This window comes from Numida meleagris, chromosome 13 (genome assembly GCF_002078875.1).
Source record: "Numida meleagris isolate 19003 breed g44 Domestic line chromosome 13, NumMel1.0, whole genome shotgun sequence".
Classification (NCBI taxonomy): Eukaryota; Metazoa; Chordata; class Aves; order Galliformes; family Numididae; genus Numida; species Numida meleagris.
The window spans coordinates 7,906,188-8,028,083 of record NC_034421.1 but is presented as its reverse complement, the minus strand read 5'-3'; the positions used below and the strand labels follow the sequence as shown (position 1 = coordinate 8,028,083).

At 41.0% G+C, this 121,896-nt stretch overlaps 5 protein-coding genes and 1 long non-coding RNA gene across 19 annotated transcripts in view; 3 read left to right on the top strand and 3 right to left on the bottom strand.

Moving 5' to 3' along the window:
* Positions 744–25,236, bottom strand: LOC110405922 (nodal modulator 1-like). The gene is made up of 30 exons (XM_021411755.1): positions 25,084–25,236; positions 24,610–24,699; positions 23,406–23,451; positions 22,876–22,976; positions 22,646–22,752; positions 22,390–22,462; positions 21,701–21,853; positions 19,582–19,671; positions 18,857–18,962; positions 18,269–18,419; positions 17,546–17,723; positions 16,706–16,847; positions 15,714–15,845; positions 14,313–14,449; positions 13,951–14,071; positions 13,100–13,163; positions 11,938–12,033; positions 9,299–9,508; positions 8,927–9,009; positions 8,044–8,203; positions 7,790–7,916; positions 7,219–7,332; positions 6,428–6,555; positions 5,717–5,858; positions 4,870–4,953; positions 3,852–3,962; positions 3,169–3,270; positions 2,828–2,947; positions 1,793–1,885; positions 744–875 (listed from the first exon to the last, which is right to left on the bottom strand). The coding sequence occupies exons 1-30, from the start codon at positions 25,234–25,236 to the stop codon at positions 744–746; spliced, it is 3,546 nt and encodes a 1,181-aa protein (XP_021267430.1).
* On the top strand, positions 25,317–50,892 carry ABCC6 (ATP binding cassette subfamily C member 6). 3 transcript variants are annotated; one of them, XM_021411997.1, is made up of 31 exons: positions 25,320–25,732; positions 26,400–26,576; positions 26,935–27,060; positions 27,703–27,840; positions 28,636–28,761; positions 29,312–29,373; positions 30,155–30,286; positions 31,049–31,261; positions 32,112–32,289; positions 32,717–32,878; positions 34,467–34,559; positions 35,115–35,318; positions 35,938–36,084; positions 36,887–36,974; positions 37,274–37,343; positions 38,043–38,169; positions 38,645–38,821; positions 39,257–39,424; positions 40,545–40,728; positions 41,184–41,244; positions 41,917–42,037; positions 43,156–43,363; positions 43,910–44,220; positions 44,951–45,150; positions 45,816–45,942; positions 46,507–46,608; positions 47,369–47,515; positions 48,044–48,202; positions 48,436–48,602; positions 49,032–49,226; positions 49,559–50,892. In XM_021411997.1, the coding sequence occupies exons 1-31, from the start codon at positions 25,682–25,684 to the stop codon at positions 49,665–49,667; spliced, it is 4,530 nt and encodes a 1,509-aa protein (XP_021267672.1). In that variant the 5' UTR covers positions 25,320–25,681; the 3' UTR covers positions 49,668–50,892. The 3 variants fall into 3 exon arrangements, with proteins under 3 accessions (XP_021267674.1, XP_021267673.1, XP_021267672.1); XM_021411999.1 differs by lacking the exons at positions 47,369–47,515; positions 48,044–48,202; positions 48,436–48,602; positions 49,032–49,226; positions 49,559–50,892 and adding an exon at positions 46,038–46,204 and having other exon boundaries at positions 25,317–25,732; positions 46,507–46,598; XM_021411998.1 differs by lacking the exons at positions 47,369–47,515; positions 48,044–48,202; positions 48,436–48,602; positions 49,032–49,226; positions 49,559–50,892 and having other exon boundaries at positions 25,317–25,732; positions 46,038–46,523.
* On the bottom strand, positions 27,709–40,538 carry LOC110406025. Its single transcript, XR_002443208.1, has 6 exons — positions 40,151–40,538; positions 37,234–38,136; positions 34,118–34,222; positions 29,182–29,369; positions 28,675–28,759; positions 27,709–27,831 (listed from the first exon to the last, which is right to left on the bottom strand). It is a non-coding gene; the product is annotated as an uncharacterized LOC110406025 (long non-coding RNA).
* Positions 54,942–104,090, bottom strand: ABCC1 (ATP binding cassette subfamily C member 1). Of its 6 annotated transcripts, XM_021412006.1 has the most exons (32): positions 102,847–102,915; positions 91,024–91,200; positions 90,342–90,467; positions 89,541–89,678; positions 88,304–88,429; positions 86,114–86,175; positions 84,294–84,425; positions 82,663–82,890; positions 81,795–81,972; positions 80,919–81,080; positions 80,610–80,702; positions 79,704–79,907; positions 77,132–77,278; positions 76,677–76,764; positions 75,014–75,083; positions 74,158–74,284; positions 72,955–73,131; positions 71,736–71,903; positions 71,194–71,371; positions 67,603–67,647; positions 65,734–65,818; positions 65,097–65,235; positions 63,991–64,198; positions 63,133–63,443; positions 62,085–62,284; positions 61,467–61,593; positions 61,227–61,328; positions 59,444–59,590; positions 58,382–58,540; positions 57,418–57,584; positions 56,452–56,646; positions 54,942–55,255 (listed from the first exon to the last, which is right to left on the bottom strand). In XM_021412006.1, exons 1-32 carry the CDS (start codon positions 102,898–102,900, stop codon positions 55,147–55,149), a joined length of 4,629 nt encoding a protein of 1,542 aa, XP_021267681.1. In that variant the 5' UTR covers positions 102,901–102,915; the 3' UTR covers positions 54,942–55,146. The 6 variants fall into 6 exon arrangements, with proteins under 6 accessions (XP_021267681.1, XP_021267677.1, XP_021267676.1 ...); XM_021412002.1 differs by lacking the exons at positions 67,603–67,647; positions 102,847–102,915 and adding an exon at positions 103,983–104,090; XM_021412001.1 differs by lacking the exons at positions 67,603–67,647; positions 102,847–102,915 and adding an exon at positions 103,594–103,753.
* On the top strand, positions 106,311–111,941 carry FOPNL (FGFR1OP N-terminal like). 3 transcript variants are annotated; one of them, XM_021412007.1, is made up of 5 exons: positions 106,311–106,787; positions 107,214–107,411; positions 108,150–108,234; positions 109,104–109,243; positions 111,557–111,941. In XM_021412007.1, exons 1-5 carry the CDS (start codon positions 106,340–106,342, stop codon positions 111,631–111,633), a joined length of 948 nt encoding a protein of 315 aa, XP_021267682.1. In that variant the 5' UTR covers positions 106,311–106,339; the 3' UTR covers positions 111,634–111,941. The 3 variants fall into 3 exon arrangements, with proteins under 3 accessions (XP_021267682.1, XP_021267683.1, XP_021267684.1); XM_021412008.1 differs by having other exon boundaries at positions 106,672–106,791; XM_021412009.1 differs by lacking the exons at positions 109,104–109,243; positions 111,557–111,941 and having other exon boundaries at positions 106,672–106,791; positions 108,150–108,238.
* Positions 117,156–121,896, top strand: part of MYH11 (myosin heavy chain 11) — a 57,418-nt gene continuing 52,677 nt past the window's right edge. For 3 of the 5 annotated variants that reach the window (XM_021412179.1, XM_021412176.1, XM_021412180.1), the window contains exons 1-2: positions 117,156–117,174; positions 117,556–117,654. The gene's annotated coding sequence lies outside the window, so the exon portion shown is untranslated. Of the gene's footprint in view, positions 117,175–117,536; positions 117,655–120,174; positions 120,318–121,896 lie in introns of those variants that run through there. The other 2 variants (XM_021412177.1, XM_021412178.1) reach the window with 2 other exon arrangements.

Here is a 121,896-nt window from a genome sequence, read left to right as displayed (position 1 = left end):
AACTAGCTGAAGCCACTTCAGGAATACTGGAGGTCTAAAGAGATCACACCATAGATGAACTTGCAATTTAAACACTGCTTTTGCACTAGGATCAGCAGAACTTATCCGACATTATCAACTAATCTTATGTGACATTAATGATTTGTGTTCATTGGGCAAATATGTTATCTTCGATTAAAATCAAGTATTTATTGGATAAGAACTGAAATCACAGCTGTGTAGATAACAGACTCTTCAATCAAGCTGCTGAATTGCAAGTGCCAAGGACATCATTCATCAGTTCATGCGTGTCCCCTAGAACTTTGTTGCTTCAAGTACCACTGATTTAGTAAAATCCCTCTGTGCTGCTTCTCTGGAGTAAAGTGGATATTTTGAAAGGTAAGGAAAAATATTCCCAAAATACAGAGACAGAGTGAAATTGGCAGTTTATTACCACTGCTTTTACAAATCATTAATGAAGACAACACAACCCATTCCACTGAATAGAAAAAGAATTCATGAACTGTCTTCAAGTATGGGAGATGTACTCACAGTAACAACAGATGCATTCATTACTTTACAGTAAGTAAACCTATAAACTCCATAAAAAATTTACAACCAAAATGGAGCTAGTGTGACCAACTGCGCTCAGGTAGCAACAACAAAAATATGAAGTTCACACATTTATCAAAAATGCATTTTAGTTTTGCTTCCCCAGGATTCAGTTTGATGGAGTTTCACTTTATGTAATCACCCCTTTCACCTCACGTCCGTCTTGTCTTCTGTTTTTTTGTTTGTCTCTTCACATCCTCTGGGCCACCTGTGTCAGAACCTGTCTGTCCAAGAGCACGCACCCCCTGCAGTCGAGTTGTCAGCTGCAGCAATAAGGGAATAAGCTGGGGCAACAAAAAGGGGAAACAGTTTGTGATTGCGATGGCTTGTAAGGTCTGCACAGTAGTGTTCTTCAGAATGATGCACTCCCACACAAATAGAATCAATTGCATAAATAGCACATCTACATCTACAAAGACGGCAGAAAATGGTAGCAATTCTTGGGAAAGGAATCAAACCAAACTTACTGGAACTTCTGATAATCAAAACCAAAGAAGATCATCCCTAACTTTTTTCTTGCAGTCACTTATCTAAGCATTTGAGTTCTGAGTCTAGACAGGCCGCTCATCTCCATGGCACTTTCAGTGCCACTGAGAAAAATCCTGGAGAAACCCACGTTCTGAGCAGTCTACTCAAGCTTGAAAAGAAATCAAATTTATGAATTTATTTTCTCTTATCATCAAAACAACAATCATCCAGCCCTATCAGAGAAAGCTTGATAGAGCACAGTTTGCTAACAAATAAGAAGGGTAACATGGTAGTTCCTTAAATTCCTCCTGAGAGTTTTACACCGAGGGTATAAAGCCAAAGAGATCAGGCTCAGTGACTTGCAAGAGTTTTTTCAGTCTGACTGTTCCTAAAGTCAATACAATATTTATTTTGTTCATATTATCACTGACTCTAGTTACATGAATTTAAAAGATGTTGTATTGGGGGTTTGTTATTTTTTTCCAAAGCCGTCAAATAAGAAATTTAGAAATAACAGAGGAGCACAATGTCCCACTATGGTTTCCCAAGGAAGGTAAGTGTCCAACACCTTAGCTACATTGTGGTTTTTTTTGAAATGTGTTGCATAAGGCAATTGCTGACTGCATCTCTATCTGGACATCCACCAGAATGCAACTTCACTTGACACAGTACAAAGTATTCATGGGTATTAATAGATAACAGTACCTGGATAGAACAAAAAACCATGTCCTACCTTGTCGTGGTTGTAGCCAGCCAACAAGAGAAGCAGCGTCAGTGGCAATGCGATGTAAGACCCTTGGGCAATATCTTGCTCAGGTAGCTTTCTCTGAAAACAGTGTGGATGACGTATTTTATTATTTTTAAACAGATATTTTGACTAGGAATTCCCTCAGCTTTAAGCAGTTTTACCAGAAGAATAATGTAGCACATCCAGCCCTTCTCACCTGACCTCCTTCCAAGCACCTAAGATTTACTCAACTTTCAATTTTCAAGCAGATCAGACCCATTCATCTGCTAATTTCTTCTTGGGATTTGTTGTTGTTTTTTTAAAGCTAATTTACTAATGGTTCGTCTCCACTTTACAGTGAATCTGATGTGCTTTTCACCTATCACAAGCTGCCCAAAACTCTCTGATCCCATTGATAACACCACAGCAGCCACAGTAGCACATCTTCCTTCAGGCACAACTGCATCCTTCATTTTTAACTGCTGTTTCATGTTTCCCTCATGTTTCACTGAACATGCAGTGATGCAGAAAAGAAATAGATCATTTAAGTATTACAGAATAAACACTTCCCTAAACTGAGTGTATAGCTCCAAAGGTGCAAAAAGACATTTCTCTCTCTTACAGGAGAAGATTTCTCGTGACATAAGTTTGAGAATCCATCTGCTTTGGGCTCCAAGAACTGAAAACTTTCCTTTGGCTCTTTCCTCTACATAGAAGTTTTTAAAGGAAATCCAGCAACAATCTTGTCTTCAGCCCCGAGTTACTACATCCTTTCAGTTAGTGTCAAGGCTACAACTCTGTTCTGAACTCCCTGTTTGCCTCCCACAATATGCCATGTCATTACATCCCTGTCTGTTGCTTTAAATGTGGCCAAAACCAAATTACCAAGTTTACTACCACATTAATGCCTTTCATAAAACTCTTTATATTCACTTTAGTAGAAAGTTAGGCCAAGATCACAAGGTATACACAGGTTACATTACCCAGACATTGCTCCCAAGCTGAGCAATCGAAATTAACGTTTCCCTATTTTGTACTTACTGTGGGACTAAAGACCAATGTAATGTGCTTATGATATCCAATGGAAGTGAACGAAACTTGAGGCAGGATGTAGTCATACTGTGATTTAGACAGTGTAGAATCCAGGAGCACCACATAATTCTGCGGGTATAAAATAAACTCAAGTCTACAACACCAGTAGCAGTCTGAGGCAAAATTAGACTCAAAGGCAAAAGTCAGTTTAATAGGCTTCACATCTTCTGAGACACTGGTTACCTCCAGCATGAATACAGTACTGCAGGCAAACCACAAGTAATACTTCAGTGTGCTTAGGGGAAAAAATAATAAAGCTAATTAAGCCAATTGTTCAGGAATATTCTTACCTCTCCATCTCGGAGCAGTGGTGGGAAATGGAAGAAAAGGGATTGGCCTAAGTTGACTGTATGAATTGGGTTGTCAAGATTTTCACTTTTGTAGAGCTTCACCTGTGAGGAAAAGAAGAAACCACAAAAGAGATATTTCTGAGTCTGCACTAGAATAGCTGTTTTAGATACCCCATGTTCCTATACAATAAAAGTACTTCAAGATCATCATGGGTTGTATAAATAGAAAGATGTCAAGTATGAACACCTGGGTTTATTCTAACACGTAGCGTGAAAAATCACAGAAGGAGACTTCTAAAACACCTTTAAGGAAGAATGATATTTTCCCATAGCTAGATATATTAGACAGTCTGTGCTTTGCAATAAGGAGAATTTAGTAATGCTTTTAAATAATCCCAGCAGTTTCATGGGAATTTGCAGCTGGAGATTGTTTCTAATTTCTCTGGTAAGCTCATTTTGTTGAGTTTCAACTTCTCTGTACTTATTTCACAAACTAGACATCTCAAGCTACAAAATGAGCCTGAAACACTGAGAAAACACATTTTGCTCAGAAATGAGCATAATTAAAAGAGGACTGCATCACACTCAGATAAGACTACTGAATGATTTCCAGTGGCCCTGCAAAAAAACACTGGGAAATCAATCACAAATACACTTGACAAAGCTCACAGGCCTGAACTTACACATAACGTGGACAGATATTCAGAAGACGTAATCACATTTCCACTTAAATCAAATTGATTAATTTGCCGAAATGCTATAATATTAACATCACCAATGTCGCTGTTCCCAACCTGCAACATACAACACAGTCATGTTTTTGCAGACAGAGAAAGAAAGAAACCTGCTTTAGTTCAAATGCTTTTCTGCCCTTAAGAAAATGGCAAGCTATAGTTAAGATACTATTAGAACAAGCTACTGCCTACAGCTCTCACTTGCTGTACATAAGCTTCATTTGATTTTCTGAAACTTGCATTGCCATTCGCTTCCCTTTCCAAGCAGCAACCACTCTCAGCCAGACAGTAAGGACTTGAAAGAATTCTGCCTGTTCTGCTGCAAAAGAAGGCATCTTGGTCAGGAGCATGCCTGAGTTTGAATAATGACCATCTCCCACCAAAAAGTTCTAGACAACTAACTAACAAAGGCTAATTAACCTCTGCTGGGTGTCAAGAGATAAGTGAGAAGCAGCTAATTTGAGTCTGTAAGGATAGAGGAGTATTTAACAAGATTCCATCAGTTCTAAACTCAAAGTTATTAGTGTATCTTGTAAGGATTTTCTAGCCTGAATGACAATTTCATCTACATCGAGACTGCAAGATTTGGACCAAAGAAGCCACAATAAGGTGTATTTATTAATCAATAACTGAACACGAAGACAGGATAATACAACAATTTATGACAATCTCAAATCACCATTCCTTTGTTCTCCATCATAAAAGAATGCTGAAAAGTATGATGCATATTTATTCTTTTACTTCTTAATGTATAGTTTTTACGCTGTAAAAGAATCCTTTTCACTTGTTTACTGGTTGGGCCTTATTCCAATTCTAAGCTATGGTGCTGACACAACAGGAGCTAACTTGCTGAAAGCCACTTGACTAAACAGAATGCATTCAAATGCACTGCTTTCAATTTAATGCCCACACAGATGTATTTTATATTTGATACCACAAAATAAAAAACAAAAACGAAAAAAATTACCTCAATTGCCCGGTGCTGTGGTAAAGCTCTTTCAATATGGTCATTGCCTTCAGCTTTGAGTTGTACATGATACACACAACCTGGCTACAAGGAACATTCAGACGATAAGTCTTAACACTGAATAAAGTTTACTTGAACTTTAGAAGACAGTAAGTGAATTTTCTAACATTCCACAAGTTTTCTTATCCTAAATAGATAATTTAACCCACTATCTCCATTATGTGTGTTCACCTCCAGCAAATACAGAAGGACTATCATAAAGCTTTCTCTAGCTTATTGCATTATTAAAAGAAGTCACTTCCTGTGAAGTGTTTTAGCTAGAAAGAAAACATATTAAGCAGGATTTAAACCAGATCAAATAGCCCTTTCTGCCTCAGACCAACTGCTTACTCCTCACACACTGGTCCCAGAAATTCAGCTGCTGTATTTCCTGCAGAACAGCTTACTTCACACATATGCTACACCGTTAACAAGATATACACACACCCAATAGACTGCTAAGATTCACTTATTGCAGTATTTTCACATGAGAATCTACAGAGATGAGATTTCCCTGCTATAGCACCTGTGCTTGAACACCGGTGAGACACATTCATGTATCACAGCATGGGAACCGTTCAGTTTGTGGGAAGGCAGTCAGAAAGTTCCACAGACTTGCACTATAAAAATGTTCCCCCTTCACCAGAATGAGTCATCACTCACAGTGTGCCCTAACAAAAAGAGACTCAAGGACCTTTGAGTTAGCAAGTGTGATGGGAAGACAGAAATCTGTAGCTAATTCATAGTACACATTGTATTGTTCTGTTAACACACTAACATAAATGAGAGAAAGCATTCTAATTCTTACCAGAAGGCCACGTAGCCTGAACTTGCCCTCTTCATCAGTTACTGTGTCTTCTCCATAGATGCTACATCTTTCCTGCCCCACAGCTTCTACTGAGACTCCTTGCTCAGGCTCTCCATTTAATGAAGAAACCGTGCCGTAACAGCTAGAGGGAGAAACAACTGCTAATGATGTGCAAATGCTGTTTGAATCTGTATTTTTAAGATGTTATTGTTGTAACTCATGAGAAAAGTACTTCATGTATCTAGCACAGCATGCAGAAGCGAATTTGTAACGTGTACACCTAAAACTGTTTTAAAGCATTTAAATTAGCTGCAGTTCAGAGGACAACTTAAAGAATCCAAGTTCCCTACCCTTCAAGAAAAGCAGCACTTACCCCGGAGGGCAGGGAAAGGGAGGATCCTTAAGTCAGATACCTGGAGTGGTAACACAGTCCCCAGAATAAATCTCTCCTCTCCCACTGAACACAGCATAAGCCACCTGCAGTGCCACTGTCATGGTACTTTCATAGCAATGTTCTTCCTTACAGTTCTGTCATGTGGGCTTAGTTAATACATCCACATGCATGAAAAAAGGCTACTGAGAGTACTCATAAGCAGCGTAATAGTTAATTGTGACTTCAAAAGTACCTCCAAGCCTCCAGAACAGGCATACGTGTATAATGCATCCTGATACAGTATGTAGCATTTTGCACAGTTTATCATCTTTACTAACCTGTAAGCTGTTCTGTAACCAGTTATCTGAATTTTAAGATTCTGTCCTTCCTGCACTTCGATCATTTGAGATGATGGTTCAAAGCGAAATTCTTTCATCATGGGTTTAAAATAATACTGCCCTGGACTCTGCAAAGATGCATAAAACAAGCTGTTTATCGACAGTGACACAACAATTCACCAGCTCCAAACAATTATTTTTCTCTTAGAGCTCCCTGAAGAGCTAACATTCTCTGTCCCAGCCACAGGTTAAACTGGTTGGAAAACATCAACAGTGAAAAACAGGGAACACATCAGACAATGAACTGGTGGAGCTGAACCAGAAAATAAAGCCTGAAAAGGGAAAGAACTTCGACTCTAATACTTCATCACAAGACTGCAAGGACAGGAAAGTGACCAGAACAGAAGGAAGTTTGGAAGGACACTATTCAGGTGTGTCTACGCACATGTACAGATCAATAATCTAACTACATTTATTTCCTCTAAAGACTAAAATGAACCAAGCCAGTTTGATGATGATCATGTTTATAGGCTGCAAGTTTGTAAATGAGATCAATCAACATCATCTATTGCATGCTGGGGACAAAACCTTCTCCAGGTTAGATTTCAGATCCTCCACTAGCAAACATTTTAAGTGCTGTCCACTCCGAAGGACCTACACCTCTCACTATGAGTTATGATTTCATGTATCTTCCTGCCACTAAAGAGCATTGATTACGTCCCTGTTTTGGAAGGCAAAGTTACACAGCACCACACATACAGCCACTTTCAGAACAATTGATTTTAGCTTACCAGATTGGAAAAAGTCAGCATGCCATTATCCTGCGTAAGGAGGTTGGACCGGAACACCCCTCCGCTGAGAGACAAGAGCACTCCAGCAAGAGCCTGGTCATCCTCGGATTTGATCTGTTTTTAAAAAAGCCATAGCTATAAGTGTAGGACAGGATTCTCTCATGAAAAGAGGCCCAATTCAGAAGCCTATGAGAGTGCACTAGCCACATCTGCAGTGTCACAGAGGCCAGAACAAAGTACTACCAGGACCAAAATCAGGTACCAGCTGGACCAGACTGTACGAGAAAAAATCCCCTTGAGATATAAGAGAAGGTTGTCAAATTCTGCAAAAACAAATAAATCCAGTCTTTTGGATTGCAAGCTCTTATTTTTACTCTATAAAATATGCAAAATATTCTCTGTACAGCAAGTCACAACTAAATCACTAAGATTTGTTTCCATTATGACAAAATCACTTGATTCCTACATCCCATACTTGTTTGGGTTTGCCTGGGACACAGGGGTTAGCATTTTTGCCTGTCTAGCTTTAACTAAACATCTTTCAGAAACTTTAGTGCTCAGATGTGCTTACCTCAAATGTCACACCAGCAAGAGCAAAAGCTTTGAAGTCACCAACCGTTCCTTCTACTGCAGTCAAAACAAATCCTTCTTTCTGAGCAGTTACTGTATATTCCAAGTCACTGTGGAGTGGCCCAACGCTTCAAAATGTAAGGAAAGACAACTTCCCTTTAGAAGAAGCATCTGGATACCACGCAGGTGTGTTGTCAAGTCACTACAGCACTTAAACTAAAGAATCCAAAACATCAAAACTAATCTGCTAATTACCTGTAAGCACCTTTGTCATCAGTGAAAACTGTGATGAGAGGGGAAGGTGCTCCCTTTTCACCAATGACGATCTCAACACCTTCCAATTCAGGATGAATCCGCCCTTCCATGAATAAGCCTGCTTTCCCATGAATCTCTATCAGCTTTCCAGGACAGCTCTCTTGGTCATTGCAAAGGGGATTCAAAACAAACAAGTCAAGAACACGCTCAATATTACACCTTACAGCAAGAGTTTACTGCAAAAGAGATCAGCCAATGCTCTTTTGCTTTGGATTAAGAGATCAATCCACACAATAGTATGGCTCCTTGTCACACCTTAAACATCCGAACATTCACCGAATTCAATAACTGAGTTCTGAAGCTATAAGCACGTGGTTAGCGTACAAAATTCGGATTTGCTAAGTGCTTTGTAGGCTCATGAAGTACTGCAGCCACATGGAAAGCATTCCAACAGCAACAAAATTTTCAGAGAGTAAATAGAGGTCAACATATGCCACATTTAGTGACATGTAAACTTAATTTTTTTTTTACATTATGTACTTAGAATACACACAACAAAGAAGCACAAAAAAAGAGGTACTTAACATTTCCTAGCCACTTCAAACAAAGGATGTACATTTAGGAATTCCAGAGCAAGATGGACACTGACACAACAGGTAGCTTAACTGATTGCTGATAGCCCTCACAATTTTAGAAGTGTGTTGTTTTTGTTTCTAACTACTTCTATTGTTGTAACTTAATAGAAAGGAAAAATTGGCACGAACTTCAACTGATTATCATACTCTAAATACACCTAGCACCTGCACAGCTTTTTTCTCAGTAAGTGTAATACAAGTAATACTGAGAATCTGCTGTAATATCCAGAAACTGTATTTATATTTACCTCCACTAACAACTGTTTCCACATAAGGCGGGTAGAAAAGAAGCTCTTTTGAAGATGGTGTCACAGTAATTTTCTCACCAGACCTACAAAAAATAAGATAGCATTAGAAGAAAATGAAATCAGTGTCTCTCACATAGGACAGAGCACTGCGTATTGACCACGGAACACTTCTAAATATCCTCAGGGGAAAATACCAGCAATAATATAAGCAAAATTCTTATGATGTGTTATTAGTTTTCATTTTGCAAACGGTCAGACAGAAAAGATACCCACAGAGCAGCTCTTTCCTATGTGGAATAGATCAGCATTTCATTTGATGGAGAACCCAAACAGTGCAAAGAAAACATCCTTCCCATCAGAGCCTGGTAGTACCTTGCCCAGTATGAAAATTCATATAAAAATGGTCCTTGAAGTTCCTCCACCATCTCTTGCACTGGTGGCTTTGTTCCCTCCTCTTCTTGGCCCTTCTTTTCTCTCTCCTGTCGGCGGGTCTCAATTTCTGCCAGCTGCTGCTCCCTGCGTAACTCCTGCACAGATTTCAATGGCCCTAAAACTAAGGCAGGTTCACTGTCAATAGATGACCTGAAAACACAGACAAGATAACAAACTAAGCTCATTTCATTCAAAAGGAAAAGATCCTGTTTTATCTGTTAATTAGAGCATTTACAACACAGCAGACCTATTCCAGGTTGGGTTTTTAAAGCCATCCATCTCAATTCTGCTGTTTATTCCAAGCATAAGTAAAACTTTCACATTCACAACAATCAATTACTACTAGAAAGGCTTGACCATGGGGGCTACTGGTAACCTACCAGGCCTCGGGGAAAAGACCTACTTGGAACACATTACATTCACATATTCTGCCACTTCATGCTGTAACCATTCAAGAAGTTACAGCCCTGCTGTCTCCTTCTCTCTGCCACATCTCAGCACCCAAATGCATAGCCAGCATAAAAAAAAAAAAAATGTGGTTATGTTTCAACCACTTTGCAGAACCCAGCACCTTAGTTTAAGCTTAACTTAGTTTTCCACATGCAGAATCTCAATTTTGCACCAAGGAACATACACCAGCTCTGTTGCAGTGGCAATGACTTCCCACTGAAGCAGTGACAAGTCAGAGTGAGTGGTGAATCTCTGGAGGCATTCAAGGCCAGGCTGGACGTGGCTCTGGGCAGCCTGGTCCAGTGGTTGGCAACCCTGCCCAAGGCAGGAGGGCTGAAACTAGATGATCATTATGGTCCTTTTCAACCCAGGGCAGTCTATGATTCTATGAATTCTTAAGCCAAAGAAACAGTTTGCGAGAGTACCTTTATCAAAGTCATCACCTATGAAAGGCTGGAATTTCAAAGCTGAGAACAAGCTTAATGCAGAAAAGGTGTTTTGCAAAATAAACACGAAGGCTGGTATCTCTATTTTTCAGTACCAGGAACCCTCCCTCAGAACATACCTCTCAGGTATAGAGTACACTACAAGAAAAAAACTTCTGTCACAAGCCAATTCTTCCAATAGCTGGCAAATCCCAGGAGAAATGCCGAATTTTGACCTGCCTGCCCTACACCTTTGAACCATCCAGCTGTCTTATCACTGCCTACTGAACAGATTGCTAGATAACCTTATCCCTGTTCTTTAAATCAACTCAGAACAACAGATATTGTTTCACCTCCCCTATCTTACATCATCTTTCCCAGCAATTTCTTCTAGTCTCCAAGTATCCTTTGCATCTCACCTCCTGTCTTGTCTACATAGACTGAAAAACTGATACAAAATATTCCAAAATTCTCTACAAGGAGTGAAATGAAATGATTACTATTATTTTTCCTACAACCACTTTAGATTATCAGGATAGCTCTGTCTCCCGCTTCAGTACTAACCCATATTCTAGTCTATATTTTTTGAGATAAACATATCCAACTGCTCTAACACATCGAGTCTCATTAAGACTTTAAACCCTTTCTATGCAGTTTCTGGTTAACTGAAATTAAAGACATCACTGTTCTAAATCTGGTATAAATCTGGTACACAAGCACACACTTTTAAAAACAAGCACCTTGCTTTTAAATCCAGAACTGTTCCCTTTACATTGACAGCATTTCACAAAATGGACTTCAGCTGATAAGGCTCGTGCAGGCTTGAACAGAGAGTCAGGGGCAACTGAGCTGCCTCTACAATTCCCAATAGCCTCAAAAAAAACCCACCAGCCTGGAATATTGGTTAATATTCATCTCCTTGATAAATTAATTTGAAAGTTCTAATGGCTCCCTGTTGTCTCAGTGTTTCTTTTCTGGCTGCTGTAGCTGCCCAGCAGTTGCAGTTGTAGGCTCATTAAACTCAGGGACTCAAGGAAGGGCTTTGCAAGAAATTTGTTTCTCCACAAAGATGTTTTCTACACTCTGAGAACCTCTAGTCTAGAGCAAGTGGACATCAGGAAAGCATTAAAACACTCATCATTATCACCCAGTTTCAGGCAGATCCGGCACCTCACACAATTAAAGCTGTTAAAGCACAAATCAGTGCTCCATAGTGAGCTGTCTGTTCAGCTAAACATAAACTGGCACATTAGTGTGTAATCACTCTGCATAGTTTTCCTCTTATAGCTCTCTTCGCATCAATAACAATGCTCTAAAGCAGCAGATTCTTATTCTGAGGTAATAAGAAAAAAATAGTCCTAGTGCTAAACAGCTCAGAGCAAGCTAAAATAACACCCTCTGAATTGAGAAATTTCAGTTCATTAAAATGTACAATCACTCAGAAAATCAATTCTTTTTACTTTGACATACAAGTAGGAAGGAGCTATACTGAAATCAAGTGACAATGCTCAAAACAAGGGCTGAGAATTATTTATCTGTCCACAAAGAACTCAAAGAACAGCTTAGCATAAAAACCTCCTGCAGTCTAGTGCAGGGTGCCATTCCCCTAGAGAGTAGCCACAGAGGTATTAAAACCAGAATAAAAGTTTATGAGAGGGATGTCTTTCTTCCTCTTTTACAGCCACATTATTTCTTTGTTCTTACTTAATGGTAATAGTCACATCCATCAGTTTATCTGTCACAATCGTGCCAAGGACATGGTGTCGAACAGCAGTGAGCGTCAGTATACTAGGAGAGGACCTGTAAATCAAAGCAACAAAGAGATGAACTTAAGGCTCTCTCCTAAAGAAAATAATCTGATGTTATTTAGCTGATTTTGTGCTCCCACCCATAAGCTGAGAGGTCTTCATAAAACACAATATATAAATTACACAACAAAGCTGTAGTGCCAACAAGATGGCATGTTGGAAAGGTGGCATTTTGCAGATGTGAAACCCCAACTGCTGCACGGCATTGGCCAAATACCCTCCTTCCTTTGTGCCTCCTGCCTCCTCTCAAGCTGATGTTGATTTGATTGAATTCACATGTACAACCTCTCTATACACAACAGAAGAGCACTCACAGGTTAGTGGGAACGGTTCACGAAGATGCCCCAAGCCTAACGATACTTTGCTGCGGAAAAGGGTTCTTGTTTCAATTCACATATTCAGTTTGTGCTTACATTTAGCACATCTCTCTTTGAAGTACTTTTAATTCAGTAATACAGCAGAAAAGAATCACTTTTTAATACTGCATTTGTTTTCTGTTGTGTTAAGGAATTAGAAGTAGTCAGGGAGCAGAAAGCCTCTTTATAGGAGCAGAGCCATGGAGCAGATTGCCAAATCACAGCCTAGATATAACTGATAAAACACAGCTGACTTGGGAAGATCCGCACTGCCCACTGGTAATTAGGGTGGGTATGTATTCAGCCAGCACACTCGAGGTGAGCAGAGTCACACAGACAGTCACTGGCACCAGGGATGTACAAGTGGTACGTGCTTTCCAGTAAACCTAGTATACCACCTTTTGCATTTCAACCCTTACAAGCCATCAACAGTTTTCACAAATGCAAAAAGCATTAAACGCAGGCAAACTGAAGCATCTGAAGCAGCAAAAGCATCTTTTTTAAAGCCTATCTTTAGCCACATTTTTCTTTTTTAAAGGGCAAGAAGACACATCTGATACATTTTGCTAAAGCTTCCCTCTATTGGTTAGAGCCAGTCATAGCAACCCACCCTGAATTATTGAAAGAAAGTATCTGCAGCAGGAGAAAGCTTTATGAAAGTGTACTGAGAGGCGCAGGATTGAAAACAGATTTTGCTCTTACGTGTCATAAGTGTAATACTCGTGTTCAAACTGGTGGCAGGAACGCGGGGTCACTTCGTACACACCTGTAAACATTAAGTCAAAGAATAATCCACTGATACATAAATAAAGAAATAAAGCTTATTCAGCTGCCTGAATTCTGAAGACTACATACGACCTGAGATACAGAAACAACTGCAAAGTCTGACTACAGTAAATTAATTCATCTCTTCAGTCACAGATCTCTACTGGAAGCTGTGCTGACTTTCTAATGTACACTGATACAAAACACGGCACCACAGCAAAGAAGCACATAAAAACAGTCACAAATGTAACAAACCAAAGTCAGAAGTAATCTATTATAATTCCACAGCTAACGGTCTTGGATTCAAGAGCCACCACTGAAACTCTATTACTGTATTGTGAATGAAACCAGGGACTCTAAGGATGAACTACGCAAAGCTAAAACTTGAATCAAAACCAAATGCACTTGTTAACTGTTCTGTTAATGGGCAATAACAAGGAATTAGCTCTAAAATATTGAAAGTGAAAAAAATAAGAAACGTTAAAACATTACTTTCTCTTGTTATAAATAACCCTGTGGTACCATCAGTAGCTATCCTTCTGGAATCCTGTACTGAAATGAGACTGCTGTTTCTTAGTTACGTTCCAATTACAGAATCCAAGTGAACAAGATTATTTTAACATGCTCTCAGTTGGTCTAAGACCAATGCCCTTCGTCTACTAAAGAACAAAAAATAAGAGAATTTATATGCAGAAACCTCAGAAGCCACAAGAGATTGCCTGAATTACCAGTAGCACTGATTGAATGGTTCTTTTTTCTATTTTCAGCTAATATTTTAGAGCTGTTACCTGGCTTTGAAAGACAGAATCTATTAACTCCTTTAGACAAGTTATAAACACCAACATTCTCTGGTCCATTTCCATCCTGGTAAAATTCCTGTGAAGCCACAACACAGTTCACTATTAGCAACTACCAAAAAACAAAATGGAAATAGTTTTTGCCTAGTGGTCCATTAACGCTTCTCTCTTATAGCAACCAACAACAGAAGACCATTTCACCATATCTAAGAGACAAATCTCAAGGCATTAAGCATTAGAGTTCCTGTGCTACAGGACCACCTACAGACAGGAGAAAGCTTTGATTCCAAGTGTAATCCAACCTACCTACACGTGTTAATGAAAAAACAGGAGGATGTTTGTTATATACATACCAGTGTAATCGCATGAGAAAGGGAACACCTCAGCATATATCCAGTCTGCCTGAATTCTATTCCTGAAACATCTTCCTCCATGATTTCCACCTCCAGAGATTTATTCTTCCAGCACCAGTCTTCATGTACAATGCTTACTAGAATACACATCACATAAAGCTTTTAGTAACATAGAACTGTTTGAATAAAAACTGGTTTGTGGTGTAAAAAGCCCGTATCACACTGACTTCCCAGGCAATAATCTTCAAAGCCAGATAAACAATAAATATCAGCACAGAAAACGGCTGTAGCAACAGACCTGGTTTACAGCAGTGCAGCAGCATCAGGAACCCAGCAAATCTCACTAACACAAAAGCTTTTATAAAAACAAATAATGAAGTCTGGTAACGTTAGAAAATTCTGCTGTGTGCATTGTGGTAGTCAAAGATGCCTAGAGGACATCAGAACCTAACACAGAAAAAGAGCAGTATGTATATATAGCCCTACACATTTCCATGGAAAACAAAACTCTTTTCACAGTAGGGCACAGCAGGCTGGTAAAAACAATATACTGCTCTTAGGAGAGGCCAGTTACTGCGGAAACAGAAGACCTGTGGTGTGCTCCTGCTCTCAGGTTTTGGACAAGTCGGCTCATGACAAAGGCCCTTTACTTGACACCAGGCACAAAGATCCTAAAACTTCCATAAGTTTTTACATGTAAATTGAAATAATGGCTGTCACGGTTTGATGATTTTCGGTTATTGGTATTGCACATCATAACATCATGTAGTGTATGTACCTGGTTCTCAGAAGAGAAGGACAACAACATTCCCCAGGGGACTTTGCTGCCCCGTTACCGTTTCCGGTCAGAGGGAAAGATAAAAACTCGCCCATCACGAGACCTTGCTCTCTTTCCGCTCATCTCTCGTCCTGGCAGCATCTCGCTCCCCAGCCATCTCACCGGCAGTATTTGAGTAAGGCCTACTTTAATTTTGTACACTCTCTCTCATTATATTGGATGTATCAGCTTAAATTGTAATTGTATTGTATTATAGTGTGTTATTTTGCATTCCGATATCTTATTTAGTAAATCAGTTTGTTTCTCCTCAGATTGTTGCTGCTGTTTCGTTCTCAGCCCCACCTCCTTACCCTTTTTTCCCCTTTTCCCTTTCCCGGGGCGTGGGTCCATGGTTCCCCCACCCCATCCGTCACGGAACCGGGCCGAACGCTGTAAACCGTTGACAACAGCTAAACAGACAACATCAAGAAAACCTGCTGCATTGGCATACAGCATTTTTCCCAGCTTTCTCAAGTTTGAGACATATTCCACACTGGGCATATAACCCATGATAACCAAAGTAAACAGACTAACACAGATTTAGAGAGCAAGGTAACGCTTCCAGCAATTCCCCATTATCCTACCTTTGTATTTGCCAGGTAGCACATTTTCAAATGTGAAGGCTACTGAGTCTGTACTTCCAGAGAGCTGAAGGTTACGTTTTTCACCCTGGCGGCTCACAGACTGCAACATCACCATCAGATCACCGCAAGCATCTGCGCAGAAAAGACATCAGAAAATGAGATTGCACCCTCACTTGCCAACTTTCCTCCAAAACCCCCAACTCCAAGGAAACTTCACGTGTACTAAGATTTAAACAATTACTCTTTTTACAACACAGTGTATTGCCAATTAGAGTTATTGATCTTATTTCCTAAGCATCTCCTTACTGGGGCTTTGTTGCGTTCTTCAGTAAGTCTAAGTTTGTTAATCATACTCTTCTATTAAATGGCAAGTAACAACCAGAAGCCAGCACTAAATTCCTGGGTCCTCCTCAAACAGCAGAGGGCAGGGCCCAGAAACATCTGAGAGGACTCAGAGAGAAAAAGGAAGGGGTAAAAATGACAAGAGTTAAACTTTAATCATCATCTGCTGAAATCAGTTGGTACACAAGGACCAGAGGAGAGAGGTTTCACTAACGTAAGGAGAAACCATTAAAAAAAGAGGACAGAGATTGCTAGTCTCTGGCAACAGCCTGATCCTCCGTTTTACAGGAACTGTATTTTTTTTGCATGTATTTTTCACTTCCAATATTTCTGGCACTGTTGGACAATATGCCAAGCATCAGCCAGGAGCAATTCCTCCCAGAACTTACTGCTTTCTGGGGGGAATAGGTCAGAACTTATTCCTCGCAAGTATTAAAAATGGGTTCATAGCTTCACCCCAAACTTACTAGGCTCTGAGGTCTCTTAATAAAAGATCTGTTTCCATCTATGTACTAGAAGTTAACTCACTTAACTGTTGGTGGGGCTTGACCACAACAAGTGGTTTTAAAGCAAGTGGATTTAAACAGTATTGATTCACACCCACAGTGCTGAAGTTCTCCATTTCCATTTCACTTTCAAAACTGGCTTACCTAAACAAGAGATCTTCCCCGACACTGACGCCAAAAACTGAGAGAAGGTCACATCCATGACAGGTCTGTCTGTAACAGTAACAGGGAACACTTTGGGTTTCAAAGCCAATCCTGCTCTGGTCTCAGCCTCTGGAATAATTACCTGTAGAGCACAGATCATCAACACATCACCAGCTTTTAAATACCAAATACACCCAACTCTGCTGAGTTCAATTCACTTGTCAGAAATCAGAAAATGGGTATTTAACTGTAAGTTGCAGGCTAAGCAAAACCAGCCTCCAAAATATACTACTCAAATATTCCTCCGAAGAACTGGAATAAGTCTGAGCTAAGAATGCTACAAACAGCTCAGTTTCAAAAGCCTGGATGAGTTTCCACTTTGAGATCTATCCAATCCAGTTTCCACAGCATGCTATTTCATTATCTAGAAGGACAGCCAGAGACCTGTGCACTTCCTCATCTCCCAGCCTGCACTGTCCTTCACAATGCAAGGTTCACTGTGGTTGTGCCATGGTTCTGCAGTGACCTGTCATCTCAGGCACCATTAACACATCTCAAAAAGGCACATGTTACATGCCTCATTTACAGGAAAACAGATGAAGATAAGAAGTGATCTAAGGAACATTACAATAGAGCAGAGAGAGAAAACTGTTCAATCTCAATGGACTGATCTCCTTTTAACAAGTATAAAGGGAAAGGTGCATTGTTTAAATAGTGCAAACAGGAGAAAAGGGCCACGAAAATCTACAATCAACATCTCAAATTCTAGAAATTAAATGTTTAAAATCCGCTAAAACCTCTTAGCAATCCTACAGTGAAGAAACAGAAGCTCACTCTTACCTTAACATTGTATGTACCCGATTTTGCCTTAAAACAAAATGCTCCATGAGGGTCAGTTTCTGTTGTAACTGCTGATGCTTTGTCCTTGTCCTGAGGCACCATGGTTACCTTATATTTATTGATCTGTTTGACTGCATCAGGTAAACGAGTTACTGAGATCTGCCCACACACGCTGAATCTTTAAAATAAATGCCAAGTATCAGAATACATATAATGGTTTGACAAAACTCATAAAAAACACTTGATTGAAAATTTCCATGATATGCAAACTTCATTATCTTGAGGAACTACTACATGAATAGGAATCTATCCTGACAGAGATTTGGTACAATACTGTACTAGACAGTTGCACAGCTCCACTCTCACACAAGAGGAGGGCATCTGAAGTGCAGTATCAGTGACAGCAAAACTCTCCTTTTTTTGGTTCGCACACAGTTCTACAATTGCTCAGTATCCCCATGTGGATGAGGAGAGACCATTAAAAGGGCACTGAAAGGGAGAGATCATTAAAAGGGTGCTCTCTAAGGCTTAAACAGTACTGAGCAAAGCACCGTGGATAAAACATCATCCTGCACTTACGCTGCCCTATTTCCCTTGAATTTCTTGAGCAACATCTAACTCGTAACAACAGCACACCGGATCAGGCATGACATGAGAAAGGACTACCCCCTCTGAAGACATTGTCCATGTATCAGTTTACATTTTCATGACACTTGCACTCACCCTGTTGCAATGATGTTTGCTAGCTGAGGCGTATTTGGTGCGATCTTCACAGTGATAGTATCAAAGAAGAGATGCTCTTTCTTGGCATGAATTGTGTATGTACCTGTTGTTATGTTCTCAAGACGGAAAGATCCATCAGCTTTTGTTTTCACTGGAACAAATAAATGAAGAGTTAAGAAAGCAGAGCATGTTTTCACTGTCTGTCTTTGTGTGTCAAAAGTGCCAGAGAGCGTTCACTGCTTTAGACTTCATTTAAATTGCACAACAATGAAACAATATTAAGTTTCTTAAGACACCAACCTTCATTTCAGCACTGCAAAGCAACACTTCTAATTTGACGCACGTTCAAAGAAAGAAGATAAGAAATTCTCCACTACAAAACAAATGAACAGCTAATACTCTCCTCTACGCCAGAAAAAAATCCAAAATTACTCAACTGTACGAAAATCACTGTAATATTACAAATAAATTATGAAAAAAAGTAGTATATTGTCATGAAGGTTTAATTCCATCGCATACCCTACTACTCCTGTACTTGAGCTGATTAAAGTCTTCCCTATAGCAACACAGACCGAGATCACAGCACACCTTTAATCTGATTGTTTAGTGTCACAGTGGCATCAGCAACTCCTTCTCCTTCAGGACCGTTCAACACTCTGCCTGTGACAGAGAAACCCATCACATGGAAAACAGGCTGAAATGGGAAAGGAAGTTAACATTAATCTTTGCCCAGCAAAAGCATTCACATGTCTACAGCAATCAGCATGGACTGTTGTTCACCTCACACACATTTGAGAAATTTATTTACAGATTTAGGAAAAAAAAAAATCACCAGGATAATCACAATGAAAGTCTGCATCTAACTCAAGGCTTACAGTCCCACTGAGCAAAGGAACCAATTCTCAAGTTATCTGCATCAGTACCATCCAGAAGGCTCCAATCATACATCATAATGCTATTCCTCAAGAAATTCTGCAAACCATACAAATTTCCAAGTCCTTCTTCAACAGATGACAACACGAATGAGTAAATTTAATCAGTTGGAAAGGTCACTGCCTGTTTGCAACACAGACAGGAAAGTGAACACAGTAGACAGCTTCTCCCTATTTTGTTTCTTCCTAGTGAAAGGGAATGAACATAGGAAATACAGTATAATGCCAGATTTCGTCATCTACCTGCTTGGCAAGAGGCTAGACTTGACAAACCTCTTTAAGCTTCTTACAAAGAAGTTTTTCCACAGCCCATCTGCCTTCTGTTAACATCAGTTACACTTTTACAGGAATGAATGGCACTAACAAGATGATTTCTCTTACCTCAATTTGTAAGCTGTCATGTTCTACAAAGAAGTCCAATCTAGATGGTGCAACATCAAAGGTAATTCTTTCTCCTCTGTAGAATGGTATCTGAAAGGAGAACACATTGCTTTGTCTCCTAAGAAGCTATGACATCACAACTCTTTTCCTTTACCATTTTCCACATCCTCATCACTAACAGACACATCTATGAATGGCCAAATGGGCTGCAAACTTGTTGGAAAAATAACTCAAAGTAACAGCAACAAAAACAAAGGCAGTATTTCAAGAATGTTTGATGGAAATCATACAAGATTATATGAAAAAAACAGAATAACAACCCTCCACTCAGAAGGCACTTGGTACTTGTGCAAGAGCTTATATAAGAGAATATATGATCACTAGAGGATTAAAGGAATAAGACAAGCTTGGATCCCACTTCCAGATCATGCAGGTTGAGACTGCAAAACCATCATTCCAGGCACTGCACAGACAACAGCAGTCTCACGCTACCTGGACATAAATGAAGAGAATGGACAAAAAAGAAAACAGGATGTGGGGCAGCTACAGCCAGCTGAAACTTTCAGCCTTCCATCAGTCCCTAGGGATGGTTCTGTGTGGCCAGTGTATTCAGGTAATTTGTAACCAAGTCCCTTCTCAGAAATCAGACCACAGAGTTCTAATACAGCAATTTATTTCACTGCCAAATGCTTCAGGTTCGACTCTCCTTTTCCAATTATTTGACCCTATTAAAAATATTTCAACTAATTCTGTTTTAGTAGCTATAAAATTATGCATGAGCTATCTTAGAAAGCAAAAGTTAACAATTCAATGGATAAACAAACATACCACGGTGTATTTCCCACTTGGAAGGGAAAGAAAGCTGAAAGATCCATCTTCTTTTGATACAACATTACACAAATAAGAGAGAGAATCATCTCGTGACTGGAATCCATCCACAGGAGAAATATTGCAGCCCACAACATCCTGTGTCAATAAATGAGAGCACAGAAAATAATCTGGGGACATGTGCGACTCGAAATGCCACACTGAGATTGAAGGATGGGAAGTACAGAAACCATTTGAAAGACAAAGTTTGACAGCACAGCTTACAATTCTTGTATAGGTAAAAGAGAAAAAGCAACCAATAACCAACTTCATGGGAACAAGGACAGAAAACTGGGAAACTCAACATCCCCCAGTACCCTAGAACTGCACTGCAGGTCTTAACATCAACTGACCTCAGTTCTGAGGACAAAGTTAGCATCACAGAACAGAGCTCTAATCTCCATATTAAATCACAACTAAATGTTCCACAGTCTTTTCATAAATAACACACTTTTAAGGTGGCAACAGAAGCTACTGATTTTTGATTTCACATCAGAAGGGCAAAAAGCAATTCAGATCTCATGTTGAAGGGAAATTACAGCCACTAAGTAGTGAAATGCAAGGTTTGTTTGGCAATAACTTTAGTCTTTTTCCAGAAGCTGATCTTTTACAGTGGAGGACTGCAATCCTCACAAGGGAACATATTTACCAAACACCATTCAATACACAAAAAGATATAACTGGAAAAATACTGTCTTAAAACTGTAGCCCTTAACCTTGCTGACCCACAGTGAATATACAGAGCAACAATATGCAGAGAACCACTTTATATTTTGCATTTGTTGCCTGCTCCAGCTCAAGTCTTAGTTTTCTATGCCCCTGAACAATCTGAGTGTTGGGAAACCCAATTGCTTGGAAACAATAATGGAAAGAGATCAGAAGAGTTGAAATTAAAATCAACTTCTAATTTCTTGTGTCTGAAAAATACAAAGACCTTAAGCCTCAGTGTTGTCAACTTTTAAACAGATAGCTATTCTGTTACATGTCTGAGTAATTCCATTCAAGTCACGTGAGAACTCAGCATATACACAAATGTTGTATTACATGGGCCTTGTTACAAAAATGGAAACAAATAAACAAATACAAAAACCTCCAAGAAAACAGCAGGAAAGGTTGTGCAGTTTATGTATTTTATAAGCCAAGCTCAAGATGAACAGAGGTAAGCAGCAGGGCACTGTGAGTACACAAAGCTATTTAGCTGCTTTCCACTTATCTCCATGCCCGTACTGAAAAGGTTCTGAAACACCATTACCTCTTTAGTGACCGAGGAGGAGAAAAGCAGGAACATGACCCCTTTCATGGGTTCTCCATCACTCCTTACTGACCCAGACACGTTGTAGCCAGCAACAATCAGAGGGCTAGCAGCATAAGCATTAGAACTGGTCACCCGTACCACTGTACTTGACTGAAATACCAAAGCACACACATTTGCATCAGAACTAGATATTAGATCTTGTTCACAGCACTAAGCAACAATCAGAGGCTAAGTATTCAACATCAGAAATAGAAGAACCCAGAATTGTAGTACTCAACAGAATCCACAAGCTATTCAAAACAGAAGGATGCTAAAGCTGTTTCGCAGCCATACTGTGACATTTTTACTGTTTTACTGATTTAGGAATTGGTAAGGACTTCAGAGCTCAGAAAGCAAACAATATGAGAAGAAAGGATTGAAGCCTCTGCTACAACCTCCAATTTCCTACATAATGCATAGGGTTAGAAAACACAAAGCAGGAGCTCATTACCAGTCCTTCCTCAGCCAGCTCCACCATCTCCAAATTAGGCCTGCACATGGCAATTTCTTGCGTGCCTCAGCTAAATTTAGGAAAATTGCATTAACCTAGTCTGCTCACACAAACTTGCTCACGGAACTGATCAAGACAAGGTCTAGCCAACACAACCTCACTAAACATGTCAATCAGAAGTTTTTCAGGCTCTAACCTCTTTCAACATCCATGTGGGATGAGATGCAAAGATTTCATATTCTCCAGGAAGCACTTTAAAGAAAGCAAACCTGTAAAGCAAGAAAAAGGTGATGCTGCTTAAGAAACAGTCATTAACACCTGTTTACAGAAAAGCGATCCATACTCTTTGTATACTTCAGAACTTCTATAATCCCAATCAATGTGGCAGAATAGAAAAAAACTTGTGTAAACGAACAGATGAAGCATGCACACATGCATATTCCCACACTCACTTTCCTCCAGGTTGGGTAATAGTTGCTTGTAAGTTTACATCACTGCCAGCGTTTCTCAGTACAACCTGGACTCCAGCAGGACCTAACGACTGACCTTTGCTGAGCACCTGCCAAAATGAAGAGAAACCAGTGCACAAGTGCATAAAAATAACTAGCAGAGGTGAAGTAGAATGTTTTTGTGAAGGTAGAATTAACATAAGATGGAATAAATAAATATGAAGGAGTCTAACCTTTCCATTCACAGAAAACCCTGTGAACACAAAGTTAATATCGCCTCCCTTTGTGCAAATGTCATTAATGCCATCTACATGGATGTCTACACTGGTGGGTTCTGGAGGAGAAAAAACAATGAAATACCGTGGCAGTTAGTGACAAAGGAATCATGAAGTAACTCCATTTCAGCTTTACAAAACTCTCCCAGAAACACACTAGCTCAAGTGCACTAGTTATGCTCCGGAAGCCTTATCTTAGCCAAGTTAACTACCCACAAATTCTGATGCTGCAAATCCTTCCCCCTCCCATTAAAGCCATTTTTTATCAGAGATATGCATTCCTTTCTATCAGTTCATGTGTAACTTTGTCAGTGTCTACCTTACAGCTCTATTTTTCTACTGTACAGTAAGTACATTTATTAAAACCAAATAGCGTTTACGTCTTTTGAACAGCATGTGATTTTCCCTGCCAACTGCAAGCTAGTGGTAGTTGAAGTCCCACACTGCAAATACACTGCCCCGTTATAAGAAGAGATATGAACACTTACCAAAACTCCATCCCAGAGGAGGCTCAATTTTAAGAATGAAATCCCCCTAAAAATAAAAAAAAAAGCAGTAACAGCCTTCACCAATCTGAATTCAGTTCAATTGAAGGATGAAAGTCAGAATACAAGCATCATGTTGCAGAGAGTAATACAAGACTCAAGTATCCCATTCTTCTCTCCTTCCATCTAGTATTATGCCGTGTTCAAAGAAGCAGCAGAATCCACCCAGGCTGCAATCCTGGGCTTGTGTCCTGGCAGCTAAGAGCAAGAATTAAGCAGCATCACATTTATACTGCATCTACATCACATCTGCTCATGCACAAGCAGTTCAGTGTTAGAAAGTGTTCAAATCTCTCTACCTGCCTCAACAGATGTTCTAAATCTGCCTTTAGCATTCCCACTAGGTGGTTCTACTCAAACGTGAGATAACGAAATTCCAATCCTACTAAAAGCTCTGTGTCAAAAAGGCATTAATCTACACAGAGATCCTCTTTTAAATCAGCAGATACCGCATGGGTTCTGAAGTTCAGCCATTAAAAGGCTCCGAGACCTAAGAATGAAACCACTGAGATAAGACGTCTTATGTCCTCAGATTTGAAGCAGAAGGATTTATTTCCAAACCGTAAGTTAACCAATTCTTTACAGGAGCAAAACACTCACATCACCTGTATTTAATTTGAATGTAAACATTTTTCCAGTCTAAATAAACATCAAAATTCTGCTACATTCTGAGCTTCCGATTCCATTATTTTAATGCGTAAATCATTTCTAATATCTGCAATCAGCCAATCAAGTTATTTTCCATTCAGTCATACCGAAACAGACCCAGCAGATTTATTGTTGTTGCTATTGGTAGATAACTGAAAGCTTTATCTGTACTCAGACTGCAAGGACCCATACTTTTCTTTCAGCATTTGTACAGCTGTGAACACCACACAGCTGTCTGTAAGGACAGCCCCTCACGCTGCAGTCACCTGGTGCTGTGCACAGCACCGCAGCTAAAGCTACCTGGCTTCCTCACCATAACACCGCTGAGAAATAGAGTAATTGTATTACAAAAGGAAAACAAACCAAAAAAAAAGGGAAGATGGATCCAAGACTAACAAAATTATGAACTGATTCAAACGCTTCATGACGCATGCTGCTCTGACAGAAGCAGCTCAGGCCTCCAGTGCAGAAGAGATACTGCACTATTTCGGTTTCTTACCTTATCATAGAGGGGAATCATGAAATACCCGTTGTTTGGAGCGCAATCTGTTTGGTATTTGAGAGTACCATGCTTTGTGTACAACTTAATCTATAAAAAATAAACAAAACCACAAAGAGATATTTTAAGAAACGTGACCAAAGGTGGAATCAGGCATTCTCCAAGCTAAATGCCTTCACACAGCACAAGATGCACGTTCCCAAACGGCAACGGAGGTTACAGGGCACAGGTGTACTGCAGGACTACGCGCTGCCAGGCGACCCCCGGCACAGAGCTCAGCTCTGGGCTTGGGAGCAATCAACGAGACCTTAAATTAGAACCACCTCAAGCAAGGCCACTCCTGCGGCAGTCGGGCACAGGCCCATCCCAGCTGCCAGCCCGCCGGGCCGCACGTCCGCAGCTGGGGAGGGAAAGGGGCAGAGGGCGGCGGCGCCGCACTCAGGGCTGCGCGCGGGTCTCGCGGTGCGGCACTACGAGAGGGGCGGCGACGGCGCCCACCTCGATGAGGGAGTAGTTGATCTCCACGTCGGACTTGACGAAGCCGCCGCAGCCCACCACGATGTCCTCAGAGCCCCGCGCCAGGGCGCAGCACAGCGCGCAGCCCAGCACGACCGCCCAGGCCCGCATCCCGCCACTGCCGCCCTGACTCAGCGCCGCGCTGCCGGAAGGGCCGGGCGGGGCGGGGCGGGGCGGTGCTGCCCCCTGCCGGCCCGGCGGCCCCGCCACACCGTCCCACCTCCGCGGGCACAGCGTAGCCGGGTGACCGATGCGTCCGTGCGCCCCCGCTCCCGGGCCGCTCAAACCCAAGCGCCTCCCAGCGAGCCCCGGCCGCAGCCCCTCGGCCCCGAGTTGTACCTCCGCCTCCTGCCCCCGCGGCCAGTGCCGTCCCCTTCACCCTCTGGCAGCGCCCGACCGGACTTTGCTCGCTGCCCCGGCGCCCAGCTCCCCTCACTCCAGGCGGCACGGGGCTCTCCGCCGTTTTCCACTTAGGACTCGACTTTCCCGCCCGCGCTGAAGCACCGTCGCGGGCGCCCCGTGGCACCGGGCGGACGGGCGCGACTCGGCGGGCGCCATGGCGGCGGGCCGGCTGTGCGGCTCCCGGGAGGGCTCGGCCGGGCTCTGGGTGAGTGAGGGCCCTGCCGGCGCCCGGGGCAGCGCTGGCTCGAGCTGCCACGCGGATCGATTTTACTCAAAGCAACGAGAGCGATCCAGCCACCCCGCCTTCTTTGCCAGAACTGCGGGCCGAGCTTTTCCCACCTGGTTGCGTAAGCTTGGGCATCAGACTGGTTGCCCCCGGTCAGAGAAGTTACTACTGGATTATGAAGACAGTTGGGGAAATGCAGTTGTGATGCAGTTTATGCTCCAGGACACTTCTTTCCTCCTTATCTCTGTTGCACCAGATGTTCTCTACTGACCATTCCGATGGTTCCCAAATGCTAATAATTTTTTTGATTCCAAAATTATTTTTTTCTCATTCCACATTCAATAACTTAAATTTCCTCTTGCTCTTTTTCTCTTTAGTTCTGATACATGATTTATTTCCTTAGGCACTTTTCTTATCTTTTTTTTCCTCCTTCCATTACCATTCTCTGCAGAATGCTGCTGCTGATCCTTCTCCCATAGCATGGTCTCCAGCAGCTCTCTCTGTTGCCAAATGCTCTTCACATTTGAAACTCCAAAACAAGTTTCTTTAACATCATCACATTTGGAGTATGAGCAGTTTGCATTGGCTGGTGAAATTCTGCGTACATTAGCATTACTGTTTCACCTCTGTGTTGGTTCTGTGACAGGACTGGAACCAGACGTGGTACACCAACAGCCCAAGATTTACCTGGTGCTTCGAGAACACAGTTCTTGCTTGGATTCCCTGTGCCTATCTTTGGATCTGTTTTCCCTTCTACTACTTGTATCTTCGACACAAAAACAAAGGCTATATCAGGATGTCCCACATCTTCAAAGTCAAAATGGTAAAAGCAGAGGATGGGGTTTGAGCCTAACATTATTGCAACTTTGACACATAACTTAATTTTTATAAATCATTAACTCTTTTCTGATGATCCATCTCAGTGTTTGTATTGACATTTACTCACCCAGGTAAAGTCACACGAGTACAAATCAAATAAATCTTCAGGAATAACTATCGTGAGATCTTTTCCCCTGTAGCTCCACGTCGTTTTCTGCTACTTCTTGTAATGCTCTGTGTCTCAAACCTGCTCTGTTACCTCTTCAGTCTTACAGCCCAGACTGCTTGGAGCAGTCAGTTCAGTAGGCTGCCCCAGCATCGTTTTACTTCATTCCAATATGTGTTTGCTGTCTCTGCCCCAGGTCCTTGGATTCCTCCTGGTAATACTGTGTTTTTCTAATGTCTTCTTTGTACTATGGGAAATAAGCCAAGGAATCCCTCGGACTCCAGCATTCTTCATTAGCCCTGCAGTGTTGGGGATCACAATGGTAATTCTTCTTTTGTCCTGTCTGTGTGTGGCCCAGCTTAGCCATCTGGGGACACTTCTGGTATTTCCCATGTTTCTGAGTTTGAGCACAAAGATAGCTGATGGGGAATATAAGGCTGGAGCATTGCTCTGTGAGTTTCTGCTGTATGAAGCAGCAGGGGATCAGAGTTTAGGCAGTGGGTCTACAGCTACATTATGTAGCTTTGTGGGTTGAGTACACCTCACAAGAGCCAAAGCAGCAGAAATATTCAGAAAGAGGTTTTACAACAACAGGAGAAGATCCAGTTCCCCACAACCACAGTGTGTTATTTAGTATGGCTGGCTCTTCATGAATGAAATGGTATTTCTTTTTGACTAAATGCCTATCCTCCCCTTCTGTCATGGCACCTTCATAGCTTAGAGACTTCCAGTCTGTTGGCTCAGTTGTGGTTTTATTACTTGCTCTTCCAATAGTGACCTTCTGCAGTGCAAAATTGCTCACACTACGTTCAGTTTTAGCCTTACAGTACTTCAACTCTAAACATCTTGAAATGTTTGGGCAAGAAACGAACTGATTTTGCTTTATTGTGTCCATTAATTTGATAAAAATGTTTGGTATATCACTACCAGCTATTTATTTGGAGGTATTTCTGCTTCCTCACAGATCCTTGCCATGTTTCTTACCCAAGCGGAAAGAAAAATGGGCATCCAGTCTTCAGGCATCATGCTGATTTACTGGCTGCTCACATTCTTGTCTGCAGTTGTGATGTTTAGTTCCAAAATCCAGCGTGCCCTGGAGAGAGTAAGTGAAATCATGTATTTTTAACATGAACGGGTATGAAGGCTCTTAACTATGGTTCTTTTTGCCTCACTGATAGTGAGGTGAAGAACTGAATTCCTTTCTTAAGGTCTGTGCTGAGAAAAACGATTAATGACTCTGATCTCTACTCATGTTATCCCTTTCAATACAGACAGAGCATGGTTTTCTGAGTGTTCAGCTGATTTCATATATGAATAAAAGCAAATTAACGTAAACACTGTTACTAAGTGTAGCCTTATGCTCAGGCTCCAGACCTCTTGCAGAATTAACAACTCACCAATTCTTGCTATGAAAAAAATATTCAGACTTTTACCTTGTTGTTTGTTTGGGTTTTTTTGTTCCTTGGTCACAAAATTAATTAGTGAGCTCTTCGTGGAGCCCCATACACCCTTCTTAATAAAACCCAGCAGCTGCTTCATTCTGTCAGTGACTTATCCCACCATGTGAGCACAACCTATGCTTCAAAGCACCGCAAGTTCCAGTTATGCAATGTGAACATTCAACTTAAGTATGCTGTGAAGACTCATGATAAAGCGTTACTATAAATGATAAATGAGTCCATTATTCAGCAGTTTCTGGTGTTCTAGTTCTAGGAGTTACCTATTTCAATAGGTATTAATGACTATAATTTAAATAAATGCAAGTACAAAAAATAAACCCCATGCTTTAAACAAAAACTCAGAGCTTATCGCTTGCAGACTATGGAGAAGCCATCTTTCTCCACTGATTTCATGCGAAGAATTTTTACTTCATTCTCAATAGCATTCTGTTTCTTAGGGGTTCTTGGAAGACATTTTCCACCATGTTGCCTCTTACCTTTATGCTAGCCTGGTGCTTGGTGAACTTGTGTTATTCTGCTTAGTCGATCAACCTCCCTTCTTCTCTAAAGCTGTCAACAATTCTGTAAGTATAATGTAGCTTTTTGTAACGCTTTGCTTCCTTGCTCAGACAAGTTCAAACTTCTGGGGATACACAGGAACATGATTATATGGGAGATGCAAAATACATCATTCTGTGTAAAGGCCACTGGTTTTAAAAGGTAACCAGCAGAACTGGGGACAACAACTCTGTCTCTCTCTGTGTGTTTTGAAAAACTAATGACCTATCCACACTCCTGCTTGTTTTCATGGAGACCAGCATATAGATTTATTTTGCTTCTGCCTGGTGTTTGGTAAACCAGTACATTCCTCTGTCTAAGGTACGTGTATGGCAGAACTACGTGCTTCACAAAGTAAATGTCTCTGGATATGAAGGATGGTATTTTGAGACATTATTCAAAGTCTAATTCTCCAAAGTCCCATTGATCCCTCACAATACACTTACACTGTCAGAAGCAAGGAGTGGGGGCTAGGTAGCCTTTTGATTCTTTTTCTTGGAAAAGTGCAGAAGGGACATCATATGACACATTCCCTTTTCTCCATATAAATATCATCCATGTTTTTCCTCCCATCAGAATCAATGTCCAGAAGCCAGCAGCTCTTTTCTGTCCAAAATCACATACTGGTGGTTCTCTGGGTAAGAAAACACAGAAAAATACATGGTTTTGCTATTATATCAGAAAACAAAAAACAGCATACGAGAGGGTGTAGATGAGAAGCAGTTGAAGCATCTCTGCCCCCAGGTTAACTTACATAGTGAGGTTTTAAATTCCTTCTCTGGGGACTTGAGGCATTCTCATGAGATCAAATTATAAAATGTAGCTTATTTTTCTCAAAATAGTTTAAAACACAAATTTGTGATTCCAGATAATTCCTCACTTCTAGCTACCTGTCTAGTGCCTTTTCAATCTTTAAATAGACCTCAGCAATCTCAAAGATTGACCACCACCCACAGCCTGGAAGGTCTGCCTGCCAGACCTTCCTGTAACAAATGCCGAGCAGAGAGAAAATACTGGAAGTGGATTTTGGCCCAGCCTTCTGCTTAGCATTCAGATGTAAAATCATTACAAACCTTGGACCTTATGTCAGCTGTGGTAATGCCTCCTCTGTTTCACTTAGCCACAAATTAAGTTAAAATGAACTTTGTCCCCGTCTGCCCGAGATCCAACTGTCAGTATCAACTAAAATTAGAATGAGGGCTTATTTGCAAATCATAATTATGCTGACAGAAGATAGCATAGGGATTTGAAGCAAAACAGCTGTTCCTAAATATTCATATGTATTCAGGGAAAGGATATTCCTAAGTAGTATTTACAGAATTCACTGTGGAGCACTGAATTAAAGCCCATCTGTTTTGAAAATATTACACGCACAACATCTCCTTCTGTGCTTACTTATCGGCTGTCTGTGTTTTCCAGGCTTGTCTGGAAAGGCTGTTGGCAGTCTTTGGGGGTGGATGACCTGTGGTCAGTGAGGAAAGAGGACTCCTCTGAAGAAATTGTTGCCTGGGCTGAGAGGGAGTGGAAGAAGTATTGCAACAGAACGAAGCAGTGAGTACTTAATCTAGAGAGTGTGTCATGGATTCAGCCGGGCAGTTTCTCTCTCCTTTTGATGATGTAAACAAATATGCCTGCAGGGCCTGGTATGCCAGCTCTGAACAGACTTGAAGCTCCTCCATTCCCCACAGAGGGACAGACCATAGAATGATAGAATTGTTTGAGTTGGAAGGGGGACCTTTAAAGGTCATTTAGTCCAACTCCCCTGCAATGAAAAGGGACATCTGCAGCTAGATCAGGTTGCTCAGAGCCTAGTCCAGCCTGGGCTTGAACATCTCCAGGGATGAGGCATCCACCACAGTAGCCAGGCAGCTTCAGTACATACTCGGGTTCTCAGTGTGAGCTTTGGTGGTGTTTCTGACACAGATGGAAGCATCTTTTCCATCTGGACAAAGGAATGTTTGAAAGATTAAATCCTACTGAATTATTTGTCTATTAAACAAGAAGAAAAATACAGTTACTCATATTTTATGTAGAGTGTTACGAAAATGTGGGAGTCTTCTCTATTCAGTGTGTAAACAGTGAGGTTTTTTGTGCAAAACCAGTTTTTAAGTGTTGAAATATGCTGGACAACATCTTTTAATTCCTAGAAGGTTGGTTCTGTCATTTTTTTTTTTGTGGGAGGGATCATTTCTTGACCTGCATTTATACTGAACATGGCATGAGACCCAGTTTGAGATATTTAATGATTTTTTGAAAACACAAGATGCAATTTTTTTCAATTATAGCTAGCTTTTCCATTGTTTCTTTCTTTAGAAAAATGGAGTCTGCTACTTTTAAGAAGAGTCAGAAGATTGAAACTGGTATTGCAGAAGCTGAAGAGACAGAGGTTCTGCTGCAGACAGAGCATAGTCAGAGCGGGCCCTTACTGCAAGCATTTTGGAGCATATTTGGAACCTATTTCCTTCTCAGCACCCTCTGCTTACTTATCTGTGATGTCTTCTTGTTCTCTATCCCAAAGATACTGAGGTATTTGCCTATTTAGAATTTCCCAAAGGAAACACCACATGTATAAGATTGCTGCGTGCATGAGCTCACCCAGAGAAACATACGTCAGCACTCACAGAAGTGGATACACGGACGCTTAGCTTTTGCAGTCTCCGATTGCTGTTGAAAGCTGTTTTTCTGTTTGTTCTAAGCCCACAGTCACTTCAGTGTCACTTTCTAAAGCTGTGTACGTTTTCTTTACCGCTGTGTGGAAAGGACCAGTTGCCTTAAGCTTTGTGACAACTTTGCTGGAACAGGAGTAAGCGTTATTTGATGGTTCTTTGTATCACGTACATTGCACAGGCTAACAGCAATTTGCTGTAGACTTAAGGCTCTGTGTTCTGTGACTAATTATAAAACATACATTTGAGCATCCTACACATCTTAAGTAGCATCTTTAGTTAGTTGACCGTTATGCTTTGTGGATTATGTTGGTACAACACAAGCCTGCAATATATTTTCAAGGGCAAAAACACTTCTCAGTCGTTAGAAGAAGCTGTGGAAATTTCTATGACTTCCTTAGATTCTCACTCCTTCTTTGCATATTTCTGATAAATTCACAGAATTCAGGAGCCATCTTTCACAGTAAAAATGAAATCTTTTCTCAGAAGAAGGTGCTGAGATAGATCAGAGCTTACTTCAAAACCAAGAGTGGCTAAATATCAAAAAAACAAGATATTGCAGACAGGATGCCTAGCTGCTTTCCCATCTCTTCTACTATTTTACTGACAAAGGTCAGCTAGAGAATACAGAAAAATCCCTGGTGTTACTTTGTTTCTGACATCGCATCAGCTTTACAAAGATTAATCAATATTGTGCTCCTGTCTTGCAGCCTTTTCCTTGAGTTCATTGAAGATCAAGAAGCCCCTAGCTGGCATGGTTATTTCTATGCCTTCATTCTGGTTCTTTTAGCTTGCCTCCAGACTCTGTTTGAACAACGATATATGTACATGTGTCTTGTTCTGGGACTGAGACTGAAAACTGCAGTAACAGGGCTTGTGTACAGGAAGGTGAGTCTGTTAGCTTCCTTTTCAACTTAATTTTTTTCCTAGCCCTACATTAGTAATTGTGATGTTGTTACATTGTTCTCAACAATATCAGGGAATATGTTATTAGAGATCTTCTTCTAGCATGTAATTCTGTGCTATATTCATCTCTGAATAGTGTGTGAGGTATTTTATTCTTTGTTTTTCAGATCTTACCTCTGAAGGGAAAGACAGGAAAAGGAAAGATAAGCTTTGTGATGCTGTAGGTTATAGTTGAGGAGTAAATTTTTCATCCAAAGTGAAGTCACATATTCCAGGCAACAGCACATTTTCAGTACCTAGGATTTGACCTTCTCTTTTTTTTTTCTTAATATGGAAAAGCAAGTTCTTTGATTTTTGGATCAAAGCTGTTGTCTGACCATGCTTATACTTTCTTCTCTACCCTGTTTAGATCCTAATCATGTCAAATGCATCAAGGAAAGCAGTAACAGTAGGTGAAATTGTTAATCTGGTATCTGTTGATGTCCAAAAGCTAATGGATCTCATTATCTATTTTAATGGAACCTGGCTTGCTCCTATTCGGATTATCATCTGCTTTGTCTTCTTGTGGCAGGTAAAATATGATGACAGTACAGAGCAATCAATTTCCATTCTAGGTATGAAAGGAAAAAGGAGTTTTTGAAATTCTTACAGTTTTGCTGGTATGAACAACCTGAAATTGCCATGTTTTTCTTAGCTGTGTATCATGGAAAATTCACTTCTATTGTCAGAAGTCATTTTTATTAGTATAGAGTCTTTTCCTGATCCTTCACTATCTTCTTACCTGTATATTCAGTATTCAGTCTCTTAGGGAAAAATCTGTGATTATAATTGTTCTGAGTTGACTGATAAACTTCTACCTGAGATTTTCCTTTGCCTGCTCTCATTTCAATCAAAATGTAGTGGTCCACTGCAGGCTCTAAGTCTAGTTGCAGCTCTTCTGCATAGTAACAGAACATAAAGAAAAATGGGCTATAGTGACAACTCGATATACTTCATCCTGAAGGTTTGTTACCATACGATCAGTGAAAGAAACTGAAGCAAAGTTATATTATATTCAAAAAGAGTATTGGATATGCTGAATTGCATAGATATCGAGGAGCTTTGCAAGGAGAGAGCAAAACCCGAATTAGAATAAACAATGGCATCTAAAAGATCCTTTTTTCCCCTAATTCAATGTATGGCATTTTCTCAGTAGGGTAAGGTCGTACTTCTCTGCCCATTTTTGGCAGCATGCAAAGCAGAAGTATGGGCACAATAGAGACAATTTCTAAATGCTTTCCAGAGGCCTTTGAGACCTTCCTCTGCTAAGCAGGAAAGACTAGGGCCTGGTGCCTGAAGGGGGTACCATGACCCTGGAAATTAAATTGGTAGCCATGGTAAAAATGGTTGAAAGTTCTAGTGATGTTGCCAAGCTGAATGTGTTTGCATGTACTTTCAGTGGCACCTTGCAGACTGCTTTAAGTTTCTCTGTTATTTAAAAGTAATTAACACTTTGTTTGCTACTGTTTATAGACCATTTGTGTAGGGAATACATTTGTCTGTGTTTGTATACCAGCACTCACATTTCTAGCAAATGCAAGTTGTCTGCAGAGATGTGACTAAACCACAAGAAACAAGCTCTCTATTTTGATGTGCAAGTTTTTATGAACCCAGGTACTCAAGAGCTGCCCAAGAGTACATAGCACTGTACTCAATGGCTTCCATTTTATCTCACTAGTTGATGTAACTTCAGGCAAACTTGGTTATTTATATTGCAAAAATAGTTTGTTTTCTAAACAAAGCCTGTTTTTGTTTGGTGTCACTTCCGTACATCAGCCACAAGATGTCCTCCTTAATAAATCCAAGAGCAGGTGAGAAGCAAATGACTTGAACCTCCAAGCGTGCTTCTGGATTTCTCTCAGCACTAATCCAGTTCCTAAAAGGAAAGCAAATAAATTCAGCAGAATGTGATGACAGGAGTTACCCTGCTTGGAGAATTAACACTCCCTAGCTCTTAGGCAGCTCAGCTCCCAAGAAGGGCAAAGGCTGGACTAGAGGAAAGCCTTAGGGATGTTAAGCATGGGTATCAAAGCAGAAGGAATGTGAGCAAAAGGGGAGTGGGAGACACTCATTTCTAGTAAAACCAGAAATTCCTCCATTTTCCTTTTCTCTCCTGGCAGCTTCTTGGGCCATCAGCCTTGACTTCAGTTGCTGTATTCCTTTTTCTTTTGCCTCTGAATTTTATGATCACCAAGAAGAGGAGTCATTTCCAGGTACATTTTGCTTCATAAAAATGAAGATTTTTACTGACATGAATTATGCTAGGATTCAACTTTAAAGTCTAAGTTAAAGGCTGCCGTGCTCTCCTAGGGAAGGATTACATGTAACCCAAGGCTACAGAAAAAATCAAAGGCTGATGGTTACAATAGGAAAGTTGTTAAACTTTGTGTTGGTGTGTATCACTATCATATGGTTTTAAGTGATAGGTTAATATTCATGATGATTATGACTTTCTGAAGTAACCTAGGACAATTCAAAGCCTACAAAATTACTCGAGGTTTAGAGTAAGCTCTTCTGCCTTTTACTTCTGTCTTTTACTTTGTTTGCTGACTTTTCTGGTTTTGCATGTACTACCAGTGTAAACAGTGCTCTAAAGAGGAAAAGCAAAATGTCTCCCAGCCTCAAAGATTTACAAGCAAGAGAGAATACACAGTTCAACTGCAGGGAAATTCAGAACTCATAGGCAGGATTAAGGAATTTTTTTTCAGAATAATTGCACAGTTATATATTCAACATTTTAAATGACAGAACTCAAACATTTATTACAGGAGGCCCAGATGAAGCATAAAGATGAGCGGGCAAAACTTACCAATGCCATTCTTAGTGACATTAAAGTAATCAAACTCTACGGTTGGGAAAAAGCCTTCATGGAGAAAGTGCATGCTATCCGGAAGCAAGAACTTCAGGCTCTAAAAAGATCTCAGATTCTCTTTTCAGCATCTCTAGCTTCTTTCCATTCATCAACTTTCCTGGTGAGTGGTTCACCTTCCTACACAAAACTTGCACTGTTACTTCCACTTCTCTTTGTGGTCCTGTCTGGATAGAATTTTCCTGTTGGACAGCTGAAGATAATATCTGTGTGGTGGTGCTGGTGTTCTCACGGGAGGAGCTGAGCCCCAGTGGCAGCAGCAGCACAGACTTTTACTGTCCTAACAGTTCTGTGGACACATCACCTTGTCTCATGATGTGCTCCAAGCAGATGAAGCCTGCTTTGTAGGAACCACCTGGACACCTCCAGCTACACAAAGTTCATAACACAGTCAGTACCTGCACAAGCCACTTTTGCTTATACCATTGCAGGTCGGCCATATATGCTTTTAATGGAAAATGGTTGTGTTTTCATCTTATTGTGATTGCAGCACCAAAACTTCCTTAAAGCAGAACAAACATCAAATGACCACTTGGTTTATCACCAACGTGCAAGACCTTGCCTGTGATATTTGCAAGACAGCAGTGTAATGTATATAGATGATAGCCTAGGTTAAACTAAATGAATTCCAGAGTATTTAGAAAGGGATCTGGCCCCTGTGAATCATTCTCTTTTCCTTGTCTGAAGCAAATGGTTTGGTTTGGTTTTGCTTTCCCTTCCAGATTGCATTTGTCATGTTTGCTGTCTACACACTGGTGGATAACACACATGTCCTGGATGCTCAGAAGGCCTTTGTATCTTTAACACTGATCAACATTCTCAACACTGCGCACTCGTTCCTGCCATTCTCCATAAATGCTACTGTCCAGGTTAATTGCAGGCTATATTTCTTTTTCTTTGGCCACAAGTGTTTTTTTACATATCACCATTAAAAGGTAAAGGTATGAATGTATGGCTTTGAAACTTGGGCCAGCTATTTAATTGCTGTTTTGAAACAGTGAAATGCAAGGACTTGCAGCTAAAAGTATTTTTGAAGTACTGTTTCCATATATTGACAAAATAGTCCCCAGGAATAACTCCTAAATCTTTCAGGGTCATATAAATATCATGTTGTGTGAGACAGGGTTCTAAAGCTTTTTCTGTTGGGCAGTATCTGTGCTTCACTTCTCCTGGAAGAATTAATTACCTGTTAGTTTTATATCACAAGCAACAATAGACCTGAGATGAGCTTCTAGTTCTGCTTTTAATCACAGAGATCAGAACACAGGGGGAAAAATCTCCGTGGCAGACCAGGGAAACCTTGCTAGGCAAAGCCAGAGATAAAAGAAACTTTTTTCAATGAGAAACTGAGAAATTCCACTTCCCTCTTGCACCACAAGAAGGCTGTCATGACTCTTCATGAGGAGCGATTGCTGAAAAAATTGCAAGACGAATTTGGGGAAAAAAGCACCAATATCAAACATGTGAACAAATTTAAAAAAAACAAAACTTTTTTGATGAGCTAAGTAAAGGCAATAAACATAGGGAAAAGCTGCATTTGTCCATCTAAGCCTACAGCATCTGTGAGACAGCACCTAGTCAACAGTCTTCAGTGGGTTTTCAGGTTGAGTCTTTTAGTTGTAGTTCGCTTTCTATTCTAAATCTTAGTGTTTGTGTGCTTCTTCATTTCAGGCCAAAGTATCTTTAAAACGCTTAGCAGCTTTTCTGAATCTGGAAGAACTGAACCCTGAGAGCTCAAACAGAAACACTTCCGACTGTGGTGAGCTTTTGTGTTAGTATTGTTCCCTTACAAGAGGAGTAGCTACCATTGTTCAGCTTCCACTATGGTGCCTGCCACAGCCAAGAGAGAGAATTATTTGCCCCTCACCATCATTTTGCTTCTGAGGCCTAGCAATTTCTAAAAGTGAAATCTAGTCTGGTAATCAGCCCCTTCTTTTGATACTTAAGGTTAATTTTATATTATATAAGTACATACTGAAACATAAAGACACATGAAGAGGGATGTTTTCTGTACTTACCTTTGAATTTGCAAATGTTCTGTTTCTCCTCATATTTTAGTACAGGCAGGTATCATCGTAAGAAATGGAACTTTCTGCTGGAGCAAAAACGCTTCTCCTTGTCTTAGAAGGTACAGTCTTAAGCTTAGTCTGCTGCTCAGTTCTGTAAGTCAGTGGGTGCTGAATGAGTGAATTCTCCAGGGCCCAAAGTGAAACCAGTTTGGAATACAAGGAGGTTTCTGAGTCTGCTTCATATTTCACATTGAATCCTGAGAATTATTAAGTCAGACAAAATGTATTCTTGCTTATTGTATGTATTCCTGTCTTAATGAGAGCACAGGAATGGGAAGGTCTCCGCATCTAGATATCGTCTTAATACATAGAGACTGTACTTATACAATTATTCATTGAAACACGGACTTAGATTAATTTAAGTAAAAGAAGTGGAGTTGGTGGTATACAATCACTACACTCTTATTTCAAAAGGCACTGCAGTTTTAGAGAAGAAACAGTGTTGAAAAATACTATCAAGTGCTTTGGGCTAGTCTGCATCCAGAGTGGGGGTCTCTGTCTTCGACCTTGGTTTGAAATCCAAACGCAGGTATGGATGAAGACTTTCTGGCTGAACATGCCTCTGAAGGGATGAATCCTGTGCTGCTGAAAACTGTTAGCATAACAAAAAGAGTAACCTTGTGAAATTGTATGAAATTAGAAGTATTCATTTTTTACTGCTGCATCACAATAGCAATAATTTTGCTTGTGTTCTTTTAGAAAGTGTATTTAAAAGTTGGTCAGAGTGATCAGGGAGGGGGGATCTCTTCTCTCTATAGCATAGATCTTACCGTGCCACAAGGTTCCTTACTTGCTGTAGTTGGCCAAGTGGGTGCTGGAAAGTCCTCCTTGCTGTCAGCATTACTCGGTGACCTGGAAAAGATGGATGGCTGCATGGCTATGAAGGTAATTTTTTCCTTGACCATTTGCTTTTAATTAGGCTATATTCAAGAACAGTGAGGCATAAACTAAGGCATTAGGTACTTGATGAAAACTCACTGCTGAATGCTAACAGAGGCTATAACATAGCAGCCTACATTTAATCATTGAGAGGTGCTTAAGTCCTCTTAATGAGCCTGGCTCTTAGGAGTCGGAACTGGAATGGGAGCGTGGAGATCCAGTTCCATTTCCCATGCTGACAGTGAGCTATAGTGGCATTGTGGTAAGTCATGTCACTTGCACCTGTTTCTTCCTTTGTAGAAGAGTAGGGTGAGGACCCTTTTATTTTGCAAAGCACTCTGAGGCCTCTCAATGGTGACGGTCATTGCATATTTCCATAAAGCTAACTGGGAGGTTGTTTCTTCAAAGACAGGTTCACACAGTACCAAGTTGTGCTTATGAAAAATAGACTGGTAACATTCTTCTATTTCTGTTTTTGTAGGGCACAGCAGCTTATGTCCCCCAGCAAGCTTGGATACAGAATGCTTCAGTGGAAGATAATATTCTCTTTGGGAAGGAGATGGATGAAACATGGTTTAATAGAGTGGTTGATGCTTGTGCCTTGCAACCTGATTTGGAGAGCTTCCCTGCAGGGCAGAAGACTGAAATAGGCGAGAAGGTACTGGCCCAGTTTTAAGGAAAAGTTACCAAAACATGAGTAACTACAACTTTGGATGTCCTGCTTAAAACACCAAGGAAGGGATTAAACTTGCAACGACAGGTACTCAGGAATTTCTGAAAAGTTGGGCTTTTATTTAAAGGGGTCTCAAGCTCACCTCTTGATAGTTAAGCTAACATGAGAGGTGCTTCAGACATCTTACTGTGTCTGTATAGTAAACAAATCCAGGTCATTCATGGGTCCTCTTTTGCAGGAGAGCAGAGTTTCTCAAGAGAAGATGCCTCTGCCTCAGCATCTCAAGAACCCAATTTGGTGGGAGGGAGAGAGAGGAGAGAAAGAGACAGTCATTTAATAATAAGCAACTCATAAAACCTCAGTGTCAAAAGAGTCACGACCTATAGCATAATAATAAACAGCACCAATGTATTTTTACAGGGAATAAATATATCTGGAGGACAGAAACAAAGAATAAGCCTCGCTCGTGCTGTGTACCAGAGGTCTTCAGTTTACCTACTAGATGACCCCCTCTCTGCTGTTGATGCCCATGTTGGGCAGCACATTTTTGAACATGTTCTTGGACCCAATGGTTTACTGAAGGACAAGGTTTGTTATAAATTCTCAACTGTAAAAGACATCAAAATATATCCAGTCATAAAGACCTCACAAATGTTTCCAGTCACGTGAGTTACTTCATCAAAGGCTCCCAGTTTTCTTCTTTATTTATGCTAGTAGCAAAACTAGTTAGTGGCATGGCTAACCTCTGCAGTCTATGCAGTATGTTGAAGTCTTGCAGTGAATTTCAGCTAGGAGGAGGAAGACTGAAAGGTTAGGTTCTTCTGAAAGACTGTCTTTATCCTCACTGAAACCACATGCCTAATTCCAGCCCTACTTCTACAGCGAAGTTGTTGTTCTAAGGTCTTCTGTCAATATTAAATTTATCCTGCTTTGGGATTTACTTCTAGTATAGTTTGGAAAAGATGTCTACTCTCTTCACTTTATCATAATATCTCATTCCATCACTTCTGATGGCAGCACCTCTATAGTTCTCATCACCCAACTGTCCATCACTTAAACTTCAGTCTTAAGATCCACCTTAAACTTTCCTTCTTCTTTGCATTTGGTTGCATTTTGGTATACCTTAGTATTTATCTGCTGTCAGGTAATACAGATGATAAATGTGGATGCATAAGAAGGGATGATGGAACACCTCTATTTTTTCATCTTATAAATTGACACTGTAATTCTATTCAGTCTGAAAAAGTTTTCAGACAAATTTCTTTCTGGAACACTGACATCAGTGACAATGAATGTGATGGACTCTTCAGTTACCATCATTCTTCTTAGGAGCTTCAGCTTGAGTAGAATCAGTAAGACGTGATTGGTTAGTGAACCCTGCAGAAGGTCCTCCTACACGGTGCTATCCTGAAAGGTCAGGCATCAGTTCCCATCCTTGCTTTTTTATGCCATGCATGGCACAGAGCAAGTTGGTTCACCTCTTCACTCATGATTTTCGTGCTTCTTAGTTTTCCACCTATAAAGCCATGCTGCAAAGATAAACTTTGACAAAGAGACACTCAGAAGTGACAGGAATAAATAACAAAGATATTCTCACGTTAGTAAAAGTTACAGCTCTGAGGATGTCTTCTTAGAAGACAGTTAATTGCAACAACTCACATAAACAGGGGAACACCTGAACAATTGTAACTGTTCCCTCTTTATTCAGACTCGTGTTCTGGTCACTCACATGATCAGCATTTTGCACCAAGTGGACAACATTGTTGTGCTGGTGGATGGAATGATTGCAGAAATTGGTTCCTACAAAGAACTTTCACAGAGAAGTGGGGCTTTTGCGGAGTTTCTTCAGTCACACAATACTGCAGAAGAGAGGGCACACTCTGGTTTTCCAGGTAATGCGAATTAATTGGGATTGTTTTTCCCTGACATACCATTCTTGTTTCCTTAATGTTATACTTAATGAACTGGGGGTCTGCAGCTATTAACAGCTGGGAAGAGGGAAAAGAGAACTGGAAAATCTTAAATTTTGTTCTGTGAAGGACATTCAGAGCAGGGATTCCATCACAGTAAGCTGTCGCGTTTAGAGGGGAAAATGTGCCAGTCAAATTAGCTGAGTCATCACCTCAAAACTGGTTTTTGAATTAAGTTTCTTCTTAGCAGACAACAATCATGCACTTAATGTAATTACCCACTATATGTGCAGTCTTTCAAGACTCTCTTTGATATTTCTATCCTTGTGAACTATTATTTGTAATAAATCTTTTCTCTTACCAGTTTCTCAAAGGCCGTAACAGGATAAGATAGTGTTAAAAAACACCTAGAGGAAACAGTGCATTTATTTTTACAGCTACAGGAGACATCAGAGACACCACTTCCAGAAACAGTCCATCAGAGGACAGGCTCTTTAGGTAAGCTTAAAGCTGTCTCAGATACCAAAGAATTTGCTCTGAAAGTCCATACAAACCTACAAGAGTTTCATGAGCATGAAAAAGGATTGGGATTGGTCTTCAGTAATAACAGCAAACAAGCAAAACCAAAGAACAAGTAAGGAACAGCTTTCTAATATGGATGTTTATGAACATTTTTTCCATATTTTACTTGGAGCCAGAATTTGTCCTAGAGCCTAGTAGTAAGCATGGTGATACATCTGCCTGCTCTTCACTTCCCAGTAGGGCTGTAAGGTCTGACTTGTTTCACACCAGCTACAGCTAATGAATGCTCAAAGCTTCTGCTTGTTAATAGCTACACTTGACAGAGCTCAGTGCTTGTGACACCTATGGACAATTCCTGGGGTTACTCTAGAGGGCCCCAGAAACAACAGCCTTTAAAAAAAGCATGACCATAGGGGAGATAAATAAGGGTAAGCTTCTACAATTTACACATCCCATTTGACTCTGGGAAAAGTGCACTGCCACTGTAGGAAATGTTAAAAATGCACTCTAGGGAAGAAGGAAGAGCAGTTCAGCTTTACTCTCTGCAAATAAGCGTACATGGTGGTAGGATTTCCTGGATATAAATACCTTCTAAAAGGCTCGCTGCCTTAGCTAAAAATTGAAAGGATTTTTATTTTCTTTATAAAGTGGCAATTCAGTCAAATCTTCTGCTATGGGAAGGGAGACCATTCCTGTAAGTCAAGACTGTCCTACTGCTGAAGTCACTGAAGGAAGATTAACCAGGGGAGAGAAAACTCAGCAGGGCAGGGTAAGCACAGCACTTTTTCTCTACGGCTGAAGACAGGTATTGCAGATTTATTACTGACCCAGTCATGGTAGGTGAGTCAGCTCACTGCCAACCTTAAACCAGTGCAGCTCCAGGAAAGTCAGCTGAGCTGTAGAAATCTGCCCTATAATTGAGACAAAGTCATTTCAGCACTATTTTATATAGCTCTTTCTGCGCAAACTGTATCTCCCCACATACCACAATCTAAGCACCTGTTTGAAAATAGGAATAATTACACATACATTGCAGAAAACACACTATGGGAATGAGAGAGGAAAAAGTAATTTGTGATCACTTAGGATTTGAGATCCTGATTACGATCCTGATTCAAGAATTGATCTGAAAGGAGAAGATAACTGAGGCAGTTGGGGTGAACTGGTGTAAAGGACAGAAGAGTATGGATTACAAGGGACTTGTAACCTTGTGTCTGCCTGCAGACTCTTGAGGCTGGTGAGAAGAGATGTTCTCATCTTGCCCAAGAGGAACATTTCAAAAGGCCAAGGCAAAGAGGGTACTATATAAGCAAAGAAGCAGATGTGGGACTCCAGTTAGGAGGAGTCAGACATGGAGAGGATGTGTACTCAGAACACAATGTAGTTGTAAAATGCGGAGAGAAAAAGAATAACTGAAACTACACACTGCTACTATTAGAGATGAGGAAGATGTCAGACATCTGGAAAGGGGGTTGCACTGAGCCTGAAGAAGCACAGTATTAGACAGATTGGAATCTCCTCACCTCTGCCACACAGCAGTTAGTCCTGTGAGCAGTCAGCATGATACATACCAGCTCTCATTCACACCTACAACAAACATAAATCACTGCCCAGCATAAGGAAAGCCTCATCTTCATTCCACCAGTTAACACCAGTGTAACACAACAATATTCATCAGTTGCCTATAATTACTGGTTAACACCATAGATTTATTTAAGTATGACTTCATTATTCATCCACCTGGAAAATAAAATAATTTTTGCTATGGTTCAAAACATGTAACTGAGTAGATATGCCCTAATAAATCATTCCTTGCCTCAGAGCTGTTTTTCCTCACTAACAACCGTGAGCCTTCCAACTTTTTTTTCTGTAATTGCTTCACTCTAGGTTAATGCTTCAGTTTATGCAGCCTACCTGAGGGCGACAGGCTTACCACTGTGTGCCTACATCATTTTGTTGTTCACATGTCAGCAAGGTGTGTCATTTTTTCGTGGTTATTGGCTCAGCATGTGGACAGAAGACCCTGTATACAATGGTACACAACAACACACAGAGCTAAGAGTTGGAGTCTTTGGTGCACTAGGAGTCATTCAAGGTTTGTTTAACTTCTCACCCAATTACATGTTTCCATCTCCATTTCCCATATTCAGGATGTTTTTCTCACAATACAGAAAAGTTGTGCATACCCATGGGCTTTTCATCTCCCAGGTTCTTGGCACCAGTCCTAAACGTTTGGCATGGGACCTAGAACTATGGGCAAAGAGGATTTTTTAGGGATCTGAACAGTGTTTCCAGTGTTACTGCCTGAAATTCCACCTCATAGTATACTAGAAGTGTTCTGTGTCTTTTAGCAGACCATGATTAAGGGTCTTCACTTCATGCTGGAAATGTATGACCTGGACCCTAAGCAAAAATAATACAAAGAAAATAACACATCAGTATTGAAGAACTACATTTTTCCATCCCATGCTCTTGTATCCAACATCAGATCCTGAAGTTTGGCTTAATTATTACTGAAGAGAGAGCCAGTTCCTTTCACTAATATAGCATTCACACTAAATGAAAGTGGTGATCTCACAAAAGGGATCTCTAAGGTAACTTTGTTCAGACCCAGTAATAATTATTATTTTTTTAATTACAGCTGTTGTCAGATTTGTGTCCACAGCAGCAGTCTTTCTAGGTGGTGTGTTAGCTTCACACAAGCTGTTTCTGCAGTTGCTGAGGAATGTTGCCAGATCCCCAACAGTCTTCTTTGAGGAGACACCCATTGGAAACTTGCTGAACCGCTTCTCCAGAGAGATGGATGCCATTGATTCTATCATCCCTGACAAGCTGAAGTCCTTACTGGGATTCTTATTCAACTTGCTTGAGATCTACCTTGTGATTATAGTGGCTACACCAAAGGCAGCAATGGCCATAGTGCCCTTGACTGCTTTCTACGCTGTATTCCAGGTAGGAGCTCGTAGGATACACGTACAGGAGAAGAGCATGGCCGTATCTCTGCAGAAAGCCTGCTCCCACTTCCTAGGGGCAGAGACATGCAGAAACTAATTTCATAATCTCCAGCTGCATCTGAACAAGAATGACATCAACTCTTCCCACATCACTTCAACCTTCCAAAGCACAAGGTCTCTGGAATGAAGAGACTTCTAAGTTTTTATTGTCCTAATCAAATCTGCCCTGGGGCAACACTGCTCATCTCCATTAGTGTAAATGAAATCATATTAAGACCAAAGGCCTTTTTCCTTTCCTCCAGAATTCCTGTGCTGCTTTTTTTAATACAGCCATGTAAACCAAGCAGCTCCCCCACTGAGCTCAAATGCTCTGCCAGGTAAGACTAAATAGAAGGAAGGGGATGTAAAAGTGAAAGTATGCCTCCATTCTCTGTCCCGCAAAGGGCTGATCTACAGTAAGAATGAGTTTAGAGGCTTTGTGAGTTGAAATGCCTTGGCTTTCTTGCATTACCCAACTGTGGGGTTATTGTTAATGACGACAGGACATAACACAGGCAGAAACACTACCTCACCTTTTAAGGGCATCTCCTGCCTGCCCATTAGGTTTTATAACAGTAGGATAGTACATACTGTTGCACTTATTGAGCCCTTTCCAAATTTTCTATGGAGCATCTCAACAGAGATGTTAACCATCTAGTCACTTCTCTTTCCCTTTCCCTTTGTACCAGCATTTCTATGTCATCACCTCCTGCCAGCTGAGACGCATGGAGGCTGCCAGCAGATCACCGATCTACTCCCACATTTCAGAAACCTTCCAAGGAAGTAGTGTGATCCGTGCTTACAAGGACCAGGAGAGGTTTATTTTGAAAAGCAACTTCCTAGTGGATGAGAATCTGAGAATATGCTTCCCTGGAGCAGTTGCTGACAGGTACAAATCTGCAGGGTATAGGAGTTTACTTCCATGGCCTTCCCTTGTGAATGGAAGGGTGAATGGAAAGAGCTGCTCTTGGAGCAGGGGGGGAGGTACAAAGACGATGAGACATTGATGTAGCAGCCTAAGGGGAGGATAGTCTCTTACATTTATCGCTCATAATACACTCCTCTCTGGCAACATGCTCCTCACACAACCAGTATGCTCCCTCTCTATTGTACGACTGTGCACATGTGCTCACGCACAGCTAGAGGTATCATCCAATGTCCTAAATGCAAGAAGCTATAGTACGTATCTGGAGAGGCCCATTATTACATGATAGTGCATGGGACACGTGGTATATGCAAAATCCATCAACCACCTGTCACGAGCAGGTGAGGAGTAGCAGAGTGAGAAAGCTTAGAAAATTTAATCCAAGAAATTGTGCTAGCTGCTCATCCAGCTGCCCTTGCATAAAATCCTAACAGAGACCACAGTCAACCAGTTTGGACAGACTGGAGTCACTCATGAGCTACAAGGCAGATAAGAGCAACCAGGGCATGACAAGATCATTGTTGTACACTCTGTACCCCAGCAGCTCCACAATTTTTTTGCAAACAAGATGCTGTGGGGGGAAAAAGTAGCAGAGCATCCAGCAACAGCTCTGTAATCTTCTTTTGCAGGTGGCTTGCAACAAACCTGGAGTTTCTAGGCAATGGCATTGTATTGTTTGCAGCACTGTTTGCAGCAATTGGCAGAACACATCTCAGTCCAGGAACTGCAGGCTTCTCCATTTCATATGCTCTTCAGGTAATTGTAATACCATGCTTACATTACACGAAAATTAAATTTTGATTTCTGCTACTGTTTCATTCTCTAAAAATTCTCATGAATTCTTTCTGTAGTTTTCTATATGCCTTCTCCTCTCCAACCCTGCTGTCATTGCTGACCCAGAGCAACCAGAGCACACGGTCCTTTTGATACAAGAGACCATAAAACATATGCAGCAGCCATCTTTTTCCTCCTGCATCTGACCTCACACTTAAGTCCCAGTATGCTCCAAGCACCAGAAGTATGTTCTTCACTGTGTCTTATTTGCTTGTAGACTAGCTACAGAACAGCCTACGAAATAGTCACACTACCTTTTAGCACCCAAACAGCAGCATTTCAGAGGGAGCCGGAGAGGCTCTTTAACAAAGCCTTATAACCACAGAGCCTTAGTCGAAGTTTATTTTTCAGCCTTTGGAGGGATAATTTCTCACGTAATTAGCTGATGAGGATTGTCTTTGTAAATATACACTAAAACAACAGGTACCTGTGAGCACACATCAAAGTTCTTTTATCTGCCTCAATGTTTCTGCTCCTTTCTGGTAGATAACTGGTGTTCTGAACTGGATGGTGCGCTCTTGGACAGAAATTGAAAACAACATTGTTTCTGTGGAGAGAGTGAGTGAATACTCCAGGACTCCTAAAGAGGTAGCCAGCCAGTTATTATCCTTGTGCTAGTCAGGTCAACATCGCTGCCCATCAAATAGTAATTTTACTGTTTCCCTGTTTTTGTCCTTCTGAAAGGTGTTGTATTTCCTTTAAAACACTGTAGCATTTTTAATCCAGCTGACTTGGCTTGTGTTATAACCTCTCATCACTGTATTTCCTTACGACAGTTAAGCATTAGATTTGTCATTAAAATAGCTTCACTTGTTAATAGTCATGGAATGAATGACTAACTGAAAATCACAAAACCATGACAATGAGCCATGTTTTCTGCCCATATTTGGAGTATGTATTTACTGTGCAAGTTCAGATGCAATTCTGATAACTGATGGCTACTAGATAGCCTTTTAGCCACTAAGAATCTCCAGTGCAGTCATTTGTGTTCATAACCATTTTAATGATTTCTCCCTATGCTGACCTGATATCGCACAAAATGAGACTCCTTTCACAGTCTTGTGTATAGAGACACAAACTTTTTCATTGAAACACTTAAATATCAGAACTCTTATACGCAAATAAATGTTCATCCCCCTTTTCAGTTAAGGTGACTGGGATCTCTGCACAAAGTAAAAAGCCACATTTGCAGTATGAAAGTTAAAGGCCTTTTTCTCTTCTGGAAACAGTAGACTGATCAGGAGGAATATAGCATAGACATCTTCATAAGATTCCTGTTTCAATAAGGCTAATTCACTTGGTTATTTAAATCAGCTTTATACACTACTGATGGTTTTCATCTGTCTAGGCACCCTGGACTCTAAATGGCAAACTTCAAGGTCAAGTTTGGCTTACTGAAGGAAGAATTGAATTTCGAAACTATAGTTTACGATACAGGCCAAATTTGGAGTTAGCTCTGAAGCACATCAATCTAACCATCAGTGGAAAAGAGAAGGTAAGTAAGAGTTTTCAGAAGAGGTGAAGCATGAACAATGCTTTGCAGTGATGAGATCTGGGCGGATACAGTCCCTGCCCTACATCAGTAACTTGTAAGCATGAGAACTGTGGTAAGGTATGAGCCCTTCTCTGTCAGTCACACTGTACATCCCTTCTAGTAAAAAGTAGTGTTTCCAGGATTGCTCCATGCACTATACATTTTTCTGAGTGAAATTTCATTTCAGAAGATTAGCAGAGTTACAGCAAGAAAACTTCACTTTCAAAGAAATTTCCACATCAAGGCCCTGTTCTAGATGGTGAGTCTTCTAGCTGACAATTTCCATTAGAGGCTTTCAAGACTGACTTTCATACAAAACAATCACAAATTTGAAATGATTGAAGAATGCCTTGAACAGCCTTACAAAACTGATCTGTGCAAGACCATCCATTTCAAAGGCTATACACCAGCCAAGAGCAACTACCTACAGACAGGTCTTTCCAACTGTTAAAAATGATAAACATTAAAGATTTATACTACACTTCACAGATTGGCATAACTGGAAGAACAGGAGCTGGAAAGTCTACTCTCGCTGTAGGATTGCTGCGATTAGTGGAAGCTGCAGAAGGAGCGATCCTAATTGATGGACAAGATATTGCTCAGCTAGGTCTCCATGACCTTAGAATGAAGATAACTGTCATCCCCCAGGTATGAAATTAATTCCCAGAATTTTTCAGCAGAGCTATAAATCTTAACATGTAGAAGAGGTTTAGAAAGAGTCCATGAGAAAGGGAACATTCAGAAATTCCTTTTGGAAACAACCTCTAGACCATCCTAGTCTCCCATTCCATGTAAAACTAGCCACAGATTCACACTCAGAGAAAACCAGAAAGCCCCTTCATATAATTCATTTCAGGAGTTGTTTGTCTTTCTGTATTCAGGATCCAGTTTTGTTTTCTGGCACTCTAAGAATGAACCTTGACCCATTAAACCAATATACTGATGCAGACATATGGACAGCTTTGGAACTGACTCAGCTCAAGAACTTCGTTGCAGATCTGCCAAATCAGCTGGACTATAAGTGCACTGACCAAGGGGAAAACCTAAGGTACCTTATCTTCAGAAAGACAGTGGCAGGGCAGTACCAGCCTGTGGGCTAGCAGGATGTACAGCTAGCAGGACAAGGAATCTGATTTATAAGTAAATAAGTAAGGGGAAGGGACAATACCCATACAGCAAATTACTGCATAACTGGCATATTTGATACCATTAAATACAAATGGAGAACCCTTGAGACTGAATCACTGCAACCTGTGTTTGTGCAGTGCTTCATGTGCTGAAATACTTCAAGTGCAGATGTCCTGAGTGGTACAGTAATACGCACCATTTGTTTTCCTAGCTTCTTGTTTCATACTGTTATCTGCAGTGCCACAGCCTCAATCACCCTTTCGTTACTAACTTTGAACTAATCATGTGGTCTGACCCCAGGGAAAAGTGACTGCTGCTTTTAATTTACCATCTCTCTTCTTACTTGCAGCACTGGTCAGAAGCAGCTGGTTTGCCTGGCCAGAGCTCTTCTTCAGAAAGCCAAAGTCCTCATTCTAGATGAGGCCACAGCAGCAATAGATACAGAAACTGACCTTCAGATTCAGTCTGCCCTGAGAACTCAATTCAAAGAGAGCACAGTGTTAACAATAGCTCACCGGATAAACACCATCATGGACTGTGACAGGTAATATTTCCAGCCACTTTCCTAAGGAGGAAGGAAAACTCAGGCAGCCTGCACGAACTAGACAAAACCCTAGTGAACAACAATTCCATTTCTGTCCTTTCCTTGCTTAACCCTTAAAGCTTTGCCATAGATCTTAGGAGCTAGCTTACGTCAAGTAGGCACCAGTAGGTTAACTGAAGATTGTTTATGCCTATACAATGCATTTCAAGCCGTATCATACCCTTTTTTTCACCTAGTACTACAATTCATTTCAGAAATAAGTACAAATAGCTAAGTTTTTTTGCAGTTGCTGGTATCCTCCCAAACTTATACTTCTGTTTTCACGTTCACAGGATTTTAGTCTTGGAAAATGGTCGGATAGCTGAATTTGATACTCCGAAACAATTAATAGCTCAGAAGGGACTATTCTACAAGCTAATGGAAGAATCGGGTCTTGCTTGACTGAGTCATGGAGCACACCATAATATCACAACTATCATGAGTAACTGATCTGCTAATTGAGTTATCATCTTGGCTTCACTCTAAAATGCCTGACATTCAACTACATCTTGTTCGAGCTGTAGCTGCAGTGGGTAGATGTAAAGGGCAGACCTGCGATACACGTTATTTCCTTAGGAAACTGAGCCTTTCTGGTTTCATTATGATTCCAGATACCAAAACCCCACTCTTATCTTGAAAATGAGAGTCAGAATTTTCAACTTAAACGCCTTACTGCTTTTATGGTATAAAGACAAACCAAAAGACCACAGCATTCCCCATTTATGCCCAAATACACTGCCATACTTAAGGATTACACAGGTTACTTTTAAAAGCCAAGAAGATTTCATGCAGAATAAGAATTTAATTGGTAGCAAGCAAACTTAATGTTTACAGCTTATCCAGAGCGCCAGGCAGAACAAATTGAGCCTTTTGCCAAAGTCCGATTGCCTAAGCACTGTTCTTATACAAATGTGGTGGGCTTCTAGGCAGCAGCTGGATCGAGTCACCTAAAGTGCAAAAACTCAGGGGAATCAGGAAGAGAAAGTGGGAGGCCACTAAGCATGACAGCACACAGCTGCTTCTGGGCTGCCTGTTGTCACCACCAGCAATCAGATCCATTCCATCCCCTTCCTTGTCTGCTTTGGATGGGATCTGACTGAATCATGCTTTGTGGAAGACTGACAACTTGCCTGAGGAAGGACAGCCAGCTTAGACACAGAAAGGAGTGACCGAGCTGTTGGAGGGCAGGAGAACATCATTTCTCATATCTGAAGGCTCAGAACAGCCCTGCTGCCAAACACCAACCAATCACAGTACAGTGCATCCAAACTCAGATGACAGTATGTCCAAATTGAATTTGGTCATGACAAATTTGTGTGGCAGTGTCCTTCTCTGATCCCTGGACAGTCTGGCAGATGGGCAAGGGTTCATGTTTTCACCTGGTTCTTTTCTGGCTTTCTCCCTGAGTGCAAGTTTACCTCCTGCGTGTACTACCCTATCACCTCATCTCTCAGGTGTTACTTTAACAAACCAAAACAGCTGCGTGAAGCAAAGCCTTTCCTCAGGGACTGCAACAGGACAACGTGGTGACCAAATCACACTGTGAAATACTGCTGTTTACCATGACCTTTGTTAAAGCATTTCATTTACTAGGAAGCTGCAATAAAAATACAATCAAGTATTAAAATGGCTCAAATCCAGAGTAATGGTGGAAAGGGTGGGAGAAGTCAAATGCCTGCTACCTTACTGGTGTTAAAATACTAGCAAAAAATGTTTTTTTTTTCCCCTACTTTCTCCAAATAAATATCTGTAGTTAAATACAGTATTGTAAGTGTAGAGCCAAAAAGACTCAAAAAGCAGATAAGTCATGAGAACCCTAGAGGTTTATTGGTGGATCTCAAAGCAAGAGCATTTAAAACTAGCTGAATGTAAGGTAGGTGTTTTGTTCAACTGGGGTCAAGGAGAAGCTGAAGTGCTGGTGTTGCTGGGCAGTTCTGAAGGAAACATCTTTTAGCATACTATAATCTCTGGTATAAACATCTTTTAAATGCTTGCTTTCCAATCCTAAATTGGTAATGAAGAAAGAAGGCAACAGGAGAAAATAATCAAAACACACTTTGACACTGGTAATCTCTGAGCAGGTGTTATTTAGCTATTGGCAGCAAGCAAAAATACCATCAGCTTTCACAGAAAGCTGTGCTGAAAGGGCAAAAGGAAATGAATTCCCAAAACTACATGTGACCATACAAAAAAACAACTAAAACCAATCAGTGTTTCAGATGAGTAAGAACCCCCAGTTTTATGTCCAACCAGTGTTGTAAGTGACCAGTGAGGAACTCAAGTCTCACAGAAAAAGGCTTTTCTTTTTCTTCCCTTTTAAAGAGGACAAGCTCATCTAGATGTAAAGTATATTCCTGGAAGAAGTGATCCATATTGCAGAGCATGGAGTGAAATGGAAAAGCAAACAGCCTTTCTCTAGATAAGAGCAAGATGTTAAGTCTGGCCACTTACTTTTGGGCCTGATAGGTACTTGGCAGATTTTGCACAAAATGCACATAAATAGCCAGTAATGTAGCCAAGTAAGATTTCCAGTTTTTCCACTGATCTGAATGAAATTAATTTTATCTGTTTTACAGAAAAAAAAGTTGGGGCTGGGGGGAAGGGGTGGGGAGGAAGTCCCCCTATCTATAGAATCACAGGACAACCAGCTATGGCAGGTGATTCATGCTCATGGCAAATGATTCCCTCTTCATCTGGAAGACACCTGGAGGATGAGGACAGGATGCACTCAGTCCGTTCCCCAGCAATACACTGCAGGGAATTCCTGCTCTACAGCAGCTGGGTGAGGGTGCGCACCTGACACAGTTCACAAGAACAGTTCACTGTAATACATGCTCCCAGTGCAGTCAGCAACTCCTCCCCCTTTAGTCTTTGCAGCACAAAGGGAAATACGTGCATCAACATCAAGGCCATCAAGGCAGTCAAAGTAAGGAGATGAAATACACATTTTCTACATGACTGTGCTCAGCTGCTAGAATTCATTGCCACATCCATGAATTTCCTAGTGACCTTTTTTCCCCCCCTCTATACAAACCTCTAGAGCTCACTGCCCTGGGCTGTAGTACCACTGATCGCTGCTGGATGGCACCAAACTCTTTCGTACTGGATCACAGAAAGGGTTGGGTCAGTGGCACGGATGTCACATGCTACCATGCTAGATTTCACTTACTCAGGTCTTGAAATTGTCCAGGTGCTAGCAGAGCACTAGGTGTAAACACAAGCACAAGAATGGAAACAGATTAAATAAGGAAAATGCACTGTACCTTGCCTTGCAGCAACTTCTATCATTTTCTACAATTGCTCCAAATAGCAATGCCTGCAGAGATCAGTACATGGACCTCTCCTTCCCACCTGAAAGCAGATCTCTCTCAGCTGTACTGCTCCTACCTTAAGGTACCCTGAAGACTACACGACACTGCTCATGCGCACAGATTCTGTGGAAAGAAAGCTGTATTTGTTATCTTTGCATGCAGTAAAGATTAATTTAGATGGATCCCCATCATGCACAATGCAATGTCATTCGAGTTGCATTCAGATTAGATATTAATCATTTTTATGAGGTCAGACGTGGAATCAGGATCATGAATCAATGGAACAATAGCACAAAGCACTGATGAGTGTTCTGACCAAACAAAGAGACTGTGCTCCAGAGCTGGGACAAAATGATTTGTGCTTGCAAGTGTGTAAATATATAAAACTGTGAAAAGTAAGACTTATTAATAACCACTTAATTGAAAAAGAGCAAGACACGCAGAGACCAGTATTCTGACCCCACTGCATTATTTATAAAATTATCCACAAAATGCAGCCAGCCTTTTAGACGTGCAGTACCCTCAATGATCACAAACAGCAACGAATAGGGCTGAGCATAACCAACAACACCTTTTAGTGTACCCAGCCTGACATAGCAAAAGCAGTTTAAGTCATTCTCACACGCACAACTCTACTGCAAACTCTTGATATAGCAGAAACTTAATTCTGCAATCTCTGCATTTCAAACAGACATTTATTCCAAGTGCAGTTCCACTGTTTTCACAGGACTTACTCAGATGAATATGGTAATGCTTGTAAATCTCAGTTACTCAGTAAGTCAGAACACCGTAAGGAACCACTCTGTTCCCATTTGCTCCAATTTTCCCATCCACCACAAGGCTGGAGGAAGTTAACAGCAAATCACCCCCCAGGATGTGTGGCAAAGGGCACAGACATCAAGGACAAAGGATCTTCTCCACAGCACCTTCTGTACTGATCCATCATTATTGCCAGTCTGCACGGCAAACTGCATTACTCTAATTTCATTAGCCACCCTAACAACCTCCAAGCATCAGTTCTAGCAAGCCTGGTTAATCTCAGCAGTACCAACAATTCCTGTTTTCAAGGCAAAAAAAAAAAAGCAAACCGCCAACATTCAGTTTTTGTCAGAAACAAAGCAAGGAACGACACATCATGTTATCTTTCAAACATTTTCTTTACTGCAAGTTCTTTGTAAATATTCATAATTACAAAAAATACCAAAGAAAATTTCAGTCTATTCAATTTCAGAGTCATAATAATTTACAAAAAAATAAATAGCTTTACTCTAAAGACAACTGCCTAGTATTAAGGTCAACAACATCATTCATAGAAGTCCACATTCTCAGAGTACTGAATATTTGGATCCATCTGGCTTAGTTTGCCTTTTTCCAGCATTTTCCTTTAAAATAAGACAAATTAAAACATGAGAAATGAGAAATAAAACTTTTTTCTTTCCACAGAAAACTGAACATTCAACAAAAACTTCAAAAACTAGACTCCACTGCTAACTGAATTGTTAGAGCTCTGACACACAACTCGAAAAACAGAAAAACAGTTCTTTGCTTTTGGGTTTTTTTTGGTGTTGGTTTCTTTTGGCTGGTTGTTGTTGATTTTAACTACTGTCACAGATGAGTCTCCCAGAAAATTTAAGAGTCAACAGGAGCAGCATGAAGGGCGTGTTTCTTCAATGTAAGGCTAACGGTCCTCGATGTAGCAGAACTTCTATTAAAGCACAGAACTGCCAAAGCTAGGAGTGTTGCAGTCAGCATTACGTTGAGCCTGCAACCTCTGCTCAGGTCAGTCCTCACTTCTTAGCCTAGCCCCCACAGGCATAACCAGAATTCTCCACCCAAGTCAGAATTCCTGAATGAACCGGGTGTAAAATCATGTACTGCATACTGCAACAGACCAAGTGATGCAGGAGTTGGGTTTTGGAGCGATCGTCACTCCAAACACACTTAAATACTGTTCTGAAGTTGACTGTGCTTTTTCCACATCAGCACTACTGACATAGTGAACTTGCTGCTATACAATGTAAACACATGTAAAATCTTTAGGAGAATGCATAGAAGCATTAACCATGTACAGTAAATGCCATAATGAGAAAATCTGGCACAAGCATTATTTCACAAGAAGAAAGTCTTTGGACGTTAGGACTATATGCCACAAAATGTTTCAAGTGCATATCACAATAGATGGCTCATCAAATGAGGAATCAGCAAACAAATAACTAACATTTGCAAAAATACTTGAAACAAAAATGGGTTTCAGGACATAAGAGCAGATGAAAAGAAAAAGCTTTTAAGAATTTCTCTGATGAATCATTCTACCTTACATTTGAGCATATAATGACAGATGTCAGGCAAGAACTAAAAGACTATGAAGTGTTTTAAAGAGTTTATATGCTTCTCCTAAAGCTGGCTAAAATCAATACACAGGAGAAGAAAAAAATATTGCATTTTCATGTTACTTCCATTGCTGTGCTGTGGCTGACTACATTAGGTCTGTAACCGAATTCACACCGGCTCAGGGGAAATTACATTTGTTTGAATGCATCACCTCCTCCTTCCCCATTCACATTCAAATCCTATGCCAATCCTGAGTCTTTGGCCATGCTATAGAAAAGGCCTTTTGCCTGAAGTAGGTTGTCCGGGCTATCACACTCCACCACTTCGCCTCTGTCCAGGACTAAAACTCTGTAAAACAAGAAAATTTTTTTAAAAAAGGTCACAAGAAGGTCAATTCAGAACATTGGTGAATATGCAGTGTATGTACACAGATAAATTAACAGTAGCATAGCCACTCTATGCAAGGGAAGACAGTCCAGACTGAATGAGTGAAGAGAGGTTTTCACCTCCATCCTTCTGTCCTTGCTGCAGAAGGCCTGTCTGGTCTACTTAGTAGCAGGCAGACGTGAGACTGAGTGTGCTCTGAGCCAACCAGAAACTAAATGGCAGCACTTCCTCTCAAAGTAAGAGCTGCTGAAACATTAGGAGATTTAGGGTACCATTCCCCTAACACTACCACATCAACTGCTGCTGTGCAGCTTCTGCTGACAAAATATAAACACGGACATACAGCGTATGTAAAGCAAGCAAACAACTGTAACTAGGAAGTTCACAAAGCAAGTCACTATACTCACAGTCAGTGCAGAGTTCAAAGTGCCCTTCACCTACCTCCGCCAATGGCCAGGCACTGCAGATGCTGGCCAGGCCCTTAGGTAAGTGCTGCTGCTGCATGGCGTTACTGGCTGCCACGACCAAACTGGGTGTTAACCTGGTGACAGTGGCACATGCAATGCTTGTCTCTTATCTTTCAGTATTGACAGTGCAATGGCGTACAAGAGCAAACAATCTTATCAGTGGTTGCTTTGCTCTCTGACATACTATGATGAAAAGGACAAGAGAGCTTACAATTGAAATTGAGAGGCCGAAATCTACCCTCAACCACATCTTTGCAAGGTTGCTGAAGATGACGGAGCTCGTATGAACTACAGGCAGAATCGAGGGAAGGAGAAACATCAAATAAACTTCTGACAAAGGCAGCAACTTCCCCTCTGATTCCTTACGCTGTCTGTGCCCAGTTCAGGTTATGTGCTCCCTAAAATTCTGATGCCTCTTCTATCTGAGCCTAAATTAGGGCAAGACTCAGGAACAGATTCCTGTTGTCCTTCTTGCCTCCTTTCCCTTCCTGGCTTGCCTGGACACAAGTGGCAGAACAGCAGTGCAACAAGAAACCCATCTAAACCTCAATTTCAGCAGCACTGTGGAGAGCGAGCTAAAAATACAGTGGTCAACACAGATGAGCATCACTGTGCTAGATAAAAGCAGAGCACGCTACAAGTCACACACACCATTCTTCAAGATAGAAACAGTAAAAGGTATTACTTCACCTTGTATAGTCCATGATTGTGTTCAGACGATGTGCTATAGTTAAAACAGTACATTCTTCAAATTGAGATTTTATTGTTGACTGTATGAGGTTATCTGTCTCAAGATCAACAGCAGCTGTGGCTTCATCTAGAACCAGGATTTTGGACTTCCTGAGTAGAGCTCGTGCCAGGCACACCAGCTGGCGCTGTCCCACACTACACAGATGGGAGGATGGAGAGGGGAAAAAAAAGGTCACAATAAGTTCACAGTACTCTTTTCGAAGCCCAGCAATTCCCATTGGAACTATTCTCATGTCCCTGGAATCCAGTAAAATAGGTAAGGTCAGTCTTACTACTTCACTATAAAGTAGTAGCAGCATCCTAACTACAATGTCCCTCTCATAACAAAATATAGGCAATGTAATAAAAGAGGACATTACAAACGGTCTAGATCACTGGATCAGTGCAAAGTTAAGAACTGGACTTCAAACTTTCTATAGACTGAATGCATAACTGTTACGGTATAAAATGCAAGCTAACTACTCCCATAGAAAAGCTACATCTCTTGAGCATGAGCCATCATTAGTTCAGAGCACTAACTATAAATAGCAGGTTGCTGCTACCAAAATCCTTTCCAAGACTGCACAAGCTTGGAAATCAAATGTCACAGCATTCTGAGTATTCCTTAAATTTAATTCCCAAACTTGAGAGTTTCAAGCACGTTCAGTAAAACCTAACAGGTTGGTTGCCTGGTCATGCATTAAGAATTCCTCCTCAAATTCTCACACAAGAATAAAATAAACAACTACCAACAACAACAACCACCCACAAACAAACAACACTGCTATTGCTAGGTTCCAGGTACCCCTTTTTTGTGCGAAGTGAGCTCTACGCTTTCTGTAAGTAGGAAGTCTAGCTGCAGATTGGAGACCACACTTCTCAGTTCACACACTTAACTCTTAAGGCAAGCACCATTTTTTAGCTTACCTGAGGTTTTCTCCACCTTCAGCACATTCATGATTAAGTTTATCAGGAAGGGATGACACAAAGTTTTTCAGGTGAGCTAATTCCAAAGACCTCCAAATGTCTTCATCAGAGTGTTGGTCAAAAGGATCGAGATTCATACGCAGAGAACCAGAAAATAATACTGGATCCTACTCACAGAAGAACATAATTGACAATCCATGCAGAACACAGCAAGCACTCCAAAAATTTTTCTTAAATAGTGAAAGGAAAACAGCATGTGCAGCTGCAGTTGCAAGCAAGCCAATCTACTGAATTAAGAAGTTAGACTTCACTTTTTCAGGCACTGGGCTAGACTGGGATGGTTATGTGCAGACCTCTGTGGCTGAAGAGTAGTACAAAGCTCACAACGCTTCGAGGTCAGAATGCTTTCTTTGTACAAAAGCCCAATAAGTGCACATAAAGCTTGAAACAGCAACACAAAATCCCAGGCCTTCATAACTAGACCACACAGTAACTTAATTCTATTTCTAAAAAGTAGAGATCTAGTATCAGTCAACACTGGTATCTAGATACACTCCAGAAGGCCCCCCACAAGTGGCAACGCTCAAGACATTATTTCTCCCCTACTTGTCAAAAGAACAACAGTTTGTAGGTTACCATGGGACCCCTGAGCAGCTGTTATCCTGGGATCAGACTTACTACTCAGGCTAAGCTGTATACAGTGTTTAAATCATCAGCACAGGGAGTTAACAATGTGCACGTGTCCAAAGACCACAGTTTTGCTTCCACAACTCAGTCATAGCCAAGCTTCTAATTGTTACCTAGCACAAGTAAAAAACGTTTTCAAGTGTACGAAAGAGCATAGTAAAATGACTCGATTTCACAGCTAAAGATCAGAAAAGGAATAAATATATTTCCTCCAGTACATTGCAGAAAGCACCCTGTTACAGTATGAGCTCTGGCAATGTCAGAGTTTCATACCTACCTGAGGAATTATGGTTATCTTGAACCGCAAGTCATGGAGTCCTATCTTTGCGATATTAACTCCATCAATAATAATTTCTCCTTCAGCTGCTTCATTGATCCGAAACAAGCCTAACGTAAGGGAGGATTTTCCAGCTCCTGTTCTTCCAACTATTCCTATCTGTTGGAAAGAAATACAGGAAGATCTTACAGTAGGGCAGAGTTAAAGCATTTCCAAGACTATCCAACATAGACTTTCTTGAAAGGTTGTTATATTTCTTGGGCTAAGACACCCTAAAATAGCGCAACTAGCAGAAGCTAATCTAACAGGAAGAAAAAAAAATCACAGGCTATGGAAATAAAAGGTAATCAAGATTGCAATCCATTCACAGAATTATTCAATTTTATGGAAAAGCAGATGGAATCAGGTAGAAAAGGGAAAAGATTTCCTAACTATTCTATTTTTCTCTTCATGCTTCACAGTTAAATTCCTGGCTTGACCTTTATTTCCTCTTCTTTGAATTTAAAGAAAATTTATAGCAAAAGCACTCAGTTTCATGTATACATTTTGCTTCCCAGTTAGACTGAAGTCTTCAGTTATTCTTTTCTCTTTTTACTAAAGATGTTTTTTAAAAATTGCTACTTTGGTTGGTTGATGCATCTCTTGCCATCTGCATTTTCTATCTAGTCCTGATGTAGCATTCTGCCCATATTTGCATGTAGACAGCATTCACTCAGAAAAAAAAAAGGAAATACCTAGTTGGATACGCCAACTAAAGAGGCCTGATAGTAGATGTGTCTCCCAGGTATGTTGTATGCTGTCATGCAACGTGGGGCACTTGGGCATACGTGAGAATATACAGTAGATACACACACAAATCTATCTCCATCAGAGTTTGGCCAAATCCAGATAATCTGGTAAGGGCTCACTGCAGCTGCCATTTACATTAAGACTGACTCTAATGAAGCTCTTGCTCTCAAGGACCTAAGACTGCCACTACCAGAAGGGAGTGAGACTCTTCTTTGGCTGATGTATGAATATTTATAATACAGTAATGGTCTGCTATTAATTCAAAGTCAGTACCTTCTCACCCCCATTTATGGTGATGTTTATATTTTTCAGAACCAAATCCAAGTCTTCCCGGTAACGTAAACCAAAGCCTCGAAACTCGACCTTCCCCTCCTCAGGCCAGGTGCTGGCTGGGGCAGTTTCTTCAATACTCCACTCAGCCTGAAACAACCACACAAGCATATCTGATCACTTCTTCCCACAACTGACTTCCCTCAGAGGACTGAAAAGCAATCAAGAAAAATCCTCCTTATTGTGTAACTTGCAAATGGAACTGTGATGATTACTGTGAAAAAATAAAAAGGAAAAAGCTGCCTGAAGTCAGATGAAATGGTGATAGCAAAACCCTTGGCTACATACACAAGTGCTTTGCTTCTTAAAGTTTCCTCTTATAAATAGCACAAAGAGGCAGTACACATTTGGATAACCTGTTTGTCCACAGCCACCACAGTAATGAAACCATTGGGAAAGAGAGGCATGCAACTACAAGCAGTTAACCGAGACTAAGATTTCCAGGTTGGTAATCAGCCGCTGCCTTAGCCTCCCACACAGGTCAGAGAGGAAAGAACACATCCCACTGCCAGTGCCAAACAAAGAGGCTTTTAACCATATAAATATCAAACTGCTACCAGACCCTGAAAAAAAAGTCTTAGAAAGGGTCCTCTTAAGGTTTGGTTGCAAACATAATAACACAAGTCAGGTTATCCAGTGACAGGCACGTCAAAGAGGAGCCAGGGGAACTGTGTACCATAGCCAAAAGGGGCACAGCTACAGATGTGATAACTTCACAGGCAATTTGAATCAAAGCAAAAAGGTAGCTCCTCTTTATCTGCCTCACTGAGAGCAAAAATGGAAACAAGCCAATAAAAAAATCTTGAAGCACTTAAAAACAAAATCACATTTGCACAGATTCTCTGGTTAACTCACAGCAAGTTTCCTAAATAATATGGCATAAATATTGGTGTATACACTCCAAAAACACCCACAGGAACTACACTGTGGTACACTAAGTGTTCCCCGTGGAACACTAAGATACAGCCTGTCCTTACAGGCCGTGAGAGCACTAAGCAACATCAACTCCATCAGCTCAGAGGACATATCCAGCTGCACTCACCCACAGGCTGGTAAATGGGCTGGAAAGAGCTCTGAAGAGGGTGCTGACTTCTACACAGAACTAAGTGGAAGAAAGCACTGGTCCAAAGGCACCAGGGAGGGTGAACTGAAAGGTCTGACATGGAAGAGACTTCTCAACAGGACAGCTGCCATCACCTCAACTTAGTGAGTTTTTCTGCTGACCATGGGACATGACACCTGGCAACCTGGACTGACAGAGCCCCAAAGGGGAACATCGGTGTCCTGGCTCCAAGAGGATCCCCAGGAAGCTGCCCGTTTTGCTGTCTTCCATAGATGAGCTCAAAATGAGGCAAAGACTTGCAGTCTCAAGCTCTGCATGTGAGGTGTGGTGAGTGTGAAAACTGGAGGGGACCCAGAGCACAGTAGTCCTGTCTCAGGGCATCACCTTCAAATAAATACTGCTCCAGAGCTAATGAAGGGTTGATTGCTTCATTGGGATGGTGTTTGTGCAACATACACAAGCCTGTCTAATGAGCACAATTGAAATATCTCAGTAACAACTAAAGATATTCTAGATGAAAAGGAATAAAGCATCAAGGCAACTGTAGCTCCCTTACGGTCTTGTTCAAGCTAGCCACTTAGGCTGCAGGTAACCACATCAAATGATATAACTGCAAGTCCTAGGAAACATCAAACGTTAACTGTGATGAACAACTCACTGTACCTCCTTCTCCATTTCCGCATATTCTTTGACTCTTTCTACAGCAACAATATTGGTTTCCAGATCTGATGACATACGAACTAGCCAGTTTAAGTATGCTGTAATCTGCAAGAAAAGAAGTTTAAAGACATCTTACACAAAACAATTTTTCAAAATTTTATGTACCTTATATTCTCTTCAAAGTCTGAGCAAGATTTTGGCTTTCTGATGCAGTCACGGTTACTTTAATAAAGGTATAATTACCTGCAGTGAGTAGGACACTGAAAGACCAACCAGCCCCGGACTGAGCTTGTTGCGTGCAATCACTGCAAACAATGCTGCAAAGAGAACAATACAGTTCCCCACATACTCCAGACGTACCGCCAACCATCTGCAATAGAGAAAGACATAACACATCTTTCCAGTAACATCCACAGACAATCATGAATGCAGTGAACTACTGTTCTGTCACATATCTTGTTTTTAAAAAGATTAGTAACGTGGCATCTGAGTATTGCCAGTGACACAGGAACTACAAGGCACCTGATGTTCTGCTCTAGCAGCATGCAAAAAGCATACAGATACAAATAAACCCTTCAGAGGCATTAATTTTTGGTTTAGTTCAGAAAGCAGATGTGGTTACGTTGGAACCAATGAACCACAACTTTTAAGAATACTACGCAGATGTAAGGCAGGAACTATAAACAAGGGAAACTCAGAATTAACCTTAATTCCATTTAACAAGTTTAAGAAAACAGGTATATTCACAAAGGCTTCCCTACCAAGGGCAAATACAGACAGGTGACTGACAAGGCACACAGGCAACAGAACTATACCCTCTCTGTTTATAATCATCTTTCAATATTTCAACCCCACCATTACCTGTTTGCAACAATGCTTGGATAATAAGCTTTCTGATTTTCATCCACTTTCATGTCATTCTGCTTTATAAAACGTTTCTGCTCCTCAAAGGCTCGAATTACACTGACTCCCAGAAGGGTCTCATTGAAGTGAGAATACACAGGAGAACGACTAACAGATTCAAGGCGTTTGAGCTGGCGAGAAGTGGCCACATAAAATCTCTGCAAATCAGAATATGAAAATTGTGGTTACAGCCAGATTGCATCTGACAAGACAGAGGGAATCACAAGAGAGCTCCCAGCCCTTTGGGCTGTTGGTAGCAGACATTCAACTTACACAGAGAAATACATGCCTCCTCCAAAACTTCTAAACCTAAAATGACCGCTATATACATCTATAAACACATGCCAAACTATCTCATCTAATAGCCACTACCACTCACTCTTCTCTGCAAACTTACTTCAATAGTACAAAATTCTGAGTCTCTACATCATGCATCATTGCCTTTAAGACTCACTAGCACAGCTTTACAGATGCACTAACTCAGCAGTCAAAGCCAGAAACCAGCTCCTTTTCACAGGTGCGTACTACATCTATCAAATACCTAACAGTAAAGCAAACTGAAGCAAGCATATCTTGCCTATGCAAGACAGGACTGAAAGGCTGTCATAGTTTCTCTTGATCTGTAAACAACCTTCTAACAAAATGGGCATTTCAACAGAAATGCACACATAAGCCTCTGAAAGTTACTCTTCCATTTGGAAGATAGTTTAGAAAAGCCCATACATTTTCCATATATGAGCTCTAAGCAACAAGCCACATACAGTTTGCCACAAAGTTTAATGGCATTTTTGCAAAGGCTGTTTAGGTAATAGAGGATTAACTTTCGCACACAGAAGTCATTTTACACTTGAAAACATAAGGAGATGGATCAACTAATCCGTAAGTTGCGCAAAGCACCATCAGCTAAGAATGACACAAGTTAAACATTAAAATCCATCCTAGTCCATTGTCTTACATAGAGGACAAGTAATTTCTGGTCCAGCTGACACTGGCCAACACCTCCTACCTGCACAAGCAAGTAGAGAAGTCCCAGAGGTGGAATAATGACAGCAGCTAGAGGTGTGGCCAGCAAAATGATGATACAAGCCCCAATCACATTAAATGTTGAGCCCATGAACATCTTGATGATTGGTGGAATGGTAGAGTCAATGGTATCTATCTCCTTAGAGAAACGGTTCACTAAATTTCCACTGGGTGTACGTTCAAAGAAACTCATTGGAGACCTGAGGACATTGTGCAGCAGGTCGAGGTGCAGATATCGTGAAGCAAATATTCCTCCTATTGACACAGCCATCGAGTAGCCAAACACAGCAATACCTGGAAAAGACAACTTGGTTTTTAATTGCTCTCAACTCTCACACAAAACACCTTTATCCACTTTGTCATCACTTAGAATTGTCACAGATCTGGTGCAATAATCCTGAGATTTTGAGATAATCACCATGTTTAACTGTAATTATTCAAAAGCTTTTTCAGTGAAGACAGCACATTACTCTCATGGAAGAATTTGTTTCTCCGTTACAAAAACTATAATATTTGAGCGCCTTCCCTGAGTCAAGGGCACTTGATTTTAAGGAGGCATTTAATTTTTATTAGGATTTTTATGATAACTTTAAAGTGAGCTGTTGCACATCCTACTTTGGGTGTTACACTTCATATTAAAAAAAAAACTGACCACAAAAAGGACACAAAAAACCCACTGAGCTAGGCTCTCCATAGTGCCTTCATCTTTACATGACAAAAAAAAAAAACAACCCACTTTGTCCTTAGCAAACTGCTGCTGCAGTTCTGGGAATAGAAGGTCAACAAGAGCATTAGAAACATTCTGAATGAGCTACTCTTAAAATAGGTAAACCAGGCAAACCTTGAGAAATTCCCAGCGCTCCATATACTCCCAGTCTGACATTTGTGTACTGCTGTGTCCCATTGACAACAGGATCATCTGTCCATAAACTTAACCAATAGTTGGAAGCCAGGGAGGCTATATGGTTACACATAAAGAGGAAAATGCTCAGAAAAGAAATATAGAGTCCAATAGCTTTCATGTATTCCCAGTATACTGTTGTCTTTACCTGAAGAGTGAAAGAGGAAAAAAAATACTTTCATTTTGCTGTTTAAGTTTCAAAGCCAACAGTTCCCATTCCCTCACCCTCTATTTAAAACTAGTATTTCGCATCAAGGTATGAAAACATGACAGTCACATAGTATAAAGCCACTACCCAGAAGCACAAACTATAAGATGCTCTGTGGAGCTGTGTCAACCCAACATCCCTTGAGGGCAGGCATGCATCACCTTTCCCTTTTCTTTCAAGAGAAGGGAAGGGACAGCACCGCCTGAAGTAAAACAGAGCATCAGTGACAGAGCCAAAAACTCCACTGGGGAGTTTCAGTTTTTGTCTCTTTCTTTTTACCACATGATTATACAGTCTTTAGTTAAACCCTTGCTCCACAAGTTTTGAATTCTATGATCTATTATAAAACAGAGGACAGGAGCAGCATTACTAGGAGGTGTAACTACCATTTTCCCAGGAACCTCACTCTCAGGTTTCTCAGAAAGACCTGAGTATCCTGGGATTAGACACTTGTGTTTACAGTGGAATCTTGGCTTAAAATTCCATGCCGAAGGACAGACTTCACTAGGTGACTTAATTTGTCACAACTCTGCAATCTCTTTCCAAAAAAAAAAAACCCAATAAAACAACAACAACAAAAAAAAATCAAGCTGCAAGTTTTTTCTTTCTTTTAAGCTTGGATGAGGGGTTCATCATCCTTTCTGTGAGCAAATGTGGAGCACAGCTCTAAGAACAGAGGAAACAGTAACGCTTCAGTGAATTTCTACAGAACAAGAGGCAATCCACTCAGCTCCTTCTTGCTCCTGCTACATGGTCTTTAGAAGCTATTTTTTTCCCAGTCATGGGGATTTTTCTGAAACTGAAATATAGCACAGGAAGTGGGAGCAGGAGACCTTACCCTCCCGGTCTTTGCTGTGTCAGCCTCTGTCAGTTTCCAGGAATTCTTCTCTGCAAGAGGCTTCTGTAGCTCTGCTGTGCTGCTCTGCTGCTGTGACTTCCCCGTCTCTCTGCTGTACGTTGAGGAGTTACTGAGCTGCCTGTTTAAAAGTACAGTTTGTTTTTTTTTTTTTTTTTATTATTTTTTTAAGACTTGTCCAGGCCAGGTGTTTGCTTCATAGACAGATTTCAAGGGCCTATGGCTACAAGTGACTAGTTTGCATTTCTCTGGTGATAATCAATCTCCTAATCAGCCATCACCTAGCAAGTGACTATCACTGGTCCTCTCCCCTCTGCACTGCACACTTCTAATCCCCTCTGATAACATTCAGTTCTCTAGTACCCATCTTCAGATACAAGCTAACTGGCTAGGTAGTCAAATAAATCTTGGTTGAGTAATCACACTTGCTTCCAAAAATATCGTACCTCTAGAGTACCTGAAGCCATGGAGCGGCAACAGACTCACCTCCTTCAAGCTTCTGGACCTAGCACGATATTTTCCTCCAACAAATACCATGAACACTAAGTTACTGTTTGTTCACAGCTGACAAAAAGGACAGGAAATTTGGAAAAAATAGAGGAAAAAGAGGACCACAAACCTATGCATCAGCTTTCCAGAGGTTTCATTCCCAAGGACTCCGTTTTCTACAGGCTTTCCTTCCTTTGCGGATGGACTACTTGCATCTGCGGGAGAAAAAATAAAAAAAAGAAAATATGGAAGTGATAGTGATGAGATACAGTGGTTGAACTTCAGTAATGACAAGTGCAGTCTTGTTGCACAAATAAACAGTAGAACACAGGAGCATTTACATACGCTAACAGATAATTGATCAGACGAGCATATTAGCCTAGTTCCAACCCAAAAGGATTAGTTGACAACACAGGGAATATTTATTTTTCTATTTTCCTCCAATTATAGGTCAGTAATAATAATTTAACATAGTTATGAAAACATACTTGGTGTTAAAGCCCAAAATACCAAGTTGCACTATGACTCACTCTGGGGAAAAAAGGCCAACACTAACAATCTTCTGCTTTTCAAACCACATCTTTAATACCGTTAAGTCAAATTATTTTTATTTTAGAACACAATGAGCAGACATTCTAGTAAATGGAGTAAAGCTACAAAAACAGATGACAGGTGCCACTAACTTTGAGCCTTCCTGCAAAATGAAGCAGAACGCAACATACAAAAGCCCCATGTTTTTAAGCAACCATAGTTATCAGATTCATTTAAGCAGAGAGATTTTTGCACAAATGTCAGTGAACAAAATAAGCAAGTTTTGTTACCCCACAACATCCCACTTCTAACAAGATGCAGAACACATAAGACAGGTGCCTAAAACACTTCATGAAACCTATCATCTTGAATTAAGATTTCTCCTAACAACTTAATTCAATGTAACACATAAATAAAATGTCTACGTTCAAATTATGTCATCATTTTCCTAATACAAATGATTGTGACCCCTAAAATATTACTGATAATTAGGTGAAACTCTATTTTAATGTATAAATGTTAATTCAGAATTTGTAATAAAATAATTTTGCATCTAAGAGTCTGTGCAGACAGAAAAAAGCTCACCTGCATTTATTAAAGAGATATGCAGGAAAATTAGTGTAGATTTAGAATTTGAAATCTTCACATTTTTGTAAGAAGGCAAAATACATATGCATAAATCAGTTCATCAATACACTAAGGATGGGCTGCTTGAACTTAAAGCTGTTCTGCAAAACTCTAAAAACCCAAAGCTAAACTGTTCAGAGTGGTCCAAAAGCAGGAAGGAAAAAAAAAGACCAAAAGCAATGGCAAAAGTGAAAGCTTCAATTATTTAGTTCTTATTTTTAAAAGAAATTTGATACTGTTGGTTATTTTAAGCACTTGATATGTTTTCTTTTATAGGAGTCCCATATGAAAGCCAGTATATCACTTTAGAGCATCACTGAAGCTCTAAACCCACATCAAAATAAGAAAGCCACAAGTAAACCACCCTTCCTTAACAGCTCTTAAATTTGATGTCTTGTTATAGGCTACAGAGATTTCATACTTATATGGCATTTACCTTCTGAGAGAGAAAAGTACTGAAGATTGCCACAGTAAATCCTGAATATAAAGTACTAAATAAATGACAACAAAAGGCACCTTCGTGTGTCAATACCGAGCTCTCCCTCTCAGACTACATTCATTATACTCCTAAATCCAGAGTGCGAGATTCAACTTTCAAGTTTATTTAAAGCTTCCCTCCGCAAATGTTTGAGATAGCGAATCACTACTGGTGAATTAATTATCTACAAGTCAGCACGGGAATTACTGTACACACACAAGTTACATGCAAACCAAGCAAATACCCTGTTATATAGCTGAAATCTTCTAATAATGACTCAATCTCTTTTGTGAATGCAGTACAGTTACTAGTATTGCTCTACCTCAAGCACTAGTAAAAGCCGCAAGGCAAGAAAGCAGTTACCTGTTTCCAGAGGTTGATTCGTTCTTTCTAACGAAGGATCTGAGTCTAAAAGCATATATAATTAACTTTTTCCAGAAAAACCATTTTCAACCTTCACAAGCATAAATGCATTAAAGTAGCACAACCTAAACCACGAAGACAAACAAATGCTCAAGGCAGGATCAAATTCACTGAAACTGATCTTTTTAATACCACTCCTTGGATTAAAACAAAAAAGGCAGCCTCAAAGAAAAAAAGAAATCCAAACCATAAGGCTGCAAGCGACAGATCACTAAATTTACTTCTAGTGAATCACTATCGAGGGGTGGGGAGCAGAAATCAAAGAGTAACTCCAAGGCAACCTCAAATTAACCCCAGAATATACAGGGAACTATCGTATTAGTCTTCCTCAATGGCACGGAAGAAGCTTCATTTAAGAAGCTTAGAGACTCCCTATTCTCAACAATAAAGACATGTATCATCACGTTTTAAGAGTGACAACTTTTGTCCACATAGGTGCAGCTCCGTGCCACACCTTTACCGTGCCTTCAATGCAGAACTGCAATGAGAGGAGAGCTGTGGCAGCATCAGCTTCCTTAGTCTCATCTACTGTGCAGTCCCCAGTCATCACCTCCAGTGCTGCATTCAGTTTTGGGTTTCTCACTACAAGAAAGATACTATGGCCCTGGATTGTTTCCCAAGAAGAGCAATGGAGCTGTGAATGGTCTGGAGCACAGTCCTGCTGGGAGCAGCTGAAGGACCTGGGATGGTTCAGACTGGAGAACAGGAGCCTCAGGGGAGACCTTATCGCCCTCTACAATTCCCTGACAGGAGGTTGTGGTGAGGTGGGAGTCAGCCTCTTCTCCCAGGCAACAGTGATAGGACAACAGGAATGGCCTTAAATTGCACCAAAGGAGGTTCAGACCGGATATTAGGAAAAAATTATTTTCAGAAATAGTGGTGATGCACTGGCATAGAATGCCCAGGGAAGCAGGAGAGTCACTGTCCCTGGAAGTGTTCAAGACGAGCTTAGATGTGGCACTGAGGGACATGGTTTACTGGGCACAGGTGATGGGTTGACAGCTGGACTAGATACTCTTAGTGGTCTTTTCCAATCTTAATGATTCTGTGATCACCCAGCATGGCTGGATTAGTAAGGAACTGTGAGAAACTTCACTCTTCCAAGTATCTTGATACCTTAACAGCACTCATCTGGAATCAGTTTGCTTCTGCCACTTGAGGCAGAGACTACAGCTAGTTTTTACCATACCAAGGAGAACAGAAAAGCTGATTTTTGCTAAAAGGTAAGTAAAATGAATTTAAGAGGAAGTCAGATTATTTCCTGACCCAGGCAGGTGCTTCCTGAACTAACACATCTAGATTCCACAACAACATTTAGGTCAGAGCCAACACAGCTCACTATTTAACTCTTGCCTTTCCAGAAGCCAAAGGAGGGAAGCACACATCCATATCTACAGGCACTGAACAAGCCAACCTATCTATCAAACATGTATTCATGTAACCATTCAATAGTGCTCTGAGTCCAACTCAGCTTCATGCTGTTAGAAAGCACAGCCATAAAACATGGGTGTGCTCTGTACTCAGAGACAGCAGTGACTGGGAAGGTGCAGTGCTTTTTCTTGCTGATATGAAACCTCAGCCCGTAAAGCAGAAGTGGCCATTTTTATTATTAAACACACACTCTTCTACCTCGTGTATGATGTAAAGACACTGAGCAAGTAAGCCATCTTCTTTTCAAACTCAGGATTCAATAAATTGTTTCCCAGCTGTAGCAGTAAGGAAGAAAAATTACTTATTTTTTACAGAAGTCAAGCATGGTTACATGAATACTGCTACCATCCCATGTTTTCCACAAAGCAGATTTCAACTCTGCTGGACAAGAGCTAGAATTTGGGAAATGAAGTCCACAGAATTATTTAAGGGGAGAAAAAACCCAAAAAACAAAAACCTCAACAATCCAGACTCTTAACAGTTTTCAGAGTATTTTTACTCCCCTTACGTTCCACACCACAGCCAAATTGTGAGTACGATCCTCACAAAATCAGAGCTGAAAGATCTTCCAGCTTTAAATGCACATATCTAAATGCTGGGGGACAGCCTACCCATATTGTTTCACCTCAAGTAAACTCCACACAATGTAGAACAGATTTAGAACTGTTACTTCTGCTATATACTTTATCTTTCAGGCACTGCATTCAAGACCAAACATAAACCAGACAGTTAAAAAATATGAGGGTTGCTCCATAAGTAACATCTCCTGTTTTATTATGTCAGTCCAGGACACCAGAGGTGGGTGTAGGTGGGATGGCAGCAGAGGTTGAGCCCTCCCACCACCATCCGGTTACACGTTGTCGCCACGTAACAGACAGCAGCAGAGGGGCACTCTGACACAATGGCATCTGACGTGGAGGTGTGGATGAAGCAATGGTGTGGAACTGAACTCCTCCATGTGGAAAAAAATGACACCCACTGACATTCATCAATGCTTGCTGAACACTGATGAAGACCAAACAGTGGATGTAGCACAGTGAAGTGCTGGTAGTGCATCTCAGCAGTGGCAACAGTGACCAGTGAGGCACCTCTGCTCATACAGACCTTTACAAGCACGGCATGCAGCTCTTGTTCATCATTGGCAAAAATGCACAACTAAGTGTAATGACTATGTTGAAAAATAGTGTTCTGTAGCTGAGAATTTGCTCTATCAAATAATGTTATTGTGCTCTTCATATCTGTTGTTGTTTCCATGCAAATAAATAGAAGGCATTACTTTCAGAGCAACTTACTTATTTAAACCTTACTTCTGTAAGTTTTACCACTTTTACTCCCTGCAAACACACTAAAAACAGCTCTATGCTTTGCAAGGGCAAACTGAAGTTACAAAGAAGCCACTTGGGAACAACAACAACAAAAAAAAACCAACAGCAAAACTCCTGGCTCCAAGCCCCTTAAAACAGAAGTCTGCATCTGCTACTCTAATCAGTTTGTATGAGAAATATAAGGAAAACAGTCATAAGACAGGTAGCCTTAAAGTAACCATTTGCTACAGCCAAAACAAGAGGTTTTGCAGCAACAGCTACCAGTCTGAAAGGGGAAGGCGTGACCAGAGCAGTCCATGGCACAGCTAGGAATCCACACAAACCCAACTGGCTGCAGTAGTAGTGGCATCAGCAAATCACCCACACTACAAGCCAGAGAATGGAACAAGTACTAGAAGCAAGACAAACGTAGGTGCTTTTTTAATGCAAAGTGGTAGGTTAATTTTAGATGCAGCTCACCAAAGGAGTTACCTGCATAAAGAAGCACAGGGAAAGGTGTAAAAACCCCCAGCTCCTACTGGATTTCGTAACTTTAATTTTGATCTGAGTGATAGCTACTCCACTACAGAACTGTGCCATATTTTGCTAAGTTTTAAGAAAAAGAACGCGCATTTCATCTCACAATCTCCAGCGCCCTCAAAAACCGCTTCTACCTACAGGTATATTAAGAGGAATAGCAGTTATAACCAATACAACTAATATTTTTCCTTCAACATGAATCCCTTAACATGTCATCTATCAGATTATCCAGAAGAGGATTTACTTGGAAGCTTACCACTGCCCTCTGTGCTTTGTTCAGCGTTAGCGTACGTACGAAGGAACTCTGCAAAAGCTCCATCTTGCTTCAGCAGCTCCTGGTAGGAGCCCATCTCAGAGATTTCTCCATCAGTCATTACCAGAATTGTATCCATTTGAGGCAGATAGTTCACTGAGTGGGTTACTAAAACCCGTGTCTAAATAGCAGAAAAAAAAAATTATTCTAACATCTCAAACTAGTAAATATGGTGGTTAAACTTGTGTTCTCATGGCTTTAATTCTGTGCACAATACAGCAAAAATTATGGACAGGCATGCAGCATTTCAAAGAAAACAACTTTTGACTTTTTCATCACAGAATTTTGAATAAGAGAAATCAAAGTATATCTTATTATAAAAACTAAGTGTTTTAGGATTTCTAAAAAAAAATCTCAGAAGGATCCTTTTATTTTTCTGATGTTTAAAGCAAAAGTCTAAAGGTGAAATTTGGGCAACGTGGAATCATTTGAACTCAAAGAAAAACAAACCATTCCCAAAGACAAGTTATTACATCATTACGTACTTTATTTTTCAAGATTCCTTTTGGTCCAATAACTTTTTCAAAAATATGTTTCCCAACATGAGCATCAACAGCAGATAAAGGATCATCAAATAAATAGATATCTGCATTACAGTAGACTGCCCGAGCAAGACTAACTCGTTGCTTCTGTCCTCCAGATAAATTTACACCCTGGGGAAAACAAGAAAATATGATCCTTCATTTACATCTAAAAGGAGATGTCTTGCTGTAGTGAAAGAAGCGTACTGCTTGTGAAATACAAAAGCCATGGGAGATTTATGCAAACCAGAGAAATTTCAGCGTTGACTGAAACAGATACTTATCACAAATTATTCACTACTGTAGCATGAAAACTACAGCCAAAATCCCCTTAGAAGGAAGTCTGTCTATTAACTTACGTCACTGCCAATGAGGGGCTAGAAAACAAGAAAAGTGCTGTTTACTGTTCTTGTAAGGAATTAATACAGACCAGACATACTTAATTCTGTACATTTAGAGGCTGATTCTCCTCTCAGTCTTATTTCTACAGTGCTTCCCCTGATCTAACGAACAAACTCTGAGCACACCCTACAGATTGGTTGGCCTTCTCACCAGCCAAATTTCTCTTAAGGAAAATAACTGCGCACACTTAACCAAATCTGGACTTGAGGCTGACAGTTGGCAGCTATGCCCCATCTAAAACTGGCCAACAGGCAAAGCACACATCTCTACATATCCCTCCCCGTCCTCTGGAGGGCATCAGCTTAGCAGAATGCCAAGCATGTTACCTACACACAGCTGGCCACGCGTTCAAGGGACACCTGGCCCTGCTTGTAAGCCAGACCACTAACTCATTTCTGCAAGTTTCTAAATATCACACTGCACGTATTTTTGCAACCAAAAGCCAAAAGAAAACCCAGACAAATTCTCCTACACACTCCCCCCTTGAAGTGTTTAGAAGGTTCTCCTGTTTCCACAAGTGTTTATGCTCTATGACCACCACAACTCAGAGCTGTTTAAAAACAGGCATTGTTAAGATGCTTTTACTCTTGTAATTTAGAAAACATTTCTCGCCTTTGAGTGTTAAAGAAAATACATATTGTTCAAATCTGCCCCCCTATTCTAGAGGATTTCACTCTGCATGTTTTCAATTCAATATAACTTTAAGAGAAAGTAGAACAGAAGTCATATGGTGTTATCTACATGTAACAGCAGTATTATAGTAGAGTGGGTATTTAAATACCTTTTCTCCTATTTCTGTTCTGTCTCCCATAGGAAGAATCTCTAAATCAGGTAGAAGTGCACAAGCCTCAATAACACGCTTGTACCGGCTCTCATTCATCTCTCTTCCAAAGATAATATTATCTTCTAAAGTTGCATTTTGGATCCAGGCTTGCTGAGGAACGTAAGCAATCGAGCCCTGCGAGAAAATTAAAGGTCCTTAGGACTTCAGACAAAAAGACTGCACACAAAGTCAAAGCGGGGCCCTGTGAGGTTGGCAGTGCTATATACTTCACAAATTGCCTATGGTCATTTTGGAATCACACAGACAAATGTGTGCCTCCTACAATATGTTATATTTTTAATCCTCTCTGCAAGTGAATGTAACGAAGTGTGTTGGTGGAAAATAAAAGACTTCAAACAAAACATGATTCCCTAACATAAACTTAGAAGAAACATTTGTTTAGAGAATATTTACACAATTACTGGATGTTAAAAGTCATTACAGCTTTGCTCTTTCATCTAGCCATAAATTATGTTCACCGTAAAACAATTTAATATGGAATGCAGGAGTGTTTAACAAATGCATCCCTGCCAAGAGATTTCTGCTAAAAGTAGAGGAAGTTGCTCTCGTATAAGAATGTCACTTCAAAGGAAAAGACTTGGCTGCTGCAAAATAACTTGCTTTGAAGCACAGTTCTACCTTCTCTCGGCACTGATTATCAGTTGCTCAGTTCTTATCTTAGTTTTTCTAGAACAACTTTGGAGATGACCAAACATGCAATTTTTTATTTTTTTCAAATGCAACAGATTTTGTTAAATGAAACAGCAGCTTCTCCCATGTTTGGGTATCTCTGTGTACCCTTTCCCCTTGCAACTTTCTGATGTCTAAGAAGATACGACTTAATATTACTCCTCCTCATCCTGGAGTACATGTAATAGGGTCTCTTTCCCCCATATCTGGCTGCCAGCAAGACTCAACAGAATACTTAACGTTGAGACTTCCACTATTCTGTCTATTTGGCTAAACATGAAATTGACAAATTTAGAAGCTGAGTTAATGCTTAACAGAGTGTGGGCTATGGCATAAATATGGCTTGCCAGGAAATCGGGCCACATGTGCATTCATTTGTAAGGCTGTCTCTTCTACATTTCACTTGCAAATTTAGAATCACTCCGGCAATACCTACAAATAGCTGAGCAATTTGTCATACAGGTCACACACCTTGACAACCACGTAGCCTTCCTTTTTGTCCATCTCCCCCAGTAACGCAGACAGCAATGAAGACTTTCCACAGCCAACCTGACCAACAACAGCTATCAAGGAGCCTTCGGGAACAGTGAAGTTAATGCTGAAAAGAAGTGCACACAATTCAGCCTCACTTGCTGGCACATCCCAGTAGTTAAACAATCTACTGAACAGCCCATATAAAGTCAGATGCAACGTGAACATGCACTGCAAACGCTGACACAGCACATAAACTATTTGAAAATACAAATCTTTCCTTCAGAAAGCACCCAGCTCTTCTTGTAGATAGGAAATAGCACCTTCACATGTAATCAGTCAAAAAGAAAAAAAGTCACTTCCAATTTTTCTCTTAAATGTTCTGTAAGAGGAAATGTAATACAAATCGATGCTCCCCAAACAGCATCCTTGTCCCAAAGGACGTGCAATTTAATATCCAAGAAAGAGCAGCCAAAATTAAGGAAGGGTGTAGAGCACAGACAAGGCATGGCACATAGTGCAAATGTAAGGGACATGGGATAAGGAGACAACCTAACTGCATCCTCTAGGTGGAGCTCATCCCATCTGCAGCCTGTAGCAAGAGTTGAACATCTCTGAAGCTTTCCCTCTCTCCATTACACCTGTTGCTACTCCTTTTATTCATAATTTACGTAAAATAAGTATATGTAAAATAAATGTAGTAAAATAAACATAATAAATAAATAAAAAGAAAAACAAATATTTGTTCTCCTGTTCCTTTAAGAAAACTCTTATGCGTACAGACTTCCTAATTTAAATACAGATAATTCATGATGCAGCAAAACTACCAAGCGGAACAAAGGGTACCAATGCTTACCTATTCAGTGAAGGAGGATCCGTTTTGGACCAGCTAAATGTTGCATTCTTTACAACAATGCTTCCTTCAGCTGATAAACAGAAAATTTGATTTTACACAAATGTGAATGCAAGCAGCTGAAGTGTATGCTTTGGATTAAGCCACAGAAGTAAATTTAAGCACACAGTAGATGCATATAGCTACTTCTGTAGCAGAACAAAAACCCACTGCTTACCAAAAGCTTGTGTTCCGTTCAAAGCAGAATAATAAGTGTAACCTCATCAGAGATGCTGAAGTTATGCTGACTCAGCAACCAGGAGATAACATGAATGTCTGCTGTAAGATTCTGACTAATTCAGCCATCTCCCTCTTTAACCAGCAACTCCACTGTGAAGACAGTTCAAAAAGCTAGCAGCCTCAATCTGACCTGAACTGATATTTCCACATGGAAAGTTAAGTTACCACAAGAATAACAGGGGAGATGAAATACAAATAAAGTAATTTTGAGCAAAAGCATTGCTGAGAGAATCCCAGAACCATTTGGGTTGGATGGACCTTCAATGATCGCCCAGTTCCGACCTCTGTACCACGGTAGCGACTACTTCTACCAGAACAGCTTGCTCAGACACATTCAGCCTGGCCTTCCGGGGACTGACCTTTCATCCACAACCTCTCTGGGAAACTCCTTTTTAGCTTCCCCCTCTCTTTACAGCGAGTCCAGAGGGTCCAAGTGTTGCTTGGTAGTGGTATCTCTCAGTTTTTACAGTAACAACTGCAAATATGTTATTCCCAATACAAATCAAATAGACAATAAATACTTAGGCCAGATATACATCTGAGTGAACACAAGTACAACCTGTTATGGACAAAACTGCTTAAAAAATCCACAAGGATTTGTGAGTAAAGTATTCGTGGTTATCAGCTGAAAGGGGAGGAGATATTCCCCAAAGGAAGATGGAGAAAAAAACCAACAGAATAAACAAAGCAGATGAATCCATACAGGAGAATCAAGTGACTGAATTGATACAGAGCTCAGCTAACCACGTGAGAGGAAGGGATGAACATTTCATTATCTTTGTAAGAAAGAAGTAGAAAAATCATTTAGGAGTAACTGACATAGTTAAGTCAAGCTTTGTTTGCAAGATAAAGGGCCCTGGCTATTCAGTAAATCTCCCTTCAAGCTCCTAAACAGCTGTATATAACCAGAGCAGCTACACGTACGTACTAGATACAGCAAAGCTCACAGCAATGCTCCTTGCACAAAATGAAGTGGAGGCACCTGCCAGAACTGGGACTTATCCATTCTCTTTTAAGGGTGCTCAAACAGTTTACAATTGCTTTTCTCCAAAAAACTTGGTTCTGGGACATTTAATTATCAATCTCTTAACTTTCAAATGGGTACACGTGAAACTGTCAACAAGTCACTTTTAAAGTGACCAACTGTGTCTGGATGCAATTATTCTGTATCTTGGACACAGAAGCTGGGGAGAGAAATTACACCTGAGAAGGTGGTAGAAATTCTATAACAACTTTCATTTTTACAGGGTCCCTTCTCTGCTTTCTGGCTGGAACTAATTGGTGAAATCCAGCAAAGTGCAGTATATTTGTTACAGAAAGCAAAAGAGACACTGCGAGGCCACCCAAAACTTGCACTAATTCTTTTTCAGTAGCAAAAGAAACTCACCATTTGTGATGGGAAACCTGATTATGCTGTCTGGATCTAACTCTTCATGAGACAGGAACACCCGAAGGCGCTTCAAGGAGACACTAGCCTACATTAGAAAGAGATAAAACTATCTTATGTTCTGTTCATTATATTTAAGAACAGTATTTTACACCATGCAGACATTTTATCATTATTACACACTCCTAATCCCTCTTTTTAAAACCATTGTATAGCTTGCTGGGTAGTCAAGCTTGCATTTCCCAATCACAAGAAATATGACTGATTTCAGGTATGCTCATCTACCGTACCTGGGATTGATAATTTTCTCTGTACAGCATTCAATATACAGGAAATGCAAAGCTTATTTTGAGGTGACTGAATTTCACCAGCGAACGTTATCTGAGCACATAAATGTAGCCTCCACCCAGTGACTATTTCTACACAGAAAAGCCTGTTAATGAATGAAATCTTACTTCTACTATATTGCTGATAACCATAGGAAGTATGTTCAATGGAAACCTGAGGATGTTGAATAAAGCTAGGGATACAAATGCCTTCTGAGCATCCAGGATATTGTTCTTGTTTACTTTGACATACACAGCAAATGTGGACAAGGCAACCTGAAACACAAAGTGTAATGGTTATGATTAGAGCAACACCTTTTTTAAGCCAGAGGTCTAAAAGAAAGAGCAACATCCTGATAAACTCCGTATTCCCATTAACCCCTCACAAAACAAACATTTAAATCTATTGTTGCAAAAAAAAAAAGTTGATGGTGCCTCTTGGAAAACTTCAGGGAAGGAGTCCAGTGTTCACTTTTTGCACACAGTGAGGGTGAAGTCACAAATGTCCCAGGCTACTTGTGGTTGCACTGCCCAAGAAGGGAAGGAAAGGAGTGATCGCTCGCCTTTGTCTCTGCTCTCTTTCACTTCCACGTCAATCGCAGACACTAGATCAGTAACATAAGTGCACTGAAAAGTTGGATATATCCCAGTGCTAGACCATTTTATACTTCGTAGAGACCACCACAACCCTAGATAGCAAAGTACAGCCCTCTTTAATGTGGATATATTTTTCAAGAAATTTTAAATGTTACTGCTTTACAATGACAAAGTCCTATAGTACTTAAACAGTTCACAACAGAAAAGCTTAAGATTCATGCTGAACAAGGAAATGACATTAAACCATTATCATCAAGATATACAAATAAAAATGAAAGTCATACATACCTACATTCTTCAAAATTACGTTAAGTTATAATAAAACTAAACTAAGTTAAGCCTAAGAAAAACAGCAGTCCTTCCCAATCACAATACGTCTATTCCTTTTACACTGTTTTCTTTCATGATAACAACACTCATACCTCTGTATAGAACAAGAACCAACACTCCTTTCCCAAAGTGACATAGGAAAACAAGGTTAAGCATTGGTGACCTCCCTGCTGCAAGGCATGAACCAATTAGCTCAAACACCTACAAAATATTATCATTAGTATTTATGTTTAAAATTTGACTGCTGTGAACACAAGTCTTGTTCATCTTACAGTAGCTGACTCAGCTGTGCCTGCTGCAGTAGTTTGTTTGTACAATCCTTGGTTTGAACAATCATATCCCAGCGAGAAAGCCCTCCCACGGAGATCAAAAACAAGACAGGGGCCAAAGAATAACTCCAGAAGCAGCATGTCTGCGCTCCTGTGTTGTCAGCAGCTAGTCTGAAATAGACCCTTATCGACACAGACAGCACTATGGGAGGTACTGCAAAACAAATAGTTTCCTGACAGCACTATTAAACAACGTGGTGAAGAACCCTGGCCATTGAAACAGGAGAAGTAGAAGAGAAAGTATTTTGCATTTCAAAAGTGCTTTCAAGCAGGCACACACATAGTTCTTCAATCAGAAGTAAAGAAGAACATCTACTAAAGAATAAAGATCTGAGAAACAGCACATTAAACAGCAGCCTTGCAACAGTGGCAAACCCTTGAGGTTCAGGACCATTGCCACAACACATTCACAGCATGTACTGAAGTAAAGCTGCTCATTAAGGGAATTTGTTTTCCCAGACTCTGCAGAACAGCATTAAGAAGTCCACCTGTATAGTTTTATTTAGAAACTTCATTTAATAATATATTTATATTAAAACCATCTCAGACTTGTTATAGGAAAGCATTTGCTTAAGAATGCAGCTTATGTTTCCTATCCAGGACACTGCTTCTTCTGCCTTTCATCATGCCCAGAAAATAATGTAAACACTAAATGCTTGAAGGGAAGGAATTTGAGACTGGAAAGTACATTTAAATATCTTCAACTGGAACAGTACATATTTTATCCTAATGTAGTAATGGCTTCTATTTGCCTCTATGCAGAAGAGCAATGCCCCATTGTTCTAATAGGGTCTGAAGCAATTTTGATGTGATCTCACTCCTCTCTCCCTTTCATTAGTTTGAACGTAAGCTAACTACAAACACAGTGGAGATGTTTCACATACCAAGAATATTTTTTTATAAAAAGAATTTAAAGCAATCCCAGGCTACACAACAGCTTTACCTCTCCACATTGGTCTTAAATAGATGTGGGGAGAATCCAGGCCAGAGGCACACTTGTTGTGCGATGTTCCACTTGATCAAGGACTCTTATCCAAGGACCTGCTGCTTCCAGAAACATACTGAAATAAGGAAGTTTTACTCTGCTGTCAGCTGCAACTACCACCTGGAGGGCGCTGTGCACACAGTAATCTTCTTAATCTGACAGTATTTTTAGTCTTAGGTCCCTTGAGTACACCAGTAAAAACAGTAGGGGAAGGCATGAGGCTTTTATTTTTACATAATTCAGCCATTAACTTCTATGATGCATTCAACTTGGATGTTATTAAGATCCAAAGAAAACAGAAATGCCTTTTCACAGGGAACTGAAGACTTCAGTTTCCTGCCCACTAGTGTAGAGGTAATTCCTCCTTTTCCATTCATTAAAAAAAAAAGAAAAGTTCTCAAACACTGTTTTGGAAAACATGACCCAAAAGAGAACAGACCTACAAATTTGTTTCACTTACCAAAAAAGGAGCACAAACCCAAGTGAAGGTACCCACTGCAGCAAGGTAAGCAGATTTTTTTAGGACTTTGAGCTCTTTCTGTCTGATCTCCAATACCTTTTCTCTAAAGGCTAATTCCCAAGCATAAAGTTTTAGAACTTTAATCCCATTAAGAATTTCATTCATCAGCTTAATTCTGTTGTCTTTGCTCTTCATCTGTGCCACCTGAAAACAACATTGCAATGAATAATTAGCAGAGCACAGTACTTGGCAGAACCACAAAGTTTTTAACTTTTATTTTGCAATGATGAAATTTGCCTCATTATCATCAAAAGCTTACGAACTTCCAAGCAAGGAATCTGAGACTCTCTTAACAAGCAAGTATGCAGAATCATCACAACGTTTTACACCAATTAAAAGAATTCTTCACACAACTAAAGATCTACTTTGCATCTAACCTTAGTCCAAACTTGTTTTTGCTTTATTTTCAGCACTATCAACAGCTTTCTGATGGTGTACTAAGTCAAAAAGCTTTCTATTCAGCTGGAAGAAGACAGAACATTAGGAAGAAGAAAACCTTTAAAGAAAATACTTAACGAGGGCTGCGCAAAACCTGAAACGATGCTCTGACTCAGCACCCAGCAGTCTGCAAGCTTGCACCAAGACTGCTATCCCAGACAGCTGTTACCCATGGCAGCATGGCTGTGCACTCCTACTTGTCCACTGTAGGAAGTAAAATGCTGTAGGATATTCTGTTGAACACCTAGAGCTAAAAGGTTTCATTCCAATAAATTACCAGCAGTTGAGGGAAACGTATTTAACTCAGTAGTGACATTTTTAGCAGAAAGCATGTAGTAGACTCGTAGAAAAAAGTCACAGTAGCACACGTTTCTTAAAATCATTGGCACGCACCTAAAAGCTTCTTACCTGATACGTTTTTGTCTTCATTGCCATCACAGCATTTATGGGAACCAGAAGAATCATGACGGCAACACCTGCCAGCACAGAAGGACCTAAGTTCTGAAGAGAAAAACATCTGACTGTAAAACAACTGTTTTCAATAAGTATTTAAGATCTTGAGTTGAACACTTATTGAAAGCAGTAGCAAAAGTAGCTCTGAAAGTTTTCTGAACAGCGTTTGCTCTATTCTGCTATAAATGCTCCAGTGGCCTGGAAAACAGCTCTCTGCAGTGATGCCTATAAGATTAAACAGGAAACAACAGATACAATGCTCACCTGCCACAGTAAGTACAGTGCTAGTATCACCTGGAGAGGTGCAGACCAGATCATATTTATATAGGTAGCCAAGTCCATGAATCTCTGAGCATCCACAGACATTAGATTCACAATTTCACCCACAGTAGAAGTCTTTCTGGCAGAATTTGTGATAACAAGTGCCTGGGTGCAGATTTTTAAAAAAAAGAATTAAAAAAAACACACAACATGAAAAAAGGTCTACTTACTTGCTTTTTCTCCACTAAATCAAAATTGCTTTACAGAGCATCTAACTTTAAAATTACAAGTAATTCTCTTCATGCTTTATAGTCTGATTACCCTGCACATCTAATGGAAGTTGTGTTGATGGAAGCATTCGGGTTAAATTAAAAAATAGCAAGCAGGTTAGGGTTGGTTGGTGTTTTTATTGCTTGTAGGGGCAGGAAGGTTGCTTGCTTCCTTTTTTAACTCTAAGAAGTGGAACCTTTGCTTCGCCTCACACATTTTTCCTCACACAGAACAACCAGTCCAGGGCTTTCTAAAATGCTCCAGCTTACTCCAGGCTGAGGTACTGCTGCCTGTTAATTCTCAAACGAAGGTGTAAATGTGGATACATCTTAATTTTTGCACAAGTTGAAGCTGTTTCACCCCCAGTTTAAATGTGACAAGGTTTCTTCTTTGCCAGTGGGAAGGAAAAGGCACCAGAACTTCAGCTAATTAATCTGAAAATTATTCCATTTCCAAGGTTTGTATTTATAAGTTAGATACCCTCTTACTTCTGTTAAGAGTTAGCAGACTCTGCTGGGCTGATTCCGAACTACTTGAATTACTCAGACTTAAACAGTACACTTGCATAGTCACTGGAGGTATTGTTATATATTGAAAAGAAACACGTACCTTTCGATAAATGACACCAACAATAGCTGTCTTGAGCCTCATTCCAGTTACAAAGCAAATATGAAAATACTGGTGAAGAATCAAAGTCTGAAGACAGGCACAAACAAACATCAGCCCTGTATAAAAGTAGCCTTGCCAGTCTGGGGCACTTTTGTCATTTACAAAGTTGATTAGCAATCTGCGGAGAGAGGAATTAGCATTCTTGACTTACGCAACTCAAAAGGAAGATTCAAGGTTACAGTGAGATTATCCCAAACATTATGTGGGCCATGCAAGTACCCAAAGCACAAGACTTAAATAAAACACTTAAGCTAACTTCTTAGAAACGGGACATAATTTTATACTAGCACTCACTGCTAGCAATGTACTCCTTTAAAACAAAAACGTTTTACGTGTCTTATATGTACAGCATTCTCTGAGTGAAAAGTCTTACATTTCCTCCAGTGAACACGCAGCTACTTAGAGCTGTCTTATTACTTCTCACCTTAGAAGCAATACATATCTCCTACTGCTTTAGCTCAGTGTGTTGCAACACATACTGTGACCAGTGGTTATAAAAACCTTTAGACTCCTGAGCAGTCCCACAGTCATCACAGGTTAGAATTAAATAAACTCTCCTGCAATTGCTGATTATGCTTTTGACATGCCTTCTTCGTGGTGGAAGGGAACGTAACATCATACAAAGGTTTGATGTTATAATCTGAAAACCAATGGACCAAAGTAATCTGTCTGCACGATAATTTGCACGATAGCTTTACCCAACTGATCTAGCTAGAGGCAAAGCAGTTTGGTAACTGACTGAAATATCAGTGTATTTAGAAACCTGTCTGCTTACGTTTAATTCAGGAATAAAGAAAACAGGTCTTACTTCAAAATTTCTGGGCCTGCAAACATCAAGAGATCATGTGCTGCTTTAAACAGGAAGCTCATGAGAAAATATGGTCCAAAAGTCTTATATAACACCTTGGATAAAGATGCCTCAGAGTTCCTTTGAGATGGTTTTATAATCAAAGCTTCAGCCTCTTCTGTCACTTCACCATTGGAGTCACTTGATTTTTGTTGCTTTTTGGATGAGTATAACATGTTCAATGGTTGCCTGAAATAAGAGTTAGAACATACTGACGGTATACAATTGCAACCTTTGTACAAGTACAAAGCCAAATGGAAAAACACACAGTATACGAATGAGACATTTATTTCAACTAGGCTGTCGTTAAGTTTCTGATACTAGCCAACTCACTGGCCTGTGCCTCTTGCATCATTCTTCATTTTAGCAACAGCAAGTATCCTAGCAACAGAGACAGCTGCTCGCTGCAATTCTTAACAGTTTAACCAGGTTTTATTGCCAGTCAACCACCTTTAATTACACAACCATAGCTAGATGAACAGGCATTCAGAAACAGTCTTCTTCATATGAACAGCTAACATTCGTGGTGAATTTTTCCTACAGCAGTCTAGGGGAATGAAGAATAGGGCTGTAATCTGCATTAAGCTCAAAAAAAGAGAATGTTATTGTTCTAGGATTCAGTATACTAAACTTTCATCAAAATTAAGGCCTCACTGTACCACGGCAGTTAAAAGTCTGCAGTCAGATTTATGCCAAGTCATCCCCAACGAGCCGAATACATCCATTCCACGCATCTGGCTTATGTCAAACTACGTACTTCCGAACTTCTGAGGACAAGCTGTATGTAAAAATACACTATGGAAACAAGCAAGTACTCTTCCTTCAATGAAAAGGTACTTCTATTTGATGAAGTAAGAGATGATGAAAGTAGAATGGAAACCACAGGCACGCAGTCTTTCTAATTTTAGACATCTTGCTTAGGTGTTCAAGCTCCCTATATGGTCAAAGGAAAGAAAGAAGTTTCTCACTTTACACCCTCAACTGCCCTCCTGACGCTTCATTAACCATAGAGGGAGCTCAAGCTCCTAAATTACATGGCTGAAGTTTGTGTGAAAACATTCCCTCCCAAGGGGATTAAAAACTCCCATACATTAAAAATTACAATAATCAGTTTTGGATCATGAAGGACTAAAGCAAAACTTGTTGCAACTCCTCTCAAAAAAGAAACATAGTCCAACTTGTTTCCTACCCTGAATGCATTTAAGGACAAATACAGAGTTGTCACTTTGAGCCTTGCAGAAGCAGATTTAGTAACACATGACAAACGCTTCCAACCAAATGCCAAGTAACTTGAGTTTTCGAACCTTTACATCTCAGAGGAACCATCATATCCTTCACAACACTCACCTATCCTAGGCCCTGGATGGTCTCCCCAGCAGAGCAAAACAGAAAAACTGTGCTGGTAGGATCAGAGCACCAGTAAGCTTCACCTTCCCTAGTATTCTCCAGCAGGTACATCCACAGTTATTTCCTCCTTCTTAGCATTTTAGAAATACACACAGAATCCATAAATATTTTAACAAGATGGTTCTTGACCAATTAGTTTTCATTTCTTAATGAAAGCTTTATCAGTAGTAGGATAACTAACTTACCTCTTGGTCTTTGCCCACTCTTTTGCCCAGTTTCTCGCCAAGCCTGGCACTACCTCCTCAGACGTGTCCTCTTTATTTAATGACCACAAATCCTTGGCTTCCAAAGGTCTCCGATAACCCTGAATCATCAACCTGCATGAGAAAGAATTAGCACCACATATTTGAGAATATTAGTGTTATCCATGCCATAAGACAGCGGTGCTTACATTCAGCCCCAAAACAGAGCCAACTCCTCACAAAAATGCTTTTAAGAAGCATAAGAATTGTTATCTGTAGCAACTCAGGTCCAGATGTTAAGAAGGTATTTAGCTACATATAATCTCCTGTCCTTTACTACGAGAATTAGGTACCAAAAGATCTAAGGACTCAGGATATGTCAAATTCAAATTTCAGGGAGAAGAAAATAAAAGGATTAAGTGGTATACTGAAAATCAGCCAAGTAATTAACATTCTCATGCCTACTAACCTGCAAATCTTTATTAGCATTTAATTTCATGAAGTGATTATTTTCATCTGGCCAAATCATTTTCAACTCTGTCCAAAAATCAACCACAAACATACACAAATAATATTTACCACCTTTCTGTGTTTAAACACACTAAAACATGAGGGCAGAGGTTGGTGTTTGGGGTGCAATTGCGCCCAGTTTCATTAACTTTCTGAGCAAATATCCAGGCCGCAAGAAATCACCAGGCAGCATGCAGCATAGTACCTGGAAATTTAAGAGACTGATGCATGGTATTGTGAACTGACACAAGCTGACCAACAACCCCACCTGAAGTCCCTGCAAAGAGAAGAAGCTAAGCTAGCTTCCAATCCTAAGCATTCGGACCACAATAAAATGCAAGACAAGGGAGACCAGGCCCTCATTTCTGCTCAGAGCTGCAGGATTCTCTCCCTTACTTACAAAGAGTCGCTAAGGTGACAAGGGTCTACTAAATAACTCCTAATCAAGGAGTAATCCTGTTGATGATGCCTTCTTGTTTCAGCTACAAGAAGCGTTGCACTTGCAGGTTCTCATTCTGATAGAGAATTTAAACCACCTGGACAGCTCTGGGAAAGCAACACAGTGGGCTGTAAACAATCCAGGAGACTCCTGGAGAGTATTAAGGATAACTTCCTAGTCTAGGTATTAGACAGATCAGCCAGGGGTGAAGCATGACTGGCCCTGGTGCTCACCAGTACAGAGAAGATTGTGAAAGAGGTTAAGACTGGAGGCAGCCTGGGCTGTAGTGACCACACCTTGGCTGAGTTTGTCATCTAGAGGAATATAGGCCTGGCAGAACCCTGAACTCCAGGAGATCAAGCTTCCTGCTGTTTAAGGAATTACTGGATAAGATCCCCTGGGAAGCTGTCTTTAGGGACAAAGGAACAGAGGAGAACTGGCATCTCCTTAAGGTTATCTTTCTGAGTGCACAAGAGCTCTCTATCTCCCAGTACATGAAATCAAGCAAGGGAGGCAGGAAGCCAGCATGGCTAAGCAAGGACCTGATGGTCAAACTGAGGGAAAAGAAGGAAATGCACAGGCAGTGGAATCAGGAAAGCATGCCTGGGAAGAGTAAAGGGATGATGTTCAGACATGTAGAAGTGAGATCAGGAAGGCCAAGGCAAGGGATGTGAAAATTAACAAGGGATTCTACAGCTTGATTAGGAAGTAAAAAAAAAAATTGAAAAATATATCAATTTAATTTGTTTACAAAACAGCCAGACAAAACGGCCAAAATAAGTATTACATGATTATTGCTAAATTAACTGAGAAAGCAGGATTTTAAGATACCATGTAACTCTAACTGATGATTTGTGTATTATGTTGGACTTACCCACTGATCCACCAGAAGGTGATTCTGGACAGGAAAGAAGCACTGAACTCAGGACATGGTTTCTAAAGGAGAGAAAAAGAAATCAATCCACATATAAAAGTAACTGATACAGGGACATTAGAAACAAATCAACCAGAAAAGATGCTTCTGAATTATTGCTTTCCCTCCCAAAGTATTACATTTGTCATTTATGCTGTCAAGAACTTGTTTAAAAAAAAAAACAACAGGGAAGCCCAGCTTCATGGCTGTCACAGAAATAGCAGAAATACCCTATCAACAAGGCATAAATAGTTGATGGAACGTTATAAAACAGCATAGACTTATCTAAATTAATGCAAGGAATGTTATTATGAAAGCATAAATGCATTATTTGGTTACAGTGTCACTAAGAGCTTAAAACTGCACAGTTTTAGCAGATAAGGGCTAGGACTCCACCAAAACAAACACACAAATAATAACTGAAAAGGAAAAAGAAAATCATAAGCATCCCAAAACAAACCCCAAAAGCACTGCAACTCATTCATCAACACATGGGAAACTTAACATATCCAGACCTACAAACGTACACAGCCAGCTCACTTCGTACATCCAGATCAGTGGCTGCCTTTTTAAACTTTTCTGGTTAATATCATCTCCTAATCTGGTTGAATTACAATAACAGAAAGGGAGTTCAGAAGAATCTCAAAAGCCACTAAGGTGATTTACTTCACAAATTCCAGTGGAGATTTCTTTACCCTTCTTCACTGCTCTGAACACTCCCTACAGAATACTAAAAACAGCCATTTCTTTGGCACACAATCCACTATGTTTTTAATCAACTATAATTGGAACAACTAATGTATTTCCGTCTACAAAACTACCAAACATCATTACAATACCACAAATAAAGCAGTGAGAGATGAGTTTTTCCCCAAGATTTGCGTTTTCCAACTCATGTTTGAACAACTTGGCTTCCCCACTAAGCTCTCTATTGAAGCACATTACGATCAGGCTATACAAACCAGACTTCTGCATTTCCTCTCCTCCTCACGTGACAATTTTTTTTTTTTCAACCTTGTAGGGAAAAATAATAGCACAAGACAGCTCAAAATGATCCCAAGCAAATCCAACACCCTACAAGTAAGTTTTTTATGGTAACTTAGTAAATCTAAATGTATAGTAACTCGAGAAAAAATTTTTATTGTAACTCAGAGAAGTTAAGAAATTAAAGGAAGAAGGGAGATACTTTCAGCCTTCAGCTACCTCCACATTCCTGCCAGATAAATTCCTACTTCAGCAAATTCAGAGAGTATCTTCTACTTCAGAAAAAAAAAAAAATCAAAACATTCTCCAACTTCACAGAATACCTTATATTACATTTTTTCACTGGGATTTTTTAATCGACTTTTCAATGGAAACTAAGTTCAAGAGTCAACTACATATTCTATTATCAAATACTGGACTTCTTTTGCATAAAGCAAAGCTTTAAAATATTAAAATGTATTGTACCATGTTGTAACTACTTCATTTTATCAAAAAATAGTAGTTGAAAACACAAAAGAACTACTAATCTTGCTGACATCCAATCCAGAATAGAACGAATACAAGAAGCTGTAAGAAGTCTGGAGTTACATAATGTAAAAATAAAGCTAAAGCAAAATACAAAACACGTTTGCTTTCTACAGACATCAGCACCTGCACATTCTAAATTTCACTGTTACCTTTTGGCTTAAGTAAATTAGCGATAAGATTTTATTCAGGACTATCAAACGTTTCCACTGTGGAAAAGCTTGGCAGAAGAAGAAACAAATTAAGAATGAGTAATAATCTGCTTTTCTTTTTTTTCTTCTATCATAACACTGAACAAACAACACTTATCAAAAAGTTAAAATTGACAGTCTGTCTTATTTCGTAGAGACACTCCTAGAAGTACTCAGAAAACAAAAACAAATGATTGTTTTCAAAGCACATTGTAATTACTGTAATCATGATCAATGCAAAAAAGGTTTTAGTATTTCCATAATAAATCTAGTCAAATACTTTTCACCCCTGACTGAGAAGAAAAGAACCCAAAGATGAAGCAAATTTAAAGACTCAACAGTATACTCTTTTCTCCAGGCATAAATACACAGACTACCTTGCCTACCAGTGGCAACATAAAGCATCACTTAGAATTTCAATTAGAATATTCAGCATAAATGAAACACTTACAGGATCATTTACTGCCTCAGAAAACAAAGGCGGTTTTTCTGGAAAACAAGATAGTATGAGCTGTACAAGTAACAGGATGAAGTAGGTGCAGAAAGTGACGTAACGAAAAGCATCCACTTCAGTGTCCTACAAAAGAAGGTAATTTTGCAATTAAAAGGCTGAGCAATTTCTTTAAAACAATGTTTTAACATAAAACAGATCATTACAGTAAACTCTGCAATAACATAAATGTTATGCTAGCACCCCACCCCTGCAAATTAAAGTCAACATCTGTTTTGGTAAAGGGAAGGTAAAAACAGAGGAGATGAAGGTTATCACATATTGAACCTCAGAGCTTTCTGGTTTTACTCAATCAGTCACATAAGTACACAAGCATAAACTTCTGCAGTAGAGAAGTGCTCCTTAACACTTGTTTTGTATCAACACAACATGCCCCAATTTGACATCAAAGTATTCTGCAGAAGATCAAGGCACTTATGCATTGGATAGAAAGGAGCTTCCAAAGAAAAACTGTAAGCGTAAACCAAATAGTAATGATTAATAACAGTACTAATCAGAGCAGCATTATTTACATCACAATTTGTGATGGGACTGATACATAAAGCACACTCCAGAGAAATCAAAGCACAAGGAGGGACAGACACACCATAGATAAAGACAAAACCCACTCACAACAACTAGACAAAAGTTAGTTGAAAGTTCTCAAAATTCACAATATGGCTTAAGGGTTTCAAGAAAGAAAAGCAATATGCTGTTTTCAGGCAGCTCCACAATTAATGTGGCATTGGAGGTGGCTTTACAATGAAGCAGACTGACAGAAAAATGTTTCACTTGAACAATTTCATTTTGTCTCAGCAGTCACGAGACCACATTACAACCAAACTAACTGTTTCAGGAAATCTACTGTATAATCAACAGGAAGATGTTAACTCCCAGCAGTTTCATATCAAACATTACACACACTTATTGTATTCAAGCAGACAGGTCCCCTCCCTGAAACAGCTAGTAGAATTTTTGGCAACTGTTGCTGTAGTAAGATCACTATGAATTTCACTAACACTTCAAAACCTGAAAAACAAGGCCATTAAGTCTTGCTTGACTTATTTTCATAACCCAAGGAATGAAAGCACACTACATGGATCATTAACTGATTTGACTGGCATAATTAGCAAGCAACTACTTTATTATTGCAGTTTTCAAGACTATTTTCAACTGAATGAGGTGAGCAATCACTTACTGTATTTAAGGCAAGCATAATTTTGGATCTGAAAATTACTGTGGCACATAGCAATGAGATGAGCCAGAAAATCATCATCACGCCTGAAGACTGTACTCCTTTCATTCTTTCATGTTGTATCAAAAACGTGGCAAGCAACTGTTGACAAACAAGATAAAAAACATAAGATGGGTTTTAAAATAACGCAATATATACACATAAGGTAGAACGTTAGAATGTGTCCATTTAGCATTTCACATCCAGTTTTTTTTCCAGGTTTTTAATTGTTCTCTCCCCAAAAATACCAAGTGTAATCACTACATTCTATGCCTGTGATAAATTAAGACAACTGCTAATAAACAAATAGCAGGGTATATCCCTTGAAACTGACACTGCTAAGACACTGTAGTGAAGGAAGGCAATACTTAGGCAACTAGGGCAGAAAGAGGTTGAAGGCGACACCTGCCTTGTGTGGCATTTAAGACTTTGGACCACACCAACAAACCTAACAGGCACTAAATGCCACATGCAAGAAAGTTTGTAGCAAGTTGATAACACAAAATTCAGTGAACTTCAAAAAAGATTGCTGAAGCTGTTATCTAGATCTCATTTCTCCCAACTTGATTCTTCCACCCTATGCCTGAATCAAGTTATTAAATGAAGCTCAAGCCTACTAAAATAAAATGGGATAACTAGCACTGGCTTGTGTGTTGACAGGTAACACACTGAACAGACTTAAAGAATTAAAGCACTGCATCAGAGTAAGATGCATGTTACTGCTTAAGCCTTTGGGTCACCAAAGGATGTAACAGAAGAACTTACCATTGTTATACCCAGTACAGTAGGGCTAATGAGAAAAAATGGAGCTCGAAAAATATTTTGACTTCTTTCCCAGAAAGAGTAGAAAAGGTCTGCCCAGCAGACTATCCACAGTATTAAGCCCAAAGCCTGCAATACAAAAGTGTGTTTTATACATCAGTTCACACAGATTAGGCAGCACAACATGAACGCTACATGCAATGGGCTAACAGAAGAGCAGCCACAATGAGATCACCTCTTTTGGAGGATCCTTCTAAGCAACAACATGCATGGAAGAATAATTTGGTTCTACCTACTGAATCCCACTAACAAGAAAGAAGTTCATTAACTTTCAGTACCATATACTTGAGTTGCCTCAAAATAGTCTGCTCTAGCTGGTCTTAGAAATTATTTGAATGGCTTTTTTGATACATCAGTTTCAGATCAGAAAGCCTACTGATAAAGTGGCAAGAGAAAAACACAGCACTTGGAAATCAAGCATAAATAGAAGAAGTAAATTACAGTTGAATTGCACACACGGGCAGAGATTGATGTTCAGCAAAAATAGTTGTGCTACACCTAAAAAAACAATCAAGATCAAACCTAGAGAATCAGAATCACAGAATGGTTAAGGTTGGAAGGGACCTCTGGTGGTCGTTTGGTTTAACCCACCCTGCCTAATAAATAATGATTTTAAGTCACATACCGTTTTGGCTTTGTTGAGGATGGACATTTGAATGTAACCCCTGTCATGAGAACGAAGATATAGAAAGTACACTGGGAAGCAGACCCACAAGTAAATACAAGGGACCCAGACCAAGACTGTGTTCTGAAAGCACTGGGTGAAGTCTGGATTTTCTGTGTGCCATGTCAGATTCCAATCCTGGGGAGAAAAAAAAAACAATTAAGGAAAAGCAATCACAGAACTTCAGTATTAAAAAAAAAGAGAAAAAAATATAGAGCTGTCTTGTTCTATAACATACTGCATGTTTATTTATAGTTGTATTAGCCTGACTCTGTACTGAGATACATCTAATTTTACTGGAACTCTCACAGCTCAGAAGTTTAAAATCTTTACCAGATAACATTAGTGTCATTTTTGTTGGCTATACACAGCTACCATAACAGACAACGCACTCAAATGTAATAACTGGGATCTTTGACAGCATTTATCAGGATTTTCAGATTACCATTGCAGAAAAATAAGGTGACAATGTTAGCCATCTCCCACTATATCCACTATCCGCATACAAACAACCTAAATTAACTGTGGAAGCTTTATGTGACACACAGTAAGAGTGAATAGCATAGTGAATGGAGATAACATTATTATTTGTAGAACAGCCTCACAACTCTAAAGTTGCATGCAGCAAATCCACTTGTGAGTTTCTGGTAATTCATAAGAACAGCATGTAGAAAGCAGCAGCAGGCTCACCTTTGAAGCATATTTACCACCCAGCAACAGCAAGATTTACATCAATATAATCAATCATTTCCCTACTTCTTTCAACGTGATTTTTGAAAACAAGAAAAATCTCCATATGATCAAAGCAAAACTGACTTACAGTAATGAAAACGTGAACACCGTTCCCATTACTGGTAGAAGGGCTATTTATGACAGCAGACTATGTAGTAAATCTCACTTTGATACTGTATTTACTATCGGCCTCTTCCCATAGCGCAGTATTCAGTAGGCAAAGCACACCTTACAGGCCCCTGTTTAAAAGCCACACAGCCAAGGTAAGTAGTCACATGCCCAAAGACTCCTTAACTACAGTGTCCTTTTCAGCATTTTTTCAGTCTGTTGCATAGCTTGCAATGACAGCAAGCACCAGCACCACTGCTGGGGCTTAATGGCAGTAATCTCTCTCATCTGTAAAAGCCTGAGCACATCACAAAAACAAATGCTACTATCTACATTTTACAGATGAGGAAACAGAGCCAAAAGGAGCTGTGGAGCCTGCCCATTCTGTTCCAACATCAAAGCTGAAAACATTCCGCTGCTCAGAATTGCCACTCTCATCTTTATTTGTCCCTACTTGGTTAAACACAATTCTAAATAGAGGAAAGCAGAACTAAAAAGAAAGAGAAGATATAACTTGCAAAATTTTCAAGTAGGTTTTCCCTGAACTGCAACCATTTTGTATGAAGGTGACAATTTCTACCCTTTTTTTTCCCCCTTCATAAACATATTTTGAAAATGTTGAAACAAAAATGTTTTCCTTTTCTATCTTCCTCCCATTTTCCGTCAGAATCTAGGACTCCTGCCTTGGCTGGATACAACAGACAACATACACTGCTGTTATTTCCCCTCCCTCCCCTCAGTCTTCTCATTTCATATCATTCTTTTCAGTTAAAGAAAAAAGAACCTTCTCCAACCTAACTACAGCCAGTTCCCAGAAATTAACCCTGGCAGAACATAAAAACACCCAACTGTGTTTTACTGTGCGGTCACGTAAGCCATTCGTGCAAGGGCTGCAGCTGTAAAGGCTGTGGCTGAGTCACGGGCTTATTAAGTTCCCCAGCTGCAAACCATCACTAGGAATTTCAGCTGAGTCATCCTTACTTTTAACCACTGCACAAGCCATTTTTCAGCTTCCGAAACCCTGTCTGCTCAGCACAACAGGCAAGAAAAAGTCTCACGACTCTACAAGAACAGTTTACAATTCACAAATTAACACAGTTAATATGATTATACAAGAGCACTGATCAGCTTTACAAAAAAAAGAAATGACATATTATTTACTTTTTATTATTATTGTTATTATTTTTAAGATCTACACGCTCTTTAAGAAAGCAACTACTTCCTTCTTTTGTGTTTTAAAATGCTTGCTGTAAAATGACGCAGACATCTACAGGAAAGGACAGAGCAGCAAGTGCAGAAGTCCCTGCCATTTGGCTAAGTGAAAGAAAGACATGGTGTACACGTAACTACTATGCACATTGTATATATATAAATATCCTCCAGTCAGTCTTCAGTTCACTGGACCTTTATATTTACAATTGAAGTGTTTCTGCCTGAAAGACAAGAGGGTGAGATGCAATGGTATTTCAGGATTAAGAACAGAAAGGATGACTGAGCAGATTGGGCTAAGAGTACTGCTAGAATTTAGCAGCTACAGCAACTTCAGTGTAGATTCTTTCACGCTCTTCCAAGATTTGATCCAGAGGCTGTTGGTGTCCAGTGGGAGCTTACTTAGCTTAAACACACTATACTCAAACACGCTATACCATGCAAAAGGGATGTCTACACACAGGTGACGCACAGAACCCCTCCAATTTAACACATATTTCAGATAACAAAAGGTGAGGAAATCATGCAGGAAGAGAGATATGGCAGTATCTTCCCCTGCTGGTAACCTCTAAGCAACTCTCTTACAGTGCAGTAATACAAACAGGAAAAGACTTACATATCAAATACTTTCTGCTGAGGACCTAATGTCCACACCAAATATCACGCAGATTCACCAGGACAAGCTGCGGGTTTCCCTGAAGACAGACTGGACTGCCCATCTCCAGACTGGGGACTGTCAGGAGACCATATCTGAAACAGACTCCCAAGTCTGAACTGAGATGTGAAATGGGTAAAGTCAAGGAGGATTTCTGGACTTGTACTGGAGGGTTCATTTGTTACAGGTTTACACAGCAAGGTTCTGGCAGCTGGGAAGCCAAAGGTGTGGCCTCTGTGAGAAAAGCCCAGAAGCTGCCACAAGGCAGATAAGAGCCAGCTACAGTCAACTCTTGGCTGGAGACACATCAATGGCTCGAGCCAAGCCACAAGTGAGGCTGGTTGTGTCTCTGAAAGAGCAGATTTAAGAAAGGGAAAACAGCTATGGACCAGCAGCTGGGTGAGAACAGTGAGAGAAGCAGCCCTGCAGTCCCCAGGGTCAAAGCAGGAGGACAGGAGATGCCCCAAGCATGAAGCAGAAGCTCCCTGTAGCACAGGGGAGGCTTACAGCAGAGCAGGCTGTCCCTGCACAGCCCATGGGCACTGCACTGAGCAGATCTCCACGTGCAGCCATGGAGGGGCCCATGGTGGAGCAGGTCTGGAGGAAGTGCTGCCCATGGGAAACTGGTGGAGCAGCTCCTGAAGGATGGCCCCCCATGGCACAGATCCATGCTGGGGCAGCTCTGGAAGCCCATACGGGATCAGTTTGGGAAGGATGGCATCCAAGGGGAGAAGGAACCCACGCAGAGCAGAGCCTGAGTGACCATGGAGGAGTGGCCCAGACAAAGCATTATGGACTGACCTCCATTCCCCTGCACTACTCAGGGGGAGGAGGTGGGATGGGCAGGGAAGCAGTTTTAATTCACTTTAGCCTGTCAGCAATAGGTGGTACATTGTATTAATCTCCTTTACGCTGAGAATGTTTTGCCCATGACAGTGATTAGTGAGTGATCTCCCTGCCCTTATCTATACCCACAAGCTTCTTCCTCCCTTTCTTTTCCAAAAAAAGGCATACCCTAAATTCTGCACAGAGGATACCACAGCGTTACGACATTCAACCCAAGCTGAAGGCACATCAATCACATCATGAGACCAACACGTACACAAATTACAGCAGCCAGTTGCAGGTACACGAGTCTAGACTAGTCCTGCCACTTCACACTGCTACTTCTCTTTTGTATTACATAAGCCAGGTTTACAAATTGTTTTTCCTTCCAGCACAAGACAAAATTCTGTAAAAAAATAAAATAAAATAGTACAATTAAATGAAGCAGACCTTTGTGTGTAGCATTTAATAGAACTTAATTAGCAAAACTGATGTTTTTCTGTGAGTCAACTATTAGAAGTGATTTTAGAAAGTTCTACTAAAGCAGTAAGTTGTCCGTTTTCATTTCTTAATATTTTTCACTCTGATCGATCATCTAACATGTATATTTTGAAGAGAGCATCAAATGACAGAGATCCAAGTATGCATTCAAAACCCAACACAAACCAGCAGCCTCCTGCAATGCAGCAGGAGGAAGAAAAAAAGCTGTTTAGTTCTACAGTTACTGGACTGTTTAATTTGGAAGCTACTTCACATTGAACCATGACCTCAGGCTCTCACAGCAGAATTGACAGAGCGATTCCTGTTAGCTTCCTGGTGGATGCTGGGTGAGCAGCTCAGCTATTGGCTCGCTTTTACTCTAGTCCATGAAACCCACATCCCAGGTGTTGGGCTTTCGTTGGTTGTTTTCTTTTTAAAATCCCTTGGCAAATTTAAAGTTTACTAGAGGAGTAAATGGTATTTTTTAAATCCTCTGACCTATTTCTCAGTTTTCATTTTTGAAAGTTTTCGTTTCCATCATGAGCACTGCGGCTGAAAAAGAAAATACCAGCTCACAACAGTTTTTGTGCCAAATAACGCATTTTCTCCTATAGCACAGAACGGTTTCATATTGTATTTCAAGTGAAATCCTCTATCTCCAAGAAGAGTACAAAAAATGCTTGATGTTCCCTGCAATCACATGGATCTTTTCAGAGGTAAAACACTTACTTAACAGTGCATAATCCCAAGGAAAATAAAGTACAAGTTACATTAATTCCCATCTAAAATGTCAGGATCAGGCCAGATAGAAGCACTGGCAGTAGGACTGTAAGATCAAGTTGTAACACAAAGGATCAGTTATTCTGTCGCTGCTGGGGGAGGAGGCCTACAGGCAAGCTGCGTGCCCCCAGAGTGCCCAGACTCAAGAGTGAAAGCGTTTGACACTTGCCAGGACCTTGCGCCTGGCAGTCTCCCTCCTGGCAGCCAGGAAAGGCTGCTAACTGAGCAACCACCCACCTGTTCTCACATCAATAATCCTATCTGACCCACAGCACAGTTTAAAATTCTCACTAGCGGAAACACGGAGACCAAAATTGCTCAGTTTCATGCCTGCTGTGCACAGAGGCGAAGAGGTGCAGGCTGCCAGCTGCAGTTAAAACCACCTGTATGAACCAGCAGCAACTGAAAAATAAACTTTTCTATGAACATACATAAAAAATGAAATTACAAGACTACACTGGAATCTTATTATCAAAGCCAATGCTCCTTCAAAATGGAGTTTGATACTGACATTAGTGTGTACTCACTACTTAAACATCACCCACAGAAAAACCACCTCCTTTGTACTCGTACCACCAAAATATGGTTTCTCAATCTCACTTTCCTAGCAGCAAAAAAATCCTTTGTTTAATGCAATGCTTACATTTAGCACAACAAAAGTTATTAGCCCTTTCTGGCACCAACACTTATGTCTACCAACAACTTTTGTTGTAACAGTATTGCCACTTTCTTGTAAAAGTAGGAAGTCCTGCACCATAAGATAACTCACGTTCTCCCTCTGTCTGCCACAAGAACATCAGCTTTGAGCCTACACTATTTAGAATAGCAAGGTTCCTGCCTGCCTCTCCCCACATTGAGGAGTTTCTTGATCTGACAAAGCATACAGCATCGGAAGAGCAGGCAAGTGGTGGATAAAAGGACCTCTCCCTTTAAAGCTGCTTTAGAAGGAGCCCTGAACTTGTTCTGAAGGTACCTGGTATCACCATTCTCCATCAAAACCAATAGCAAACATGGTAACTCTTGTCTACACTAAAAATTAAAGGAAAACCAACAACTCTGAAGTGATCCAGATTTTGCAATAGATTAGGAGGAGGTCTGGTCGCTAGTCATGAATTTCAAAAAGCTCTTCAAAGTTATTCAGTTTGTCAAGTAACTTTCATTAAATTCAGCCTTGGAAGTTTCGAAGAAAGACTGAAATAATGTTCTCAGCCTATCCTAAATGCATTATCTTTATTCTGTCATTTACATTCCACTGCCAGATAATAAAGTGGGGACCAAAGCTCAACATTTCTTTAAGGCAGCATATTTAGACTAGAGTCTACAACAAGCACAAGTAAATACACATGACCTTCACCAGCATAACATTCACTGTCCAGTGCTAACAGCTCAGACTAAATCACAGGAGGTGAACGAGGTGACAGGTTGATAAAAAAAACAATCAACAGATATTGATACAAAAAAAAATTGACTCCAGAACTCCCACAAAAAGTAGCAGATATACCCACAGCTGTCAGTGACATTGCAACTGCAGCTCTCATGTATGCCCAGCAAAATTCACAGGAATAACCCTAACAGCAACAAACAAAATACTAAACTAGATACATGACACCACAAGCAACCATCACAAACTTCCTTCTATTTACAAGTTTCTAAATCCTTTAAAAATGCTACATACACTACATCAAAATTATTTTGGACAAAGTACTGTTTGCAGTAGTGGATCCAGTGGTTCTAGAATCAGTTCCAGTTCTCCACCTTCATTCATTCATCCCCTTAGTTTCTCGTAACATTACCTGTTAGGTAAGTTTTTTTAGCAAGACTAAGTTCTCAGCAGTAATGACTTGCATCATGCAGATTTGACTTACCAACATAGTCAAGAAAAACCTTCTACCTTCCAGTCCTGTTGCCTGCAGCTCCTTGTCCAAATCTCAAAAAATAGCATTTCCTATTGTTAACAATGAGTTGAAATCCTTTTTAATATATAGCACTGCATCAGCTGAAACTGTGTGTACAACGGCAAAAAACCAGCACGTTTCGCCTTTGTTCCCCTTTTGCCTAAAAGAAGAAGCTGGTGCCAACAACTTGCCAGAAAAGGGAGCAACTGCACTTGTGGAATTTCCAAGCCAAAAAGCCTCTGGAACAAAGCATTACTTTTGTGTGCCAGATAAACAAATCACAGATTTCATCAGCAGCTGGAAATTTAAAATCCTTCTTTAGATGAAATGCTTCTTGTGTACCATGAAACAATATTTGGCCACATAACAATAAAATATTGTTTACCACTAGCAATTTCAGAATCAGAAGGACAGCATTGATCTACCTGTAAATTTTCAATATGAAATCAATTTAACAGGATACTGGAAAAAAAAGGATAATCCTCTTATCATCTCCTTTCCGTTGCTGTTGTTTAATAAGCTGTATCTGAAGCTCCTACAGATGCAAACAGTGATAAAAAAAAGTAATGCAAGGAATTCTAACTCTATTAGAAGTAAGGGAAAGGTCAGTCCCCTGTGGACAGCTTTTTAGAGATGTGACCCAGAATGACTTCAGTGCAACCCCGGTTAACCCCCCCTGAGTCTGAGTATAGCACAGCACTTCCCTGCAAACTGCACCGTAACTGCAGGGAACAGCACGACTTACTCCGGGGTTTAAATGTTTTCAGCAACCTTGAAACATCCACACTGAACTGTCAGCTGTGAAATGACAGATAACCTGTTAAGAAAATTTCTATCTAAAACACAGTATCAGGCTTCATTTTCCCGTACCTTTCCTAAGCTGATCAACCCTGAATCAGAGGTCATTTTAATTTCTGTGAAAACGACCACCAACAAGACTCATTTTCACAGGCTTAAACGTGAGAGAGCTGACAAACAGCACCTGGCTTTCATCACTGGATGAAGCCACAACCGAGCACTGAGAGCCTGACAATTAGCTGCTAATTATAATAAAGGCACCATCTTGTGTAAAGGCTTTAACCTTCTGCTCCTCCTCTGTTGCAAATCCTGCCCACACGTGACCTTTCTAGGTCAGGAAATGCAAGCACTTGTATGGTCTGCATGCTCATTTTAATTCTTCATACCAAAGTTTTCAGAAACACATCCATAAAGTTGATTCCTTTACAATTTAAAGGAAAAACTTAACTCGCAACTTTTTACCAAGCCCACACCAGCACCACTCTCAGCTGCCTTCCTCGCTCTGCCACAAACACTCTGACAAAGTACTGCCCAACTACACTGAAATCCAGACAATAATTAATGCAAGATACAACCTGTGCCTTGAAACATCGCTGAGAAAACCCACGTAGAAATTGCCAATGTGAAGAGACTCTGAAAACCAAGAAGTCTTATTACTAACCCAAACTAGGTAAAACCTCAGCCTTCAGTTAAGCACCAACCTCTTGTTTTCTATAACTTAAGAGTATGTATCCCTGCAAAAACATTACTTTTTCTTCTCCCTGTTTTTCCAACTCACACATTCATTGATTGTCTTTGTGAATAATTTTAAGACTCGTATGCGTGATGTGCATCTGTCATACTGCTTTATTTTAGCTATTATTTGTATTAAACTTCCTCGTTCTTCCGTGTCTCTTGTTTACCACTAAGATATCGCTGACCTCCCACTCAGATGAGCCTCTGTGTATGGGAACTGCTGAGTCATGGCCTGAACCACTGATTGAGCACCTGGAGGAAAGACCCAGTCAGCCCTGGGAGCACAGGTGAAGGCAATTCACCTGTGCAACCAGAAGGGGTGGAGCCTGGCTCCACCCCTCTTAGGCCTCATTTAAGGGCTGACTGCCCCTGAGGAAGGATCTCTGCCTGGAGATCNGTGGAGCCTGGCTCCACCCCTCTTAGGCCTCATTTAAGGGCTGACTGCCCCTGAGGAAGGATCTCTGCCTGGAGATCCTTCCTTGGTGGGAGCCTTTTCCTGCGAGCCCCAAATCTTCCGATCCGGGTGAGCGCTGTATTTTCCTTCCACCTTTTGTAACGCTGTTTCCATTGCGTTAGTCCTGCTTATCGCTACACTCTGGAAGAAGAGAACAAACACACAAATTAAAAGTGAATGAAACCTGTTAGGCACAAACCTCACTCGTGCCTGCATTCAGGCTGCCTAAGCTATCTCTGTCTACCTGCCCAACTTTACGTGACAGCTTGAATCCAGACATGTCACATTTGATAGTCCCACCAGCACCCTCCTATGGCATACTCTTGCTGTTATCGTGAGCTATCACTGCTTATAAAAATGTTATTGATACATTAAAAAATAATGATCTTATCTGCCCCAAGTTATTTTATGCTTCAGTACATGCACTAAAGACATGACAGTGGAAAAAGCTTTGGGATTCTAGAGATGTACTGATTTACTGTTTAGCTAATACATGACAGCATGAGCTACAGAACTCAGACCACGATACCACCCCTTACATAAAACACTGTTTTTCCTTCAGAACTCTCTTTCAGGAAAGTTAACTGCAGGTATAAGCGAGAACCTCAACATTTCAGATCCTATGTGACTGACAAACATCTTCTAATGAATAACTGAGACGCCACATAAAACCTGGCAGAGCAGCTGGAGAGGGACTGTAAGGAAATGTTTGAGTATGTCTTTTCGTATCTCATACTTCTTCATAGCAGACACTGCATTCACATTCTTGTGATACTCAAGCCAAAACTATCTCAGAACTCCAGGTCACAGACTACTTTTCCAATTTAAACAGTCAATAAACTGAAATGCAAGTACTGCAGAATGTTGCCCCTATCCCACAAGTGTTTTATCTTTTTTTTTTTTTTTAAAAGCTCTTACTATTATCAACATCTTATCCATAATATCAAGTTGCAGCTGTATGAAACTCTCAGTGAGATACTCAGTGACGACAAAGAGAACAAGTATGACAAAGCACCCTTCCAAAAAGGATCTGGGATTTAAAGAATGACAAGAAACAGTTAAGTTCCACCTACAAATCTGATTGCACTGAAAGTTCTCATGCTGGGCACCAGAGATAGGTTAAACAGTGAGAGGAAGAAGATAGCAAGTGGGGCTGCTGACTTTTCAGAGGGGGTATTAAATAAAATCAATGTGTTTAATTCTCAAGGAAGGACTTTCAACAATAACATTCCTTGAGCGTACAAACAAGAAAAATCCTGGCCAGCAAGGTTTAAGAAGATTAGCACGCGGTTTCTAAAGGTGCATTAGGTCCTTCCAACCTATAAAGCCTCCCCTGCAATTTACAACTGAGTTGTCCCAAACTCAACATCAGGCTTGAAAGAAAGTGGATCTCTTCACTGAAACCAGCGGGGTTGGCCAGCACCAGGATGCCCCGCTGCTCCGCCAGCGCCAACCAGAACTCCTGATGTGACCACAAGAATGCAAATACACGACTCACTGGTATTCTAAGTGCAAACCAGCCCTGAGAAGAGAAGCATGCACTCCACAAGACGGGAAAGTCCACAGCACACATGCAAGTGGTATCTGGAAGCCCAGTAAAACACAGCACGCATGTGGGCTTTTTCTGGAAATCCATTACAAGTTCGGCTTCAAACATCTGTAGCAACTATGGAAATAGCATAAAATGTACTCCGAGTATCCAAAGCCACCAATACCGGCATTTCTACCCTTCCCACCACTGAGAACAACGTAGCAAAGCAGATATATAGCACAAGTTCAGTAAAGGAGAATACTTTTCCAGACACATCTTGCATCAGCGGAAATTCATAATTGTTCTTCTCCAGGATTAGAAGAATCTAGAAACCAAACAACCACACCCAGAGGAACTTTTACTCCTGAAATGAAAGGCCATTGCCACATGGTTTGGAGGATGACAAATCACAAAACCAACTACATTTTTGGGAACCAGGACAGCTAGTGAAAAAAAACAAACATTTAGTAATGACAACGCACCAAAAACATCATAAATAACTATATTACACACCAAAAAAATTGTTTACATGAAGAGAAACCATCATCAGAAATCCTATGCAAATGAGCTGTTGCAAACATGACAGCCTTGTTCTTGCTTGCTACCTGATGTTTCAGCTCCCCAGTTCCGTGCACTGGGGCCTCAGTTTTTCACAAATGTATTACCTTCAATTAAGTTCTTCCATAAACAGAAATTTGAAACATGTAGCATCTAAAACTCTTCACATAAAAAGGCCTGGTTCCAGGGAAAAGAAAACAGAAAAACCAAAGCAGCCGATAGGAGCTCAGAGTAAGGACAGTTTTGAGAAGCCTGAAAATCAACTGAAAAAGAAAGATATCAACATCAGCAATGTAAGAGTGGGTTGCTTTTGATCAGCTCGAAAAGACAAACACCTCAAGTGCTAACGATTTTTATAATATTTGCAAAGTAATATTTGAACGGTTCTTGAGATAAGCGGCACAATGGTATCTGCGAGATTATCTCATCTTTTCTGAACTGGTAAAGGCAGCTCATTAGCTCAGAACTATTCGGCAAACATCCGACGAACAAGCACCAAGTTCTTCTAAGCGTCTAAGAACATCCACGTGCTTTTCTCGTATCCCCACATCACCTTCAGTCAATGACCACTCCACTTCAAAAACCAAACACATCACCATCTCCCACCTCCGCCCCGCACAACCCTCTGTGCCCGCAGAACGGTTTTCATCCCCTGCTGCCCCGGGAGCCTCCTCGGCCTGAAGCGCCTCGCACTGCAGCGCTCCCACACCCCTCAGCCCAGCACGGCCCGCCGCTGGACGCATACTCCCCCACAGCGGGCCGCACTCACTGCTGAACATTAAGAAAGAGCAGAAACAGCGCAACGCAAACGTGTGACACAACCGCTACCCTGCAGCAAGCGCGTCTTCGGCCTCCTTCACAGGCAGCACGCCGCTCTCTTTCGTGACGCCAGCACGGAGGCAGCCAGCCGCCGTTATTGCTGCTACACGCGCAGGGAGCTCGCCCCTCGCTCCCCGCCCCTCAGGCCCGCACCCCGCTCCTCGGTTCCCCCCACCCGGACCGCTCCACCGTAGCTACCGCTCACCGCTCGCGCTCCGCGGCCCGCCCGCACCCCGCGCCGAGCCCTCCGCGGCTCCATCCCGCGCTCACCCAAAAGGGCTCGGAGGCGTCCGCGCTGCAGAGGCTTTCGATCCCCATGTGGCGTCGAGGCGACCCGCGGACCGCCGCGGCAGCGCTGCGCTTCCCCCTCCTCACCTCTCCGCACCCGGGCGGCGGCGGCCGGCAACGCCAGCGGAGCGCCCCGATTGGCTCCGCGGTCACGGGGATGCGGGCCCCGACGACGCCGCCGCCCGGCCCCGCCTCGGTGTGGGCGGGGGCAGGCGGCGTGCCACGCGGGGCCGCCTCGAGCCGGTCTCGGCCCGCCCGGCGCCTCCGCGCTCCGGGGCCGCTCCGGGGCGGGGGGCGGTCAGAGTAGGAGTCGCCTGGGCGCCCGCTCGGCGAAACCGGCGCCCCCGCCTCGTCTCCTGCCCGCGCACCTGCGGGCGGCACCGACCCCGCGCCGTCCGCGGGGCTCCAGCCTCCCCCGCCCCGCGCTGCCCCTCGGGAGACCGCGCCGCGGCGGCAGCGATCTCGGAGAGCCCCGGCGCCGCCCGGGGAAAAGCCGCGGCAGAACCTCGTCTCGTTTTGAAACGTTTAACTTCCCACCGTGAACCAGTTAAACTGGTTTCAAAACCCCGAGCTAGTTCTAATTGTTGCTAGCGGGAACTGAAACTGAACCAAAATAGCTTCACCCGCAGTTTGCACTAAAGTATGTGCTAGTGAAGTAACTCACCGCCCCGCGGTGGTACTTGATTGTCTCGCTCCACGCTCGCTCTGAATTTCAGTACATCGGCTCGACCTGCAGGGCAGCAGCGCGCCAAGCTGCCCCGCGACGCGGGAATAGAGCCGCGGCAGCGCGGGCTGCGCATCGCTGGGAACGGCCCCAGGCTGCAGGAAGCAGCGGGTGCTCACGTGCTGCCCTGCGCAGAGCTGCAGAAGCACTGAAAAGCTTCAACGTGGAAGTTACAGGCGGAACCCCGGTTAAAAATGTTTTTTTGCATCCAGAGCGCCTGTTGCAATGGAAAAGATCATTCAAGCAAACACCGGGTCTCATTTGCTCACTATGTAAGTAACAAGCAACACGTACAAAAAAAGCGTGTCACAGATTGCTTCTTGACTCACCCGCACACCTTGACGGAGCTCTCATCGCTGTGCTGCTCACAGCCAGCTGGGGCCAGGCGCCTGTCCCGCTGCAGCACGTCTGGGCAGGGTGGCACACGCGTGTTCCCGGGATGCCAGGCACGGCAGCACAGCAGCAGTGTCCTTGATAAAGACAGCAGAATTATCACTGAAAGATCAAAACTATTTGGGTGTCAGGAGTTACGCTCAACTTGACATTCTAACCTATACCTTGTTAAAATCTTCACAGTGCTGCCCTCCTGTTGATTCCTCAGATTAATTTTTATTAAGAGTTCCTGTCCTGTTTTGTACACTCTCTAAATTCATCTTAAAATCCTGCTAGATACATGAGTGGGTTGGTTTTTGGTGCCCTGATGCTCACTACAACTCCTGCCGAAAAAGCTGGCATAGCTCCAGTGGTGTTATCCCACTGCCCCATGGCTGTAAGCACTGCCTTTTTCTCCAGTTTAATCTGCAGTGCATATAAAGTTAATAGTTCTCATAGTAAATAAAAGGTGCTGGTTCCAGTAGGTAAGGTGGAATAATTTTTTATTGCACTGTTGATAGTATAAGCCAGGGAAAAAAACTGCTAAATAGATAACACAATCTTTAAGAGCTTACACTTCTACACGCACTGTGTGTGCGATAACAGATTATAAGCCTATACTTGAAATGATACAGCAGAAAAATATTTAGGATATGGAGATTGTACATAGAAAACTAAGCATTAAGTAAATGGAGGGTCAAGAAGAACACATTTCTACCCACCCGTTTTTCTCTGGATATACTGTCTGCTGACAGAGTAACAACATTTAAGTTACGCTTTCAGGATTTCAGCTTTCCAAGGACTTCAAGATGTTTTTCAGCCATGGGCAGACCCTGCATGGGTCATGCACCAGGTTAATGATGTTTCTTGTATCTAAAAATACCTGGATCTGCACCTCAAATTAATTCTCTTCCATTTAGTTCCATCTCTATTAGAAACTCAAACAAAAATCAACAGCAAAGATTTTAACTGAAGTGCAGCCAAAACACAGCGGAAGTAATTTAATGCAAAGAATCATAGAATCAAAGGTTTGGAAAAGACCTCTGTGTTCACCTAGTTCCAATCTCAGCTCATCCCCACCGTGCCCACTGACCACATCCCTCAGTGCCACATCTCCACGGCTCTTGAACACTTCCAGGGACAGTGACTCCACCACCTCCCTGAGCAGTAGTGCCAGGGCCCGATCAGTGCTCCTTCTGCAAAGAAAGTGGAGCAGAAAAGTGCAGAAGCAAGATGTAAGACTCAAAGTGTTTGTTATGAAGAAAAAACAGAACTGACACAAACACAAACATGAGCCATTTCAGTACTACAGGGGCAAGATCCCACATTGCCATAAAGCCTCTGAGCATGGATTTCAAAAACCACTGTTACAACTGCATCTTCTAAAACAGAGATTAATACTTAAATAAATATTAAAATCTTGTTTTAAAAGGCTTTTCCCTGTAATCTCAAAAAAATACCTGAAATTCTTTTTCAATTCCTGAACTTTGCCTTGAAACTAAACCTGGACAGAAAATACGGGATGGAAAACATCTGCTTGTCAATTGGAAATTATGTGTAAGAAAGCAGCGACCCATGAAGTCATGGAGAAATTTGGGAGGATGCAGAGAAAAGTGTTTGCCTGTGGGGATGGCAGGCGCTGAAGGTCAGCGATCGCACAGCCTGAGAGCACTGGGGAATGCACGGAGCAGGCAGCGCTCTGCTGCTGAGTCACCGCTGTGTGAGAGGAACAGCCACTGCAGCGATGCTTCTGGAGAATTCTTTTTTTTTTCCTCCTCTAAATTGTATGCGTTGCTTCCTTTCAGCTATTCCTTGAAAACTCTGAATATAAATGTTTGCTTTGAGAGGAATGTCTGGAAAAAAAGCAACCACCACTTTGTTAGGGCTCTAAGTGGCTCAGTGCTTGAGAGGACGCCCACGTTCCTCCAGGCCAGCGGGCTGCTGTGTTCCTTCCAGACTGTGACACATCCACTTGTTCATCCATACTGACTGCATTTCCTCTTGGAAATGCTTCATCATCCACAAAGCAAACACTGTAGGCTCATCAGAGCAACGTGAGGCGTGGCATGCCTCCACCAAGCCAGCACCAGAGTCCGCCATGGCCTTGCACAACCCCAGCAGACGGTTTCGTTTTGGCAAGTCCTTCTAATAGAATCTCGATTTTGGTGAGTCCTTGCATGGAAGGTTCATCTCTGAGAGACCTACAGCAAAACTCTTCAGGGAGGGACTCTCATCATTTTTGTTTTTATTTTTTTTAAAAGAAAGCACACTGACAACTTGAAATTAGAGGGGATAACATTACAGCAATGCCAGAATGCCCTTCCTCAGACCCCGCTCCCCGAGCCATCAGCAGGCACGCATAATATATCTGTCTGAGAGTAATTCCGCGCACACGTGTGCTTACTATTTATGCCGGCTTGCCCTTGCCAGCGGACATCCCGGCAGCACAGGGGACCAGCCCGGCGCTGGGAGCCGCTCCCCGTGCAGCAGTACCCCGCCCTCAGCCCGCCCGTGCCCTCAGCGAGGCGCTCCCGCCCAAGCACCGCCTCCGGCAGCGCGCGGCCCCAGCCGTCCGTCTCCACCCGCACGTCACTCACCGCTCGCCTCGCAGCGCGATTGGTCGGTGGGCGCTGAGAGGCGGGGACAGCAGGCGCCCCCCTCTGCCCTCTGCACCTGCGCAGTGCGCGACCGGTGGCGGCCGTTTGTCGCATCCGGGTCAGCGCCGCGGCCGTTGGGCGATGGCGACGATAGCGGAGCTGAAAGCAGGTGGCGGCCGCGGGACGCCGAGCGGGCGGGAGCGCTGAGGGGCTGCGGACGCTCCTCGTGCCGCAGGCGGGGCGGGAAGCCTCGGATTGCCCCGAGCGCTAACGGGGCTGCTGGCTTCATGCAGGGCGTTGGGGAGTGACAGGGGAATGCCCTGAGCCTCACGCGCTCTGTCGTTCGTCTTGGGCTGCTTGTCACTCATTAAAAAGCATCTAGAAACATTCCCCACGTTTCTTTAACGCCTCTATCTGTAGACAATGTCTGTCTGTAACAGTACTGCTGTTGTCACCCAGAGGTACATCCACAGGTGTGGATATCTTAATTTCACCATGAATATCCAGAAATTATGTTATGTTGGGATAGCAGGTGACGAACGGTGCTTGAGCACTTTTGTGTTTATATTAACTGAGTTTTTACGGAAACAGTTTTAAAGGACACACTAGAAAAAAGAGGAGCCCTGGGGCAAATAAAAGCAAGGATCAGAGCTGAGGTGTTCAACGCGTTGGATGACCAAAGTGAACCGCGGCCGCCGCTGTCTCATGAGAACCTCCTGATCAACGAGCTGATTCGTGAATACTTGGAATTCAACAAGTATAAATACGCAGCGTCCGTGCTCACTGCAGGTACTGGGGCAGAGTTTGTGGTGTCATTGCTGCTGTAATTGGTATTCACTGTCTGGTTGAGTAACTACTGAAACCGTGCAATCAGGTGGGAACAAACTGCGCAATCTTGGCTAACCCTGGAAACAAATAGGATAGGAACACCCTCTCCACCGCGTTATTTGCAGCGTTATGCCAAATTATGCCATTAATTTTTAAGAAAATGTTTTCTTTGTTGCTTATCCTTGAGGTAAATAGCATTTACCTTGACAAAAAAAGTTTGCCAGCAGCCTGCAAAACCGAAACACCTTGTCTGACACGTGTGCTTTTGTATTGAAAAATGTATATTTTTAAAACATATATTGCAATTTTCTCATTGGCATTTGAGCGAAATAAAAAATATGGAAAACATACAAATCAACAAAATTGAGGAACAATTTAAACTAATGCATTAAAGTAGTAGATCATCTGAATTACAGCAGTTCAGGCATGTAGGCCACCAGAGGTGTGATTACCAGTCCTCAGCGTACACACCAAAAAGGATATGAAGAAGGTCCACGTTTTTTAACAACTGCAGTTAATTGTTACTGGCTGTGCTAAAATACTGATATTTAAGAGCTACATTTAACTAGTAGCTCTAATTTATATAGTACAGTGTGTATTTGTGTTTGCAACTGTTCCTAATTTGTAAGTGAAATTTTAAGTTCTGTAATTGTGCTTAGATGCGGTAATTGCATTTGCTGTGTATGATCTATTTTCCAGAAGCTGGCCAGCCTGAAGTGCCCTTGGATAGAGAGTTTCTTGTCAAGGAGCTGAACATCATTGAAGATGCAAATGCCAAATCAGTGTAAGGATTGATTATGGAATGTGCAGTGTATGCTGTTTGCACATATGTCTCTGCAGTGTTTGTATAAATCACGCATAAATGTTCTGTCACCAACTCAATGTGACTAGATCACACACCAGCTCTAAATATGCTGGATTCAAGCACAAAGTGTCAAGCATGGGGCCATTTTCAAACAGACTCAAAACTAGCATTAAATTCTATGAATGCTACAGAGTATGTTCGCAAGCTATTGTAATTGCATGCTAAAAGACAAGTCTCTTACCACTTTAGTCTTCTTTTCAGTCGGAAGAAGAAAACATATTCTTTGGATATTACTGAGTTGATAGGCAGAGCAGTAAAAAGATTATTGCACTGTGAGATAAGATATAAATTCACAGTGTTCTGATGCAACTAGGTTTGTTGGCTAGGGTACAGAAGCGGGTTTGAACATGTTTAGTGATGCTCTGTAGCTTGGGCCCACAGAATCTGACTCATGCTTAATAAAAATCTAGTTTGGGATATGTGGTGGTGCTCAGTCCTGTAGCCCACTGGTCACATGTTTAATTAGCATGAGTGGGAGGGTGGCTCTGTAATAGTGCTTGGTATGCTCTGGTTCTTCACTTATTAGTGATCTGGAGTTCAGTTGAGAACATCTCTTAGTGCAAGCTTTGGGGAGAGGGGTGGCCTTTAGGGGTGGCTTATGCCTGTGCTTATTTATACAATTGCATTTGGCATAATGAATTTTAAGTAATTACTCTGAAGGCATCTGAACAATCTTTAGAAGTGAGCATTAAGGTGTAAGAACTTTGAGAAGGTGTTTTTCTTTTTTTTTTTTTTTTAAATGCTCAGTACTTAATATAGATGGCTTTTGTGGTTTCTGTCTTGAGCAGACCTCTCTTGTATGGAATTATATCACATTTCTTACATCGTGGTAAAGAAGAAGGTACCCAGAGTACTCTTCCAAAGGTGTCTTTGCTGAATTATCCAAGGCAGAACCTTGTCAAACTATCTACTGAGAGGAATCAAAAAGGTGGGTGTGGGTATAGGGTCATTTTTGCAGAAGTTTTGTTTGCGACTAGATTTTCTATGAGCTAGATTTGCTGATAGCTGCATAAGCATGTGAGTGAACACAGGGTACCTCCTTTTCTGTGCATGGAATGTTTTGTACAGAAACCTTTGTTACAGAAAAAATTCTTCAGTAGGACATTGTTTATACTTCAAAATAGCATTAAACTGTGTGACCTGACCATCCCGGTTGCCCATGTGTTAATTTAGGAAAAGTCCTACTATATCTAACTTAAAGCTACCTCTTTATGTTCTTTATTTAAATAAGTGTCCAACTTAGACAAGTTCTTAGGTCTGCTTCTCTTCTGTTGGTGTGCTAATGCTATGCACAGCATACAAATCTGATTGCCCTCAGAAATGGAAAGATAGATGGATCTTTTATTGGAATGGATATTTTATTTAGAAGGCGGACATTTTTAAAAATTAGGGACAGCAAAATTTGTGTAATTTTTCAGCAGTGTAAAAGGTACTGTGAAGCTCTTGTTATCTTGTGGTAGCTGCAGCTATCTGTTAGTTACTAAAGGGAAGCAGAAAAAAACAAATTATTTAGCTTTATTCCGTTAATTCTTTTGGACTGTAAAAAGCTGAAAACTCATTTAAATTTGGACAGTTGTGCTAATTAGTAGATGGCAGAATATCTGACATGCCATTTATGCTTTTAGAAACAAGATTTACTGCTGCAGTTGCTGGTAGAGTCCAGAATATATTGATATCTCAATTTTCACTATCAGAAAAGTCACCTAATGAATTGTTTTCCCATTTTCATAAAAGTTAAGCTGGGCCAAACCGTACTTCCTTACACAGTTACAGATCTGGAATGGGTCAGCTAGAGACAGTCTCATTACACTGCCAATTTAAAACAGAAATTTTAACACAAATTCTTAGTCAGATATATTAAATAGTGGCAATGTCTCTCTGTTTCTCATCTGTTCTAGTAATTTCTCTAGAACATTCTTCGTGTTTGAGCTGCCAGTTCTGGGTATGGGCATAAATCTTTTCTGAGGATCTAATTCACATCTCACTGACTGCAGAAACTTAAGCTCCAACTTCACTGACCTATAGGATACTGCTAAATCTTATTTCCCTTTTTGTTCTCTGCCTGGTTACTATTAATAACTGCCTAAGCTACAGAATGAAAGGAATTATTGGTCTTTTATTTTCCCCTTTGAGGAGTCTGCTTGGCATATTGCTTCACCTTTTGCTCTGTGGGATTTTAACACTATCATAATATTACTACCACCTATCCCTTTTGTATCCAGAAATTTGAAAAAATCTGAGGTCTGAGATATTATTACAGTATCTAAGAAGTATGAGGGAAGTACTGAATAAGCAGCTGTTCTTAATAGTTCATTGATGAACACGATGTCGTTGCCCTTCTGCCAGTAGAGGGGGCTGCAGAAGTAAAATGTCAGTACCAAAGCTGGGAAAACTGATCTTTTTGTTAGAAGATTCTCATTACTATCAGAAATTTCTCTCTCCTTTTTTATTAAATCACTATTAAATAAGTGTTTGTTTTGTTGTTTTTTTTAAATGTGTAACTAATTGTCTCAGTTCTGAAACTGAATCTGCACAGTCACCTTGCCCTGTGAACCCCAATACAATGTATCACATAGGGATTTAATTGCTTAGAGTTAGTTAAAAGCCTCAGGATTAATTGTAAGACATGACAGCACATTACTCTTTGAACTAAAGAAAAATAGAAAAGTAGAGTTGTAAGCTGTTACTTTCTGCATGAGTTTATGGAATATACCAGTGGAGACCTGAAGGCAGTGGTTTTAAAATACTACCTAGCTACTTTAATTAGGGTATGCACTATGGTAATCAAGTCCGTTCATATACTGAGCCTTCACTGTCTCATATTTAACATCTCTCTTGCTTTTCCTATTAGAAACTGGCTTTCTTGCTTATGTTGTTGAATGAATATTCAACTGGCACACAGAACAGGGATCTCAATACAAGTTGTGCAGTTAGATGTGTCTGTTAACTGACTTCACAGAGCTGGGCTGAAGCAATCTAAGATTGAATCTTTGGTCGTGCAGTTACATGAAGAAACATGTTTGTAAAATTGTCTGAGCTTGCTATGGTGATATTCTGTATCAAAGTTCTTAATAACACTTGCATCTTTGGCTCTCCAAATGTGTGAAAAGATTTATTACATTTTATTTTATATTATTTTATTATTTAATTATTAATATAATTATAATATAATTATAATAATTAATTATTATATTATTATATAATTAATAATTATATTATTTGTTATATATTTTATTTTTAGATAGAATTCCGGAACCAGGAAGGATGGCTGGCACGAGCATTGAAGAGCCTCTTGTTCTACAAAGTATAAAGAGATGATGCGATGATGTCTTTTATACATTCATTTATCCTGTAAAGCTCTTGGAGAGTTAATTTATAAAATTCTTCATTACGTAAATTTCTCCATCGTGTCCAGTGGGACCATTTCCATTTGTTAGAGCTACCCATGAGACAGGAAGAGTGGGTGATTCCTACTGCCAGTGAAAAAATGTTAGCCAAAAGGCATGCTTCCTCCAGTGCTGACAGAAGGAAAACTGTATATAAATCAGATTAGTCAAGCCCGTGTCTAGAATAAGGCCTAAAAATATTTTTATTTTTTAAAATAAAAATTTACTAGATATTTATAATTTCTGCGCTTTTATTTGTATGTCTTCATGTGCCTTTTCTGGTGTCTGAATATTTTTTGTCAGTTTTATTGTGTTTGGTATTTGAAATAATTTTGAACGATTTTTCATTAAGAACAAGCAGCTGCTACTCTTAGATAAGTATGGGAAAATAAATTTGAAAAGAAAATTGAAGTCCTTTGGTTGGACTGGTTGTTTTTAATGGTTGTTTTTAATTCTCCGGATACAAGGACTATATTTATCTTTATGCCAGCAAACAAACAAGGGTAAGTCTTTTCCATCTGGAGTTGCTATAAATTGTACAGTGTAACACTAAGTATATGGGATGGGGGAGGAACTTCTGTTTTTTTTTCCCAAATGACATGAAAGTAAAGGCAGGAAGAGTTAAAAATGAAGTTGAAAGTAAATTACTGATTCCCAGAACTTTTTTTTAGCTGAAATATTTGGATGTTTTTACTGATAGAAGTAGACCTTGTAGTGGTACATAAAAAAGAAATACCTTGTAACCTATTTTCCTCTTTTTAACAAATTTATACATGTTAATGTTTCCGGTGGTACTGAAAGTAGTTTAGTGTAATTGTTAAATAAGTGGTGCAGTAAATGTAAAAAAGAGAAGGAAGATAATGTACAGTTTGCAAATTGTAATGAAAGGACCCAGAGTTGTACAGTCTCTGCGATGCTTTCCCTTAGTCTTGATTTGACCCAGTTAGCATTGTTGGTATTTTTTTTATTTTAATAAGCAGCCTAGGCTCTACTTTAATGTGAAATTGCAGAGAACAGCTATGGCTTTAAAGGGGAAGCTGCTTTTACCCATTTCAAGCCTCAGCAGTGAGCTCATCCCCTTTGTGTGACTGGCAATGCTGACAGCTCCCCATTTGCTTCTTTATAAATAAGTATCTCAGGACTGTTTCCAAGAGGAGAGGACATGTGTGCAAATTTATTGTAATCAAATCCATCTTTTGGTCTTTGGTAGCCTTGCATCAATTATAACTGACTGTTGGGTGAAGCAAGCAAATTTATGCTTGCTTCATGAGGGTATGCCCTCAATGTTTGCTGTGTTACCACCACTAGCATGTTCAACCACTTAGATGAAGAGCCATATGTTTTAAAACCTACCTGTCGTGGGAAGCTGCCTTGCTGCTGCAGCTCTTTCCTGCCACACTGGTGCAAATCACTGTTCTATCTCTTCATTTTTGTCTAATAGTACAGCACAGAAATAGTCTTTAAGCTGTTATTTACAAATGACTTTCATTTTGGAATAAGTTGAAAGTGCCTCTGTGGAAACTTGCAGAAACAAACTTTAAAGAGCATGGATATGATTGCTCTAGCCATAGAAACTCCTGAATTTTGAACTTTGGTTTTCCAGAGGTTAAGTGTTTGTCCATAACCTATTTTTATGTTTCTCATAATTTAGTGGGTTAAACTGTTACATGTGTTTGGAATGTGAATTGTCTTTTCAAGGGCAAGGAAAAGGCTCTGCTGGAAAACAGAAGCCACAACCCTCTGTGCTATGCAAATCTTCCAGGGTAACCAAAGCCGCTGTGTCTGCTTTCTGTCTTCCCATCACAGATCATACAGAAGCTGCTCAGGTGCCGTGGAGCTCCCTGGAATTTTAGCATCTGAAATTAAATACAATTTTTGTTCTCATGAAAGAAGATAAGGGGAAATTTGGTACTTGACCTTCCCCAGTAAAGAGATCAGCATGCTCTTTGTCTCCACAGCCATGAAAGCAGAGGTTGTTACAAGGGCGTGCTTCAGTAAGCTTTGAGGTAAAGGTGTATATCTGAAATCAGAGTAGAAATTTGTTTAAGATAGAAAACTGAAGACCATTTTCTTTGGGAACTGCAGCTTCCGTCCATTGTCAAGATTCTGTGCTGGTACAGGACTTGGTGTGTCCGCTCTGTTGTGCAACGTGCACTTCACCTAATTATCTTAATACCATCACATTACAGATGTGGAGTTTTGGAACAGTCTTATTTTAAAGCAGAGTCGTACAAGCAAATTAAAATCAAATTGAAGTGTATTTTCCATGGCATTTATTTGTATAACGAAGCTTTGAAATATGTCTGTGAGAATATGCTGCCCTAATTATTAATGTCTATCATTTATCCTGAGAGTACGTGGAATATGAGGGCATCTTTCAAGATGTGGACATGCAGCGAGTTCTGTGAATGCCGGTCTGCCTTTACTTGCTTAAGAGGTGCAAATTCTGTGCTTGCACTTGCAGAAAACCATTCCTTAGAGGTTTCAACTAAGCTAGGCCAGTATTTGAATGAAAGTAATTCACAGTCCTTGAGTTGCAGCTTTGGATTTTAGATGAAATTTCCTTCTAGGTGAGCAAACAAAAAACATTTTCTCAAACAACTTAAGAAGTTCTGTCTTGCTAAATTACAGACTAACGTCTTGCACTAACTGCCCTTATTCCTACTGATACCAGAAAACGAGAAAAAGATACAAGGACTTAGAGGTTCCACATTTTCAGTGAGCAGAATGCATTTCTGAATTTTATCGGAGATAGAACAGTGTAAGTGAGACTGCTAGGCATGGGAGTTACATTAAAAGAGGCTGTTCTTCGTCTGAGTGTGATATCAGAAGTGAAGGTGACAAGGAGCCTGCGCGGTTTGCTGTGGATATCAGATCTGGAAAGCGCGTTGGAACAACTTGACCCACGAGTTTCCAAAAAATTCTTTAGAACCAAATTTTTGCTGTCCCCTAAATTTAGAGGAAACTATGTGTGCATACTCCACAGTGCTATTTCAGAGGGGTTAGTTTCTGTCATGCATGGTGGAACATTTTTTGTAAGTTTTATCAACAAGCCCTGGGGATTCGGTTGCACTTTCCTTCCTGAGCACGCTCTGTATCAAGCTGAATCTTGGTATTAGTAGATTGGTTTTCCGGAGGAGCGATTACCATTTGGTGATTATGTTTAGGAAGAAAAAAATCAAAAATACTTGCTCACTCCTTAAAAGATGCCCTTTCAGTAGCAGCTGGTGTCCTGCTGACGAAGAATTGACCTCTCTGCCTCACACACTTCGCTTGACCTGAGTCCAGCATTAAGCACATTTACCCCTGAGCAGTTCCTGACTCCTTGGCCGTGTCAGACTCCTCGTGTCATTAACTGTTCTGGTTTGGATGCATACAAAAACACTACTCTCCCTAGTTCCACTTGCACGCCAGCATAGAGAAATACAGTTGATTTTTAAGTAATTTCTAAACAAAAAATTTGCTTGCCTGACACACATTATTTAAGAACCTAACTTATCACCATGATGCTTTTCTCCTCCCTGGGATTCAGGTTTCACAGTGGTTAGGCAGCTGAAAGCCCATTTACTTCCTTCTGAAGCCCTCTTTTTTTCCAAGTACAATATTTACTGTGCAGATTTGGAAGGAGATAATTTACGGATGGGCTTTATTATTTCTAGAAAAGTAAATTTAAAAAATGGGGTTAAATAAAGCTTATTTTGTGGTAACAAAAACACTGTCCACTGGGACTCCACAGCTTTCAGTCTGATGCACCTTTGGTTTCAAAAGTACCGCAGCACCAGGGAAACTGCAACCAGGCTATTTTGTTAGTGTGTGTATTCTTACCCTGACTTGTAAGAGAAGGTTGGAACCAGGCTTACGCTTATCACTTCCTACCCCACACGGCTCAAAAGTGCAACTGTTTCAGGCACAGCAGGAGTATTTTTTTAAACTTTCCAGCTCGGTTTAATGTCACGTCATATATCACTCCCCACCGCTGCCTCTTTAAACACACTACTTGGGCAGCAAGCCTGCATGTGCACATGCAGTGGTTTGCGAACCAGCAGGCATAATTTCCACTCCTTTTTAAGCTACTATTAAAATGCATCTGGTTTTGTGAAACAGCTGGGTAGGTTTACAAGAAGCTTCTTAGAATAACTGTGATGAATGCCAAAATGATCATGCTTTTCAGAGGATCCCCTCGCATTTCAGTATTTTCTGTTCATTACGTTCCTATTTAAAAGCTAAGCTTGCAACAGAGAAACTGCAAAATGAATAGGGTGAATTCACAGGGAGGAGCTTTCTGCTAACAAGGGTGAGCTTCGTGGATTGACGTCTGGATATCATTTCCACTTGCTTCCTTCCAACCTGGTCACGCACACGCGAGTCTGATCTGGACAGGGCTTTGCTGGACTGCAGTGCAGTGCAGTCCCCACCCCCTGAGGCAGACCCTCCACTTTCATGCATTCCAAAAAGGCTGGCTGAGTAAATGGAGTCTCCTCCAGCTTCTTATAATGTCTATAGCTAGAATTTCTGCAATGTGATGGGGAAGGAGCCCTGATGCTCTTCCACTCTCTCCTGTTTGCCCAGATCTGCTCATCACTGTCCAGTGCTGGAAGCAGGGTCTGATGGTCCATACGGTCCCTTACACCTGCAGGCACCGGTGCTTACACTGGAGGTTTTCAGCCCAGCCTCCCCGCATAGGTATTCTCCTACGATGCCAAGACCAACATGAGTCTCATCCATTTTCCCCAGCAGAGCATATTTTTTAGACACGATTGTTGATGTCAGGAGAAATTATTTCAGCCAGGACCATGCTCTGATCCTTTGGGTATACACCATATTTAGTCTGTTGCTGAGAGGGGGATGTTTCGGTATTTTGTTTTTGGCATGTTGATGGGAATTCCTAGAGGATCCTAGCTTTCCCTTTTTGGGATGTCTCCATCCCCAGGTCTCTCTGCACAAGGCTGTTGGCTACTCATGGCAGGAGGAGGGGGGACAGCCAGGGACTGAAGGTTTCAGGGCTGTGAGGGAGGTTTGACAAGGAGCAGATCCCTCTCCAGCCCCAGGGCTGGTTCCACACTCCCTGTCCTCCTCTCCCCCCCACACACAGTGCTGCTGCCCACTCTTTCTACCACATCCCCACGGCTGTTCCCCCTCAGCTATTTATCACTTCTCTTCTTCCATTTATGGACAGAGGGAGGTATTTCTTATATATGAAAATGTATTTATGATGCTTTCTTGGAAATTTTGCTAGGTGCTGGCTGGCAAGAGAAACCGTGGCAAATCTGCTGGAGAGCTGGGAAACAGCTCCCCAGGGGCGAAGGAGGCTGACATCAGCCCCTGGCGCCCAGTGTCAGGCAAACACGTGGAGACCCCAGAACCACCCCCCAGCCACCCCTTGCTATGTCAGGAACACCACTGCCACCCCCCCACACACACCAAGCAGTCCCTCCACTCAGAACTTATCCCAGCTCCAAGAAAAGGCACTGAGGTGGGTGGGAGCCCCCCGTGCCCCGAAGGACCAAGGTCTGCCCCTTGCCTTTGGCAGGGCAGAGGGGTGAGGATACTGCCAAGGCAGGAAGGAGTTAAAATGTCCATTTGCTTGGCCAAAGAGTTGCACCTCCAGGAAGAAGCAAAAGCTCTGAACCTGAGGGCACCCCTTGAGGCCTTCCCAAAAGCAAGGGATTCCAGACCCAGTTTGCTTTGCTGAAGGGCAGCTGGGGGCAAGGGTAGCGGCCTGGGGCTGGGCCCTGCTGGCATTGAGCTGCCTGTCTGAGGCCGGGTGTTTTAACCCAGGTACTGGGAGGATTTTCCAGCAGGACGTGGTTTGCAGGGCCCCTCCCCACTGACAAGATTCTCCTCCTCTATATAGGGAGGCAGTGAAGGCTGCGAGGACTCGGACTGTCCCGGCTGGTGGCTGTACAGGTTCCTGACTCTCCAGTTCCCTCCCTGCTGCCCTACTCGGACAACTGTGAGTATGGGGAGGGGGGGAGGAGGGGGCAGCACACTCTGCTGGGACGGGGCTGGGTGCCACCGCGCTGGGACGGAGCAGGGTGGTGAGCTGAGCACTGTGCTACTTCGCAAAGTCTTCCAGTGAGCGACCCTGCAGGTAGCACCCGAAGCAGAAATAGAAGCAGACACACCGATGCTCAAATGACTTCTCCTGAGTTCTGTGCTGCTAATTGGGTTCTGCTTAAAATATGCTAGAGCAATGACCATTTGTAAGCATGCATAGACCGAGCTTGGTCCTGGGTTACTTCTAACACTGCCATGGCCAAACCAAGCAAGGTGCTGTGCTGACAGCTGCAGGTACACTGCAGGGCAGCATTGGGTATGGAAGACACCAACCAGCTGAACTTTTGCAGCACACTTCCTAAGCTGCTCAATGAAAGCATAACCAGATAGCATCATTCACCTGTCAGCTGCTTGTTCTTTAAACAAGAAAAACGCTTACAAACTAGGAGAGGAAATGGAAATGTTTTTACAGAAGTAACTTGCTATTGCATATGTGTATTTTTAATATGCTTGGAATCAACTTGAAGTGAAGCGTATCCGATAGACTAATTGAAGTAATTTCAAATGCAACTTTTATGCCCTTTTTTAAAAGGGATAATAAAGAAACAACTAACTTCAACAAAATACTGCCAGTAAGTTAAGAGGACAGTAGATGGCAGTATAGAAAACAGCTTCAGTGTCATCCCAGACATTATCTGGCTTCTTTCACATGTATATAAATGTGTATGCATATATGTGTGTGTGTGTGTAGATATGGGAGAGGTGTACATGTGTTTATAATGAAGAAGCAATTTGAGATATTTTAAATATAAGGAAAATCAGAAGTTTTCCATTACTATCCAATATATACCTCTCAATGAAACCTGTCCTAAAATACACTTGTGTAAAGGCAAGCCCACCTCTTTCTCTCAAAGTTTGGCCCTGGCAGGCAGCTTGCAAGAGGATGCTGCGCCTGGTCCGGCTTCCCAGGCCCACAAAGCTTAATTTCCCACTAACACAGAGGGCAAAAGGACAAAACCTCAGGGGGCAAAGCACTTGCCTAAGCAGTCACTTCATTACTGCATGGTAGTCCTCTGGCTGTATTCGCTTAGATGTAAACAATGATTTTTATTATCTCATTTGCAATTGACATGCTAGTCCCTAAAAGGTATTTGTTTTGAATTTGTTATCATTACATTTTTGTGGAACAGCGAGTATTGAGGAGAACATCGCCATATATGGTAGCATGCATAGATGTACGCAGGGATCCAAACTCTTTATAACTCACTGAGAATTAATAGTTGCAAATCTGTTGGCTTTTCTTTTACTATGTTAATTTTAGAAGAAGCAAAGAATGAGAGGTAGCTTTCCAACTTGCACACAACCCAGTTAACATAGGGATTATTTATGAACTCTAATGCAGAATCTGATTTACTTCATGGAGTGATATTTGGGGTTATTGGAAATAGCTGGTATTTTCCGTATGAAGGAATCTATCCCCACATAATGCAGTTCAAGTCTTTTTTCCTTTTTTTTCCTCCCTCTCTCCAGTTTATAATACAAATAATAACCTGGCCCGATTCCTCTGACGAGGCAGAAGAGCCGTCAAGTGTCCTATCCGAGTTATGTATTAACTTGCATTAAGGGAGGCGAGCACACCTGATAGGAGGCCAAGTCACTTTCAGACTATTTGATTAAATTACACGGATAGTGCATTAAAACCAGTCCTGTGAAAGGGCTGAAAATGCTCTCTCTTAAAATACAGACTTCTGCTGTTGAATAACTTCATTAAACTTGTACCAATGATAACTCCATGTTCAGATCAAATCGTCTGTGATGAGAGTGAGCACATGAGGGATGGCCCCAGTGACCAAGGAGAGGCAGGCGGCCAGGAGGGATGCCTAGCAGTGCCTGTCACAAAGCTAAACACTGGGGAGCCAGTCCAAAATGAACATCAAATGATCAGGATTCACCCCTAGATCATTATTATTTTTCATTATTTTTCCCCTTAGCTATGCTCAGTTGGGTGATTCAGTCAAGTACTGGAAAATTGAAAGATAAGCAACCTGAAAAGAGCTTCACAAAGAATGAAGCACATTTCGAGTCAAGCAGCAGCTTATGGCTACATCCTTCCATCAGAAACAACTATGAGAGCATGACTTGGTTTCTGAAAATAATTCACATGCTTGGTTATATGTTCTATTGTTTGGATAATTCTTCCCTGTACAGCCATGATAAGCTTTTACACTGACATTCACATCCTGCAGAGGAAGGGAGAAGTGCCCTTTATCATCTCATTAGGATAACAGCAGTCCCTTTAAGCTCTGACCCAGGAGGCAATTCTGCTCAGCCAATAACCTTTTAATTAAAGAGAACTTCCTGGAAATATTTATACTTAGTCCTTGGAATAATATACTCAGGATGAACTAATTGTAAAAACAACATTCAGATTCCATCACTGACATTATAAAGGAAAGAACAATGAAAATCAGCAGCAGGGCAGAAGAAGGAGGAATAGAAAATAAGTTATGGAAGTATGTGTGCCCCGTATATGTGCATGTTTGGAGTTTACACAAGTATAGCAGATGCATCCCGCTCTTGGTGTAATTTGGCATGTTTCTGAGGCAAAAACAACTTCATGTGAGTAATATTTTTTATCATTGCTTTTCCTCCTACTTTCTTTAGGATAGCTCACTTCTGTGTATAGAACAGGCTTTGCTCTTGCCCAGAAGATCTGGGCTGTCATCTTCCTGAAAGAACAGACATGAACCTTGTGCCACGAGTTTGCACTGATAAGATATTTAATCTCCTTTTCTCTTAGCCAGCTCTATGGATGAAACCCAGGGCCTGGCCAAGGGCTCAGTTTTGCCTTCTCAGGGAATGTTCTCAATGACCAGTCATCAGTCTTTCTCCTTGACCCCTTTTCCCAACATCAGTCATGTGCTGGACCAGTGCAGTACAGTATAGATCAGAGATGGACCTGCAGGCTTACTGCCAGTTTTGAATCAGAAAGCTTCAGTACCTCATTAAGACAAATCTGCTTGAGTCTGTGGTGCTCATCTTCTGCAATTTCTATTTAGAAAACTTTACTTTGTTACTATGCTTATTAATCTACGGTTTGTAACAGAATTTCCTTTGTTACTAGAGCTGTACTCAGCAACTACTCAACCTTCATCCTCAGATTCCAGATGATCATTCATGAAATCTTTAGTCACATCAACGTTTCTTCCTCGTTTTTCACAGGAGTTACATGGTTCAGACTACCTATTCCCTATTTCTTGCAGAGAGTTTGTTCTCACTGTGTTTAAACTAATATCCACAGGATCATACATGACTATGAACAGTCAAGTAGAGTACTTAGATCTAAATAAAAAACCATATTCCCAAGATTTGGAGCTCATTCCATCTCTTAGACCTTCAGCCTTCCCTTATTTTCAGAAAGATGAAATTTAAACACAAGGTACAAAACTTTTGACTCACAGCAAGCTCTGTGTAACCAGGGAAGAGCTTCCCTTGGTCCCTGAGCAAAAAGACAAGCAAAGAACAGTTGGGTCATCCCACTGGTGGCATGCTTTGTAGCAGGCCAACTGTTTCTTCCTTGGTTGAGTTTTTGAGGTGAATGGTCAGGACAATTTCCACCATCATCACTTTTGGGCAGCCTCCAAGTAGCAGGATTTGACTCCATGAAACTCAGCTCTGCAGTTCAATGTAATTCTCTGACGTTTCTGATGGAAAAAACGAATTCCTATCAATGTGGATGTGCTGCCACTTGGCACTTACCCAAGGGCATCAAAATCCAACCTTTCAGGGCAACTCCCTATTTCTCTCCTCTGGGTTTATAGCAAACCAAAATCCTCTCACCTCTCCATGGCATCTCCTTCCATGCTACTGGGGTGATGGGGTGCAGAACATGCCTTGCCATTGCTACTGCAGCAGGAGGAGAGGCCACGGCATCTCCTGCTGCTCCCCAAGCCCTGCTTCTGCAGCCCTGCGGATGGTTCCTCCATCCAGCTGCCTTCATCCTGTAGACGCCAGCTGGAAAGCTCTGCTGGAGAGAATACCATCTCCATTATTGGAACTGTGCGGCTCTACCAGCCCTCTTGGCAGCAAGGGAACATTTTCTGCTTTAATCCGCACAGAGGTCAAATAGTTTCCTCTTGCAGCTCTCTTCCAAGAATCCCTTGGGAGCCAGCAAAGGGCCACATCCTACAGAGCTTCC

Excerpts from the sequence above, each read along its gene's own strand:
- LOC110405922 (XM_021411755.1), bottom strand. The coding sequence starts at position 25,236 with ATGCGGGCCTGGGCGGTCGTGCTGGGCTGCGCGCTGTGCTGCGCCCTG. Across the intron at positions 3,271-3,851 it reads AATATCTGTCCACGTTATGT|GTGAAGCTCTACAAAAGTGA; the intron begins GTAAGTTCAGGC and ends TTTTCCTCACAG. Across the intron at positions 2,948-3,168 it reads CACTGCTCCGAGATGGAGAG|AATTATGTGGTGCTCCTGGA; the intron begins GTAAGAATATTC and ends TTATACCCGCAG.
- ABCC6 (XM_021411997.1), top strand. The coding sequence starts at position 25,682 with ATGGCGGCGGGCCGGCTGTGCGGCTCCCGGGAGGGCTCGGCCGGGCTC. Across the intron at positions 39,425-40,544 it reads ATGGTTTACTGAAGGACAAG|ACTCGTGTTCTGGTCACTCA; the intron begins GTTTGTTATAAA and ends CTCTTTATTCAG. Across the intron at positions 40,729-41,183 it reads GGCACACTCTGGTTTTCCAG|CTACAGGAGACATCAGAGAC; the intron begins GTAATGCGAATT and ends TTATTTTTACAG.
- ABCC1 (XM_021412006.1), bottom strand. The coding sequence starts at position 102,900 with ATGGAGCCGCGGAGGGCTCGGCGCGGGGTGCGGGCGGGCCGCGGAGCG. Across the intron at positions 86,176-88,303 it reads CTGAGGCAGTAAATGATCCT|AAACCATGTCCTGAGTTCAG; the intron begins GTAAGTGTTTCA and ends TCTCTCCTTTAG. Across the intron at positions 82,891-84,293 it reads GAGTGGGCAAAGACCAAGAG|GCAACCATTGAACATGTTAT; the intron begins GTAAGTTAGTTA and ends CTCTTATTTCAG.
- FOPNL (XM_021412007.1), top strand. The coding sequence starts at position 106,340 with ATGCCCTTCCTCAGACCCCGCTCCCCGAGCCATCAGCAGGCACGCATA. Across the intron at positions 106,788-107,213 it reads CGACGATAGCGGAGCTGAAA|TTTTAAAGGACACACTAGAA; the intron begins GCAGGTGGCGGC and ends TTACGGAAACAG. Across the intron at positions 107,412-108,149 it reads AGCGTCCGTGCTCACTGCAG|AAGCTGGCCAGCCTGAAGTG; the intron begins GTACTGGGGCAG and ends TCTATTTTCCAG.